General features: G+C 45.6%; 2 protein-coding genes across 2 annotated transcripts; one reads left to right on the top strand and one right to left on the bottom strand.

The window, feature by feature from the left end:
* The first annotated feature begins 35,743 nt into the window (after positions 1-35,743).
* Positions 35,744-59,487, top strand: Fam98b (family with sequence similarity 98 member B). Its single transcript, XM_057780178.1, has 8 exons — positions 35,744-35,836; positions 42,906-43,051; positions 44,088-44,222; positions 45,326-45,504; positions 48,221-48,301; positions 49,267-49,383; positions 55,501-55,668; positions 59,128-59,487. The coding sequence occupies exons 1-8, from the start codon at positions 35,766-35,768 to the stop codon at positions 59,485-59,487; spliced, it is 1,257 nt and encodes a 418-aa protein (XP_057636161.1). The 5' UTR covers positions 35,744-35,765.
* Positions 59,488-63,626: 4,139 nt separating this feature from the next.
* Rasgrp1 (RAS guanyl releasing protein 1) lies at positions 63,627-133,199 on the bottom strand. The gene is made up of 17 exons (XM_057780839.1): positions 133,028-133,199; positions 128,433-128,617; positions 97,858-97,963; positions 94,098-94,160; positions 91,443-91,574; positions 84,582-84,735; positions 81,500-81,673; positions 80,316-80,432; positions 78,230-78,505; positions 76,402-76,482; positions 75,158-75,262; positions 74,260-74,369; positions 73,483-73,627; positions 72,257-72,293; positions 71,468-71,620; positions 68,349-68,731; positions 63,627-66,199 (listed from the first exon to the last, which is right to left on the bottom strand). Exons 1-17 carry the CDS (start codon positions 133,060-133,062, stop codon positions 66,065-66,067), a joined length of 2,391 nt encoding a protein of 796 aa, XP_057636822.1. The 5' UTR covers positions 133,063-133,199; the 3' UTR covers positions 63,627-66,064.
* Between the last annotated feature and the right edge of the window lie 10,980 nt (positions 133,200-144,179).

The raw sequence follows: 144,179 nt of genomic DNA, 5'->3' as shown, positions 1-144,179 counted from the left end.
ACCTTGCATACTCCCTTCCTCTTCAACAGATTCCTTCACACAGTCACGACTTTTTTCCTCCGTCTTTTTTGTTGCCATTTGTGAATTTGACTCCCCTCCCCCCCCACACACCTCAGCCGCTTTGATTGGTGGCTTTTCTTTTGCTATGCTCTGTTCTGGAATGACTGGATGCTCTGCCAGCTACACGCATGTCTTTCCATTTTGACAAGAGCTGTCCACACCTTTGCCTCATTCAAAAAGTCCTGGGTGAAGGTTAAAATCCAAGTTCAGGGGTCGGGGGGTGTCAAGGGTCAGTTGCCATATGTTGTCATAATACACATGAAATAAAAATGCACCCTCAATTCTTTGATTTAAGGGTGTTGTTTTTTCCTTTTTTTTTTTAACCTGCTGTTGGAGGCTCTTGGTGGAAAAGGTAGGAAAGGACCCCTTCCTCAGGCTTTCCTCCTTCACGCTTTGGGGCCATAGGTGGACAAGGTTTTTCAAGAAGACCTTCCCACGTCTGCAGTAACACAGTTGCTAGGGAGTAATGACAATGAAGACACAGTAAAGTCCATGGACAACCTAGAGTTCTTATCCACGCAAAGCTTTTCCAGAGTCTAGACAAAGCAAGATTAAAATTTCAAAGTATGATATGCATTTTCTCTTTTTAAAGTTATTTTTTCCATTTTATTTTATATGTGTGTGTGTGTTTAGTTGCATATGTGTGTGTGTCTGTGTGTGTGTGTGTGCACCATGCACACAAAATACCTGCAGAGACCAGAAGAGGACATCCAATCTCCTGAAACTAGAGTTAGAATAGCTGTGAGCCATCGTGTAGGTGTTAGGGACCAAACCTAGGTCCTCCAGGAGAACAACCAGTGCTATTAATTGCTGAGCCATCTCTCCAGCCTGGAGACTAATTTTCAAAGTAACAAAATTCTACCTGATTTTCACCCACTTGAGCCTGACCCAGTCCTGTAATTTCTTCTCTAAAATTGTAAAATACAGGAACATGCAATTAATCATCTTTCTCATTTTTTGAGTCTTGATTATTTTTAATTTTAAAATATATATTAACCACATTCACACTGCTGGACAAGTCACAGTTCACCGTCTCTAGAGCGCTTTTTATTACGCACACCAAAATCATAACCATCATATAGTCACCCCCAACCACCGTGCCCCACACCTTGGCAACCATCAACCTACTTTCTGTCTTTATGAAGCTGATGTCTCTAGGTATACCATAAAAGGAGCCATATAGCGTTCATCCTTCTGTGACTGGCTTTTCTCACTCACTCAGCCTTACTCTTTCAAGGCCCATTCATAGCACAAGTCGGAATTCTCTGCTTTTAAACTGTGAGCAGGATTCTGTTGTGTGCATAAGTCACAATTGTTTATAAACAAGTGTGTGGGTTGCTCCCAGCTTCTGGGTATTGCGAGTAAAGATGCTTTGGATATTGATGCATGAATGTCTTGCTGGGGCTTGGCTTTCTGTTCTTTAGGGTGTATACTCAGTAGACCAGCTAGAACATATGGTAATTCTAATTCATTGAAAGAGTCTCCCATCGCTTGTATTTAACTGCATTTATTTGTTGTGTATGTGGGTGGGTACAGTGCTCTGGTGAACCGATGGACGTCAGAGGACAACACGGAGTCAGTTCTCTCCTTCTCCCACGTGGGTTCCAGGAATTGAACTTAGGCTGTCAACTTGGGAAGCAAGTGCCTTTGCCTACTGAGGCTTCACCGGCTTTTCTACTTTTTTTTTTTTTTAATCAACTTAAAATGTTATTCTGTGCTAAGAAACAATTTACCCAGATTGAGATTGATTTTGAAAGCCTTAAAAACACAGTACTTTAATAGTAGTTCCAAGTTGGAAAACAAAAACAAAACTATGACAATTATAAGCAGCCAGATACATCAGAGGGGACTGGAACACACAAATAAATAGTGCACGGGAAAGCGGGACTGAGTTCCCTTTCCCTTCTTGGACAGATGCTATGTGCACACCTCCAAATCTCTGGTATCCCAGAGGCTCTGGGGGACGGACACTCCACAGAACCCAGGTGCCCCCTCCAGAGATCTTTCCCCGGGAGGGAGGCAGACACGGTTGGGAGCCTGCTCATCGTGGTCGAGTGCTCTGTGGGCTTCTCTGGGGTGAGTCACCAGATCGGGCTTCTAGAGTGCTACCCTGAGAAACATGGGCAAAGCTCTCTCTGAATTGAAACGCAAACCAGATAGTTCTGGAATACATCTCCTGTCCCATAGAGAGGCAGAAGACTGTCTGCGGAGGAGGCGGGATCTGCGGTGTGGTGGGCTCATTTCCCACAGCTGCAAGCTGATTTTTCTGGGAAATGAGAGAACTTATTTGTTCAGACTTCAAACCCATCACTCTGCACAAGCTTCTAGGTTAGGCCCCACATGGCCTGTTTTCAGGTTCTAGGTTTGAGTCTGATGGACAAATACAACCTCCGGCCCCAGAAGTTGGAGGGGGTAGCAAAGGACATGCGGGGGCCTGTGTTTTGTGCTTCATTTTTAAAAATCACATCAGACTTACACATTAAACTGCGCTTCCAAAACCGAGCTTGATGGGTTAAGTGTAAATGATCTTGAAACATGTGGATTAAATTTTCCAAGAAACACATACATGGATTTAAGCATCAGAAGGAAGATGGCAGTAATGTTAGTTTTGGGCTTTCCCAGACTCCGCACACTCTTCTGTTCCTAGCACACGGTGGCTTTCCAGAATCAGACTCAGTTTTGTTTTTTATTCTTTTTTTTTTTTCTGCAAAGGTGACTCGGGATGACTGACTTCCCAAGGAGCTGAGTTAAGCACCTCATACATAAAAACTCCATTATAGCTTTAATTATTCCAGCTGTGTCTCCAAAACACCAGTTTACCAGGGGCTCAAGTACTCCGCCTGGCATCGTCACTGTGACAAGCAGCAACAGTTCTTCGCACCCATCCCTCCACACCCAAAGGGCAGCACAGGTAGACAAAGCAGCCACCCCCCTCCTGCTTTGCTTAGATGGAAAACTGAAGGAAGTGCCCTACAAGAAAGAGTAGCCATACTACAGCCAGATGTGGGTTCGAATCTCACTGCTCTCTTGCTGATTTTTCTCCTACGGATTTTATTGTTCCCCCCCCCCCCCGCCCCTTCTTTTTGGTGTGAGTGTGCTGTGTGGGTGAATAGGTATCTGTGTTTAAATGCATGTGGGTACACACATGTGCTCCCGTGTGGGGAGGCTTAACGTTGCAACCTGGAGTCTTCCTCCATAACTCTTTAACCTTATTCTTTGAAGATGTCTCTCAACAGAACTCAGAGTTCACCAATAGCTGCTCTCCCTAGCCATCTTGCTCTAAGGATTCTCTTGTCTCCACCTTCCGAGGATGGAGTTACAGGCAGTTCCCACCCCCAGCATTTGCAGACCTAGAGATCCAAACTCCCTGCCTCTGGCTTGGCTTATGTATCAGCTGCTGTAGCTGCTGAGTCATCCCCACTGTGCTCACTAAAGACAAACAAAAACAAACAAAAACCCTCATTATACCACGAGAATAATGGGAGTGAAATATGTTAAGTACCCGAAAGAGAACTGGGTTCCCAGGAGTTGCTTATGAACTGGAGCTGATCATGGTAAACAGACCCTCATTTCAACTTTCCTTCCTTCCTTCCTTCCTTCCTTCCTTCCTTCCTTCCTTCCTTCCTTCCTTCCTTCCTTCCTTCCTTATTTCCTTCCTTCCTTCCTTTCTTCCTTCCTTCCTTCCTTCCTTCCTTCCTTCCTTCCTTCCTTCCTTCCTTCCTTCCTTATTTCCTTTCTTCCTTTCTTCCTTTCTTCCTTTCTTCCTTTCTTCCTTTCTTCCTTCCTTCCTTCCTTCCTTCCTTCCTTCCTTCCTTATTTCTGTCTGTCTGTCTTCCTTCCTTTTTTGTGGCCTATTCCCTGCTTCTAGAAGTTTTTGGAACAATAGCAATCTACTCACTCTGTTTTCATTACCCAGAGTGGCAAAATGCAAGGGTACATAGAGTTTATCCTGGATAATTTTTAAAAAGCAAGTCCCCAGGCCCATGACCCACACTTTCAATTTTCTGAGTCTTAGGGTGATGGCATGGGAATCTACAGGTCAGGTAAAGGTTCCCGAGGATGCCGATGGGATCTACAGGTCAGATATGTGTTCCTGGTGATGTTGATGCAGGCTGAAGCTGCACTTTGTTCCAGTTGTTTCTTTTTGTTCTCCTCGTGGAGAGCAAACCTGGAGCCTGTTCTTTCTGTATCACTGAGTAACATCCCTACCCAAAGGCCCAAATGTCACAAAGAAAGGTCCTCTAGACCGGCCCCTCTGCAAACACAGGAAAGTGTTACTCCTGTGAAGCATGGCCGCATGGCTACAGGTGATAATGCCTTAACTAGTGGTGTCCCACTAACATTAGCGGGGTTGTATTATCAGGAAATATAGAGGAACACTCTGCTATGATGCTGACTTTGAGTGTGGTGTCTGTTGGGAGGGAGCTGACTACAGTCAGAGTGGGGAATTCCCACTTCACGCTCCATCAGCAAATGACCTCGGTTCAACTTCTTGTTAAATGCACTAGAGTGGGGTCATTACTTTAGTACTTGAAAGTGATCATTCAGGACATTGGTTCTCAAAACATGATCAGGACCAGCAATAAGCAAAGGACTTGTCACCAGGGCAGATTATCAGCCCTCCCACTCCTCTGACCCTCTGAGGACGAAGGAAGGGCAAGAGCATTCTGTGAGTTCATGAATGTCACGGGAGACTCCGAGGCATGTTCTAGTCTGATAAGATCTTACTTAGAAGAATAAAATCATGCTCGTAATTGACTGTCTAATGACTGACATATGAACACGTGTGGAAGCTCTAGAATCATGTGTCCCAAGAGATGTTAAAATATACTTTATATAGTGGAAGCACAGAGATGTGCTGGCCCATGCTAAAAGACATTTTGGAAGTTCAGCAGAGGATCTGGCTATAGGACTTCTGAGGAGAAAAGGGGAAATCGGGGGATGACAGAGTTTTACCGTTCACATTAACACTTCTGAATTAGCTGGTGTATTCATGAATGCCATCTTTTACTTGGAAATTTTAATTTATTAACTAACAAATGAGAGGCAACTAAAAGAAAACAGAGCTGACGGCTGGAGAAATGACTCAGTGGTTAAAAAGCACTAACTGCTCTTCCATAGGACATGGGTTCAATTCCCAGCACCCACATGACAGCTCACAACCATCTGTAACTCTAGTTCCAGTGAACCTGACACCCTCAAATAGACATATATGCAGGCAGAACATCAATGCACATAAAAATAAAAAATAAGAAAACATATAAATATTTTTTTTCTGATTTGGGGGGAACATTCAAAGAAAAGAATTCCAAAGAAGTAAGGAATAGATTTATATAAAAATGTCATTCTTTGGGAAAAGATCTTCACCAACCCCACATCAGACAGAGGGCTGATCTCCAAAATATGCAAAGAACTCAAGAAATTGGTCATCAAAAAAATTTAATAAACCTATAAAAAAGGGGTACAGACCTAAACAGAGAACACTCAACAGAGGAATCTAAAATGGCTGAAAGATACTTAAGGAAATGCTCAACATCCTTAGCCATCAGAGAAATGCAAATCAAAACCACTCTGAGATTCCATCTTACACCTGTAAGAATGGCCAAAATCAAAAGCACTGATGACAATTTATGCTGGAGAGGTTGTGGGGTAAAGGTAACACTCCTGCATTGCTGGTGGGAATGCAAGCTAGTACAACCAGTTTGGACGTCGGTGTGGCGATTTCTCAAAAAATTAGGAAACAACCTACCTCAAGACCTAGAAATACTACTTTTGGGTATATACCCAAAGAATTCTCAATCATACCACAATGACATATGCTCAAATATGTTCATAGCAGCATTGTTTGTCATAGCCAGAACCTAGAAACAACCTAAATGCCCCTTGACCAAAGAATGACTAAGGAAATGTGGTACATTTACACAATGGAGTACTACACAGCAGAAAAAAATAATGACATCTTGAAATTGGCAGACAAATGGATGAATCTAGGAAACACAATGAGTGAGGTAACCCAGACCCAGAAAGACAAATATCATTGGACTCACTCATAAGTGGTTTTTAGACATAAAACAAAGAAAACCAGCCTACAATTCACAATCCCAGAGAACCCCAATGAGGATTCTAAGAGAGACATACATGGATCTAATTATACATGGGAAGTAGAAAAAGACAAGATCTTCTGAGTAAATTGGGAGCATGGGGATCATGGGAGAGTGTAGAAGGGGAGGAGAGGAGAAAGGAGAGGAGTGGAGAAAAATATATAGCTCAATAAAAACAATAAAAAAGTAAAAAAGAACGTCATTCTTTTGCAAATGAAAACACACCAATATAAACAAATTCATGCAAAAAAAATGAGCATAATTGCTTGAAAACTCAGACGGTTCCTTGGCAAGATGAGCAAAGGGAAAAAGAGAGATTCCACTGGCAATAAGTAGGAAAATGAGGACAGCACTATAGGTAAATTTAAAGACAAGGGGAAATGGGGCTGGAGTGATGGCTCAGTGGTTAAGAGCGCTGCTTGCTCTTCCAAAGGTCCTGAGTTCAATTCCCAGCAACCACATGGTGGCTCACAACCATCTGTAATGAGATCTGGTGCCCTCTTCTGGCCTGCAGGCATACATGCAGAATACTAAGAATACCATATACATAATAAATAAATAAATAAACAAGGGGAAATGTAAATCAAAGAGACTCAGACCCTGTCAGGATGGCTACGATCCAGAACACAAGTGACAGCTCATGCTGGTGAGGATGTGGAGCTACATAGCCGGTGGGAGCACAAACTTGTATAGCCATTGTGGAAATCAAGATGGCAGTTCCTTAGAAAACCGAGAATCAATCTACTTCAAGACCTAGCTATACTACTCCTGGGCGTATACCCAAAGGATACTCCATCCTACCAAAAGGGCATTTGCTCAACTATGTTTATAGTGACTTTATTCATAATAGCCAGAAGCCTGACGAGTATATCACAGCAAAGGCGATTACAGACCAAGCCCTCTCAGAAAAAGGCAGAAATAAAATAAAAATAAACATGAATAAGCTATTATTAACCGGAAGGGTTACTGTAACGCTGATCTGGGTTTCGATAAGTCTTCTAGAATGTAAAATTTGCAAATGTTAAGAACAAACAGAAAAACCTCCAGCAAATGGAGGGAAAAAAAGGAAAGGTTTTTCACTGGGGCGTCAGAAACAGTAGTAAACCTGGCCGAAGGGGGCTTTCTTCGGGCTGATAAACGGAGCCCGTGTTTTGGAAAGTATCATTAAAAGCACATCGGTTGACCATCCGGTGCACCCAGACGCACCAGCATCTGGAAGAACTTTGCAGTCTCAAAGCCTAAGAAACTGGCTGATTTGGAAAACAAAATTGGTCCTCTCTTCTGTGCAGGGACAACGAGGGCAAAGACGGGTCTTAGCCTGTGGTTCAGAAATGGAAGGCCTGTGCCGGGAAAGACCCACGGGCCGTCTTTCTGAAAGTTTCGTGTCCAGCAACCAGCGTTGCCCCCATTTCTCATCGGTATCTTTTTCCTGTGCTCAGCAGAATAGAACACTTTCGAGAAACAACTGGGCAGGAAGTGAGGGAGGGCTGAATTTCATCCTGGGAGCTCTGATTCCCACCAGCAAAGAGATGTGGTGGAAGCCATCGGGAAGCTTTGGCAGCGCTTCGGGGTTGTCGCGCTGCGTTATGAACTCCATCTGTTTGCGCATCCAAAACCTGCGGGGTAGGGTAGGAAAAGATTCCATTTCATTTCAGCCGACCCCGGCTAGATGAGATCGTGCTGTAAATTGGGAGCCAGCTACGGTTATCATGTGTGGATCAATGCGCTGCACTTGGAGAGCGGCTAAGGGCAAAGCATGGGACCAAGAGCAATGCATGGGGGCCAAAGGCAAAACACAAAATCTGCATGAAGTTCATGCAGATAAAGCAGGTGAAAGGTGAAGCTAAGCTAATGCCAGGGAAAAAAGAAAAAACAACAACAAAAAACCCCCACATTGTTCTCAAGACCAGGGGCTAAGAACACACCTTTAAAACTGGCTTTAAAATCAGAATAAACTTGTGCCAGGTGGTCCAATACTTACTGGGGAGGCAGAGGCAGGTGGATCTTTGTGAGTTTGAGCCGAACATGATCTACATAAAAGTTCCAGGCCAGTCAGGGCTACCTAGTAAGACCCTGTTTACCAAAAACAAAGAAGCAACACATACCAACAAATGAGCAAAAGCAGGCTAGAGACAAAGAAACTGTAAGAGACTAGAATGCTTAGCCCTCATGAGACATCACAGCACTGCTCCCAAGATTCAGGGGTCAGAGGCAGCTGATGGACCGGAAACAAGGCTTTTAGGACACATTGTATGAACCCACAGCAGCTGCGACAGCACACTCAAGAACTGCGTGGTTCCTGCAAGATGGAATCCCAGCCTGGACCAGGGAGGTGGTTATGATGTCCAAACTGACTAGCTGAGGAGCTACTGGTAATCAGTAGGGTCCGGCAAAGGGAGACTTGGTTGTCTTTAAGGGCGTGGCCTTGGTAGGTCTAACAGGCTCCTGGAGATGGCCACTTGGTCAGGAGTCTATAGGCAACACTAGTTGGATTTGATGAATGGAAAACCAGCAAAATCAAACAAACAAGCAAAAGGGACAGCAAGTCTTGTGGGTAGTGAATGGGGTGGATCTTGGAGAAGATTGGGAATGGGGGGGGGTGGTGAATATGTTCAAAATACAATGTGTGCAATTCTCAATAAATTAACAAACAAGAAGGAACTAGAGTAAGATTGGTGTGGCTCTGAGATGTAGCAAAGAACCAACACTGAAAACTGAGGACAAACAAGCAAAGAACAAAATTCAGTTGCCTCTGAGATGAAGAAACAAGAGCATTAATTGGAAAAAGCATAGGAGGTTGGGCCTGGTGAGACCGGCCTGTCCTTCCAGACACTCATGGGTAGAAGTGGGAAGATGACAAGTTCAAAGCCAGTTTGGACCACTTAGTGAATCTCTACCTAGACATAAACATTTTAAAGTGAAAAGAATGAGCTGGGAAATAGTTCAATGATAGAACACGTGACTATGAAGAGAGAGACCCTCAGCTCAATCACTAATGGTGAAAAGCCAAACTAAACCAACCAAAACAAATCATAGAGAAAAGACGCCAGAAGACTGAAATCTAAAAATCCTAAAGTAATCACTGACTTGTTATTTACTTACAAAACATTCTAAAGTGCCTATTTATGTCAGGCACAGAGTCGAGATACAAACCACACACTCAGGATCTTCAAAAACACTGGGAGCAGGCAGCAAGATGGCTCAGAAGGGAAATGGGCTCACCACCCAGCCTGAGAACCCAAGCTCCATCCCCTCCTCAACAAATCCACATAGGGGGAAGGAAAGAAGGGACTCTGGCAATTAAACCAATGAAAGAAATAGAGACCATTTATTTGTTTGTTTTTAAAAGAGCAATAGTGGTCAAAAATATCCTCAAAAATCAGTGTTGTTTTCTTTCTTTCTCTCTCTCTCTCTCTCTCTCTCTCTCTCTCTCTCTCTCTCTCTCTCTCTCTCTCTTTCTTTCTTCCGACAGAGTTTCTCTGTGTAACAGCCCTGGAACTTGCTCTACAGACCAGGTAGACCTTGCACTCACAGATCTTCCTGTTCTTCTTGTCTCCGCCTCCCAAGTGCTGGAATTAAAAGATTAAAAGGCTTGTGCCGCCACTGCCCAGCCTGAGTGTTTTTATTTATAAATGTACTCACAGACAAAACATATAACTCATCCTCTCTTTAAAACAAAACAAAAAACACAACTTATTTCAGGGCTGGAGAGATGGCCCAGTGGTTAAGAGCACTGGCTGCTCTTCCAGAGGACCTGGATTCAATTCCCAGCACCCACTGTGCCGTTCACAATTGTCTGTAACCTCAATTTCAGGGCATGTGACACCCTCACAAAAACATGCATACATGCAAAACACCAATGCTCGTAATAGAAAGCTGCAAAGCAAAGTAAAATATTTTTTAAAAGCGCTTCTTTCATTTTTTGGAGATTATAGTTACCTCATTTCTCCCCGCTCTTTCCCACATACCCATCCTTGCTGTCTTCCACGTTCATGGCTTCTCTTTTCATTGATTGTTACATACAACCTGCTCAGTCCAAATAAAGTTCCTTGTATGTACACGATTTCAGGGCTGGCTATGTTGTGTTGGATAGCCAGTTTGCAGGCTCTTCCCTGAGGAAGATTTCTCCTGCTCTCGGTGTTCCTTGGTTGCTTTCAGTTCTTGGTCTAGGGTTGAGGCACTGTGAGATTCCCCCCCACCCCTTCCATGCGAGAATGTCTATATTGTTGTTGTCTTTGCAAGGTCTTATTTGGTAGCTACAATGATGAGACTTCACGGGTGTGGCTTCTCCGGCATTTCTGGAAGCTCCACGTCCACAGCACACTTCCTGTTGCTCTGGATCTTAGTCTTCCCATACTTGTACAGGAATGGGGGTGTGCCTGTCTGAGTTGGGGCTCGGCGCCACCCGGTTTTGATCAGCTGTGGTTTTCTGTAATGGTCTCTGTTTCAGGAGACATTTCTTTGATGTGGAGTGAGACCTATACTTATCTGTGTGTATAAAGATAAATATTTAGAATGCACTTAGGAATGATACTGGTTTAGAGAAGTGACAGTTATAGGTTCTCTTCCAAGATGTATGTGGGACTCAGAAGCCACGGGTGGTTGCTGTGTTGCCAGTACAAGGCATGGCTCCCCTCTTGTGAGTGAGCCTCAAGTCCAGTAAAACGGCTAGTTAGGGCCAAGGGATGTGTGCTCTGTTGTACCCTTAGGGTTATCGCGCCATGCTGGCATGTAGTACTCTAGGAAATATAGAAGGAGATTTTCAGGTCAGATTCAATTCATGATCCCCCAGATCCTGTGTCCAAAATACATGACGTATTCAGCCATAGGGACTTACCTTCAGCCTCTGGGAACCAGCCAAGAGCAACAGCAATAGCCTGGAATGTGCTGGCAGTCTCTTAGACAGCCCTGACCAACGCAATCTAAAGGGGTCTTCTCATGCCTGGTGTTAGGGCACTGTTAGCTAGTCTATGACTATTTCAGGGAACATTGTCCACCCAGGTGGGAAATTTTCATTTAAACCATATATTGCGTATACACAGACTTATAGGCATTTTATGTAATTTTAGGTAGATAGATAATAATATGGTTCCTTGTGATGATTTTAGATATCCTTACTGTTATTTTGCCCTCCTCCCTATCTCTATATTTATCTCCCTCCTCCTCCCCAGTTAAAGCCCCTCATACATCTCCCGCCTTCAGATCGCTTGTACCTGGCTATTCCCCTATTTTCTCTATTGCTCAGCCCTGCCTGCCATGGCCCCTCTCACTTTCCCGGTTTCTGTAGCCACTCCAGGTTATGGACTCACATCTGAAGATCTGGAGCTAAGAACCACTGGTGAGGAGAACATGTGGCATTTGTCTTTCTGGGTCTGGTTTACCTTGTTCAGTATGATCTTTTCTACTTCCATCCATTTGCCCAGTAAGACCCTGGCAAAAGGTGTGCAGGAACCGGGTAGGCAGAGAGGTTTGCTAGGGGACACTTCTTACTAATCTATGCAGGAAAGTGAATGACCAGTTTCTTCATTTGGTGCAGCTATTCTTATTAGTTTTTTTCTCTGTGTGTGTGTGTGCGTGCGCATGCCAGCTTGAGAGCATCTTATTTAGAAATATCCCTAAACTCTCACTATCAGTTAGCTATTCTGTACTATAAAGAAACAGTTGAGGAAGGTACACTTTATAAAGAAAAGAGGTTCATTTAGTTCACAGTTGTGGAGGATGGAAGTCCAAACAGTATGGTTCAGGCGCCCCTGAAGGTCTTGTTGATTGTACCGTGCCATTGTAAAAAGGTGTGGAAATCTCTGTCTTTGCCTTGTCTTTGTCATTCTGCCTTAGATAGGGTTTTTTTTTTTGTTTGTTTGTTTTTATCACTCTGATAAACAACCGTGAGCAGAAGCCACACGGAGTGCCAAGAGTTCATTTTGCTGGCGCTTGCATATCCCAGTCCATCATCAAAGGAAGTCAGGGCAGGGACTTAGGGTAGGAACCTAGAGGCTGGAACTGAGGTACAGGGCGTGGCAGAGTGATGTTCACTGCCTTGTTCTCCATGGTTTGCTCAGCCTGCTTTCTTGTACCACTCAGAAACAGCAGGCCACCCACAATGGACTGGGCCCTCCCACATTGATCACTAGGTAAGAAAATGTGCCACGGACTAGCACACAGGCAAATCCTATGGAGGCATTTTCTCTAGCTGTGTCAAGTTGATAATAAAGTAGCCAGGACACCTTCCTCCTATAAAACCACTAAAATTCCATCTTGAAACTCCACCATTGTGATCCTGTATAAGCACAATCATTCTTCAAAGGTCCCATCTCTAAACAACATAGTCAGAGCGAGTTTCTACTCTCGTGACCTTATTAATATATTGCTTTAAGGTTGAATTTAGATTCTGGTACCCATGTCTACTAGCTTTGTGATTTTCTTTGTGAAATTAACAATTGCTGTTAATTTCACCTGTCTTGGTAGCTGGGCTTTGGAGTCGTGCTTGCTTCCTCAATTCCAGTCCAGTCCCTAGATCTCCAGCCTCCTCAGATTACAGGAGCCTCCTCCTTGCTCTTTGTCTACGCTCAGAGACCTGCCGGTCCTCTCTTCCTGCCGGTCTCTGTGGACCGCTTTGTGATGCTGGCCACGAGGCAGCCTTATCTGCAGCAGACCATCTGTCTGTGGTTCTCTGACTACCTCTACTCTTCTGCTTGTCTCCGAGCTCCCCTGCTCTCGGCTCCTCCCGAGGTTCCTCCACTCATCTATCCCATTAAGTCCTGGGAGGAAGGCATCGCTTCTGAGAACAGCGTTGCCAGGGAGACTGCAGCCTCGAAATAGCAGCTACTTTTCTTAGTCTCTTTTCCAGTTCCCACTTTCAAAATCTTTCCCCTTCTTTTCACGGCTTCAGGCTAAGACCCCAACAGCTGTGCAAAACTGTTTGGAAACTGTGGCTCGCACGCACGGAGAACGCCCGGATCCCGGCAGAGCACCTTCTCAGTGCTTTGTGTTTCTAGAGAAGGAAGCACAGTGTGGCTTTTCATTCTGATGCAACTCTGTATGTTTTAATGACACAGGTGATACTTTCTCATGTGTTGAAATAAGAAGCTGGCGACTCCTGACTCGGCTTCTTTCTCCCAACACTCATGGTTAGAAACTGGAAAACAAGGACAAAAATAGGAAAATAACTGCTGATAACCCCCCAAATGAGCATTGCCAAGAGATAATATTTCCGTCACCGCTGAATCCTCTAGGTCACATATTTTGGCAGCAAAGTTTTGCCTTCGAGTAAATTCGTGCTCAGAAATCTAATGTGCCTGAGTGGGGTTAGAGGTTGGGGGTGGGGCCCCTGTTCACCTTGACTATCATCTTCCCACAGCAGACTCTCAGGCCCCTCTGTGGACATCTTAGTGTCCTCCGTGATTGACCTGCAAGGCACTGGCTTGCGGACACACTGCCAAAGGCATACCAGCTTTAAAACGTTGCTTGCTGGAGTGTAGATCATATGGTATTTTGGGATTGAAGAGTCTTTTATTTCTCCATATTCTACATTTTTTTTTAATTTTTAAAAGCCTTGTCGTATATTTGTGTGTATGTGGTGTGCTGCACACACATGTCAGGACATGAACGTGGAGGTCAGATGACAATTGACTCTCTCCTTCCACCGTGTGGGGCCCGGGGATCAAACCCAGGTCCTTGGGTTTGGTGGGGAGTTCCTTCACCCACTGAGCCATTGCCATCCCTCTGCTTTTATTAATTTAATTATTTATTGTCAAAGAGCACCACTGGCGCTAGTCTAATACAAGTTGATTAATTTAGGACTCAAAAATTCCTGAAAAATATATGTCGACAAACTTTAGTGTTAAGACTCATACAAATTATTTTTTTCTTGGTAGGTTTTATTTTTGACGATCTCGGCAGTTTTCTGTTCAGCACTGTAGTTGAAAGCTAAAATTTAGTGACAAAATGGATTAAGTGTTAAATATTTAAGAACAAAAATAGAGGAAACCACTTTTGGAATGGATTTTTCTCCCATTTGAAGTCTGATATTTGACCTTGGTGTGACAGAATGTTGACTGACTTCACACATGCAACTTGAAACTGAAATGTTGTTTTACATTTGAGATCTCAACATCACCATGATGAGGGCATCAGATAACACAGGACACTAAACTTAGAATCAGCATGGATGGAGACGGAGCTAAGTTCTTAAAGGACCACCCTTTGCTTCTTCTAGTGGGCCATAAACATTGCTGAAGGGTTCAGTTTCTAAAGTTTTCATAGTTTTTGCATAATTTAAGAACACTAGCAGGATTTTCCCCTCAAATTATCCTCACTAAGTACATCCTTTAAAAATGAGCGCACTGCTCGCAGTGGTGGCTCAGGGGCTAGAGTGCTCGCTCCACAAGCTTGAGGACCCGAGTTTGAATCCCTAGCACCCCTCTTGCCCCCAAAAGCCAGACACAGTGGCACATGCCTGTACTTTCAAGACTGTGAGGCAGAGACAGGCAGATTTCTGGGGCTCCCTGGCCAGTCAGTCTAACCTAGTGAAGTCCCACGTCAGTCAGTGGAAGACAGAGTCTCGCAAAATAAAGTTGAAAAAGATAGAGGAAGACACTTAACATTGACCTATAGCCAACCCCACCTGCACATTCACACACATGCGTGCATGCACCACACACAGACTCACCATCGCTAATAGTAGTAGTAGTAGTAGTAATAATAATAATAATAATGTGATCACCCTTTGGTAATGCGTGTACTTTTTAAAATGTGAACAGAGCTGGATAATTTATTATTTACAAGTTCCGATCTTGCATTGAGTTCTGTGTGTGGGACCCATTCTGTGTGGGAAATTCTAAGCTAAGTGCCTGCTCTATACAGAGAAAGTCCAGTCTTGCGTTTTTAGACTGATAGACAGGCAGCTGATCCTTCTTCCTCTCATCTCAGTGCTTGACTGCCGTGAGGCTCGGTGGGGCTGTGACTTCCTTCACCCTTCCTGGGCATTTTGTTTTTCCCCAGTGAATACAGTGAATACTTCATTTATCTCTTTTGTGACAGAATTTATGAGAGAGCTTGCATGGTTAAGGTAGGAGCCTTGTCCTGCCCCGTCATGGAGTTCCTCATTAATGTGGTTTCCTTAGTGTATGATTGCGGCAGTGTGTGCTGCAGAGAGGGAGAATCCCACAGCTGAGATTTTGAAATCAGCTTCACAGTGAGTGACGGGCTAGCCAAGGCTGCATAGCAAGGCCCTGTCTCAGACAGACAGACCGACGGACGGACAGACAAACGAGTTGTGAGGGACAAAAATTAAAGTATAACAGGGAGCCTTTGCTGGGTTTCTTTGAGGGCTCCAAGGAAGATGTCTCTGCGTCTTAGAGCTGTGGCGCCCTCTAGTGGCTCCACGGAACTTCTTCCTCTGGGTTTCTGGCACGCAGATTATTCGATGGGTGGGCTTCCCCTCCTGCCAGCTGGTTACTTCTGAGTTTGTCACAGCAAGCTCTGCATGACTTTGAAATCAGTGGGATTCCGGGATTTTCATTCCCTCTTACATGACTTTAAATGGAAACAGATCGCGGGGCGTGAAACCATCACTACCATCCTTCATTTCCCGTGCTGAATGCCTACTGCCGAAGAAAGATGGCCTTCTCATGCTTGCGGGGAGAACCCACAGTGGGGTGAGGTGCACCGAACTGCGGAAGGGGGCGTGTCCAGGGCACAGGTCTCCACAGGGCACAGGTCTCGGAAGATGCACCCCGCTGAACTACACGCAAGCCCGTGGAGGGCTATGCTCTCTTTTTGACTTTGCAACTTAGGTCTCAGCATAAAGTCTTACATAGAGTATGTGTTTAACAAACACTAATTGACAAATTAATGAATAGGTCCTTATGAATAGATGATACCCGTCTCAGCTCTAGTTTCATATGGGGTTTTTGGTATTTCCCTTGGCTTAACCTTCTTCTGTAGTGTAGTGTCAACGTATACTCAAGAAGAGTCCTTAGATTGATTAAAAAAAAAAACACGCTGAATAACAAAATATTACTGTCTTTCACCCTTTCTTGAGGAACAAACTGAATTCTTCAGATAGATCATGCCTGCTTAGAGGGCAACATTGTTTTAATTTCTTTAAAAATATTTATGCATTTTTATGTGTATGGGACTTTTGCCTGCATGTATGTATGTATGTGCACCATTTGTTTGCCTGGCACCTGGGGAAGCCAGAAGAGGAAAGTTAGATCCCTTAGGATCTGGAGCTACAAACAGTTTTGAGCTACCGTCCGGATGCTGGGAATTGAACCCAGGTCCTTTGCAAGAATAGCAAGTGCTCTTAACCACTGAGCCACCTCTCCAGCCCCCTCTACTCTAATGTCTGATGGGCTCCTAGGAGTAGCAATGCTGTGGAATCTTGCAGAGATCCTAGCAGGTCCTGGGGTGGGGGTGCTGTCTAAAGACCTTGGGTGCATCTGGCAGGAGTACAACGGTTTCGCGGCGACCTTACTGAACTTGAACTTCTCTGCCTACTCCGTGGCATAGAATTCTAAAGTATCTGATGCAAAACCTCGAGTCTCAGGATAGTCAGGTCTTTTGGTCCATTTGCAGCAACGTTGCTTTGGACAAAGCTATAAAAGTTTAAGTGAAGGGGTTTGAATCAGTGCAACTAAGCTGTAGCCCGAGGCTCACTCACCCCTGAGAAAAATAGCCCCTACACTATGGCGCCCTCTTCTTTCTTCCCACCATCCCTTCCCTCCTCTGTCCTGTCAGTTACATCTCAAGTCAGTAGCAGGCTTCGCTGGACAAAGTGCTCCCTCTAATGTCCCCAGGACCCCCTATGTCTTGTTCTGATGTTGACTTGGTCTTCTGCCCCTCTCTAACTTCCACCCTGATTATGGGAGAAAAGAAAGAATGTCATTCTCCGGCCATGTACGACGGTACATCCTGATAATCCTAGCAGCTTGGGAGGCTGAGGTAAGATGGCAGCTCTGAGTTTGAGGCTGGCCTAATAGAATTCATGCTAACCTGTGTGTTGTGATCCTGTGTGATTGTGGTCCTGCCTTTTAGAAATGAATGAATGAATGAATGAATGAATGAGGCCATTCTTTCTCATAAACCCTGGCACTGGGCCCCAAGAGCTTCCTGTACCTTCTGATGTGGTTCTTTTTCTGCTTCTGGACATCTTGATTTGCTGCTGTCTTGGAATTCTGGGAAGCAGTCTAAACTAGCCGAGAAATGAAAAGGAGCGCATGTGCTCTGAGTTCCTCGGAGGCCATGGGAGATTCCGGGTATCCTTGTGTTTTTCCTCCGCAGGGTGAGTTTCTTTATCATCTTCCCAGAAAGATGCTTGATTGATGGCCATTGTTCCTTGGTTTCCTGGGAGCTAAGAAACAGGGGTGGTGGTAAAGGTCAGAGGTCAGCCCCGTGAAGGCTGATTTCTACCTTCCCTTCTTCTGCAGTGTTCATTGGGCACTCCACGTAAGCACAACCCTAGCGGACAGACTCAAAAGCCATTATGAATACGTGTGCAGTTTAGGGCCTGCACCGATAGGCATGTTTGTAAATATATATAGGCATATATGTGATGTATTTAGCTGATATAGATAAAGTGTGTTGCAATATATGCATAAAAAAAGCTGTAGAAGGCTGGGTGGTGGTGGCGCACGCCTTTAATCCCAGCACTCAGGAGGTAGAGGCAGGTGAATCTCTGTGAGTTCGAGGTCAGCCTGATCTACAAGAGCTAGTTCTAGGACAGGCTCCAAAGCTACAGAGAAACCCTGTCTCGAAAAAAACCAAAAAAAAAAAAAAAAAAAAAGCTGTAGAAATTACCTTCTGTGTTTGCAGATGCATGTGTGTGTATGTGTATATGTGGATGTGCCTATATGTTTATGCATGTTTGTCTATGTCTCTATGTGTAGTCATACATGTGGACAGTAGAGTTGAGGTAGGAACTACAGGAGTGTTGCTCCAGTGTGAAGCACCAGGATTGCCCTGTTCTATCCGAGTGACAGGACAGTGGCTGGGCCCTGGTGCGCAGGAAACTGCTTCCCCACCACCAAGGAGAGTGTGACTCCATTCCACTACTTACTCGATCCTCGCAGGGCCATTAAGAGAATTAAATGTATAATAGGTTTTCTATTGCTGTGAATACACACCTTGACCACGGCAACTGGTACAAAGGAAAACATTTAACTGGGAGATGGCTTACAGTTTCAGAGGTTTAGTCCATTTTTATGGCAAGACATGGTGGCACACAGGCAGACATGGTGCTGTAGAAGGAGCTGAGAATTCGACATCTTTTAAATTTTTTTTTAAAGATTTATTTATTTTATGTATATGGTGCTCTATCTACATATATACCTGTATGCCAGAAGAGGGCATCATATCCCATTATAAATGGCTATGAGCCATCATGTGGTTGCTGGGTATCGAACCTGGGAACTCTGGAGGAGCTGCCAATGCTCTTAACTGCTGAGCCATCTCTCCAGCCCCTAAGATCTACATCTTGATCTGCAGGCAGCAGGAGGAGACTGTGTGCCACATGGGGTGTAGGTTGAGCATATATGACTTCAAAGCCTGCCTCCACAATGACACACTTCCTCCAACAAGGCCACACCTCCTTAGTGCTACTCCCTATGGGGCAAGAATTCACACACATGAACTTATGGGGGCCATTCCTATTCAAACCACCAAATTCTTCTCCCAGGTCCCTTAAAGGCTTATAGCCATCCCATAATACAGAAATGCATTCAATCCAACTTCAAAAGTCCCCGTAGTCTATAATAGTCTTGGCCCTGTTTAAAACCCAAAGTTCAAAGTCTTTTCTGAGATTCATGCAACCTCTGAACTGTAATCCCCTGTAAAATCAAAGTAAAAAAGTAGATCACATACTTCAAACATATAATGGCACCGGATATAAATTACCAGTCCAAGATGAAGGAAAGGGAGCATATAAAAGAAATACTAGACCAAAGCAAGACTCAAAACCAGCTGGGCAAACTCCAAACTTTGCAACTCCATTCTGATGTCAAAGTGCTCTTCAGATCTCCAACTCCGTTCATCTTTGTTGACAGCAACACATTTCTCTCTCTTGGGATGGTCTCACTTTCTGTTAGCAGATTTTCTTAGCAGATATCTTATGGTTCTGGCGTTGCTAACATTTTTCAAGTCTCCAAGGCAACCCAAGATTTCCCTCACAGGCTCACACACCAGCCTCTCCGGATTGCCATTCTGTGACGTCCCTGACAAGCACCTGGCCTCAGTGGCTCTCCTTAGTTGTGGAGGAAGATCCCACAAACCCTTTCTCTAGCCTTGACTCTCAAGCCAGAACCACCTCATGGCCAAAGCTGCCAAATTCTGCTGCTTGTTGGGCTGGAACATGGCCTCCTCCTTCAATTACATCTTCACCAGCTTTCCGGTTTTGATGGTTTCCTCCACTGCCTAAGCTTGGCTGTCCTGGAACTCTATCTGTAAACCAGGCTGGCCTTGAACTCAGAGATCCACTTGCTCTGTCTCCTCAGTGCTGGGATTAAATGCATGCACCACTACACCTGGATTTAAGATGTTCTTTAATTCTTTTTCACAAGTTGGAAGCTTAGCTAAGTAGTGTCTTGCCTGGAGTTTACCACTTGATTCCATTTCTTAATCTGTTTATCTCCTTGAACACAGGACTGAGTTCCATCCCCCTTCCTGGTGCCCCTTTCTCCTCACATTGTACATCTGGCTCTTTTTCATTATTGATCTTCATCAGCATACCCACTAATAACCACACAACAGAGTCAATGCTGGGCTGCTTTGAAATTTCCTCTGCCAATGGAATTAATCCAAATTACTTTACTTTAACCTCAGGCAGACTCTTCAGACAAGGACAAAATGAAGCCACATCCTTCACCAAAATATCACAAGAATGATCTCTGGGTAATACACTATCATTTTTCCCCCCTCTGAAACCTTTTGGGCCGGGCCCCCACAGTTCAAATCACCTTCCACACCACTGTCTTCCATGTTCTTACTAGCATGGCCCATTAGGTAGCACTTAAAGTATTCCAGTGCTTTGCTGGCACAAAGTCCCAACCTCTTACTTCCTCCAAACAAAAGCATGGTCAGGTCAATCACAATACCGTCTCCTGGCACACACTGTCCTCTTCCAAGCAGCTGGCACACAATGATGAGCCACTGAGGTCTGGATCTCTCATCACCATGCCAACTTCCTAGACCATCATGGATTTCAGAACTGGGTAGTGTCCGTATTTTACTGACTGAGCCACTGTCAACCCAAATGCCATACATGGTATTTGGTGGGAGAAACCAGAAAGTGGATAAAAAGGCTGGAGTAATGGGGTTGGCCTGCGCAGACAGACAATAGGAACAGTTTTTACCTTTGCAAAATTGAAGCCAGGGGTCTTGGGAGAGGGGAAGGTGCAAGCTCTCAGCAGGAGGAGCTGAATTTGAGCTCAAGCATCCACAAACAAAAGACGGGTATAGTGCCACACACTATCCATGCCAGCGCTGGGGAGGCAGCAACAGGAGGATCCCGATGTTCTTTGGCAAGCAGCCTCGCCAAATTGACAAGTTTCAGGACAGTTAGAGACCCTGCCTGAGAAAATAAAGACAGGCGGCACCTGAAGAGGGACACTTGAGGTTGACCTCTGACCTCTTTCTTACAGGCTTAGCACGCAGGTGTCGTGATATTATCACTTGGAAGACTGAGGCCGAGAGATCACTGCAAGTTCATGGCCAGCCTGGACTACAAAGTGAGACCTTGTCTCACAAACCCAAAACAACACCAATTAAAAACAAAACAAAACAAAAAAACAGAAAAAAACCTGAACTTGACCAAGCATACGTAAGACTGAGAGACTCTACTGCTATCCACAGTGTCCTTTTGGTACCTCTCTGGGCTATTTTCAACTTCAGGTTTCCTGCGGATAACACCATATGACCTAACACCCCTAAATAACCTCCGCCTCAGCACCTCAGGAAGACAGAGTCACCACAAACTGTAGAGCAAGATTTCCGTAGCAACATCACGATTAGCCAGGCATGGTGGTGCATGCCTGTAATGTCATCCCTCAGGAGGCAGAGGCAGGGCCATGGCTGTGAACTTCGAGGCTAGTCTGATCTGCAGAGTGAGTGCCCGGACAGCCAACGGACAGCCAGGGCTATGCATCAAGACTCTGTCTCAACAAACAAAGACAGTGCAAAGAGCTGCAGGGAATGCATGCTGCATGTGACTGGCTTCAGTTGTAAACACACCCACCCTCTTTGGAAAGAGTGCTCTCTTTCTGACAATATAAATTCTATTCACAGTGCAAAGAGCTGCAGGGAATGCATGCTGCATGTGGCTGGCTTCAGTTGTAAACACACCCACCATCTTTGGAAAGAGTGCTCTCTTTCTGACAATATAAATTCTATTCCAAGTCCATACATTTTCTTAACTGTTACTTTAGAATGGCCAAAATTACATGATTCTGACAAAAAAAATTGCTTTAAGTGATGATTTTTTTTAAAAAAAACAAGGAATACTTTTCTACTATTTTCTTTAAGGAAGGGCCTGTGTTAAAGATACCAGACCCTGGGTACAATCAGCTTACTTTTAGAACCTTACTTATGGCCCCTTCTGAATTGGTAACCACTAGCTTCATCTTGAAACAGATTTTAAAATGAATTATAGAACAAAAGTGAACAGCAGCGGGCCTCCTCGGCATGCTCAGAGTCTGTGAGAGGGCTGGAAAGGGATTCTCACGGTCTTGGGACTCATAGGACTCGGACTCAGAGTGTGACGCAGTCACAGGCTGTAGCCTAGCAATTGCACACGCTCTTACCTTTTAAAACATCGAAGCGCTTCTCTGTTGCTCATGCTCCAAAAACTGAACGCGGTGTAAACTTGGTTTCTTTCCAAATTTATTGATCCCTGTCTTTGTTTGGGTGGTTATAAGCAACAGAACTAACTTGACTTAAAAAACAAATTACTGAGAAACTAAGATGCTCATGACCCCGAGGGAAAATGTGGAAATCCTCGTGGGAGGCTGAGGCATGCAGATCTCTGAGTTCGAGACCAGCATAGTCTACAGGGAAAGTTCCAGAAAAGCCAGGGATACATAGAGAAATCCTGTCTCTAAAAACCAGAAGAAAAAATGAGGAGGAGCATATAAACAACTTAGAAACAAATGGAAGTTCTCCAGGGGCCGGGGACTCTCAACACGGCCTGCCGTGCAACGTGGTACGGTTCGCGCAGTGTACGGTCTAGGCAGCTCTAAGACAGGGTTTCACAGACCGGAGGAAGAGCCTCTATTAACCTCCACCTTCTCAAAGGATGCCGGCTTTGAGCGCCCGCTTCCCTCCCAGCCCGTGGCTTTAGCAAATGTTCTTGTCTCCTGAGATGGAATCTTACTTATTTGGTTTTAAAGCATCAGTTCTTGCTGGCATTCAGGCTTTATGCTGGCCTGTCCCCTGACAGGATACCCTCAGGCAGTACCTGGGTCAGCCCAGGGTCCTATGGCTACGTAGGAACCAAAAAGCTACGGAGAAACCCTGTCTCGAAAGATCGAGAGAGAGAGAGAGAGAGAGAGAGAGAGAGAGAGAGAGAGAGAGAGAGAGATCCTGAATATCAGATATTTTACATTACAATTCAGAACAGTCGCAGAATTGCAGTTATGAAGTAGCAGCAAGCAAAATTTTGCGGTTTGGGGGTCACCACAACAGGAGGAACTGTCTTAAAGGGTTGCAGCATTAGGAGGGTTGAGAACCACTATTTTAAAGGGATGGTTTATATTTGGAGGTACTGTGTCCTATAGTGATGCACAGATGCCTTGTGGGAAGGTTAAGTAGAGCCAATGGTCATATCTTCCTCCCGTGTTTTTAAAGTGCAGACTCAGGAGTAGGGAGGGAACACAGTGACACAAAGCCGAGAGCATGAAGAGATGGCTTTGTAGAAGTGTGGGGAAAGTGGATGCTGGAGAAACGGACAGGCATGGACGGAACAGAAGAGGGAAGGAAGATTCTAGAATGTTTCTGACAGCTATACATCCCACCACACGTTTCTGAATATTCAGAAAAGAATTTCTGTGTTGTTTGTTTTTTCTTTTACTCTTTACTCTTTTGGCTTTTTCGGGGGCCTGCTACCCAGTTCCCAAAAGTCACACAGAGCCTTATTCTTTTTTATGATACCTGACCTTAGCTTGGCTTGTTTCTAGCTAGCTTCTCTTAAATTATTTCAACTACTTTTGCCTCTGGGCTGTCATCTTTCTCTATGTCTATATACCTTTCTTTACTACTTACTCCCTGACTGCTGTGTAGCTGGGTGGGTGGCTCCTGGAGGCCTCCTCCGCTCATCTTTTTCTTGCTCCTCCATCTCTTCCCAGATTTTTCCTTTTATTTATTCTCTCTACCTGCCAGCCCCGCCTACCCTTTCTCCTACCTCGCTATTGGTCGTTCAGCTCTTTATTAGATCCAATCAGGTGTTTTAGGCAGGCAAAGTAACACAGCTTCACAGAGTTAAACAAATGCAACATGAAAGAATGCAACACATCTTTGCATTATTAAATAAATGTTCCACAATATAAACAAATGTAGCACATTTTACATTAATATTTCACAGTATTTCTGTTACTTTTAAATTGTGTTCTGGACCCTGGGATGTCTTTGTTTGGCCGTGAGACACCAGAAATTGTGTTGCACTGGAATGGGGGTGAGGAGTAAGCTCAGGGGACAGGGCAGGATTTTCAGCAGTGGGCACTGGATGAATTGTAAACACTTTCATGTAAAATCAAAAGGAACACTTATGACATAGAAGACATGGTTATCACCTCTCATTGTCTTTGCATGACTCAGACTCAACACACTTCATTATTTCTGGGGAGGGGCAGCTAATAGCTGTCGGTCCCACGCCTTCCACACAGCTTACCTGTCTAAGTTGTACATTTCAATGTTACCAAGTCCTGCAAACATCACTGTGATCAACTGTAGAATGTCTTCTGCTTCTCATTAAAGAAACCCTGCATGCTTCTGTTACCACTTCCCAGCATGGCACAGCCTCAGTTCCCAGCAATCTCTAATCTATTTTCTGTCTTTACTGATTGCAACGGTTTGAGTGAGAAATGTCCCCCATAGTCCTGGATATATGAACAATTGGTCCCCAGTTGGTAGCACTGTTTGGAGAGGATTAGGGTGTGCAGCTTTGCTGCAGGAATTATGTCACACTGTAGAGTGGACTTTGAGAGTTTGGTGGAGGGAAAAAAGGAACAACAGGTTTTTGTTTTCACAAAGATAACCAAATCACTTCCTTCTGGGAAAATAGAACTGGTCATATCTACAGAGTCTGATTTTGTTGTCTTTTTTGATTGCTTGTTAGTGTCCCTCACAGGTTGGATATCATAATCACCAAGTCTGTCTGGAGCACAAAGATCCTAATGTGTGCTACAAGCTTAAGGAATCAGCTTAAGACAAATAGAGAGGTCCAGCCTAAGCTTCGCAAAGGCAGAGGAATGCATGACTTCCTGAGGCTGGAAAGATGGCTCAGCAGTTAAGAGCACACACTGCTCTTTCATCGAGAGTTTGGTTCTACTATCAACTCAAGACTGCTCAGCACTGCCTGTAACTCCAGTTCCAGGGGATCCACTGTCGTTGGCCTCTATGGCACTGTATGTACACATGCCTACCTCTTCCCACCATGTAATTTAAAATAATAATAATAATAAATCTTAGAAGACATAGCTTCTTGGCCTTTTTGTGCCGATCAAGTGCAAAGGGCATTCAGCTGTTACTACAAAGGCCTATTGGTACCCAAGTTGGTTACTGATGGCTGCCAGGCTATACCTGTGTCTTCCTTTATTAACTTTTAAGGTTATTATGTAAAGGAATGGGTTTATTAGTGCACTTTCATGTCTGTATGCCATTATACTTTGTTCTCATCTGTGTCCTCACCTCTTCTCCATGCTACCCCAGCCCTTTGGCTGGTTCCGTTCCTTTTTTCCAAATATTCCCCCTTCTGATCTCATGTCACACGTATCCCACTACCCTCTCTCCCCATCACCTTAATATATCTTCCTTTCCTCTTATGATCATGTGGCTGAACAGGTGTGGGTTCACACGAGGTGTTGAAAGAAGACACAGGGCACCTTAAGGATGATTCTAGTCTTTTTAGCTGGAGAAGCGGGGGGGGGGGGGGCAGGCTCAGCCTCTGTGAACTGTCCCATAGCCAAGGGCCCTTTTTTATTGTTCTTCAATTTACACCTTTAGCAAGTTGATTTCCAGATCCCCAAAGCATCCTAACTGAGCCTTCAAAGGAACAATGTCAAATACAAACTCTCAATCAAGGAGTATCACCGTGTGGGATTTTTCCCAACCAAGTTATGCACAGGCTTTTTACCCTTGAGTAAATCTCAGACACGATTTTCATATTTTAAACAGGAGGTGCTGAGGACAAAGATTAAGGTTCCATGGGCATTTCATGATTCAGGAATCAAGTCAGCTGCAGCTGCGTAGGAGTTGTCCCTACCTGATCACCTTTCTCGTTTTATTTTCTTGCTCCGTCTCCCGCATATAACTTTAAATTTTGGATCTGCACATGAGAAAACTGAAAAGTTTCTGCAACCCAATAAACCTCTCTGCTGATGCAATAATCCAAATCAGACCAAATCAAACCAAATTAAAAAAAGCCCAGGTTTAATGGATAACAATGCTCCCAGGTGGCCTTCCAGACCCCCCTCCCAGAGAGAGGAGATGGGGAAGGAAGACCAGAAAACCACATGTTTCTTCTCTGGGGTGCAGTTTAAATACCCTGTGGGGGTGGTCTGGAGTATCTCTGGGGAGGGGTCATCGGTTGGCAGACTTTCTCAGAGATGGAGTCTGGACTGAGGCAACTCTCAGGGTAGGGGGCTTGGGATGGAACTTCCACCCAAATAATCTAGATTCTTTGGGTATATGGATGCCAAGGGTTGGGGTGAAACTTTAACCCAAACATTCCAAACTCTTTGGGTATATGAATGCCAGGGGGTGGGGTGACGCTTTCACCCAAACATAAACTATTTGCATTTCTGAATCTGGCTTATTTCATTTAGCATAATGATTTCCAGTTCCATCCATTTCCTGCAGTCCAACCATTAGAGAGCCCCAAAGCCTTAGCTGAGAGCCCAGTGACTGGCCGTGGAGGTTCCTTTTAGGAGGCTCCCACGCCGCCTCTTCCTGTGGTCTTGTCCACGTCAGCCTAGCTAGCTGCTACCGTGTGTTGCCGGTGTGTATTCCTCCACCATATGTGAAACTTGACAAAGCAGCCAGAGATATTTGGAGCAAAGCATTTGGCTTTGGGCTGGGGAAGCTGAATGTGCAAAATCATGGAGTGGTGTGGAATTCTCCACATCTGGTTCATTTTTTAAAATGCTGCTATGGTTACTGGGACACTGGAGACTAAATATAAATAGAGGGACTAGAATTGCAGCTGACGGCCAAGTTTGCTAAGGTTTGAACATGGCAGCTGATAACTACATTTGCACAGAGCAGGGGTGAATAGTGCTGAACTGGACAGGAAGATGTATAGACACCGGTTGTGCTGGCAAACCACGGCTCAACTGTCTGGTTTTGAAGGCTGGCTTGCTGGATACCACAGGACCTGGGACAGTGACACATCAAAGCTGGCAAGGAATACCCTTGCAGTGGACTACAGGACTGAGGACTTCCAGCTATACACCAAGATCACAATGAAACATTATTTAGAAGATCAGCTGACAAGAAATCATGTGAAGGTCTTGACACTTCACTAAGCCTTTTGTGGACATCCATCAGGTGACACCGCACATTTTTACAGCTAAGGGCCACTTGGATCCCAGTGCTCCCACTTCTGCAAAATCCAATAACGCCACCTTCACATGTCACTTAAACTCCAAGGCCTCCTGGGAGGCTCACAGTACTCTGCCACACTAGAGAAGATCAATGCTGGAGGTCACGAACTGGGGCTTGTTTGGGACTGGAGATTTAATGCAGCTGAAAGAAACCTCTGGGAATAAATAGCAGAAGTCTTAGCCTTGATGTATTTGCATGTGACCAGTGCTCACACCTCCGCCAAGGCAACCAAATATAGAGGAAGAACTGCTTAAGAGCTGAGCTGTGTTACGTTCATTTACACAGTCATTGGATAGCTTCGTTTGCACAGTCACTGGATAGGTTTACTTGCAATCATGTTGCTAATGTTGCAGTCACCTATGAATTGTTTAAATGATTAACTGTCAAATATGCTGCCCAATAATGAAACAGACCTTTGCAAAAGTTGCATTTGTGTACAGCTTTGGTGCTGTGGAATAATTCTTTTGTACTCCGTGAAAATGTGTTGCTCTCATTGTTAATAAAAAGCTGGTTGGTCAGTCGCTAGGCAGGATTTGGGAGGCAGAGAGAATGCTGGGAAGAAGGGTGCAGTCTTGGGAGTCAGGAGAGATGAAGAGAGAAGCAAGATGAACTTGCCATGTTGAAAGAAGGTACCGCCACTTGGAAGAGGGTAGATAAGAAATATGGGTGAGTTCGAGGCCAGCCTGGTCTACAGAGCGAGTTTCAGGACAGACTCCAAGGCTATAGAGAAACCCTGTCTTGGGCTGGAGAGATGGCTCAGTGGTTAAGAGCACTGTCTGCTCTTCCAGAGGTCCTGAGTTCAATTCCCAGCAACCACATGGTGGCTCACAACCATCTGTAATGAGATCTGGTGTCCTCCTCTGGCGTGTTGGCATACATGGAGGCAGAATGTTGTATACATAATAAATAAATAAATAAATCTTAAAAAAAAAAGAAACCCTGTCTTGAAAAACCACAAAAAAATAAATAAAAATAAAAAAGAAATATGGGTTAATTTACAATATAGGTGTTAGTTATTAACCAGCTATTGACTGAGCATTTATGATTAATAAGTCTCTGAATGATTATTTGGGAGCAGCTGCCAAGACACAGAGAAAGTCTGCCTATGGTTTGGGTTTTTTTTTTCTTTAACATTGATAACTGCTGTTGAATGAGATGAATCAGTGGCTGTTATAGGATGAGTTTAAAAATTTTTGTGATATGAAACCACCAGTAGTAGAGTCCCTTTCACAATTCCCAAACACTACAAATTATGAATTAAAAGTATATATTAAGAAACTGTTGTTCCCAGTCTGCGGGGACCACAAAAGATCACCAGGGAGACCCACTCACCAAAATGCAAAAGCAAGGTTTGTTATGTGCACAATACAAGCCAACAGGAACCTTGTCAAAGCAACTGGTACAGCAGCAGCAAGAAGAGGTACCTGCCCTTCTAGAGGGCATTATTTAAAGAGAAAAACCAGAAAAGTTACATGAGCAGGGTGTGGGGTGATGAATTTTTAAGGTTTAGGACCCCTGATTGGCTGACATTTGTCTAGGGGTGTCCTAGTGAAAAGCAACGAGTGTGTGCTCGCAGGTGATCCTATCTACAACAGTTGGAAAGTTAGGAATTTCTTTTGGATGGTCTGTTCCTGGGTGGTGCCTGGGTAATCTCAGTTTATGGTCTTTATCAGAACCAGGTATTGCTTCAAGGTAAACTACTGAGACTCAGGCCTCTGTTGATCTTGTCATGGCTGGGTCCTACAAAACAAAATTGTGACATCTTGAAATTTGCAGGCAAATGGATAGAACTAGAAAAAATCATCCTGAGTGAGGTAACCCAGATCCGGAAAGACAAATACAGTATGTACAGACTCATAAATGAATATTGCAATGGTAAAAATATAACGCTGCTGTTTCCCAAGGGGTGCAATGGCAGAAATGCTGCAGGTCCCCGAGTGGCAGCAGTGCGGAGTGGGTCCTGAGACCATGCCTCAGGTCCCCAAGCAGTGGCAGGCAGCAGGTCCTAAGACAAAGGCAGCCAGGTCCCAGGCAGGGAGCTGCATGGTGGGTGAGAGACCAAGACAGATAGGTACATCATACAGAGAAAGTGGGTATTTATTTAGTGGGTTATGGAAGGGAAGGGAAAAAGGGAGCTAAGGGGAGAAGGGAGAAGAACAGAGAGAGGCGGGGGAGGGGAGACATGGAGAGAAGGGAGTGAGACAGAAGTTGCCTCTTTATGAGAGAGACAGAAAGGGAAAGACTTGGGCTGCAGGCAGGCAGGAAGATCTGACTGCCTCAGTGGTGAATGAGGGAGGAAGTGGGAGGGGCATGTCTCTTTAAGGGACAGGACAGACTAGTACATTCCCATCTCATTTTTATAATAAAAAGGCGGGAGGTTAGGTACAACAGGTTAAAGGAATTGGGGCAGCAGATTGGCAAGACTGCTTCCTGCTTATTTGTAGGCATCGTCTTGGTGGGGGGGGAGAAACCTGAGAAAGCTGGGTGCTGGTCACATCCTGGGATAGCTGGTTTTTTTGTTCCTATCCAGTGTTTGTGGTATGGAAATGTCTGGTGTCTCTTACACTTGTTTAAGGTATTGGCAGAACAGAGGACAATGTTAAGTTTAGGGGAAAAAAATTAGGACCAGGGAACTGAGAGGAGTATATCTGACCTGTTTAAGGTGAATCCTTTAATTCGGCTCCCTGGAACTCACAGAATTTTTGGGTTTGTGAAAACATAATTTTTAAACAGCAGCATATTTATATCAGAATGACTGTGACAGATATTTTTTGCATAATGAGAAGTATTTTTAAGACTATGGAAGGCAGCGTGAGAGAGAAATTTTATAACTTGTATTTGTCCTCACACCTTTATAACTTGCAGGTCTACATTTTAATAACTTGCATGTGTATTTTACTGAAATTTGTTTGGTGAGGCTGCCCTTTTAAATGACAATACCTCTCAGCTGTCAAACTGCATCAGGAATCTTTGAGAAGGATAAAATTTTACTTGAGTTATTGATTAAAAAACGATAGAGAACTTACTGGTTGGCACCTAGAGCCCCTCCTCAGGGTCCTCCATGGTCACTGAGGGTCGTATTTGCCTTTTGCTGTTTAGCACAGGGCCTGCCAGGCTCCAGAAGATCCTGTGGGCTAAGAAATCTGTAGGAAGACAGGCCTACCTTGACCTGAGCAGCTAGGCTGTCAGTTCCAGTGATTCTTTCCACTGTCTGGTGATCTTCAGTTAGGATGGAAGGCAGTTTCATCCAGAGGTCAGTGCTTGGCAGTTGAAGCAAACTGCAGATGGACGTTGTTTTGTGCCCATTTGTCTTCTGTCTTCTTTGAAGGAAATAGAGTGCTGCTGCTAGGAGCCAACCTGTCTCTTTTTGTAATGAAAAGTTTTTTAATAATTAAATATTTAAATGCCATATTCCCCAGATTTCAGAGCAGTTGAGGGCTGTTTATCAGGCATAACTACAGAATAGAATCTGCCTGAAGAGCTGGGTATGAGCTTGACTGTACTGGCTCTCAGCTTACCAGGTAAGATTTACACTCAAAAAAAAAAAAAAAAGAAGAAGAAAAAACTACTTGAAATAGAACGTTAATGGCAGAACTGACAATAGTAGAGAACAGCTTAATATATTTTAAATCAGGGTTGGATTACATATATAATTTTTTGTAAGAGACTTAAAAGTACATACCACTTTAAAACACGAGACTTATTGCTTTGTAGTCTAGAATGAGATAACAATGAACAGACAATTATAACATTTAACAGTAAACATAGGTGCATTTAAGTTACATATATGAACACATACACACAGAGTGAATAGGAATTGGGTGAAGTGGATGCTCTTGGTGGGCCCTACCAAAGGCATGCCACTGCGCAAAACACACTTGCAACAGAGTCAACAAGAGGAATCTAAAGACAAAACATAGGTAAACCAGGGGACCAGGCAGGGTATACTTCAGTAAAGATGGCAAGACATGGTCATCTGACCTGGCTTTCAGTTAAGATGGTGGTGAAAGTCGCCTGACCTCAGTCAAAATGGTGGTAAGGTCACCTGATCTGTCAAAATGGCGGTGGTCACATGTTGTATGGAAAAGCCATGTTTTCTAAGCCACAGGAGTTTTAAACATAACAACAAAGAGAGACCCAGAGGCATGATCTGCCCTGTTGCCGAGCCGCCACACCACAAGCTGTGGCGGAGAGCAAAGGCTGGAATTGAAAACAGCTGCCTCGTGGATCCGACCAATCTTGTTGGCAGCAGTGGCAGGAACAGTTTGAGGAAAAGTGGAGCCGGTGGGACACCAGTGGAGCGTAGTTTGAGGTGTTTATACTGTGGCTGAAAACGTGAAAGTCTGCAATAACATCACAGGGCCTGTAGAAGAGTGTCCTCTCTCTACAGGCGGGGTGTTAAAGCCTGACTGGCTCCAGTATGGGTGACTAGGGAGGGAGAGCAAGGAAACAGATGTCTTGGTTGAAGGAGCCATTAAGGGGCTAGCAAGAAACCTGGCACTAGGGAAACTCCGAGGAATCCACAAGGATGACTCCAGCTAAGACCCTAAGCAATAATGGCAAGAGTGCCCAAACTGGCCTCCCCTGTAATCAGATCGATGACTACCTTAATTGTCACCATAGAAACTTCATCCAGCAGCTAGGTGGTAGTGGTGCATGCTTTTAATCCCAGCACTCAGGAGGCAGAGACAGACAGATCTCCATGAGTTTGAGGCCAGCCTGGTCTACCAAGTGATTTCCAGGACAGGCTCCAAAGCTACAGAGAAACCCTGTCTTGAAAAACCGAAAGAAAGAAAGAAAGAAAGAAAGAAAGAAAGAAAGAAAGAAAGAAAGGAAGGAAGGAAGGAAGGAAGGAAGGAAGGAAGGAAGGAAGGAAGGAAAAGTCATCCAGCAACTGATGCAAACAGATACAGAGATCACAGCTAGCACTGGGCCAAGCTCCCAGAGTCAGTCCAAGAGAAGGAGAAGCCATAATATGAACAAAGGGGTCAAGACCATGATGGGGATATCCATGGAAAAAGCTGACCTGAACTAATGGGAGCTTACTGACTCTGGACTGAGGGGGAACCTGCATAGGGCCAAACTAGGCCCTCTGAATGTGGGTGACAGTTGTGTGGCTGGGGCAGACTGTGGGGTCACTGGCAGGCAGGGGACCAGGATTTATTCCTAGTGCTTGAACTGGCTTTTTGGAGCGCATTCCCTTTGGAAGGATACCTTGGTCTTGCCTCAAAGTGATGCGTCAGACTTTGCTGACTCCACGTGAGAAGCCTCACCCTCTCCAAGGAGTGAATGGGGGGTGGGGTGGGGAAAGATGGTGGGAGTGGGAGGAGGGGAGGGAGAGGGAACTGGGATTAGTATGTAAAATGAGAAAAGATTGTTTTAAAAAATAAAATAATTGGCCGGGTGGCGGTGGCACACACCTTTAATCCCAGCACTCAGGAGGCAGAGGCAGGCAGATCTTTGTGAGTTCAAGGCCAGCCTGGTTTACAAGAGCAAGTTTCAGAACAGATCCCCAAACTGCAGAGAAACCCTGTCTCAAAAATAAATAAATAAAATAAAATTATTAAACCAAATTGCTCTTAAAACCTTTATTGAACTACACTGATATGAAACACATATCAAACACGCAACTTCCAAAATTTTGATGTAGTTACACGTATCTTCAAATACCAGTCATTTTCAGATGTGTCCTCCACAGCCCTCCTGTCCTCATTTCACCAGACAGCCCTGCCTCTCACAGTCTCCAGGCTGTTGGAAGGAGGCCACTTGTTTGTTTCCCGGCTGCTCAGCCCCTAAATAATCACACAGAAACTGTATTAATTAAATCACTGCTTGACGAACGCATTAGCTCTAGTTTCTTTTTTTTATATTTATTTATTTATTATGTATACAATATTCTGTCTGTGTGTATGCCTGAAGGCCAGAAGAGGGCGCCGGACCTCTTTACAGATGGTTGTGAGCCACCATGTGGTTGCTGGGAATTGAACTCAGGACCTTTGGAAGAGCAGGCAATGCTCTTAACCACTGAGCCATCTCTCCAGCCCCTAGCTCTAGTTTCTTATTTGCTAACTCTTACATATTAATTTAACCTATCTCCATTAATCTGTGCATCACCACGAAGTCGTGGTTTACCAGCAAATTTTCAGCATGTCTGTCTCTGGCAGCTCCATGGCTTCTACCTGACACTGCCTTTTCCCCCCCTACATTCAGTTTAGTCTCCCCTGCCTACCTAAGTTCTGCCCTATCAATATGCCAAGGCAGTTTATTCACCAGTGGTATTCACAGCATACGGAGGGGAATCCCACATCACTAGGCAACTGTTGACCCTTCTCTGTCACTGTGAGTTGCTGTGTATTTCTTCAAATTTTATATGAATGAATTTTTACGGTGCACTGTTTTTAAAACCTGCTTCTTTCACTTTTTTTATTAGTTTGAAATTCACCCATATTAATTTAGGTATCAGATGATTTCTTTAATTGGTGTGCTGTGGTTTTCTGTGTCAACGTGACACAAGCTGTAGTCATCAGAGAAGAAGCCTCAGTTGAGGCAATGCCTCCATGAGATCCCTCTCTGGGAGACTGAAAGGCCACATGGGACATTGGTATCCATTAAACCTGGGCTTTTTCTAATTTGGTTTGATTTGGATTACTGCGTCATCAGAGAGGCTTATTGGAGCACAAAAACTTTTCAGTCAGGACCAGCTCTCTTGTTGCAGTGTCTAACAAGAGGCAAGGCCAGCTTTCCCTGGGCCAGTGAAGGGCAGGACTGTCTCAGAATGGCCCTCTGGTTTCATCTCTCATCTAAGGTCCCCAAGGTGACGCAGGTCACAGACATCAACACAGATCCCACCTACAAATCCAGACATGGCCGGCCCTTGGCAGCTACTTGGGCCTGGACCACATCCTGTCTCTGGGTGGAAGCACTGGCCACTTAGGTGGGGATGGTTCTGGTGACAGCATGGCCCCGGACACCACCAGTGCCTCAAGTTGAGACCCTAACCCTGGACTTTGTGATCTTTGGTGGCAATAGGGGACTCAGACTTGAGTACAGACCCCAACTGCCACAGGACCACGGATCCAGACATGGTTCTTGGCAGCAGCCAGGTCTGGTTGTCACCATTGCCCAAGTGGCAGTACAGGTCACTCAAATCACCGGCATTGCAGCCCTCAGACATCAACATGGCATCAGACCTCGGGCATCTGCACAGCCTTTGATGTTAACAGGAGCCTCGGAGGTCAGCACAGACCCTGCCTACAGTAGGGCCGCAGACCCAGACATGACCCTCAGCTGCAGGTCTGGCCTGGAAGTCACCATGACTTTGGGTAGCAGTGCATGTTGCTGTACACAGATCATGGGTAGCCCCAAAAGACCACCATGGAGACTGAATCTCGTATGTAAAAGCAAAGAGCCTTTATTCAAGTTCAAACTTGGACTCTCAGTGTGTCCAATGCATTGGCATGATCAGAGATCTTCAAACTCAGGTGGGGTAGGGTTTTTGTCAGAGGTTTTAGCAGAGGATTGTGGTGAGGGGTTTCTAAGGTTCAGGACCTTTGATTGGCTGATATTTGTCTAGGGGTGTCTTGGTGAAAGGAGATGGGTGTGTGCTGTGCTAAGGGATGTCAGATGATCCTATCTGTAATGGTTGGACTATTGGGAATTTCCTTTGGAATGTTAGGTACTTTCCCCTTGGATGGTCCATTCCTGGGCATTTCCTAGGTGGTCTCAGTTTGTGGTCTTCCCTGGAACCAGGGAATCTGAAACTCAGGCCTCAGTTGAGCTTGTCATGGTTGGGTCCTACAGTCCCAACTTCACAAGTACTAATGACAGGACTCAATCATGGGTCCTGCTTGCCCAGGGGTTTAAGGGCATGGCATTTGGGACATAAGAACCATTAGCTAATAGATTTTTTTCTAGGGCAGTGACCGGGCCCTGTAGCTCTGATCTTTAAGCACAACCGGATTGGGAAGTTCAACCAATCATATCTGGTTAGGGTGTGCCTGCCTGGAGCCCAGGTAGAAAAATCAGGATATGTAGGTGAGCCCAGGTAGAAAAACCGGGATATGCCTATAGACAGATGAAAACAACAGCTCATCTATTTGGTTCTACATTCATAATGAAATATACTCTTAATTTATTCTTATTAATGCCTGAGCACTGCTGCAAATATTGGATCAATGGGGTTATTTATACACATGCTGTTACTTTCTGTTATGCCCAAATCTGCAGGGTCCTCACAAAAACCAACAAAGGAGACTGGGTCCCATAAAATCCATACACACCATAAAGAAAAATTAAAAATATAAGGCGGGGGAGTGTTTAACCACTAGGTTTGAATCAAGATGCTAAAAAGATTGACATTGGCCAGGCAGTAGTGGCCCATGCCTTTAATCCCAGTACTCGGGAGGCAGAGACAGGCGGATCTCTGAGTTCGAGACCAGCCTGATCTACAAGAGCTAGTTCCAGGACAGGCTCCAAAGCTACAGAGAAACCCTGTCTCAAAAAACAAAAACCAACCAACCAACCAACCAAAAAGATTGACTTTAACACGAGGTTAAGATCTAACACAAAGATGCCTTTTCAATATGAACACATGTTTATTTTCCATTTTTTTTTTTAAATGTCTATTGTTAAAAACACGGTTTTTAGGATGCACCAAGCACGCATGGATTGTTTCCAGGTCTGGGTCCCACGTGCTCCTCCACGGTCGCCATGGCTACCTGCCCCGGAACCTTGGCGTGATGACGCTGGTTTCCGGCGGGATTTTTAGAGTGACGAACAGTTTTGGGCCAAGCGACCATGAGAGGGCCAGAGCTGGGGCCCGAAACTAACATGGAGGGGGACGTACTGGACACCCTGGAGGCCCTGGGGTGAGTGCTCTCGTGGACCCCTTCCCGGGGAGGTACGCGGGCCCCGCGCGCGGCCGCTGCGGCTCGGGCGCGGGCGCCCCCCGGACCCGGCCGGCGGTGTGTGTGGCGGTGCACAGGCCTCTGCGCTCCAGCTCACCGGGACCCGGGGAACGGGGCGGGACCGAGCGGCCGCGGCGGGAGCAGGCCAGGCTGGCGCGGGGCAGGGTCCTGCTGTCCTGTGCATCGCGATCTCCCCGCAGCCGGCTCTCCCCGGGCCTCGGGGGCCTGCCGTGTGGACGGAGAAGTCGCGCGCGCCGCTCCGCACCGCTGTCGCCTCTGGACCGTTGTTGTCGCACGCCACTCAGGGTTTGACTTCCTCCGGGCTCTGGAGGACTCTCTCCAGCTTTTTAGATCAGAGACTCTCTTAGTTGAGTGCAAGCCTCTACGTTTAACCTTCTCCGCTCTTTAATGCACGTTTGAGTGGTAGGCAGGGGAAATGACAGTTTTCAGAGTGATAATTAGCTTTAAAGGATCTACTACTGTCCGTTGCAGTTTATAATTCTGGGCGCTAGGTGCTATGAGGAGGACCCCAGGGGTCGCGGCGATGGGACGATCTGGATACGCAGTTCTTTCTCTCTCCCATCGTGGTTTCCTTCACAGCCCTGCTTCTTTTCCATCTTTGTCTTGTGAACTTCACCCAGCTCCCGGAGAACAGGTGCTGTGCCAGCTTTCTTCACTCGGGGATTTCTGGCAACATACTAGAGAGGGGTCTGTCGCAGGGAACAGTGACTGATGGGGTAAAAGAGTGAAGAAAAAGTTCAAAGGGGGGTGCATACGTGCAAGCGAAGGGCCAAACGACCGAGGGTTGATAACCTCACGTTGGCGCCATCTGCACATTCGTGTCTGCCTCCTTGCCGTGCAGCTTCTTTTTATGGTAACTGTGTTCCTAAAGAAGCTTGGAACCTTCTCACCGCGCCCCCTTGCTTTTGCTCCCTCAAACGTCATTGCTCCTCTAGCGACTGTTACTTTTATTGTCCTCAGGTGATGCATACTTGACTGTTGCCCAGAGTAACAGAACCTTGCATTTATTTGATCTTGAATAAAATGTTTTTTTTTAATGAAATAACAGAGCGAGGGATTATTTCAGGGCCATTTGTACTTCTGTGAAATTCTCTTCTTACCTCACCGGGGATGTAATTATTAGATACTAAGTTAAAGTAGCCAGAAGTGTTTAGGCTCCAGTTTGGCTCCCAAGTCCGACCTTTGAAAGTTTTGGGATCTTGTAAGTCATTTATGAAAAGGGAAGACAATGGTTTTTTATCCTTCTTTGATTCGTTAAAGTTGTTCCTACTATAGCTGTTAAGAGAGATTTGCTGTAATGTTGACATTTACTGAGGAACATTTGTTTACATTCAATATGAGAAGTACAACAGCTTGCACACTTCAGAATTGGCTTTTCCTCGAATGGCCAATGTGGTGACATTTTGTTTGTGATTTAACAAATAAAGCTTGCATGAAAATCAGAGTACGGAGCTAAGCCTGCCACACCTCCCTTCTGGGTGGTGAATGGAGATGAGGGGCAGGATCAGGAGTCAGTGAGGGACAACTTGGGGCCACTGTGAGAAAGGCCACATTCTAGAAGGAACTCACCCAGGAGACCACAGGCCTGAACACAGGAAGGACAAGGACAGGACTATAACCTCTTCTTGCCTCTCCCTATCTCTGCCACCAACCAGAATCCCCATGACTGTCCCCTGCCCCGGGATGTCCCCATTCCCAAACGCCAAACCTGATGGTAGCTCCTTTTCTTGGTAATGAAGAAATTCAGAGGGAGGAGGCTCAGGAAGACGGCAATGGCTGTGAGGGCAGAGGGTCCAAGGAGCTAGGGACAGAGGACACTAGTTAACCATAGAGGCCAGGCAGTGGTAACACACATCTTTAATCTCAGCGCTCAGGAGCCATGGGCAGATGGGTCTCTGTGAGTTCAAGGATACCCTGGGCTACACGAGATTGACCCAGTCTAAAAGAGAAACTGAGCCAAGCAGTGGTGGCTCACATCTTAAATCCCGGTACTTGGGAGTCCCACACCTTTAATCTCAGCACGCGAGACAAGAGGAATGTAAGATGGGAGGAGACAGGAGCTCAGAACATTCACTCTTGAGGATTCGTAGACACAGGATCTTGCCCCTTTTGGCTTGAGGATTTCGTAAAGGTAAGAACTAGTGACTGACCAATCTGCTTCTCTGATCTCTCAGCTTTCACCCCTAATATCTGACTCCGGGTTTTTATTTTTAAGACCAATTAGAGTTTATGCTACAGGCCAAGGACAAGATTTTGAGGTTTGAAGACTTACTTTATGATGACAAAATGTGGAAATGTTACTGATTGTATATGTTGTAACTGAACACTGATCTCCATGAAGATTGTGAAGGATGTATTTTCTATTGTGATGAAACCATTTAGTTTATCAGTGAAAGTGCTTTAGGTCGTCAGGTAAAGTAGACGTTAATGGAATGACTTAAACAGGACAACTCCTAAAAGGCCAGTGTAGAGCTGCAGCGGGTCACTAAGAAAAGCCACTTAGGAATCAGTTTGCTCTTCCGTGAACTGAGTATCCTCAAGCAGATGATTTCATGCGTCTTTAGTTACAGTGGTCTGGGATTTTACGAACAGTGCAGCTCACCTAGTTGGTTTGGTTGTACACTGCAGCCATGCACATAGATGATGGAAAGGTTCTGGTCTGGTGTACAGTACCCGCTGTCCACGTCACCATCTTCAGAGGGGTGTACAGTACCAATTCTCCACCTCATCATCTTCAGAGGGGTGTACAGTACCCGCTGTCCACGTCACCATCTTCAGAGGGGTATGATAATGTTGTAGATGTTACAGAGCTTCAGTCTGGGGTGAAACCACTTTTTATTTCAAACATTTATGGAGCATGGCTGTGTCTTGGAATACTGTTCCGAGGAGCCAGTGGTGAGCAAAAGACACTGGTGCTTGTCTTTACAGAGCTCACAGTTAAGTGCAGAAACATGTGGTTGTCTGTTGATGCACTGTAATAAGTGCTTCAGAGGAGAAAGCAGGGGGATATAACAGAGGTTCATTGGTTCGTGCTAGATGCCTGAGGAAAGGACAGTGGAGTTGAAGTAAGAAGGATGAGTAGAAACTGACTCAGTGAGAGTAGCTGGGGAAGGAAGATGCTGTGTTCTGAACGTTAGAGTAGAAGAAGACCTTGAGGAGGCGATGGGGCTGGGAGGCAGAGGGTGAAGAAGACCAGGGCACGCAATACATACCTTTACAGCTATGTGGTTCATTTTCTCCCTTACCTACCAGTAGGACCTGCCAGGTAATTAGCTGTCTAACTCCAAAGTTCTTTTGATGGTTTGGGAAAGACATGCTGCTTAGTGGTAGGGGTGTGTCGTAGTCTAGAGGTAAGGGCGTTACTGATGATCCTTAGTACCAAGGGTTCATTTCTTCAGTCAGGTAGATGCACCACGGAGTCACAGTCGAATAGGGGAGGCAGTGTAGATAGGAGGGAGGAGGAAGTACAGAGGGTGAGAGGAACCAGTGGCGTGGAGGTGGCAGGAGGTCAAAGGATGGTTGTTGGTGAAAGATGACAAAAGGAGCTGGGGAAGTAGGAGGTGTGGCTGGGGAGGGACATGCCTGAATTCAGGATTTGGGAAGTATAATAGTCTCGTGGCGAAGTCCAGGGAGAGAGTGACAGATGCAGAGTGGAGAACGAGTGTAGTGTGAGCTGTGGGCTGCATTCCTGCCTCCTGCTCCCAGCCGCCTGGCTAGCTTATGCCCCGAAATAACAACACACAAACTGTATTCTTTTAAACACTGCTTGGCCCATTAGTTCTAGCCTCTTAATGGCTAATTCTCACATCTTGCCTAACCCATATTTAGTAATCTGTGTAGCACCAGTCTTACCGGGAAAGATTCAACATGTCTCACCTGGCGGCTTGCTTCATCGCGTCTGGCCTGGAGAGGAGTGACATGGCGCCTGAGCTCACTTCCTCTTCCTCCCAGCATTCTGTTCTGTTTACTCCACCCACCTATGTTCTAACCTATCAGGCCAAGCAGTTTCTTTATTAATTAACCAATGACCTTCCTCCATCAAACGAGGTTAGGGAGCTGAAGGCTCGAGGTGTTAGGTAGTCTTACTTAGGGGCTTTGGAGAGACACAAGATAATAGTAAGAGCAGGGGTGGAGAAGAAAATTGACCACAGTGGTGTTAGATGCACAAGAGGCTTACAGCTGGGAGCCATAGGAGAAACTGTCCGGAGCTTTAGACAGCAGGGGGCAGTTGTGAGAGCAAGGAGGACAACCCCAAGGAGCTGGGTGGTAGAGTAGGGGTAGCCTGAGAGGAGGTGGGATCGTAGGGCAGCTCTTTACGGGTTAGAAGGCATGGGAAGCAGAGGGGTGGAGAGCTAAACCGGCAGAAGGACCAGTAGGGTGGGTTAATGGCAGGAAAAAGGGCTTGTATCGCTTAGGCTGATTGGTATTAATAAATTAGGGGGCTGGAAAGATGGCTCAGTTTTTAAGAGCGCTGAGTGTTCTTTCAGAAGACCCAAGTTGATTCCCAGCACCCAAATGGGGGCTCACAGCTATTTGTAACTACAGTTCCAGGAGATCTGTGTCCTCTTCTGGCCTGAGGGCACCAGACATTTTTCTACTGCACAGTCATGCAGGCAAAACACCCACACACATGAAATAATAAAATTTAAAAAAGAAAAAGAAATAGGCCCTGGGTGATGTCTATTTGAGGAAGGCCCACAGCACTCTAAATGATTGCAGCCCAGCCCCAAATTAATAAACTTGGTTATCTATGGGGTGGGAGTCGAGTAGGGATTAGATTCAGATGGCAAACTAGGAACGTGGTGGCTCACACCTGCAGGTCCAGCACTCAGGAGGAGGGGTGGTAGGAGGAGTAAGACATTCTGAAGTCCTGTTTAAAGATAGATTTGTGCTGATGTACCTCATTTTGTAAGTTAGACTTCAAAACTATATATTCTGTATAATTATACAGCAAGATCATAAATGTGAAATGAAAACAAAAAGTCGTAAAAATTAAAAAGCAAAAAAAGCTGTATTTATCAAATGGTTGATTAGATGAATTGTCTGGGAATGAACTCATTGTATTTTGAATTAAAGATGCCTCCCTGGTAGAGAAGTGTCTGACTGGATTGTCAGGAAAGTAGGGAACTATTTACAAATCCTGGGGACGAGTCAAAAGACGCACTGGCCCTGTGACTGCACATGTGCTACCCAGAGAGAACAATTTAAATCTCAGAGTGAAAGCTGGAGTCTCTGCTACGTGGCCGAGTGCTAAAATCTGAGAGTGTGCGCTGCCTGAGAAAACCTTAGTTGTAGAAAGAGTAAGTATGGAAAATTGGTATCTAATACAGTTGAAGTGGTATATGAAGTATTTTGAAAAATTAGTGTCTTGACTAATACAACTTGTAGAAATACTTTCAATGATAAAAGTATGAAATAAATAATATAGGTTAAGATCTCATAGGTCGTTTTTAACTTTACTTCATAAACTAGATATTTGCATTTATGCTATTTTTCACTATAGTTTTTACAATTGGGACGATACAAGGCTATTAAGATTGTTTGGTATTGTGTTATTTGTAATATTTAAATTTTCTAGAAAAATGTGAAAAGGCCAAATACTAATTACATAGAGTAAGAATAATCAGTAAATTGTACAGCTGTTCCACTCTTCACTCCTCCCTGAAAGCAGCTACGATCACACATCAACATAGGTAATGTCTATATTCTGATAAATTAATGTATAAAGACGAGCAGCAGGGCTTGGCAGAGAGCACTAGAGGCTTCCTCCCAGAGCAAGTTAGAGAGTTAAAAAAAAAAAGAGTTGAAAAGTAAACAAGATAAATTAAGAGTTCCTTTTGTCCTTCTCTCTCCTCCCTCCAGCTCCTGCCATAGCCCACAACCCTCAAATTGATAGCCTCTTTTTCTTCATTATTGTTATACACATGTCTCTCAATTTACACACTGATATATGAATACATCCTGCTGAGTCAATTTTTGTTTGTATATAGTTTCAGGGCTGACCACTTTGTATTACATAGCGAATCAGGGTATTGATCCCTGGGAGAGGTCAAGTCTCTCAATAGTCATTAGTAGACTGTAGTCCTTTGTCTAGGGTGGGGCCCCATGAGATTTTTCTCTCCCGTCCATGAGCATGCCTGCTGGTACTGTCTTTTATGTCTAATTTACGCAGCCATTTCTAAGAGAAGCAGTCTGACACAGGGTTCCTTGTGTTCTGACTCTTGTGTTTTGTCTGGCCCTCCTGGCTGATGTTCCTAAGCCAGAGATGCTGGAGCTCTCTGCAGATGTGTCCATCAGGGCTGGGCGCTCCACAGTCCATTGCTCTCTTTCTCTCTCTCTGTGTTGTGTCCAGGTGTGGTTTTCTGTAACCATCTGCATTTGCTGTAGAGGGAAGCTCCATTATCTGGGAATAAGGTTAGGACTTAGAATGTAGTTATGGAGTTGTGCTGGACTAGCAGAGTGATGGAGACTCTCTCTAAGACTGTCCCCGACAGACCCCAGCTGGCTAGGTGTTGAACAGGCCGTAAGTTCACTTAGACAGCTGTTGGTTTGTACCTTACGGATATCTTGTCATGCTGTCACTATTAGGTTCACAGGTGTCGCCACAGGGTAGGACTATTGGTGGCTTCTGTCCCTTGGCAGCTTGTACAGTACTGTGTGGTGCATGGGTTCTTGTGCAGGAAGGAGGCTTTGGGTTAGATTCAGCTCAAACAGTCCAAGTCCTATGTCCTCAGTGTGTCTTCAGCAGTAGGGGCTTACTTTGAACCTCTGAGAGGTATCCAAAGGCAATAGCCACAGCCTATATTGTTTGGGGAGTCATCTGGCCTCCTCTGGAGCTACAGATTGTAACAGAGTGTTCTCAATAGAAGAAATAAAAATGTTCATCATCCTTAGCAGTTAGGGAAATGAAAATTAAAACAATTTGAAACTTCCTCTCACCCTCGTTGGAATGGCTAACATCAAAACAACTTTTCTGTATTTTTATAAGTTGTTGTTTCTTCCTTTCCAGGTATAAGGGTCCATTGTTAGAGGAACAGGCGCTCTCCAAGGCAGCAGAGGGTGGACTGTCTTCACCTGAATTTTCGGAGCTCTGCGTTTGGTTAGGCTCTCAAATAAAGTCCTTATGCAACCTGGAAGAAAGCATCACTTCCGCCGGTATTGCTGCCCTGCTCTGCCCACCCTTCCACTCACTAGGGAAGCAAATGGACTGTGCTCAGACTGTAGTCTATCAGTAGTGCGACCACTGTATAAGGAGCAACCACTAATATGATGAGCCTCAGTACTGGTTATTAAAAGTCTAAATTAAATTTTATAGTAAACTGTAAGCCTTCACTACCTATCTGGAAAAGGCAGTGTGAACTGGCTGTTATAAAAACTGAAGCTCTTGGCTATGACTCAGTTTGAATTAAGTTTTAAAAATATGTATACTCCTCAATTTAAATATTATTCTCAAGTCTTTATCTTAGGACATGGATTCACATGGAAATGTTGTGATTATAAACCTCTTATTACCTTAGGCTGCTCTTTTAACTCTTCGGCATCTGGTACTGGGGTCTTCCTGCCAGGCCCAGTAAAATTTCAGATAGTCTGATAAAGTGAAAAATGAGGAATTATTGGGTATTTGCTAAAGAGAAAAAGTAGCATTCTTTTCCAAAGCTGTTTTTCCCCAATTAATTACTTTCTTTGTCATACATGACAGAGTTCATTTGAGACAAAATAAAATTTCTACATTTAAAGCATGATGCAGATTCCTCATGATTATAGTAAAGATAGCAGTGAAGCTAAATTCCACAATTACATTCATTACTGAATGTGGAAAAGCAGCGGAGTTGGACAGCTGCCCTGATGCCAGTTCATGACTATTGCACTCATAGTGCTTTTGAATATTCTGGTTTCTGATACTCAAAATGTCTAGCTTATCTGATTTTATGGAGACTCCATTGGAGAGACTTACGTGAGATTTAAATGTAGAAATATTTCTAATCCTGTGATCATCTCCTTCATGTTCTTAAGCTTAGATGTCGCTTTCTGTGCGTAGACATTGTGTGCTTGCTTTTAGTGGTTGCCTATCTAAAGATGAAAGTGAAAATCTGGAACTGAATGTAAAGTGGAAGTCAACTGTGATGCATTCATTTTACAGTGGTGGATTATGTGGTAGGTGCTCAGTGAATACCTATGACTTCTTTTAAAGGGAGAGACGACCTAGAGAGCTTCCAGCTTGAGATAAGTGGGTTTTTAAAAGAGATGGCCTGTCCATACTCGGTACTCATATCAGGAGATATTAAAGACCGCCTCATGAAGAAGGATGACTGCTTGAAACTTCTGTGTAAGTTGTCTTTCCTTGGACGTTTGAATGCGTGTTTTTAGTGTACTCTTGTTGCTTTCAGATCAGAATTTATACTCTTCAATTATTGAGACATTAGACACCTTACATACTGAAGAGGCCTTTGTGTTTGAAAGTATTGCACCATCTTAAACAGTCTTACACAGACAGCTTAAACTCTGCTAGCATATATTAATACTCACAGTATAGTCAGTAAATCCCCTTGTTTGTGCTTTCTGCTGTATTTTAGCAAGTGTTCCTTTGCCTGACTCATCTCTGATAGCTTATGGTGAAATGGCTAACTTCGTCATCGCTGACGTCTGACTTAATTTTTTAAATTCTGCAGATCACTATATCTTCTTTGTAGTGATGCACAGTGATTGACTGTTTAGGAATATTTATTGATCACCGACTCTTAAGCCAGGAACAGCACTAGGAATACATCACAGAAAATCAGATAAAATGTAGTTTGTGCCTTCAGGGTTCTTGAGTGAGGTTTGGGAGGTTTGGTAAAAACTCAGACAGATATTGGGGTTCAGCCTGAAGACCAGAAAAGCAAAGCAGCCAGCTACTAGCTCTTTCCCTTGACCTCAGTCTGAAAATGGTGATCCTGCCTCCAGGAAACCTCAGAAAGAGACTGACAGAGAGCTGTCTCATCTGGTTTTATAATCCTCTCTAGGGCTGGGATTAAAGGCATACACCACCCGTTTTCTATGGCAACTAAAGTGGCTACTGGGATTAAAGGTGTGTGTTACCACTGCTGGTCTGTAAGGCTGACCAGTGAGGCTGTTTTACTCCCTGATCTTCAGGCAAGCTTTATTAAAATACAAATGAAATATCACTGTGTATATTAATCTGTATTCCTACAGCTGCTCTAAAGGCCCTCGTAGAGCCATATTTTATTGAACTATTTTTGGAATTCAGTGAAAAATGGCTATTTGTCATTGAGGTTTGAGGTGTTCTATAGCTACTGTTCTCATTGGTTCTTTGTAAGTTAGTTTTGATTTTGATATTGTTATTACTTGTTTATGTAAATTAGTTCAACAGTTTTTTTCAAGAAATTCTCAGGCATGTATTAATGTTATTTTTCTGATTTTTTGTTACAGTGTTTTTAAGTACAGAACTTCAAGCTTTACAGATATTACAAAAGAAGAAACATAAAAATTCTCAGTTAGATAAAAATAGTGAAATTTGCCAGGAAGTTCAAGCTGTGTGTGATGCCCTCGGGGTTCCTAAGTCAGACACTTCTGACATTCCACTCCTACTGAGCCAAGTGGAATCGAAGGTATTTTATATGTATAAAATACACAAATATTCTATTCAAGATTCGACTAATTGCTAACATGTCAGTGCTGTATTCTAATTGTGATATAGATTATCAATTTTTAGAGAAACTTATATTTGTTGTAGAGCCCTGGCCTACCATATGGAAAGTCCTGGATGCCTTCCCCAGCACCAAAACAAGAAATACTTCCCCAAAGTTTTATGTGTAAACTTAAGTTTTTGACTTATGTTTAATATACATATAATTTAATTTGTAATTAATATTCAAGAATCATATTTTGATGAGTGAGTCTAAGACTATGCCAGAGTTTTCTATAACAAAAATTGCTTTTCAAATTCAAGGATTGCTGTCCTAGCTAGGTCTGTAATACAGTGTAATAGAAGAAGTGGTTATTTTGTAAGGTGAAGGACACTCACCTCCCCACACCCCATGGGATACTGCATTCTGTTTTCTTTGCCAGGGAGCAAACGTACTCTCTTGATTGTTTAGTAAGTATGTATGGTGTAGCAAATGAATAAATAAGCACAGATAGGGTAGTTATAAGGAACTATAATCTTGTACCTCCTGTATTTTCCCTTATCATGCTCTCTGGGCTGTTTACCTAAAGCAGCTTCCTGTGCCATTCAGTTCCTATCAGAAGAAAAATTTCTGTAGTTTATTTTTTCTACACATGATCGTACAAGATACTCTGTTATGATTGAGAAAGACACTTTTTACTTTCTAACTTAAGCTGTTCAGTAATGTGACAGTGAATCCCTGTCATTTACTGTTTTGAATATTTACATGTTGTGATAATAATTCACAGTGTGGTCGACCTGATGTCTTTCCTGCCAGCCATCTCCCAAATAATGACCTGGAGACTTATTGTTAGTTATGAAAGCTTGGCTTTAGCTTAGGCTTGTTTCTAACTAGCTCTTATAACTTAACCCATTTCTATTCATCTATGTTCTATTGCATACCGCCCATCCTGCTTCTGTGTCTCCTGGCATCTCTAGTGCATCATAGATTCATCTCCTACTTCCTCTCTCTACCTGGAAGTCCCGCCTATACCTTCTGCCTAGCTATTGGCTGTTTAGCTCTCCATTAAACCAATCACAGCAGTATATCTTCACACAGTGTACTAATATCCCACAACATTTGAGAGTAGGCAGTTAGCTCCCAGAGCTGCTGCTCTTGGCTCAGTCTATAACAAGTTTTTTAAGTCTCGTTGCATTTTAGAAATTTAGAAATTACAAATGTATGTCCATTTAGTGTCCTCTTGAGTGAGAGGTGACAGCGACCCTCATTGTTAAGGTACTGAAGTAACCCTACAGATAGTTATGGTGTTTGGGAAAATTAAGGTACGTGAAGTAACCCTACAGATAGTTATGGTGTTTGGGAAAATTACAGAAACAGCGTGTTTTAAGAAAATAAATGAATTTAGAAATGCTGCTGCATCCTGTACTGTGACTGTGGTCAGTGGAGGGGTAGATTGCTCTGAAGATGAGAAGGTTTACAATTTGGGGCAGCCGCACAGCCTCGCTCTAAGCTGATGTTTAAGTGTAACCCTCAAGATCCAATCTGCATGTCAAAATCTACCCATATTAAATGTACAGAGTAATGAATTTTAGTCAATTTTCATGTTGTATAGCCATTATTACAATTATTGACTAACTTTAGAACATTCTTAACACCAAAACCCATGTGCCTGGTACAGTCATTTCTTATCATCCCAGCTTTCAAGATGATTTTGAATTTTTTCTTTGAATTTGTTCTGTATTCATTTACGTTGTCTTCCCTGCATGCATGTGTATGTATCACGTGCTTGCCTGTTGGAGCCCGTGGACTTGGGGTTACAGATGGCTGTGAGCCACAATATGGTTGTTGGAAACAGCCCAGGTCCTCTGAAAGAATGTTGAGTGCTCTTAATCATTGAGCCACCTCTCCAGGTTGGTTTCGAATTCTTAAAGAAACATTACTGCTTCTGATAATTTGCTATGGTTGTTATATTAATAAGACACTAAACCACTCTCTAGTTTGGAGGGTGAACCCAACTTAGAATGTTACTCTGCAGTCAGTTTCTTCAGGCAAAATTCCTATTATTGCAATGATCTGTGATGATACTAAAGAAAAAGCAGTTGTCTAATATCCTGTTTTCAGAATAAAAATGATACCCTAAGTCAATAGCTTTGTAAAAGTAATTAAAATGTTTGTGTCAGGCTTGTAATAGGGAAGCTTATTCCATGTTGTCTTGTAGAGCAGTGAAGTGTCAGCTAAGTAAAAAATTCCAGTGTTTATTTGAGAGAAATTGAGGAACTTGTTAAATGTCCTAGTTCTCTCTTGAGAGTGGACCAGGAAGTAAAGAGTGCCATCTTGGGAGGACACTGCACAGAGATTGCCCACACACCATTTTAACACTGAACCTCTGTACACTTCCTTACTCTGACAAGATTGCTCTGTGGTTTGAATGAATGTAGCCGGCTCTTTTTGTGCACCAGGGTCTTGGCACTGCCATGACCCACTTTCCTGCTAGGTGAAGGTGTGTTTTAGTGGTATTACTTTAGCATGGTTATTATTTGCTGTTCAAAACAGCACATCAAATAAGAATAAGATGGCTTTAAATTATTCTGTATGCATATTTTAAATGGTTCTGTATGCATATTTTAAATGATTCTGTATGCATATTTTAAATGATTCTGTATGCATATTTTCTGTAATCTTTTATATTTGCTTCCAGGTGAAGGATATTCTCTCGAAAGTCCAGAAAAACCACGTGGGAAAACCACTGCTAAAGGTTGATTTAAGTTCAGAACAGGCAGTAAGTGTTCCTTTTACTAATTATATAACTAAATTAAAGCATAACTGTACCAGCTCTGTAGACCAGGCTGGCCTTGAACTCACAGAGATCCACCTGCCTCCTAAGTGCTGAGATTAAAGGCGTGTGCCACCCTGCCGGGTTCGTTTTTAAACATTTTTGTTACTTTAAGGAAATACTCAAGGCAGGCTACCCCGAGACTTATCCCACAGCTTAAAAGACTCAAAGTCTAAACTGCAAGGTGCCAATTCAGGCAAGGACCACCTTTGGCTCTGTCACTTCCTGACGGATGGCAAGGCTGGTGTGTGCATGAGGGAGACATCAGATGAAAAGTCACAAGGTTCGCATCCCAAAGTCCTTTTCAGGGTCATGTCTTCCGTGGACCTAGAACTTGTCCCTGAGCCCCATTTCACACAGGCTCTCTGTATCCTTCCTCTTCCTTCTCAACCCCTGCCCCCTCGCAGACCAGACCTCCAACACAGGAACCTTTGAGGGGACGAGCAGCATCCAGTCCATTCTGCACTGGTGTCCTTTTGTAAATGGACATTTAGTGTTTTGGAGAATTAGATCACAGATAATCATAACACTTTAGTTGAGTTATTAATTTCAAATATCTACTAGGAGGAATGTTTTTAGTGGCAATATATTAGCAGAGCTGTGATTTGAAAAGGGTAGTTTGTGAGGCCAGCAAGACAGTTTTTGGCCTATTATTTCCTTAATATGCGCTGCTTAGCAAGCTGATGTTTTGCTTAAATACATATATCTAATGAAAGATAAGCTTCTTTACTAGCTTCTGAACACCATAAATGTTTTATCATTAAATGTTATTTAAATATTTTCCCGTAGTCTCACAGGATTATAAAATGATCATTAAGTATAGTATTATTTAAAGTACAGTAATTTTCAAATTTCTTCTCTGAGCAGAATCAAAGAGTCTAATCTTGTGGTTTCATCCCCAAATCCTCTAGGAAAAATTGGAAAGGATTAATGATGCTCTTTGCTGTGAATATGAATGCCGCCGGCGGATGTTAATGAAACGGTTGGATGTGACCGTGCAGTCTTTTGGGTGGTCAGATAGAGCAAAGGTGAGGCTGCTTTCCCCCCTGGTTTCCTGTAGGTGGCAGTATGGGGCAGCTCCTGCTGTTCTCTCTCTGCTTTAATTCTGTTCTGGGCCACATGTCAGCTAACCACTGCTCTTACATACAATGATTATAGGCTCTTCCAGGTTCATGTTTGCTGATGACAGTGTACCCTGACCTTCAGCTTTGTTTTTAACTTGCACGGATTGATTTATGTTAGTGTAAAATGAGTATTTCTTTGAGCTGACTGAGGTAGAGACAGTGCGTAACTAATGAGAAGCAGAGTAGGAGCAGGTTCAGGTGGCATATGCTGGAATAGGGTTCCTGAGTCTCTTAGGCTGGGTGACTGTGGCATGTCTTCTCACTGAAGAGAACTGCAGGATGGAGCTATTCCAAAGAAGCTTTCCAGATCCTTGAATCTTTACCTGGTGTCAGTCTGGGGTCTCTCTGTTCCTCCCCCAATCATTAGAACTTTCCAGACAGTAAAAAAGGACCACCATGGGACCTTCCCTCTTTGAAGGACTGCTGTCCTGAGCTCTGTGATGGTCACTATATGGCAGCCATTGGTTGTCTAACAGTTGTTAGCCGACACCTTCAGAGGGTGAATCTGGCATCAGTTACTCACTTTGACCACAAGTGGAGTTCCGACATTACATCGTTACTGTTATTTGGAGCAGCTGAGCAGTTCTTCCTGCGTTGTATCACTTGGCATCATACACTACTATGTTTGATGTTCCTCAAGGTTCATATTCTAGAAGCTTGGTTCCCACCATGGTGGTGGCCGTGGAGTCTCGTGGAAGATAGGCGTCTGCCCTCCTGAGTGGTCTAATCCTGGGCTTGAGCTCTGGTCTCACAGGAATGAGTTAGTGGACTGTTTAAAGTGCGGCTGTCATGAACTTGACCCCTCAACACAGTCTTTTCTCTTTCCATATCTTCTCACTAGTTCTCCTCTGACCTTTAGTATTCCTTGCCTTCTGCAGGACTTGGGATTGGCCTTCAGGAGCCTTGTACCATTAGGTTACTCTTTTACTGCTCTTCAGGTGTTTTACTGTGAGAGGACTGCCTTTTCAGCACCCCAAAGGTGCCGAGTTGTGTTCTCATTGTCAGTTATCACTAGGAATTTAAATTTCTCCTGTATTTCTTATATGATCCACTGCTAATTTAAAAATGTATTGCTTAGTCTCCAGATATTTTTGTAGTTTTTCTTGATGATTTCTAATTTTATTACACCATCTTCTAATCGGACATAAGGGATTATCTCTCTCTCGCTTGATTCTGTTTTCTTTTGTATTTGCAGAGATTTGGATTTGTGTCCTATGAGAGGATTGATTTTAGAAAAAGTTCTATCTGATGCTGAAGAAAAATATTTCTTCTCTGTTAGGTGGAATATTCTGTATACATCTGTTATTCCTAGTTGATCCATACTGAATTTTAGATCTGAATTTCTTTACTTGCTTCCAGTTTAGAAGATCCATTTAAATACAAGAGTATAGCATTGAAACCACCCTCCTCCAGTATTGTGTCAGGACTTAGATGGTCTTTTATGCCCTTCAGTGTTTGTTTGTATCAAATTAGGGGCTCTAATAGATCCAGTGTATAAATGTTTACAATTACTGTATCTTTGTGATAAATTGTCATCTTTATTAATATGTAATGCCCCTTTTTATGTCTTCTAATTAGTCTTGGTTTGTATTGTGGAATATTGTTTACACTGTAAAGCTGTGTCTCTGTCCAAGACACCTTCTGATTGGTTTAATAAAGAACTAAATGGCCAATAACTAGGCAGGAGAGAATAGGTGGGACTTCCAGAAGAGAGAGGACTCTGGGAAAAAGAGAGGTAGGGATACCGCGTGGCAGAATGTAAATTATTAGAGGCAGGTTAATAAGTTATAAGAGCTGGTTGGAAAAAAGCCTAAGCTCAGGCCGAGCTTTCAGAAGTCTGTGTCATTATTTGCTGACCAGCGGTCCTGGTGAGAAAGCACGGCTACAAGTTTGGAGTTTACTTTCTCTGCTATAGGGATAACAATACCTGCTTGTTTACAGTTTCCATTTGCTTGGTGATTTGTTTTCCACTTTTTCATCTCTGCTACCTAAGTGTTAGTTGCAGATAACAGATAGCTAGTTCCTTTAATCTAGTCTGTTAGTCTATTTCTATTTAGTGAACGATGAATTGAGGCCATTTCCATTTTAGGTTATTATAGACAGGGCTTACTATTTCCTGTGCATTTTCTTGGTGATATTCTGTTTTGCTGAATTATTGGTATTTCTTTTCCTTCTTCTGTGTTAGTTTCAAGGGTTTGCTGAGTTGCTGTGTTGGATATGATTGTTTCTTTCCCAGCTCGGGTTTGCTTATCTGAACTTCCCATGGAGTATCCACTTTCATGTATTCATGTTAAGAACACAGGCGGATGGCCTGCCCCCTCCCCTCCCCTCCCCTCCCCTCCCTCCCCTCCCTCCCTCCCTCCCTCCCTCCCTCCCTCCCTCCCTCCCTCCCTCCCTCCCTTCTTTTCAGTACTCTATTAAGAATTTTCTACAATGCTGGATTGTTGTGAATTGCCTTGGAATATCCTTATTGTCCCACTGGTTTTGGAAGATGGCTTTGCTGTGTATAGCATTCTTGGTTCACAGTTGTTTACTTTCTGAGCTTGAAATAGTTAATTCCAAGCTCTTCTGACTTCTATGGTTGCTGATGCAAAGTCTGAAGTAATTCTGATATTTCTGCCTTTATGTGTGAGTTGATGTTTTTCTGTGCTCTTGGGGTTATTTCTCTACACTGTATTTGACATTCTGACTGTGACATGTTGGAGTTTCATCTCTGGTCATGTCTGGAGTTTTGTGTATATCTTGTGTTTGTATACTGTTTCTTTCTCTAAATTTGGGGAGTTTTCTGCTGTAGCTTCAATAAGTAGTCTGTCTGTTCCATTTCATTTTAGCTCTGAACTTCTCTCCAGACTTTTGGAAATTTTATTCATGCTCCTTAATATTTTCCTTCTTATATCTGTTTATGTTTTTATGTCAGCTTTGTCCTCTGTCCCTGAACCATGATCTGCTGTGTGGTCTTGTCTATTGATGCTTTCAGATGTGGCTTTTATTTGATGAACCATCACCAAGTATCCGTCTCTTTCTTTTTCAGCGTTTCAATCTCCTTGATGAACTTTTCCTTCATAATTTGAATGTCTACCTCTAATTTTACTGACTGTCATTCATTTTAGAGACTGTCTTGTTGGTTGAGGTTTTGGTTAAATTTCCTTACTTTGTTCATCTGTTTCTTTGAACCTTTATGACCATTAATTCTTCGAAAAGTCTCAATCATTTCTCAGATACTCAGCTATCTATCTGTAGCTTTGGATTACCTCATAGGTGTGTTGGTCGGATGGAGATGGGCCATGGATGGTGGCTGTGTCATAGTCTTTGTGTTTCTATGCTGTATTGTCCATCTGTTGGAATGGTCTTGTCTTTAAGTTTGAGCTTCCTCTTCCTCCAGTTCATTTGAATGTGTTATATTCTGTGATTCTTCCTAGAGCAGTGGTTTTCAACCTTCCTAATCTTGCGACCCTTTAATACAGCTCCTCATGCTGTGGTGACCCCTAGCCATAAATTTTTTTGTTGCTACTTCATAACTGTAATTTTGCTGCTTTTGTGAATTGTAATGTAGATATCTGACATGCAGAATATCTGTTATGTGACCCTGTGAAAGGCTTGTTCACCCCCAAAGGGGTTGAGATCCACAGGCTGAGAACTGCTGTCCTAGATGGATGTCTCTGAGTTGTGAGTTCAGTTCTGGGGACTGGTGGAGCTTGGTGCTGACTGTCAGATGGAAGCTCTGACATGATTTCCATCTTGGCTGTACAGCACAGGACCAAGGGTGGAGACAACCGCATGGAGTCAAAACTTTGGTCTGCCCTTGGAGTCTATGAGCCCACTAGGGGCAGGATAGCAAATGTCAGACTGCCCAAGTCTGTGTACTATCTATGAGCTGTGGCTAGAATCCAGGGCTGGAGTAAGCTTTGGAACCATGGAAGTATTGGCGTGCAGTCCTGTGGGGAGCATTGCAGAAGTTAAACCTCACAACCGCACTGACCTTAGAGACTGCTGGAGCCAAAGCTCAGACCCTGCATGGGTCTTGAGGCTGCTGCAGCTGGGAACTTAGTCCCATAGTGCTCCAGGGCTCTTCTGGAGTATCCACTGGAGCAGAAGGCCTGCATCTATAGAATTTTCTGGTCCATGGAAGCTAGAGACCTGGATGCACAGTGCTCTCTGATCTTTAGGAAATGGAGGTCTGGGTGCATGGTACTCTCTCTCAGGGTCTTTTTGAAGGCTGTATTAAATTTAGCTTATAATTTTACAACTCACTTAGCTCTAATTTTATACCTTTTCCTATATTTAACATCAGCATTTTTTCTATATAATTTTTATAACTTTCATAATTTACTGTAAATTTTAGTGTATTATGGTAGATTCCTAAAATGGTATTTGCTGTGTGAAAGGTTATTAGTTTTAATAATTAGAGCTTCTGTACACCGATAAATACTGTCGTGTCTCACATTATGTTCACCAACTTTCTTGCTAACTTGATGGATAAAAAGATTAACTTACTAATTTGTTTCTTCTTATCAGGAAAATTGTTTTCCATAGGCCCGTTAGTCATTTGAATTTCCTGTTTTCTATTTGTGTCTTGATGCTGCTTCCTGTGTCTTCTGGTTTCCTTTTGATTGAACTCTTTTGTTAAGAAAGTTCAGATATCACTTACGAATATTTCCTCGATTTTCTGATGATTCTGTTTTAGACCCTTTGACGTATGATATATGGAAACTTTAGTCTGTACAGTGTGATAGGTTTTAAAGTTTAAGATAAAACAGCTCTACTCTCTGGGATGTCTTTTGGTGAACGTGTGCCTCCCCGCTGATGTCATCACCAGTGTTCTGCCGAGTATCCATCAGCGCGTGCCATACCGTGGAAAATGATCTTTCCTTTCTGCTCATTAATCTGCAATGTTTCTCGGGTTGTTCTCACACTCATTCATTTATTTATGAGACTCCAGCCATTTTCTGTCTTGCTTCATCAATCTTTTTTTTCTTCAGAGTTTCAGTTAATCAGGTGAGGCAGTGGATGTCCTGTGTGTTGTGGTCAGGGTGCTTTTCATGTGTTAGCATGTGGTGCAACTGGGATTTCTCACTGTGTTTTAGGGATCCAAGTCCCTCCCCCCCCCCCTTGTGGATCCATCTATTCTTCGTATGCCTGTAACTTAAGAAAGCTGCAGATGGAGTGATAAATGAACATTTCTGGATTAAATAACTCCTAAGTTGAAAGCGGTGTAGCACATTTAATGAGAGTAATTGTTAGCTCTAAAAATGATAAATTCAGCTGGGTGTAGTGGTCATGCCTTTAATCCTGGCAGGATCACCAGGGCTACACAGAGAAACCCTGTCTTGAAAAAGAAAAAACAAAAACAAAGAAAAAGATAAATTCATATTATATATTAGTATACAGTAGGATTCTTTAAAAATACTTTAAGTCATTCTTCCATATTTAGGTTCTGGATTAACCTTAGATTTTTGTTGTTGTTGTTTATTTTCTTGTCATAAAACCATTTCCATTAGGACTACTGTTGATCACAATGTGCAAGTTAAACCGAAGGACACCAACAACAGCTGCGTCCCCTCCAGACATTTAATAGTCCTCGCCCTTTCTTCAAGTTTGGCTGTTGTTTCTATAAGATTTATTATCCAAGCCGGGCGGTGGTGGCGCACGCCTTTAATCCCAGCACTTGGGAGGCAAAGGCAGGCGGATCTCTGAGTTCTAGGCCAGCCTGGTCTACAAGAGCTAGTTCCGGGACAGGCACCAAAGCTACAGAGAAACCCTGCCTCGAAAAACCAAAAAAAAAAAAAAAGATTTATTCTCCATTTTATAATGTGTTAACATGAGTAGTATCATTTTGTTCTGTTTGTTTGTATTATTTTTTCTATTTATTTGACTTTATCCATTGCATTGAGTATTGGGATGCTTTCTCTCTTCTCTATTTTCTTGCTTACATATTATGAATTCTCTTTCTAAAGATTATGATTGCTACTGCTTTTCATTCAGATTCACTTGCACTGATTTCCCTCTCTCACCATCACATAGGCAAAAACAGATAACATAGCAAGAATTTACCAGCCCAAGCGGTATGCTTTGTCGCCCAAGACAACAGTTACGTTGGCACATCTGCTTGCTGCCCGTGAAGATCTGTCCAAGATCATCAGGACAAGCAGTGGCATCAACCGGGAGAAGACGGCATGTGCCATCAATAAGGTCAGTTTTCTTTCAGCTTTTATAGTCGTGAAGTCAACTCAACGCTTTCTGACTCCGAGGAGTTGAGAAGGGCTTTTACAGTAGCTTTATCAAGTGTTTGCCTTATCCATCTGAGTAGTAAGAATCTTCAGGAATTGTTACCACCACTTATTAGATTTACTAATTAAAATCTCTATAGTGTCTGTTTCAACTCTTATGACAGTGGTCTTCATGAAGTTGAAGATGTCTGTGATTTTGACTGTGTAATGGCAGAACACTCTAGACAAATCCAAAATGTCACCGTCAGCTTGAGTAGAAAGGTTTCTGTGTCTGTTAGAGCATCCAGGGGCGATTTGACTAAAGAAGAACAACAACAAAATAATAATCAAAAGCAGTGGGACAGGTAGTTTATTTGAGATAGGATTCTTTGCCAGAGGCATTTGGTTTGCTCTCCCCCTCCCCTCCTGTATGCTAGGCAAGTAACTCGACCAAACCCACGTCGCTGTCCAATGGTTGTTTAAAGTCAGTCTTTTCCGTGTTTTTACTCTATAGTTTATTTGTGAGCTATTTTGGGGCAGCATCTCTATGAATTTGGCAGAAGTTATATGAGAATAATAGCTAAGAAAGATTGGTGAAAATGTGTAGCCCAATAAAAACAAAAGTTTGGTGTTGTGTATGTGCGCATGCACGTGTGTGCGTGTGTGTATAATTTGGTAATTAGGACATTATTGCTGAGAGATAAAGATTCTTACATGTGGGAGTTGTTGCATAGTGAGAATGCATTAGTAGTAGTATAGGAGTAGTGGTAGGTTACTCTGTAATCCTGGCTGACCCTGAACTCACGGAGACTGGCATGCTTCTGACTCCCACGTACTGGGATGAAAAGCCTATGCCACCATATCTGTGACATACCTTCTATGCATTTTTGGTGGTGGCGCACGCCTTTAATCCCAGCACTCGGGAGGCAGAGGCAGGTGGATCTCTGGGAGTTCGAGGCCAGCCTGGGCTACAAAGGGAGTTCCAGGACAGGCTCCAAAGCCACAGAAAAACCCTGTCTCGAAAAACCAAAAAAAATAATAATAATAATAATAATTTTAAAAATTTATAATATAATTAGATCAGCCCCTTACCTTTCTTCTTCTCTCCAATCCCCCCATGCAGCACCTCCCTTCCACACTCCTCCTCTAGTGCTTAAACCCTTGTGCTCGCGCTCTCTCTCTCTCTCTTTCTCAAATTCATGACCTTTTTCTGTGGGTTTGATTAGAGATAACGTTGCAATCTAGCTGATTCTTTGGCTGCTTTGATTGTCTTGTCTCCCGGAAACTGTTGGAGTCCCCTTGGCTGTGCCCCCCCGGCAAAGTTGGCGCTTGCCATAGTTACCTATAATCTTTCACTCTGCCACGAGCATGCAGCATAGCTTATGTCTGCCGATGGGTGGAAGCTTCAGCTCTCCCTAGTTTATTCTTCCAGGTGTTGCTAAAAGCTTGGCTAGGGGAATTGGTGTCTGTATGCATGCTCTCTCTCAGAAAGGTTTAATAGTCCTCATTCAAAGTACTTAGAGAGAAATGCTTGTATTTTAAATGATGTTTAATAAAAATTTAACTTAAAATTTTAATTAATTAATTAATTAATTTTTGTTTTTTCGAGACAGGGTTTCTCTGTAGCGTTGGAGCCTGTCCTGGAACTAGCTCCACCTGCCTCTGCCTCCCAAGTGCTGGGATTAAAGGCACCGCCACTGCTCAACTTTAAATTAAATTTTTTAAAAAAATAGATTGAAATTATATATATATATATGTGTGTGTGTGTGTGTGTGTGTACACTTCTACCCGTCGGCAGACATAAGCTATGCTGCATGCTCATGGCAGAGTGAAAGATTATAGGTACTCACACACACACACACACACAATATTTGTTTGTTTAAATGATCTTAGGATGAGACCAGTCTTAAAACACAGAATTTGTTTTGTGTATACCTTATACACATAGTTTGAGGGTAATTTTGTGCCATATTTTTTGTGTGCCTGTGCTTCTGTGTAAACCATGATGTCATTTGTAGAATTTTGCCATCAAGTTGGTGCTGAAAATTTTTAAATTATGAAGCATTTCATGTCTTGGATTAGAGTTAGGTTATCTATGCTATAGTATTATAGTAGGTATATTACTGATACTGTTTCCTCAAAGAAAGGAATAGTTCAGGAGAACCCTTCTCTCTGTGTCACTTGTTATGTGACAGACTTTTGTCTGGGGAGACTGTCCCCAGGTTTGGAGCCCCGACAGATCAAAGTGCAGATACCACCATGTCCACCCAGTGAGTTTCACTGGGGTCACTTACAGGAATATGGATGAGGAGTAGAAATGCCTCAGACAGTGCCATCACCACAGCCCACCCCAGCATGGGTGACAGACAGCTCACAAAAGCTGGGAACCTGGAGCTCACTGCACAGCTTACAGGCAGCTCAGCAGATGGCATAGTTTGAGCCTCCCCTTCCAACACTTCCCCTGGGCTTCATTTCTTTTTAAAAATATTTATTTATTTATTATGTATATAATATTCTATCTGTGTGTATGACTACAGGCCAGAAGAGGGCACCAGGCCTCATTACAGATGGTTGTGAGCCACCATGTAGTTGCTGGGAATTGAACTCAGGACCTTTGGAAGAGCAGGCAATGCTCTTAACCTCTGAGCCATCTCTCCACCCCAGTGCTTCATTTCTTCATGCAGTGCTGCTGGCCTCTGCTTCTTCTGGACAGTGGACAGCGGGTCTTGTCTCAGAATGGGCTTTGCAGCTCTGCTCCTCTGAGAGAGATGCTCAGCATTCTGTTCTGTTCACATATTCCTGGGGAAGGAGAGACCTAGTGAATATGGTCAGTTTTAGGGACTTCTTGAAGTTACTTTGAGTTGTTGACTTCCTGTGTTAATGAGCTTCCTGCAGGATGGAATGTTTCCCTTGGAGGAAACTGCTACAGAACATAGCTGGGACTGTTGTTCCATTCAAAGGGGGCTGCATGTTATGTAGTCTTTATACACTGACGAACTGAAATGTATCAGAGGAGTGCAGACTTATTGGATAACCCATTGCCAAACAGACCCTTGTGGAAAGTCAGAGTTGTATAAATAAATGGATATGAAGTTGACTAACGTAGGTTTTATGATTTGTGTCTTAAAAACATTTTGCTAAAATAGTTCTTAATGTGACACCATGTTTGTCATAAATTTTGTTTAACAAATTTAAATGAGAAAAAAATTAACAAGACTTTAACTGTAGGGAATACTGCTTTAATTTGTTTAAAAATACTACTGTACTCTGAGGAATATGTCAAACATCACACTTATATTTTCAGTATTAATTCATACATCCCTTATATGTTCAAAGATTTGGCTTCTTTATTTAGAAATAATAACCGTAATATCCTCTGAAATCTTTATATAAATTTAACGTTGAAAAACAGAAACCTAATGAGAATTCTTTTTCCACACAGGTGCTTATGGGGAGGGTGCCTGACAGGGGAGGACGGCCGAATGAAATTGAACCACCACCCCCTGAAATGCCCCCTTGGCAGAAGAGACAAGATGGCGGAGGGAGGGGTGGCTGGGGTGGTGGAGGTGGAGGTGGTGGCAGAGGAGGTGGTGGGGGTGGAAGAGGTGGATGGGGTGGGGGTGGGGGAGGAGGGTGGGGAGGAGGTGGGGGAGGGGGAGGAGGGTGGGGGGGAGGGGGTAGAGGAGGAGGCGGCAGAGGAGGTTTCCAAGGCAGGGGAGATTATGGTGGAAGAGGGGGCTATGGCGGGGGAGGGGGCTATGGCGGGGGAGGCGGAGGAGGTGGTGGGTACAGAAGATACTAAGACTGCAGCTGTTAGAGCCCTGCTTCCTACTAGATACCATGTAGAGATAGTGTTCTGAGGAGCGTACTTGAATGTCCCCTGAGGTAGAGCATGGTGGTGTCTCTGAGGATGGCGTTAGAAGGCCATTTTACACTACCAGGTGAGCCTGCAGCACCATGATTTCCGTGTTCTCTGTACTCAGCATGCTGTGTCTTTTTAAAGAGAAAAAACCCAAAAACTATTTTTAAAAATTAAATATTTATTACCAGCAACTTGGAAAATGGAATGTATTTTATTGTCGTGATTGATTTTAGACTGTAAACTGGTATTTTGTTCAGGATTGAAACACACAAATGGCCCCACCTGTAAGAGAAAGGAACCCAGACTCTTGTCTTGTTTGTATTCCTGTGGATCTGTCCTATATTGTTAATTCTATTTTACAAAACAGAGAAAGTGTCTAATGTTTGTGCTCAGTAGGCAGTTGTCATTTTTTTTTAATAGAATGAAATTCCTCTGGTTAGGTTTTTATTAAATTTCTGTTAACTGAAGCCAGAGTCTTCTTTATTTCACTATGTATATGCGACTTATTTTCCAGCTGGATATGAAACCTGTGTGGTTGGCAGAATAGCTAAGTTAAAGAGCGTGAGAACAAAAGAAGGCGGGTGACTACAATGAAACAGTGTTTTCTGGACATGGGCCAGTTACACATCTGAATCCGTAGAGTTCTATGCAAGATGAAGCCAGATAAATCCCAGCGTGGAGAGGGAGGTGGTCATGAAGTCGCACCCCCAGCTGAGGAGCTGTTGGCAATTGATTGCTGCTGGAGGAGGGCGAGCCAGTTTCCTCCAGGGATGTGGGCAGGAGAGCTGTCTGTGCTCTGGTAGATGTACTAAACCTGCCCATGGGGACAGTACTAAGTGGACTCAGTTAAAGAACAACGACACAAATAGAAGCACATGGAGTTGAGGAGAAAAAGCATGTGGTATGGGGGGTAGGAGAGGTATTGTAGGGAGTGTGGATTTAGTCAAAACACACCAGATGCATGTGTGAAATTCTCAAACAATAAAAGAAAAAATAATATCAAAACTACTTTTAAGGAACAAAGGTACATACTGATTTTACTTGATGCTATGAAAAATAATGTGTTCCTAATAAGTACCCTTGCTTTAGATATCAAGTTCTGAGAGGCAGGCTGTGTCAGAGGGAAACACCAACTTAGGAGTGGCTGCATGTGATTTGGTAGCTGGAGCAGTCAAAGGCTTGGCTCCCGGAGCTGTGAATCCACGTTCTCTGAGTCAGCTCACCCTCTCCGCTGTCAGCGGGGTCAGCTCTATTGTGCTGCCAGGAGAGGAGCAGGGCCTGCTGTCCTAAGTGCTGCAGGGGTGAGGGACTGGGACAGGTCCCCTGTTTGCCACAGGTATCACAGAGCGGGGGGGGGGGGGGGGGGCGGCGCCTTTCTCTCGCCCTCACCACCACATGGCCAGTTCTTCTACACATACCCTTGGGGTTGGCTCACACATGCCCCCATCAGCAGGGCCAGCTCTGCTGTGCTGCCCTGGGGTGCAGGTCCTGTTCTCCCGAGTGCTGCAACCATTGACAGTTGATGGGCAGGGACAGCTTTTCTACTTTAATGACCTCAGGGCCAGCTCCCCACCTGACGCAGGTGGCAAAGGGGAGGGGAGGGCATCTGTGTGGCAGATGAGGGGGCAGACCAGATCTCTCACCTGCACCCCTGTTGTGCTGCCCAGGTGAGGTGCAGGGCCTGCTCTCCCATTCGCTGCTGCTGGTAAGGGGCTGGGTCAGGTCCCCTGCTTGTCACAGGTTTCAAGGCATCTTTCCTTCACCTATGCCACCATAGGGCAGACAAGGAGGGTAGGGCCAGCTCTCCTACTCTCACATCCTCAGGGTAGTCTTGTCCCTGCCCCCTCATCAGAGTCAGCTCTATTGTGCTGCCCAGGCGAGGTGCAGGACCCTCTTTCCACAGTGCTTCACCTGGTGATGGGCAGGGCCAATTCTCCCTAGTGTTACAGCCTGTGGGGCTGGGCCAACTCTGTAGCCCTGTACTCTCGGCCTGCAGTGGTCGCAGGAGCCATGGACGTCAACACAGACTGTGACTGCAGCAGGGCCACGGACCCAGGCAAGGGCCTTAGTAGCAGCCCAGGCCTGGGCATCACCATGAGCCCTGAATGGCAAGCAAACCATCCGTCCACGTTAGCCCGCTCCTCATCGCTTTCACCTCTTCAGATCTGCCTCTGTCCGCAGGATGTGAACCACTCTGTCTCTTTCTCTCTCCTCTACCCCACCAAATATTTGCTGACCATAATTGTGCCTGCCCTGGACAGGCATGTAGGTCTCCTGCTCAGTTGTCATGGCTAGTAGGGTTTTATCTCCAGTTAAACTTGACTTTGTGCTGTGCAGGTCCACCTAGAGCTGTGTCTCCTAGGGCTTCTAATCCAGTGTGGTGGACAGTGGAAGTGTCCAGCATGGCTGCTCATGCTTGTAAACTCTCAGTGCAGGCCCAGGCCACAGCTGTCGATAGCAGCCAACTTGTTATCTGGGGACAACACACAACTGGCTTTTGATTGGCAAGGGTGTACTATTTTATCACATAGTAAGCTCCATGATAAAATTTAAAATAATCTTCAACGTGCAAAAGTTAATACTGTGTGTGCCGCAGTCACGGACATGTGCTTTTGAGGCAACTTTTTGAAGAATGGGGACAGAAAAACTGTGTTGTCACTTGGAAACTTAGGAGTTTTTGTGTCTCTGGTTAATGTTTTTTTTTTTTTCCCCATTTGTGGCAATTGAAGCAAAAGTCTTTCCATAACTAAGAAAATACATATGTCAATATCTGAATTCTGAAAAGCAAAACATTATAAAATATATGTGAGTAAGATAGTGTGGAATAGACAAAGTTGAACGTTTTCACATTTCTTTTATCATGAGCATGAGTTGCTGATAGTAAGGGGCGATTCACAACTAATATTTATTTATTTGGGAAAGGCTCTTGCTATGCAGCCTAGGCTGTTCTTAAATTTAACTCTCAAACTTGGCATCCTCCTGCCTCAGCTTCCTGAGTGCTGGGATTACAGGCCTGTATCACCACATCTGTTCTTTACTTTTAACCCTAAAAATTTATGTAAATATGACAGACACTAGTTTATTTCTATTATGCCTTTTCATTCCTTCTGTGAGTGCTGTTGGGGTTGTTCTGGCAACCATCGGCAGTCTTTCTTCAATTGGGTACTTCTGAAATCACAGGGGAGTGGAGCCGGCTCTGTATACCCAGTCTGTGAGCTTTGCACAAAGAGAAGCTCTGTCTGCAGCCTAATGGCTTAGGTGGAATTATTATGATGGCCTTTGTAGACTGTTTGCTATTTGACCCCTGTGCTGGCAGTAGGGTGACTTGGGGTGTGTACAGCGGAAGGTCATCACATGAGATAGTCATAAATGAATTGACTTCGTGGAGACTGATGACGAATGGCATTTCGCTGCTCCCTAAAACCTGACGCCTTTCTGGATACTTGCTCGTTGTTTCTTGTTTTTTTTTTTTTTTTTAATTTCATGCTTTTTCAACTTTTACACTTTTTTGCCTCTTTTTTTTCCCCCATGTCTTTGCCCAGCTGTGGCACTTATGAGCACCCATGGACATGATCTTAATAGAAACTTCTGAATTAAATTTGTAACTGGGCTTTCCTCTGGGCTGAGAACATCAGTGCTGTCCTACCCCATGAACTGTTGTCAAAGGGAAGCAGCTGTTTCACTGTTTCCTTGTACTCTGTAGATTTAGAAAAACTTGTCTCATTAAAAAGAAAATCCATAACATCTAATTCAGAAACATTAACCAGTACTTGTGGCAAACAGCGTACATAATGTCAAAGGGCTTTATAGCCAGAAAATGTCCTGAGTGATGTTTGGTCCATTTACTACATGAGGAAGACAGAGCTTGCAGTGAGATCTGCAGATTGAGAATGAGGGTGGATAAGAAGAATTTTCACCTTTCCTTCAGGGTCAGCTTTTCAAAGTGATTTCATTATTTCATATGAAATATTAAGTCCCCCTCCCCCCGAAAACGTTTTAATAGAATGGAGTGGTTTTGCTCTGAATTACAGTAAAACTTCAAATGAAATGCACGATGTTAAGAAACCAAGAGCTTTGAGTTACAGGGATCCAAATGTCTTTTATAAATATTAGACACAGAAAACGTACAATAGGTATCAAAAATTTTACAGTCTGTACATTGTTTTCTTGCGGCTTTTACATTATACATCTTTAGACAGAATTGTGATCAGTAAGGAGGTGAGTCAGTCACCAGAGATGAGAAGTAGTCGTCACTATTACTGACAGGATTGGTCCTTGTTTTCCCAGACACGTGTCTGCCTGAACATTTCAAGCAGTATGGTAAACAAAACTTTGTGTGATAAGCTGAACTTTGTTCCCAGTTTGTATCAGGAGATCCCACCTGCTCCTACATCTCTGTGGGAGCAGTACCAATGCAGAATCCAGTTCTACAGCTCTGCAGGAACAGTACCAATGCAGACTCTAGTTCTACAGCTCTGCATGAACAGTACCAATGCAGACTCCAAGCATCTTTTATCTGTGCTGGACTGTAAGAATCTGTGATGGAAGTACTGCCTCCTCCTGTCTTTTCTGTCAGTTCATGCTAGGACCACCTAACCATGATTGAGGCCCTCTGAATTCCTATGTTACAGGTTATTTACATTAAAAACTCCCTGGGAGATCTTTTGGGGGATGAAGAATAAGAAAAATACAGTGTCTAAAAAAATTGGGCTATGCACTTGTGCATAGCAGAGGAAAGTTTTCATAGTGAACAATATAAATGTTGAGGTCTGTCATTACTCATAATTGTTCCAAATAATTGTTCCATATTACACCTGCTAGCGGTGTATGTATGAGGTGGTAGCTAGGCTTTGTGAATTTCCAAGTTTCTATATAGAATAAGGATGAAATTGTGCGTAAAGCGGTTCTAGTGAAACTTTAACCACAAGCCAGGACTTTGTCACTAAACTCCACAAAGAGGTACACAAATGGGCATTGGTCTTTCACCAAACAAACTTAAGTGAGCCGAGTACTTTAGGGAGCAGCACCACATACGGTTTGCATTCCTCTGGAGACATGGTGCTGTTGGCTGTAGGTTTGGAACTTATTTTGGTAGATGGTACTCTTGGAAGTTATTCGTCCTGTGTATGGATTACAAGTTAGCATGGTGCCAGACCTTCTAAGCATGGAAGCAAAGTCTCCCCCAGAGGACACAATCAGATGAAATGCTTTTGAAAGATGAAAAGAAGTTGACAAGAGAGTCTGTGAATAGCTTCCCAGGCAACAAGTCAAAACTGCTGACTTTTACCCTTTCATGATAGAATACACAGAGACTGTTACTTGTGGTTTTGCAAAAGAATACAGTTCACATTGTTAGCAGTTTGTGTTATAACGAAGAGAACGATCCGTGTGAATTTGTGTCAATTCCTAAAAGGTGTTTGATTCACATCTGCATTCTCTAAAGGAAAGTCCAAGCTACATGCATGCCTGATAGTGTATCTACATATTCTATACATATGTACATGCCGTCAGCTGTTAGAGCGTCATGTCCATTAGCTTATTTCTAGGTAGTAGAAGTGAAGACAGGTTAAGCACAAATTCAGTTAAAAAGAAAACCTTAAGATAGTTTACTTAGAGAGAGAGAGAGCGAGAGAGAAACTCGAACATGAAGAATTAAACACTGTCCACATACCATCCCTTTTAAAAAGTCACAGATTCTTAATTGTACCCACTAGAGAATATCTGAACAAACATTTTTAAGTCATTTGTCTTAGCTAATTAGCTGTGTATGAAATGGTGATTGCTGTTTATGGATAGTGAGCTTTAGTTTGTATTTCATGATGCCTAAGACCTAGAGCTATGAGTTGGCCTGTAATTGGGTAATGTCAAGTTCAATTAAAAAGTCCTGGATTTAAAACCGGGCTCCATCTCTAGCAGTTCCCTTCTAGGTAGGTAGACTGATGTGCCTACAAACAAGGGAGGGAGTGGTGAGGAAGGACAGGGAAGGGAGGAGGCGCTCGGTCAGATCTGAGGTAGTGAATTAGGGAATCAGTCTCACAAACCATGCAAGCATGTCGAAGTCACCACTTTTAGGGTATTTCCATGAAGTGCAGGCTTTTGGGTTAAAGTAAAATTTTCAGTTTGCAGAAACCTTGGGGAAGGCAACAAGTTGATCCTCCAGGGACTTTTTATCTACGGATCAGTAAAGCAGGCTGCCCGAGACACTGTCAGGAAACTATGGTCTTTTTTTAGCACGCGTTTGGTGTTGGTTCCAGTAAAGAAAGAACGAGATTTGAATATGAATGCTCAAAGCTTAACAACATTCTTGAGCTTTTCTTCCCATTGAGTCAGCTGACTGAAAACCAATGACTCACATTAAGAGTATGTTAGGTAGAAAAACAACGACACCAGCAACAGTGGCTGGCTTGCCCCTTTTCAAGACTGTTAATCTGAAGTTGCCCGAACCTCTGCCTCTGCGATCAGTTTTTGAAGTGAGATCCCAGGATACTCGTCCAGATTCTGTTCCTTGATTTCTGGATTAGGAGCCATTACCCCGGTCCAACTGTGCTAAGACATGATTGCTTTTCGCAAGTTGAAGGGACTCTATCTTCTTCTGTGCGTACTTGAGTTGGATCTTCAGGGCATCATTATCGGCTTTCAGGGTATTTATCTCCTGAAGGGAAATGAGAATAAGGCATGTCACTAGAGAGGCGGCGAGTGGGAAATCACTTACAGTAGCACGAGTATTATATTTGATTGGCATTTCCTATTCATCGTGGTTAAGAATTAGAAACTATTTTCAAAGTAGTTATTTAGCTGTGAGTATAAAATAACACACTAACTATCATGGACATGTGCAAATAGCAATTACTCTTTGTTATCACATCACAGATGTGAGTGGCTAGCAGACAGAATAATCCATTCTTGGGAAGTGGGTGGAGGAAGACACAACCCTTGGATAGTGTGTAGCAGGCATCGTCACTTGGCAGACAGTAGTCTGTGGTCTGGTCTGCTCTCAGCTATGCAAGCAGTGCTTCAAAACTCCACGAAATGAGAAGTTGTTGTTAATTTAACCTAAGTTCGCAACTCCCATTGCTGATAACTAATTCACCTTTTTGATGGAAGACTTTTGTCTCAGCCCCACACTGGGATTTAGTGTTTTGTTGGTATTAATTTAACTGTACAGCCATGGGTTCATCACCAGGCTTCTGGTTTTGAGGCAAGTGTTCTTATGTCAGACTGACTTGCATGGGCATCAGAAGATACAAGTGCACTGTCTGGTTAACTGGGCCCCTCTGGGTTCTCAGACGGAATCACCCAGAGTGCTGTCTACCAGCCTCTGTGAGATTGAGCACTTGCTGTGAGCCCGACACTGCTGTGTGATAATAGGGTAGCTTAATCCTCATGCACACCCTGGAAATAGGTGCTAGCTGTAAACTTTATAGGGGCAGAAAGTGCTCACACATACTCCTAGAGCCTAGGCATATCTGACCCAAATGTCTTCAATTCCTTTTTTTATTTGGTCCCATGCTGATTCAGTTATGGCATGAACCAAAATAACATACATTACTTTAATGTGTATTGAAATATACAGCTGTAATCAGCTGTCCTTATTGCATGCTATTTTAAGTCCTAGTTTAGCTGGATGCCTTCCTTGTGTTGAGGACTATTGGCCTAAAGACCAGTCATGGCAGGTCTCTAACGGGACAGCAGAGCACATGATTGTGCCTCTGAAATGCTTATGGGGAACTCTGGTCCTCAGGTCCCTGTGATGCAGGTAAAAGAAAAGAGAAGCAGCTAATACAACATCAGGGTTCATGACCCTGGTGACTGTCACCTGTGCCTCATGGCATTTCCACAGCTGTAGTTCTGCCTTTCATAAGCATGTAAGATTTGAAACCTCGGCATGGACTCCTAGCCCTGCATTTTACAGAAGATCAATGAGGTTGCAGTGTTTAATAACTGGCATAAGGAATGTCTGGGATTAGATCCCCATACTTAGGAGGCAGAAGCAGGCAGATCTCTGAGTTTGAGGCCAAACTGGTCTACACAGTGAGTTCCAGGTCAGCCAGGGCTACAGGGAAACTCTGTCTTGAAAAACCAAAACCAAACAGCAACAAACAAAAGCAATACAAAAAAAGAAATGTCTTGGTGTCTCAGACCAAATCTCTACTTATACCACATTCCCCTTCCAAGATTTCTTTTATTGTTCTAAGAGGCGACATTTGGTAGTTTCTCTTCCTACGGTAACTCAAGTTGACTTGTTCACTAACGCGCATTTTAAAGGTATTTTGAGTAAAAGACATGCTTTCTTCCAGAAAATCTGTTGCTCTTTTGTCCTGTGCTCCTCCTGCTACCATGTTCTTCATTCCAGTTACCAAATTAAGTCACAGACATTGCCTAGCACATAGCTCTCGGACTCTCCTGCCGGCGTGGCAGGGAAGGAACCTTGCTGGGAACAATGATGAGTGTCCCAGCACCTTGCGGGTGGCTTCACCGGACATGCTGTTCAGTGAAGCCTGTTAAGCTAGGTGGATGGTGGTTTATGTACTGACAGGTCTCCAAACATGATGCAAATCATGATGTCTGAGGGACAAAGAAAACATTCCTTAGTAAAATTAAACACCGTTAATGTCTCCTTTCTTCCTTGACAATAAAATGACTTAGATTGCCTACATTTGACAACTTTCTTCCTTTTTCTTGTCTGCTTACTTAACCTGCTAGTAACCAAAGTTTGAATTGTCACTCCTCTGCTTTCCCTACTGGACTTTATTTCAGCAGGAGAACTAATTCAGGGAGGAGGGTGGCAAGAAGGGAGGCACCTGTTCCAGTTCTTGGTAGGTCCGGAGTCTGAGGTGAAGTTCCTGTTTGGGTTTTATAAGCGATTCTTTGTTCTCCCACTTGACAAATGCCCGCTTCCGGAACAGCACTGGGCTGGGGCATGGGGATGTAGGGCTGGGAAGCACATACAGACCATCCTGGGCCGGCTTCCGCGGGGAGGACAGCACCAAGTGGCCAGCCGGCATCTCGCCGCCGACCCAAGCCGATGGGTCTGTCTGGGTGGTCTTGTGGGCAACAGTCCTCTTCAGCCGCACTGAGATCTTCTGGGAGGACACCCCTAGGAGCATGATGGTCCGGTCCTTGCTGTCTTCGCTGTGGTCCACAACCTCCCCATTCTGGAATATAAATGCGCCTTCCTCGGGTGCTGTGGGGAGATATGTTTGTTAGTGCTCTCAGATACAGTTCAGTTCTCAACATCTGTCTCAAACAGACCTTTCTTATTTCAGGAGTCCCGCTTCCAAGCACCCTCTGTTTTCAGACATGCAATGTCAGGCACAGTAGGAGCTGAAAACCAGGGATTTTTGTATCAGGATTCATCTACACTAAGGAAAGAACATCTTTCCTTTTTTACCTTTTTAAAAGTTTTTTTTTTTGTATGTGTGTGTGTATGATGTTCTGCCTGTATCATGTATGTGTGTATGTATATATGTACACCACATGCATGCAGTGTCCATGGAGGTCAGAAGAGGGTTTTGGATCCCCTAAAACTGGAGTTAGAGGTGATTGTGAGATACTATGTAGATGCTGGGAGCTGAATTCAGGTCTCTGCAAGAGCAACAAGTGCTCTTAACCTCTGAGCCATCCCTCTAGCTCCTCAAACATCTTTTCTGTTTGCACAAAAGTTACCCAGACAGCCACTGTTTCTGTGAGTTAGAATCCCTGCCTCGACGTAGCAAGGTTTCCTAGCGCTTCTAAAGATAGTGGTATAAACATATGGACAGAATGTTCCATTGTGTGGGAGGCCCTTCTGTCTATGTGTTGCTTTTATTGGTTAATGAATAAAGAAACTGCCTTGGCCTGTTGATAGGGCAGAACTTAGGTAGGCGGGGAAAACTGGACCGAATGCTGGGAGAAGAAAGGCGGAGAGAGAGATGCCATGGAGCTGCAACCAGAGTCAGACATGCTGAAACTTTGCTGGTAAGCCACTGCCACGTGATGATACATACACAGATTAATGGAGATGGGTTAAATTAAGATGTAAGAGTTAGCCAATAAGAAGTTAGAGCTAATGGGCCAAACAGTGACTTAATTAATACAGTTTTTGTGTGGTTATTTTGGGGCTGAGCAGCCGGGAATGACCAAGCGGCCCTCCTCCAACATTCCATAAATGCTTTCTGTGGACTCAGGGTGAGAGCTATTGCTCAGAGTTTGATCCAGGTACGGGGCTGCTGCTCAAGATGGTAGGAACTCCCTGTGGAACTCACTTGTGCATTGGTACAGATTAATGGTGAGGTGGCAGGATTAGTTTTGTGGAGTGTATTCTAAAATTTATTACCCTTATTTGATTCTGCAGGGGTAAGGACAAACCAGCCATCTGGTTTTCTTTTAGCCAATATCCCTGCCTGAGACACAGCCTGGAAATATTAACTAAAAGGAGGAATTTCCCAAAGAAGTAGAGAATTAGTGGATCTATTTGAGACACGTGGGAAGATAAGCTGGAGGTCATCCAAGTTTACCTTTTGTAAAGACTCAGCGCAAATTTTGAACTCTTTGCAAAGTAACTAGGGTCTATATCTCACTTATTAATAAACGCATTTTGGATTCTGTTTATTTCATTAAATGGAGTTGGAAAATATCCTATTTTCCAGAGCGTAGGGAATAAAGTGATTTTATGTATGAGAAAGGTTTTTTGTTGTTTTATTGGTGATACATGTGTATTAAAATGATACATTTTTCTTATTGCTAAATTTAAAAAGGGTTCTTTTGTGCCTGTCTTATGCCTGGAGGCCAGAAGAAGGCATAGATGTCATCTGTCACTCCCCATCCAGTCCCCATATTCTTTACCCTCTCTCTTTCACACAACAACATCCATCCTGTACAATGCAGGACCTTCAGCAAATTTGACTCAAATATACCGAGTTACTCCACAGGACCTAGGCTGGCTCACAGGGCTGCTTCCTGCTGACCAGTTCAGTGGATATCTTTCAAATCCCTACTAGATGCGTCCTCTCTCCTCCTGTGCCCTCCAGACCTAGGGAGTCTCTGATGTACTTGCTTCAGGTTGTTTCCTAACCACTCTTGACTTGCATTTTACCATATGAAGAGTTAGTGGTGACAATTCTGGCTTAGTCCTGGATTCTTCTTGGATGATTTGGTTCCTCTCCAAGCATATCTCCAGAGTTCCCCCCCCCCTTTTTGTATTTACTTTTCTGATTTTAGAATTTTAATCATCTTCCTTCACCTGATCTCTCAAAGTTCTCAGTCTTGAACAGGGTGTTAATTTAATGGGCGAGGTTCCTCTTAGGGATGATGCGTATTGTCATTGAACCCGTGCATAAGCCTACTTCCTGCCACCGGCCCTAAGGGCCAGTCACATGGTTTTCTGAGGCTCCTTTCTGGGTTATTAGCAATGAGTCTGGTTTTGGTCACTTTTCGTGCATAGTGGTCTCTGTTAAACTGCAGAAACCAAATTCTCAGCTGCGTCTGCCTCCTGGAAACAGGGTCAAGAAAACCGTGTTTCCAGCTTCTACTAGTGTTGTTTCAGCTTCTGCTGATAGTATGTTCTCAGGACGTTTCTGAGCTATGGAGATAGTAGTCTTTGTTTCTGAACACAGCTGTCCCTTTTACATAGTATGTTACTTTCACACTGCATGCTATGCATGCTATACGTTCATTCTCTCCCTCTGGTTGGGGTTTAAGGATAGGGGAAGAGAATTAACATGGGATGCTATCATGGCAGGAAGCCCATACCTGCCCTTGGTATAGGTGCCCAGTAGCACCTGATGACTTCTTTGTCTAACTTCCGCTCTGTTACAGCATCCAGGGAGTTAAAATCCATGACGAATCAGCCATGGCATAGCAATTGAGGTGATCTTTCTTACCCGCCAAACTTGACCCTTTCTGTGCATACCCACGGCAAACGTCGCCGGTTCCTGCTTACCATGGAGCAGATCTTTGGTTCCCAGTGGGCAAAGGTTGGATATCGGCACCACAGAGCTGATGTTCTCCGTGGATACTGCTGGGCTCTTGATTCTCTTCTTGCACTCGAACACTACCAGGTCTTTGCACTGTTTGTGGCAGTTCATCCCACAGTCTGTGGACAAGACACTCACACTCAGCTCACAAGTCCTCCGCTCACTTTTCCTAGCATCTCTCTCACAACCAAATTCACGCACTGCTTTCTTGCCAAACTCAGCTGGTCTAGCCTCTGGAGCTAGGACACCTGGCGTTCCTAAGGGATCTAGGAAAGATCACACCCTGATTCTTAACCTCCTTGGCAAACCCCAGGGCTTGTCACCACTGCACCAATGAGTCTCAGAACTAAGCAGCATCTCATCAAGAAAAGAGATGCTGACCTGGAAAATTAGGTTCTGAGGTGTTTGCTGAAAAAAGAAATGCTGACTGGTCCTGTAGTAACCTTACCGAGGGTGATTCCCTTTCCTTGAGCATCTATCTTTCCAGGCTTCTACAAGGAGCATGGCCATCTGTATTTCCAGAGCAACTGAGGCAGAAAGAGGGTCTTGTAGAGCAAACCTACCCGACTGGTCTCGTGGGCATCCCTCTTTTGGCTGGCAACAATTCCTCTTAGGATTCTCTTGTTTGGACACGAGGCTCTGAATGTAGCCAAGAATGTTTGGACTAAATGGATAACTACTATGCACTAGAAATGTTACCAAGGGGAATTTGTTGGACAAGGGAAGTGATTCCATTTCCCCAAACTGGGACTTACCTTTACAGCGATATCCTTGCTTGATCACTCCCCAGAGCTACAAGGTAAAGAAGACAATATGGCTCAAGTCATTCATCTGTCTGGTGTGAGGCTGTGCCTTGGCATTCATTCTCTGTCTTTGTTCTACTGCCTACCAATGACTAGACCCTGGTAGCATTGCTTCTCTATCTATCTTCCTTCTACGGCCTATCAATGGGTAGACCCTGCTAGCATTCATTTTCTGTCTATCAATGGGTAGACCCTGCTAGCATTCATTTTCTGTCTATCAATGGGTAGACCCTGCTAGCATTCATTTTCTGTCTATCAATGGGTAGACCCTGCTAGCATTCATTTTCTGCCTATCAATGGGTAGACCCTGCTAGCATTCATTTTCTGCCTATCAATGGGTAGACCCTGCTAGCTGTCTCATGTCCTGGTTCTTGGACAAGAAGCCACTGGTCAGTGATGACTGCTACCTATACTAGAGCTCGGTACACCCCAGTGCTCTGCAGGCCAGATGTGGATGAATCCAGGCCAACAGGCTCCTGAGGACTGAGTATGACATCCTATGTCAGAAACTTGGGTTTGCCGGAAACTATTAGTTGGGTCGGGACAGAGGGCAGAGAGCACTCAGGTAACCTCTGAGAGAAGATCACTTTGGGATAATTTCCCCCATGTATGTGATACATTGTGGTCACACTTATCGCTCTGTCCCATTCTCCTTTATCCTTCTCCCTGTCCTGCCAACCTTCACTCTTCTCAATAAGTCTCTCTTCCACTGCCATATCTTTCTAGTGTTCGTTCTGTGACACCCTGAATTGAACCAGGGTCACCCTGTGGGGTGTGGAGTGGCCCACTGGAACGCAGGAAAGTTGTTTCTTTTGAAAGGGTAAGGAAGTGCTTATTTTCTAACATTTGAAACAGCATGTAACACTTTTAAGAGGCGTATCCAAACTCCACATTTCTGTACCATTTATTTCAGAACTTTAATGCACCAGGGAAGAAAAAAAAAAAAGCAGGAAGAAATTAGATGCAGGCTAAGTCCATAGAGGATTGTGTTTTCTGGGTGTTCTTTTGGGTTCTGAGCCGGAGTGATTACAGAAGGATTTTGAGACCGTGCACGTCTTACTTGTTTAAACTATCCTGCATATACCGCCCAACACACACAGACACAGACACAGACAGACAGACAGACAGACACACACACACACACCACGTTTAGCTCTGACACTCTAAGAGTGACTTACAAAGCCAGCACAATTGTCACAGAAAGTAGGCTTCAGGTAGGTGGTCTCTTGAAAGTTGTGAGGAAAGCCCAGGCCCAGCTTGGAATAGATGGAGCTGGCCCTCATGAAGTAGGCTGTGATCTCATCCCTGCTGATGAGGCCTTCCCTGCAGCGAATGACAGGCAAGGCGGTGAGTATGGGAAGGGAGGTTTCCAGCCTTTGGACCTAACCTTCCCTACTGTCCTTCCCGTGGCTGCTTCCTTGAGTTCTCATCGTTAGGGTACAGGATAGCATGGGCTGGGAGTGAGGCAGTCTGACTGCTTATCACTCGTGGTAAATGGCCACACGGATCCGTGTGCTCAGGACTGAAGGGGAAGTGCTGTGTAATGTGTGTATAGGAAAGCAAAGGCCTCCTGCTCAGGTGTCTGACTTGAGACAGGAAGCCATGTGTAGAACCCACGGCCAAGCGTTTGTTTTTCTGTGGAGAACTGGGATAAAGCTTTTAGAGCCATGATAAAAACACAGGAAATATTGATAGAACTATGAGCTCTTCCATGGTTTGTAACGCCAAAGCAGGAGGGAAGGCCCGGTGTTTCTCCTACGCTGGTGGCACTGGGGGTCTTTGGGAGCTATTCAGAAAGCTTATGGATATCATGGGCTGCAGCAGCCCGGGGTACAGGCGTGAGGCCTTCACTTGATGGCGGCGCTTGCTTCCAGGATATACCTTCTAAGCCTGGCAGCACACGCATTTGCAAGTTGCTCAGTCACTGCTTCCACAGTCCCACGCACCACCCTTACCTGTCTTTATCCATCACGCAGAAGGAAAATGGAAAGCTTGCGGCAATCTTTTCAAACTCCTCCTGAGAGATGTATCCATCCTGATCGAGATCGTAGTTCTTGAAGACAGACTGAAAAAAAAAAGATTTCTTCCCTTTACTGAAGGAAACCAATCACCTCTCCCTGTAGATAAATGACAAGGGGGCAGATATATATATAAAAGCTCAGCAGCAGCCTAAGTAAGAGCAGCGCTGAGCCATGCCCCCTAAACTGTGGCACTGGCACAGCAGGGCACATCCCGGGCCTCTGCTCTCCCAGCTGCTACAGGGTGCCTAGGTGCTCTCAACCTGTAAATATCAACTGTGTCACGCCCTGGCTGCTGCACACAGCTACTCCACAGGGTAGAAGATGTGTGTTCTCCCTCCACTCTGCCCTCCCTGCAGTATCTCTTCCCTTCCCTGGGAAGCTCACAGCCAAACACAATTGGAAGTGTTCTCCTCCTTGAGTCCCGTGCTCCTCGCTGTTCTGCACGTGTGACTGGAACATGAAGACAGCATGCAGTCCATCCCCTTCCTCAGCAGTTAGCCAGACCAAGCAGTGCCAAGTTTCCCATCCTCCGTCTTAGCATTATTATATGCTCATATTGGCCACATATTAACCAGCAACTTTAAACATATGTTCCCCTGCAAGGGCCTTTAAGCAAGGCAAATCTGCCCCACTGGAGACCAGTGTGTTGACAGTATTTCCTCTGAAGCGTTCTACAGCCACCGTGTGTGGAGTGAGCAGCTTTGTGTTCCCAAGGGAACGGGTTTGAGCATCCTCACCTCCATGTGTCTATCTCCCTGGACCCCTCTTCTCTCCACATCCTGAAATTAAAGCAGGCTATACCATGATTTTGTCTGCTGAAATGGGTACTTACATCCACCATCCTCTGGACATGTTTGCTGATGGTCTTTGGGTCTGGCTTGGGAGATACTCCAGAGGCCCAGTCCACTACAACTGGTGGCTTCGAAGGAGTCAGTGGCTAAAATGGAATAGGGAAACCCTTGTGACTGACACAGGTTAACAGGGCTCCTTCCTTTCGTGATATCTGACTGTGCGCCGTGGCAGAAGAAGAAAGCGCACACAGTCGGAATCTGTCTGAATTAGCTCGGCTAACAGGTTTCTAAAGAGTGCCTACAGGACCCCCAGCTGCAGACAATCTCGCTCCTCAGTGGGCCTGACTTCCAGGCCCCTCTCCATTAGCTCTCTTGTCAGACCTGTCAACAAAGGTTACCATGAATCGTACCCTTTGCCTCTGTGCTCCTGTCCCATTTTAGTAGAGATGGATGAGGAAAAGCTAATCAAGACAGCAAGGAAAAAAATGCACTCTGCATATGCTGAGAGAGAAGCTATTGTTGATAATTTGAACCTTGGCCCCAATTAAAATTCCCCTGAAAATAAAAGTTGCTGATCCTTCTTCTGAAACACCTCTAGTGCCCCGGGTGTGGATCCTCCTGACCATTCTATAGAGGCAATGGGATTTAGCAACCCAAAACAAACAACAACAACAACAAAAATGGATTTCTTGTGGGTAGGCAACTTTCTTCCCTCAAGTCCTTCTTGCTTGGGGAGTTAGGAAGTCTTCTAGGCTATGGAAAGAATTCTGCTGCTTACTTGTCAGTAAGAGAGGCAGGCTCAGGTAACCTGTAATGGTCCTACTGTGTGCAAAACCAGGACTTGGTGCTGTTTTGAGTCCTACTGGGCACAAGAGTTCAAAAGATCCAGTAACTTCCAAACCCAGAACACCACTGACATTTTTCTTTCTACCATGGCAGGAAGTTTCACGAATATTGCTTTTTAGTGTGAGTGTTGCTGTCATCACCCCGTTTTAGAAACGAGACGTGGGGACCCTTTGACAGGAGGGAGATAGCACCATGCTTCGTAACACTGCCTCTGACAGATTTGACCCCACCCCCATTGGGCACATAGTCATTTCCGGTCCACACAAGGGTCCCTTGGTCTACACAACAAGCTGCTTATGGATAAGAACTATGTGTTACACGTATGTTGAGAAGCCTTGCACAAAGATGTGCACACAGCACAAACCGTACACTTAGTAAGCAACTGAAGCCCAGCTTCTTGAGAAGGAATTTACACTCAGCGTCAGGATGAGAAACCTACCGGGGCTCTGTGGTTCCTTGGTTCGCGGGCATAGGAGAGCTCATAGATTTCATCCTCTGTGTAGTACAGATCCAGGGATAACTGCAGTTGAAGCAGAACACGGTTCATTTCCAGGACACTACCTTTCCTAGAGCCGAGGTCTTATTCTTGGCTAAATCTTCCCAGTGGTTCGTTTTCTTTTCCATTTTTTTAGGTTTATTTATTATATATACAGTGTTCTGTCTGCAGGCATATGGAACATGCAGAAGAGGGTGCCATATCTTACTACAAGTAGTTGTGAGCCACCATGTGATTGCTGGGAATTGAACTCAGGACCTCTGGAAGAGCAGGCAGTGCTCTTAACCGCTGAGCCATCTCTCCAGTCCATTTTCTTAGTGCTTAGCAGGGACTTTGTTTGCTTTTAGATGTATTCATTTTCTTTTATGTTTGAGCACTATGTCTGCATGTAAGTATGTGTGCATGGTATTCTTTATGCCTACAGAGGTCAGAAGAAGGCATTGGATTCCCTAGAGCTGGAGTTACTGATGGTTGTGAATCACCATGTGGATGCTGGGAACTGAACCTTGGTCATCTGTAAGCGCAGCAAGTATTCTTAACCATGAGCCATCTCTCCAGACTCAGCAGTTTGGAAAACACTGAGTTGGAGCCAGTAAAATGCCTTCGCAGGTAAAATCCCTTGCTGTGGAAGCCTGGAGACCTGAGCTTAGTTTCTGGAACCAAGATAAAGCTGGAAGAAGAGAAACGACTCCACAAAGTTGTCTTCTAACATCCATGCCCACACCATGGCATGTGAGCACGTGTGTGTGTGTGTGTATGTGTGCACATGCATGTGTGCATGTGTGTGAGTGCATGTGCGAGCCATCGCTCCATCTTGTGCACAGACAAACACGCATACATACACACAAATATAAAAGAAAAATCCTGCTACTTTGATAGGGAAAACTTTAATTTGTTCCTGTTAGAATGTTCTTAGATGACCAAGTTCTAAGATGTTCTCTTTATTTGTGATTTATTATCTATGCATCTCTAAAGACTTGATGTTGGTGTGCGAGACTTGCCAAAGTCACTTGTTTAAAGAAAGAGGGTTTGAACCCCCAAACTGCACCCAAGCTGGGGGTGAAGCCTTGGCTCCATCAACATGCTCTGTGAGGCAGAAAGAGACCCTGGCCACCATTCCTCCCACTGGGGATGGAGAAGCCAAGTTTCAACTTGTGTAATTTTGGAACAGGAGGTTTGGATCACCTCAAGACTGGCCCCTTAGAGTTTACAAGGAGGAGCAGATTGGAGAGCATAGGCCCACATTTGTCCAGCTAGCACTCTGAAGCATCTCAAGTTTGGAAGGAAGTGCAGCAGATGTCATCTGCACCCACTGCAAGCCCGATCTCCAGTCCCCACACCCACCCTTGGCTGGGAGGTGTCCGGGCACAGAGATCTAGGCTGAAACTAGCTGGTTTTGTTTGTGTGTTTTTTACCCCTGCCTTATTGAATTTAGTGAGAACACGCTGTCTCCACTAGTGGCCAAGGTTTGCGTCTGATTTGCTATCAGCTCCACCTTGAAAGCTTAGGGACAGCTTTTTGCAAGAGTAGGAGCACACCCCTAGAAGTTTACAAGGCACACTGCTTTAAAGAAAGCCTCCTGGGTCCCGCTCCCCAGCTCGATTCTAAGTTGAGGTCTCTATTGCTTAACAATGTCAGCTCCTCTGCGAAGCTGAACTTTGTGTCTCCGTATCCCATTCCTAAAGAGGAGCTGGCAGTATATGGGAAGGGAAGTCGAATGGACCCGGCACATAGCTAGTACTTAGTAATTATTCTCCCATGGGGATCTCACCGTTAGCAGGTGCACCAAGTCTTTGTTAGCATCCAGTGGTGGGGCCACCTCCTGCAGCTGGACCAGTTCATTGATATGATTGTAAAGGGCCAGGAGCTTTTGGACGTTCACCTTCCCGTCCTCCAGATAGTCGGGCATGGCTTCATACAGGGAAATGAGGTCCTTGAGGTGCACCCCAAGGATGGGGATTTTGAAGTGGGTGCACTCCCCATAGGCTCGCCTGTAGTTGTCATAGTTTCTGCAGGAGGACAGCAGTTCAGTCATCTCACCCAGAACCTACAAAGCAGAGCAGACTGGTCACAGATGCCTGTGAGGCCGAGTATGCCACCTTGCTTACGTGCATGTCTGCCGTGATTTTACCCTATCCCGGATTCGCCGAACCGCGCATGACGCATCTCATTTGTAGCTATTACAACTCTCAAACTAAAACTCCAGCCATGTCAAATGTCACAGTATAGTCATAACCGAAGTATGTGTTCCTCGATTTTATCATTTTATATTAAAACAATTTATTTTTAGAACTAATAAAAGCTCTTGACACAACAATTAGAGGTGCAGGAGGATACACCGTAAATAAGTGTCTTCGGAACCCCAAACTGTAAGTTGCCTTCCCTGGTGCCCTGGTGTCCTTGGAAACCTCCAGAAGCATTGTGTTGAATTGTGTCCAGCTTGTGAGGTCAGCAGGCACAGCCTTAGCTGCTGGCCTGGGAAGCTGTGTTTTATTTGGGGAGCTACAGTCGTGGAGGGCAGGTTACTATTCTTTGGCTCAAGATTCTCAAAATGGGCCCATGCCTAAAGGGAGCAGCCAGAGACAGTCTTCTCAAACACGCCGGGTTGGCGTCAGAACCCTGCTCCCCAAGTATGATGATGTCAGCTCTTCAGAAGTGAAGATGCGGGGTGGCTTTGCCATCGTGTCTTCACATGTAATAACCATATTAGTTAGACACTATGCCAAATTCTCTTTAACAAGAGCCATGTCTATACAGTGAGGAAGTAGAGGCTTGGACTGTGCCCTCTCAGTCATTCCGAGACAGCAAGAGATCCCCCCCCCACCCCTTTGTCAAATACTGCGGGCAAGTGTGAGCTATGTGAACTCATGAGATGAGATAAATGGCGGGATGTAAGATATATTAATGTTTGTTAGTGTTTCCATGGTTTCTGATACCTAAGCGATCTTTTCAGTATGGTCTCAGTAGAACTGTTGGGAATGAAAAGGTGACTAAAGACATTTCTGGGTACCCAGCCATAGGGAAGGGGCTTCTCACGGGTCCAGCATGGTGATGGGAGGGGCTAATTAAATGGGACTCCTTGTAAGGAGGATGGATACACGGGATAAATGGACAGGGATATCGAGACTCAGGAATCTTTCCCTGCAAAGAGCCCCCCCTTCCAGGTTAGGATGTTTATGATTCGTGGATAGCAAAGTCCCGTGACACAAGATGACAGCGCTCAAACAGCCATCATTACCTAGCCCATGCCATGCACGGCTCACCACATCATGGTGGGCGGTATGTACACTAACAACCCTCTGCCACGGAGATTAAGGATATCCTGTGACATCTAACTAAGAATGTGGGACCGTCCATGAGACACTTCGGGAAAACCATTGTGAGTAAACTGTGTCATAAAATCGTAGTAAGTGACCAGAGGATGCAGCTCGGTGACCAGGCCCTTCTCAACAATACCGTATCTAAAGAGTGCATTTCCAGCTCTGGAAATTCAAGGGTCCAGAAAGTCTGCAAGTGTGCTGGTGAGCTAGGGCCCAGGCTGCCACTGCATAAATACATTTGACACACGCTATGAGCAACTGAGCTTCTATTTGTTCTGGTGAAACATTCCGAAGTGAGGAGAGACTAGGAGAGTGTTGAACACTTGATGCCTTGTAGACACAAGGAAAAGGCACACGTTATTTCTTCTAAGTGGTCTGGCAGAGAGAGGCACAGTGACACTGGGGCCGGGCAGAATCTCACACACTCTCAGATCTGTGACTTACGCATCCTGATTTCCTTAGGGTTTGCCTGCCTTAACCCCTGGGTTGAGCAGGGGTATGTAGTCTTCGGGGCCCCGGAACACACAGGTCACTAACCTTATTGATCTCATGCGGGACATGTGAACTTGTCTCCTTGAGCCTGGAGATGGAGCTGTGACACAGCCCCCCGATCACAGCCATCAGCGTGTTGAAGTTCTGCAGCTGGTGGAGCTTCTGTGACACAGGACACATGACAACAGAATCACTGTACATGTCATCACACGGCGGTGCCTAGAGGCGACATCTCTGTGCCGCACATTTTCCATATAATGTTAGACTAACAGCCAGGGGCTTCAGTTTTCTCCCTTTTTATTGACCTCTAGAGCAGATCCGAGGTCAGCAGGGAGGCCGTATGCCTCTCTTTCATGGTATCTATCTGTGAACTATCATCTAAACTGTTGGTGTCTAAGGATCATTGAGTACATTCTTTTTTTTTTTTTTTTTTTTTTTTTTGATTTTTCGAGACAGGGTTTCTCTGTAGCTTTTGGTTCCTGTCCTGGAACTAGCTCTTGTAGACCAGGCTGGCCTCGAACTCACAGAGATCCGCCTGCCTCTGCCTCCCGAGTGCTGGGATTAAAGGCGTGCGCCACCACCGCCCGGCTCATTGAGTACATTCTTAATGAAGACTTCTGGAGCCAACCCCATAAGTTCTGGCTCCCTAGACTGGGGATAGGCTTAGAAAGTATGTCACATCTGCCTTTAATAAGTATCAGAGCAGGTGGGCCACTTCCAAACTTGGGGAAATACTGGTGCAGGCCATTCTGGGTTGGAAAATGTAACAGGCACAACCGTATTGCCTTTATCCTATTGCCAGGCTTATTGTTGAGGATCTTATGTGTGATCTTATGCCAGTAAAGGATAATAGCTGGGGAAGAGAAGTTAGGATCTCTGCTCCTCAAAAATCGACTATACTATTCACAGAGCCTCAACTCAAGAACCTAAGATAACTCAGGCTGGGCCGGCTCTGCCCATCTCCTGGCCATATGTCTAGTTATGAGAAGATCATGTGTCTCCTAAAAAAGCATTACAGAGCTGAGTCTTGATCTTGAGATGGTCCACATGGCCTTCCACTTTGCTCTCAGATGAGAACGAAGAAGAGCTGCATGTCCATACCAGCAGACAACAGAAGGCGCACATGCCTCATTGTGTGTCGGAGGGGACACAACTCTGACACGCTGGGCTTCAGGTGAAAGGAAGAAGTCATTTACCCCATGGCCTAGGATCTCAGTCCAGCCACTTACCTGAGCCACATGGATGAACTTGATGAAGACCTCTGCGCGCAGCTGCGGGGTGGGACGGCTGAGAACCATCAGCTGTACCCACTGGGAGATGCCATTGCACAGGGCGATGGACCGCTCCATGGTGGGGTTCTCCTTCACGCAGCTATTTACCAGGTAATTTTGATAATCAGAGAACTGGAGGGGAAAAAAAAGACAATCATCAGGTATTCTTGGCGTTCTGAGGGGCACATCAGCTCTGCTTGGTTGTGGCTCGGAACCAGTATGGGCGAACAAGCCTGTGGCTACCGTCCTGGCATCTTTGCTACCAGGTCACAAAGAGTGATGAATGGGAAATCACATTGGGATCTCTCTGTATGAAGTCCATTAGGTACACAAGGATGGATACAAGTAATTAACCCAAATGACATACTTGAGAAGATGGTTTTCTCCCTCCTGAACAGAGCATAGCACAGTAGCAAATGTTTATTAGTTCTAGCTGTTAATCTTCAGTTGGAGAACACAATTCTCCTTCTAGAACCCTCTCTTTCCATCTGCTGTCTACAAAAGCTGTGATCATAAAACCTCCCTGCTTAGGACATGAGCCTACTATAAACATCAAGAAAACACATGGTATGGAAGCACAGCTCCACACAAGCGTGCAGCAGTGCTAACAGGAAGATCATGCCAACACTAGCCTGTCTGAACTACCCTGAGCAGGGGCCAAGGTACCCAAAACACAGCTAAGTAGACACACAGTGACCTTGTTTTTCCAACCTGTCAGTAGCATTAGCTATGGACAACAATGGGACCGTATGGTCTACGTGATGATTGTAGCTGACATGTCTCTGTCACAAGGATCTCTCAGCTTCAGCAGTTAAGAAGAACCTAGTCTCCCGGGATACTGCTATGGGAGGCTGTGGTGATGTGCTGATCTCTGCACTTTGAAAGCTGGGTTGGGCAGGTCAGATAGCCAGTAGGATGTGAGCAAAGCATCAGGACCAATCTAAGCGCCAGCGCATGCCTGGTTGTGCTACTTTTCTAGTGCTCCAGAGAGGATGGGAATTCCAACCGGAGGAAGACTGGCCACTCCCACTGTTCACACCTGTTAGACTTGTAGTGTGGTGGAAAACCAACTTTCAAGACCACACACACACACACAGAGAGAGAGAGAGAGAGAGAGAGAGAGAGAGAGAGAGAGAACATGAATGTCTGCTTTGCCTAAATAAAACAGATGCCCAGATGCGCATTAACCGATCTCCATCCATGGTGCTGCCATTGCTGGCGGGTGGACATATCCCAGTGGGACAAAAGCACTCTTTAGAAGAGCGGTAAGGGCTGCCACAGCAAGCAAAGGTCTTCCTGGCTTTAAGAGGAAGTGGTCACCCTCATTACGACGGATGCACTATGTCCCTTCCCACTCGAAAAAAGTTCAATCCATTTGTCTCTTTAAAGAGAGAATTATCCAGATATAAAATTTTCCCATAAAGGGCTAAACAAATCACAGCGGAGCTACATTTCCCTAATGTTGGAGGGAAAGTTACTATTTGTGAAACTGCATAGGAAAAATAAAAGCAAACAAGAACCCACTGAAAAAGCCTTCTATGAAGGGGCCACGGCACTCAAAAGAGAGAAGGCTTTTATCTGTAAACAGAACACTGTTCTACCCAGAGGGGCTGGCTCTGATTCCTTCTCCTCCCTGCCACTTCTGCCTCCCCACAGCTGAGCACCGGCATCAAGCAGACATCACGCAGGCCCAGGACAGCTCTGCCAGTTTCTCCGGCACAGCTCTGATTTCCAATGTGATAACGTTCCCTTTTCAGAGGCTTTCAGCTCTGTCTAGCCTTGGGACCCGGGAGGTGGGTTAAATGGAAAATCCCTAGCCTCACAATGGGGGTCCAGCTCTCTATCTGAGGGGTGCCCAGGAGGAAGCTAGGTAGTTGGCACCGGGGAGCCTTTGGATCCAGCTCTAAGGGGAAGCTCCTGGGTCTCTGGTTGGGTGATGGCAGTCAGGGTGTTATGGGAGAAGCTATGACATAATCTCTGCGATCTGGTTTGCTAGGCTCCCTCCACACGCAGCTGGGCTCAGGAAGTTGGGGCTGAGTGACTGGGAGACCTGAGCCTCAACTAGAATAAGCTGTGTAGCCCTTGCTCATCAATCCCGTGACCCTTCACCCTCCACCTGGGGAACACAGGTCATTCTAAGGCAGCAGCAAAGTACTGACTGGCGTCAGAGCGAAAACTGAAGACGGTCCCTAGGGGTGGGAGGGGCACCTGAGTGGAATAAGTGTGTCATGTTTCAGAAAAGCACATTGGCCAGGAACAGCAGGTTGCAGCTAACACGGTGACAAGCTCTCTTGTGTGGAACAGTGTCTCGGGTGTCCTGTGGAGTTAGTTGTGAGGACCGTAGTAAGAACAGGATGTGCCGGGATCTCTCCCGGTTGCTAATGGTTAAGTAAAGCCCCCTCTCTCCCTTCAGCTCTCTCTACTTTTGCTCTGCTTGGCTATACCAGCAGCATGAGTTAGGTAAGCAGTTTGCTTCCAGAAATATGGTAATGCCGGCCATGTCGGCACCGTTTCAGGAATTTAAGTATGTTTTAGAAAGACTGGCCATATTTGGTTTATTTTTAGGACTTCCCAGAGCTATTCAAAGCCTACCCTGGAATTCCAACTCTTAGGGAACCTACTCCCACTTTTTCTTTTCTTTTTCTTGTTTTTTTTTTTTTTTTTTTTGAAAATTATAAAACAGTTTTCTGAAAGTCTAATAATTTTCAGGGGTGGAGGGCGTGTGCCTCCTCACAGGCAAGTCTGCATGCAGGATATCATGCGTACCCCGCCCCTAGCACATACCTTGATAGACTGAGTGAAATGCTAGAATGGACGGCCTGTGGGCACAGAGGGTGTGGCAAGGGGAAGCAGAGCCCAGGCAGCCAAAGGAGATCTGATGGCATTGGGTTTCCAGATCCCATGATGCCTGCTAGGGAAATCTGGCACCCTGGCAGGGAGGGGGTCATGCTGGGTCAGGAGGGCAACTGGCTGCTGATATCCTCTGCTCATGTCCCTAAGCTCCCCAGAATACGTTTCCTCTCGCCCCTTGGCTACGTACAGAGATCCTTCGGAAGGACTTGAACTCAAGGTAGGTGAGGTGTTCAGACAGTTCCTCGGGTTCCAGATGGTCAAACAGCAGGGAGACTTTCCGCTTCTTGCTGGTGTTCGATTTTATCCTCTGGGTCAGTTTCCTGGACCAGTCTCGAGAATTACTGTTGTGGGGAGATGAGAAAGGGAGAAGACAGGAAGAATAAACCACAGCTGTTCTTCAGGAGTGAGCACGCTAGCGTCATCCACAAGAATGCCCAACACACAGTTAAAGCACAGTTAGCGAGCTTCGGTGGGCGCAAATAGCGCACCAGCTGAGTATTCCCCAGTTGTTCCCCTGGGATAGCAATTCAAAGATGTGAGCCTCCTGGATTCAGCAAGAGGGACAGCAGGGCAGTGGGAAGGGACATTTTTAGGCTTTGGTCCTGGCTCTTCCTCTGGTCTTAATATAGCTACTCTTCTGATGCGTTCCTTCATTGCTGTGAGGGTTGCAGGACTGTTGGCGGCATTCATAAGAGGGGGTAGTATTCATACCAGCAGAACTCAGGGAAAAACAGAGAGAAGACACTATGCTGCAAGGATCATTGGTAGTAAACTGTGGTCACAATGGGCAGAAACAAGTTATTTTCCTCCAATGTCCCCAGTTACAAAAGTGGCCATACAAACCAGCTGGCCCTAGAGCGACCCAGTGATTCTTTGATGTCCTCACAGCTCTCCCCAGAGTCTCTCTTAGTCTCTGTTTCGTGCTAAGCAGAGGAAAGAAGTGTTGGAAGGCAGCAGGCATAAATTTGTGTTTCTAGAGGGCATTTCTGAGAGTGTTGTTGGCTCTGGACATACGTGTTGCCTGATTTTAAGTTTGGGCAAGGCTGCAATTCTGTAGATCTCTCCCACATTGTATTCAAGACTCTCAAATGTATGGCAAAGGAAAACGTAACCTAAATACATCAAGTCAGGCCGTATCCTCAACTAACGTTTTCTAAAGAATGCACGGTGAAAACTCTGGGAAAGAAAATCCAGCTAGAAAACAAGTAGCCTGGATTCTAGGTTTTTTTTATTTCATCTTTAAAATGGAAAGGTTGAAAAAAAAAAAAAAGCAACTCTTTTATCTATCAAGTTGTGTAATTCCAAGCAGAGAAGTAGAGAGGACCCAAGTGGATGGGCAGATTGATCTGGGATTGCAGGATACGGCTTTGAAATCATTTCTTTGTGCACGGGTGTTACAAGCGTGACTCGGAGAACAGTTACAGCTCCGCCGCTAGTGCATAGCCCAACTGCGTCAAACAGAAGGCAGCGACAACAAGATGAGGAGTAGAGACCAGTCACAGCCCCCAGACCCGTCAGTCACAGCCCCCAGACCCGTCAGTCACAGCCCCCAGACCCGTCAGTCACAGCCCCCAGACCAGTCAGTCACAGCCCCCAGACCCGTCAGTCACAGCCCCCAGACCCGTCAGTCACAGCCCCCAGCCCCGTCAGTCACAGCCCCCAGCCCCGTCAGTCACAGCCCCCAGACCCGTCAGTCACAGCCCCCAGACCAGTCAGTCACAGCCCCCAGACCAGTCAGTCACAGCCCCCAGACCAGTCAGTCACAGCCCCCAGACCAGTCAGTCAAAGCCCCCAGACCAGTCAGTCACAGCCCCCAGACCCGTCAGTCACAGCCCCCAGACCCGTCAGTCACAGCCCCCAGACCCGTCAGTCACAGCCCCCAGCCCCGTCAGTCACAGCCCCCAGACCCGTCAGTCACAGGCTCCAGACCCGTCAGTCACAGCCCCCAGCCCCGTCAGTCACAGCCCCCAGACCCGTCAGTCACAGCCCCCAGACCCGTCAGTCACAGCCCCCAGCCCCGTCAGTCACAGCCCCCAGACCCGTCAGTCACAGCCCCCAGACCCGTCAGTCACAGCCCCCAGACCAGTCAGTCACAGCCCCCAGACCCGTCAGTCACAGACCCCAGACCAGTCAGTCACAGCCCCCAGACCCGTCAGTCACAGACCCCAGACCAGTCAGTCACAGCCCCCAGACCAGTCAGTCACAGACCCCAGACCAGTCAGTCACAGCCCCCAGACCAGTCAGTCACAGCCCCCAGACCAGTCAGTCACAGCCCCCAGACCAGTCAGTCACAGCCCCCAGACCCGTCAGTCACAGCCCCCAGACCCGTCAGTCACAGCCCCCAGCCCCGTCAGTCACAGCCCCCAGACCAGTCAGTCACAGCCCCCAGACCAGTCAGTCACAGCCCCCAGACCAGTCAGTCACAGCCCCCAGACCAGTCAGTCACAGCCCCCAGACCAGTCAGTCACAGCCCCCAGACCAGTCAGTCACAGCCCCCAGACCCGTCAGTCACAGCCCCCAGACCAGTCAGTCACAGCCCCCAGACCCGTCAGTCACAGCCCCCAGACCAGTCAGTCACAGCCCCCAGACCAGTCAGTCACAGCCCCCAGACCAGTCAGTCACAGCCCCCAGACCAGTCAGTCAAAGCCCCCAGACCAGTCAGTCACAGCCCCCAGACCCGTCAGTCACAGCCCCCAGACCCGTCAGTCACAGCCCCCAGACCCGTCAGTCACAGCCCCCAGACCCGTCAGTCACAGCCCCCAGACCAGTCAGTCACAGCCCCCAGACCCGTCAGTCACAGCCCCCAGACCCGTCAGTCACAGCCCCCAGCCCCGTCAGTCACAGCCCCCAGCCCCGTCAGTCACAGCCCCCAGACCCGTCAGTCACAGCCCCCAGACCAGTCAGTCACAGCCCCCAGACCAGTCAGTCACAGCCCCCAGACCAGTCAGTCACAGCCCCCAGACCAGTCAGTCAAAGCCCCCAGACCAGTCAGTCACAGCCCCCAGACCCGTCAGTCACAGCCCCCAGACCCGTCAGTCACAGCCCCCAGACCCGTCAGTCACAGCCCCCAGCTCCGTCAGTCACAGCCCCCAGACCCGTCAGTCACAGGCCCCAGACCCGTCAGTCACAGCCCCCAGCCCCGTCAGTCACAGCCCCCAGACCCGTCAGTCACAGCCCCCAGACCCGTCAGTCACAGCCCCCAGCCCCGTCAGTCACAGCCCCCAGACCCGTCAGTCACAGCCCCCAGACCCGTCAGTCACAGCCCCCAGACCAGTCAGTCACAGCCCCCAGACCCGTCAGTCACAGACCCCAGACCAGTCAGTCACAGCCCCCAGACCCGTCAGTCACAGACCCCAGACCAGTCAGTCACAGCCCCCAGACCAGTCAGTCACAGACCCCAGACCAGTCAGTCACAGCCCCCAGACCAGTCAGTCACAGCCCCCAGACCAGTCAGTCACAGCCCCCAGACCAGTCAGTCACAGCCCCCAGACCCGTCAGTCACAGCCCCCAGACCCGTCAGTCACAGCCCCCAGCCCCGTCAGTCACAGCCCCCAGACCAGTCAGTCACAGCCCCCAGACCAGTCAGTCACAGCCCCCAGACCAGTCAGTCACAGCCCCCAGACCAGTCAGTCACAGCCCCCAGACCAGTCAGTCACAGCCCCCAGACCAGTCAGTCACAGCCCCCAGACCCGTCAGTCACAGCCCCCAGACCAGTCAGTCACAGCCCCCAGACCCGTCAGTCACAGCCCCCAGACCAGTCAGTCACAGCCCCCAGACCAGTCAGTCACAGCCCCCAGACCAGTCAGTCACAGCCCCCAGACCAGTCAGTCAAAGCCCCCAGACCAGTCAGTCACAGCCCCCAGACCCGTCAGTCACAGCCCCCAGACCCGTCAGTCACAGCCCCCAGACCCGTCAGTCACAGCCCCAGCCCCGTCAGTCACAGCCCCCAGACCCGTCAGTCACAGGCTCCAGACCCGTCAGTCACAGCCCCCAGCCCCGTCAGTCACAGCCCCCAGCCCCGTCAGTCACAGCCCCCAGCCCCGTCAGTCACAGCCCCCAGACCCGTCAGTCACAGCCCCCAGACCAGTCAGTCACAGCCCCCAGACCAGTCAGTCACAGCCCCCAGACCAGTCAGTCACAGCCCCCAGACCAGTCAGTCAAAGCCCCCAGACCAGTCAGTCACAGCCCCCAGACCCGTCAGTCACAGCCCCCAGACCCGTCAGTCACAGCCCCCAGACCCGTCAGTCACAGCCCCCAGCTCCGTCAGTCACAGCCCCCAGACCCGTCAGTCACAGGCCCCAGACCCGTCAGTCACAGCCCCCAGCCCCGTCAGTCACAGCCCCCAGACCCGTCAGTCACAGCCCCCAGACCCGTCAGTCACAGCCCCCAGCCCCGTCAGTCACAGCCCCCAGACCCGTCAGTCACAGCCCCCAGACCCGTCAGTCACAGCCCCCAGACCAGTCAGTCACAGCCCCCAGACCCGTCAGTCACAGACCCCAGACCAGTCAGTCACAGCCCCCAGACCCGTCAGTCACAGACCCCAGACCAGTCAGTCACAGCCCCCAGACCAGTCAGTCACAGACCCCAGACCAGTCAGTCACAGCCCCCAGACCAGTCAGTCACAGCCCCCAGACCAGTCAGTCACAGCCCCCAGACCAGTCAGTCACAGCCCCCAGACCCGTCAGTCACAGCCCCCAGACCCGTCAGTCACAGCCCCCAGCCCCGTCAGTCACAGCCCCCAGACCAGTCAGTCACAGCCCCCAGACCAGTCAGTCACAGCCCCCAGACCAGTCAGTCACAGCCCCCAGACCAGTCAGTCACAGCCCCCAGACCAGTCAGTCACAGCCCCCAGACCAGTCAGTCACAGCCCCCAGACCCGTCAGTCACAGCCCCCAGACCAGTCAGTCACAGCCCCCAGACCCGTCAGTCACAGCCCCCAGACCAGTCAGTCACAGCCCCCAGACCAGTCAGTCACAGCCCCCAGACCAGTCAGTCACAGCCCCCAGACCAGTCAGTCAAAGCCCCCAGACCAGTCAGTCACAGCCCCCAGACCCGTCAGTCACAGCCCCCAGACCCGTCAGTCACAGCCCCCAGACCCGTCAGTCACAGCCCCAGCCCCGTCAGTCACAGCCCCCAGACCCGTCAGTCACAGGCTCCAGACCCGTCAGTCACAGCCCCCAGCCCCGTCAGTCACAGCCCCCAGACCAGTCAGTCACAGCCCCCAGACCAGTCAGTCACAGCCCCCAGACCAGTCAGTCACAGCCCCCAGACCAGTCAGTCACAGCCCCCAGACCAGTCAGTCACAGCCCCCAGACCCGTCAGTCACAGCCCCCAGACCCGTCAGTCACAGCCCCCAGCCCCGTCAGTCACAGCCCCCAGACCAGTCAGTCACAGCCCCCAGACCAGTCAGTCACAGCCCCCAGACCAGTCAGTCACAGCCCCCAGACCAGTCAGTCACAGCCCCCAGACCAGTCAGTCACAGCCCCCAGACCAGTCAGTCACAGCCCCCAGACCCGTCAGTCACAGCCCCCAGACCAGTCAGTCACAGCCCCCAGACCAGTCAGTCACAGCCCCCAGACCAGTCAGTCACAGCCCCCAGACCAGTCAGTCACAGCCCCCAGACCAGTCAGTCACAGCCCCCAGACCCGTCAGTCACAGACCCCAGACCCGTCAGTCACAGCCCCCAGACCCGTCAGTCACAGCCCCCAGACCCGTCAGTCACAGCCCCCAGACCAGTCAGTCACAGCCCCCAGACCAGTCAGTCACAGCCCCCAGACCAGTCAGTCACAGCCCCCAGACCCGTCAGTCACAGCCCCCAGCCCCGTCAGTCACAGCCCCCAGACCAGTCAGTCACAGCCCCCAGACCAGTCAGTCACAGCCCCCAGACCAGTCAGTCACAGCCCCCAGACCAGTCAGTCACAGCCCCCAGACCAGTCAGTCACAGCCCCGAGACCAGTCAGTCACAGCCCCCAGACCAGTCAGTCACAGCCCCCAGACCAGTCAGTCACAGCCCCCAGACCAGTCAGTCACAGCCCCTAGACCAGTCAGTCACAGCCCCCAGACCAGTCAGTCACAGCCCCCAGCCCCGTCAGTCACAGACCCCAGACCAGTCAGTCACAGACTCCAGACCCGTCAGTCACAGACCCCAGACCAGTCAGTCACAGCCCCCAGCCCCGTCAGTCACAGACCCCAGACCAGTCAGTCACAGACCCCAGACCCGTCAGTTACAGACCCCAGACCAGTCAGTCACCGACCCCAGGCAAAAACAGGATTTTGTGTGAATTAATCTCTCTAATATGCTGCCATTCTACAACTCTGTATTTTGGGAATTGGTATTATTGCAAAACAATTAATCACACATAAAAACCCCAGCATGTAATACGTGTGACCTTCTTCCCCAAATTAAGAAGGCCTCGTTTTCCAGAGTGAGCCAACTGTGTGAATAAGGAACTCGAAGAACAATGTAAACATCCCCGAGTTCCTTGTCGGCTCTGAAAACCTGATGGTCTTACACAGACATCTACTACATGTTCTCCCTCTCTGCTTGGGACGTTTGGCACTAGTGCCTGGGCCATGTTAGTGCAGGGGTGTCTGTTGCACCAACTACAAATGAGGTCTTGGTCCAGACACTGGACTTTTGGTTTCTCACGGACTGACTACCTTCTGCTCTTAGCTCCCGCCCCCTGCAGCTTCCTCACTGGGGACCTCTCTGCTTTCCTAGTGAATGTCAAATTATCTGGCGGTGGTGCACATCTTTAATCCCAGCACTCAGGAGGCAGAGGCAGACAGATCTCTGTGAGTTCAAGGCTAGCCTGGTCTATAGAGTGAGTTCCAAGGACAGCCAGGGCTATAACAGAGAAACTCTATCTTGTTGGGGGGGGGAACAAAACAACAACCAAAAACAAAACAAAATGTCAAATTGTCATGTTATCTTTAGTGGGGCTCTCTGAACCTTCTCAGAGGTGGAGAGAATTAAAGGCCCAGCGACACAGCTAGGGTTACTGGAGGGAAGTGGTTTCAAGGGACCCACTAGGACCTTAACACTCACATTTGCGTCGTGTCGATGAGGCGGCAGTGTGACTCCTCACCGTTGGCTTTCACCAGGTCCTGAAACTCTTCCATGGTGCTGGTCAAGTTGGCGTCCATTTTGAACATGATCCAGAATTCTGTTATCCAATACCTAAAAGAGGGAGGCAGGAAAAACACTGAGCCTAGGGCTTTGCAGTTAGGCAGATTCCCAAAGGAATTTGAGGCTACAAAAAGTTCCCAGAAGAAGACAGAGGGTCATTTGTCTGTGGTAAAAAATCTGGGGGCAGAGGGTATTTGGGAGGGAAGAAAACCGTCCAGCAGGCTTTGGTGTCTCCACACACAAATGCTTTGAAGGGACAAGGCCTGTCATATCAGAGAAGCCAGACAGGATCTAGACATGGCCTGTAAACAAGCAAATATTCAAAACTGGGGTGTGCAAAGTTTGTTTTATTACATGTTGCTCTAACTATAAAAAATGCTTACCAAAAACTTGTAAAAATTAGAATTTTTTACAACAGAAAGCTAAGCAAAAGATACACATTATAAAAACATTCTACACATACACACACATACTGATTTTATGGGTATTTTTTGGTTGTTGTTGTTGTTTTGTTTTTTGAGACAGGGTTTCTCTATATAGGTCTGGCTGTCCTGAAGCTCAGTCTGTAGACCAGGCTGGCATCGAACTAAGAGATCTGTCTGCCTCTGCTTCTCCAGTCCTGGGATTAAAGGCATGCAAAAGCAAGGACATCGTGACACAGGGGAAAGGAATGAAAAGGAACGAAGTATAATGACAGTTATGTTTGAAAACGCCATAATGCAACCCATGAATTGCATGTTAACTTACAAATTAGTAAAAACTACAGAAAACACTTAATTTTTGGTTGTGAGCCTAGTCTTTAATGGTCGACAGACACTGAGAAAAACAATTAATAAATGGGACCTCCTGAAACTGAAAAGCTTCCATAAGGCAAAGGACACGGTCAACCAGACAAAACGACAGCCTACAGAATAGGAAACCAACCCCACATCAGACAGAGGCCTGATCTCCAAAATATACAAATAACTCAAGACATGGGTAATAAAAGAACAATAACCCAATATAAAAAAAATAGAATACAGACCTAAACAGAGAACTCTCAACAGAGGAATCTAAAATGGCTGAAAGACACTTAAGGAAATGCTCAACATCCTTAGTCATCAGAGAAATGCAAATCAAAACAACTCTGAGAGTCTGTCTTACACCTGTAAGAATGGCCAAGATCAAAAACACTGATGACAACTTATGCTGGAGAAGATGTGGGGTAAAGGGAACACTTCTGCATTGCAAGTGGGAATGCAAGCTGGTACAACCCCTTTGGATGTCAGTGTGCCGATTTCTCAGAAAATTAGGAAACAACCTTCCTCAAGACCTAATAATACCACTTTTGGGTATATATCCAAAGGATGCTCAATCGTGCCACAAGGACATGTGCTCAACTGTGTTCATAGCACCATTGTTTGTCATAGCCAGAACCCGGAAACAACCTAAATGCCCCTTGACCGAAGAATAAATAAAGAAAATGTGGTACATTTACACAATGGAGTACTACACAGCAGAAAAAAATAACATTTTGAAATTTGCAAGCAAATGGATGGAGCTAGAAAACATCATTTTGAGTGAGGTAACTCAGACCCAGAAAGACAATTATCATATGTACTCACTCATAAGTGGTTTTTAAACATAAAGCAAAGAAAACCAGCCTACAAACCACAATCCCAGAGAACCTAGACAACTATGAGGTCTCTAAGAGAGACATACATGGATCTAATCTACATGGAAAGTAGAAAAAGGCAAGATCTCCTGAGTAAACTGGGAACATGGGGAACTGGGGAGAGGGCTGAAGGGGAGGGGAGAGGAAGAAAGGAGAGAAGAGAAAAACGTAGAGCTCAATAAAAATCATTTTTAAAAAACCTACTAAACAAAAAACAAAACAAAACAAAAACTTCATGAAGGATATATACAAAATAGGCAGTTAGGATCAGAGGAAGCCTAGAGGGTCAGAGGCCGCCTACGGGGTCAGAGGCCGCCTACAGGGTCAGAGGCCGTCTACAGGGTCAGAGGCAGCCTACAGGGTCAGAGGCCGCCTACAGGGTCAGAGGCAGCCCACAGGGTCAGAGACAGCCCACAGGGTCAGAGGCCGCCTACGGGGTCAGAGGCTGCCTACGGGGTCAGAGGCCACCTACGGGGTCAGAGGCAGCCTATAGGGTCAGAGGCAGCCTACGGGGTCAGAGGCCGCCTACGGTGTCAGAGGCCACCTATGGGGTCAGAGGCACCCTATAGGGTCAGAGGCAGCCTACGGGGTCAGAGGCCACCTACGGGGTCAGAGGCCACCTACGGGGTCAGAGGCAGCCCACAGGGTCAGAGGCCACCTATGGGGTCAGAGGCAGCCCACAGGGTCAGAGGCCACCTACGGGGTCAGAGGCAGCCTATAGGGTCAGAGGCAGCCTACAGGGTCAGAGGCAGCCTACGGTGTCAGAGGCCACCTATGGGGTCAGAGGCAGCCCACAGGGTCAGAGGCCGCCTACAGAAGGCTGGGAGATGCAGACCAGGAGGACCAGAAAGAGCAGAAGTCCAGCGAGCATCTTTTCATCTCACTGCCTCCACATGGTCTTCAAATCATGCAGACATTACCTGACAAAATAACAGATCTTCAGACAGATTCCTGGAGAGTTCTTCTCCAAGGCATCCTTATATGTAGGGCCGTGGTTAAGAGAAATGAAGACGTATTACAGAAACCATAAAACTTCAATTTTTGGAAGTATTTACCAAATCAACCTCGGAAATATGGGCAAATTTCTTCTTGCCTGTGCTCAAGAGACTAGGAACTAGGAGTCCAGTTGAATGAATAAATTAGAAAGAGATCCCTTGCATCTTTCAAAAATTTTCCAGTAATTGATTTATGCAGTAACTACGTGGGCAGTGATTTAAGAAAATGTATATCCATATATATTCAAATGTGTTGATAATTAAGAACAATAACATGAACATTTTCTCCTACATACATACACATATACATATATATGTATACATACATACATATACACACATGCACACACACATATATCAGGCATTATTTGACCAACCCTGTGCATTGCCATGACAAGGCAGGCAGAGTCATGGAATAATCCAAAAATACAACCAAAGAGTGCTTTAAACTCTGAATATTTTGAAAGAACAACAACAACAAAATCCTTGCGTTCACCTGTCTTTTGAGATATAAGGAAATGTTATTTGCATATTTAAGAATCTGATGAGAACCCTAGTCCAGTGTTAAATATGGGTGGGTCCTACCATCTTTCTTCTGTTGACAGATTGAAGAGCTGGCTGGCTGTCCCTCAAGGTCACGGCCTCTTTCTCTTTTAACAATTGAGACATGGTAATTGCAATCTAGGGGTCGGTGATTTCCAGCTGGGCCAGGGAGACGGGTCTAGTGACTACCAGCCCAATTCCCATAACTGGGGTGGAAATGGTCTTCCCTCAGCAGGTGTGAATGTATTCCCCTTGGAAAAGTCAGTTAAATACAGAGAAGGCAGGGCTCATCAGGACCCCGTGCTCTGTTTCCTAGGAAAGCCTGTGACATTTTGAATGATCTTGAGCATCTTGGACCCATAGACTTGAAACTTGGGTGTGGAACATTTGGTTAAGTGCAGTAGACATGTTTTAAGATGAACACTCACCGATTTTATGCTCAGCTTTAGAACATTTATGATAATGTTAGTCCATTAGAGTGATAAATCACAACTCAAGAAAAAATACGACACCGTGCTTCTTAAAGATGAGCAAAGTAAACTTGAAACTACAAAGAATTATGCTAAAATTTGTAATTTTAATAAATATAAGATTAATTTGAAAAATTAAATATGAATATATTTATTCATATTTCTTATTAAATCTGTTCTTGAAACTAAAGCACGCATGCACACACACATCCACACACACACACATCATAACCCTCTTCCACACAAAACCTCACACATCAACAACACAATCAGAATCAAAGTATGTCCGGGCTTCCAGTGGCAAATGGATGAAGGGAAAGGCTCAGAAGCCAAGAACATAGAATGGGCACACGTTTCTTTGTTGCGATAAGAAAATGTGTAGCATCAGCATAAACAGCACAGGGCACATTCTTGATAAATGCTTTCGGGGGTCTAAATTTTTATCAGCTTTTTTCAACTTGTTGAAATTTTTATTCTTCCTTAGTAAAATGGAAGGGGACACAGATAGTAAGACAAATAGACAGACAGACAAACACCCTCTCTTTTGAAAGAGCTAAGGGAAAATATCAAGTCAAGGGATCTGGATTGTTTTCCAGTGTAGCCTGCTCCCTAGCTCTTGACCATCGGTGCGCAGGAGCTGCACTTTGTGCAGACCTCAGCAGCACTGGACTGCGAGGCTCCCAGCATCCTTCAGAAGGAGGACGTTCCCCCAGCTCTCGGCTGTGTGCCGTGGCAAAGGCAGCCTGCTCCAGGCTGCTGCTCCTGTTTTAGGCAATGGTACTGTTGCCTGCGACTGAAAATACAGGAGCCAGTGCAGGGTTGAGGAGAAACTGGAATGCTACGTGGGGTTAAGGAAATAGACACACAAACACTGGGGGCAAGCTAACAAATAATTTGAATGCCTTAAAATGTTAGCAGGACATGCTGGCCCAGACCTTCAGCAAAACAGTTTATGATAGAGAAATGTAAACTTAAAAGCCATTCTGGGCCTATAGAGTGGTGGGGGGGATCATCGTGTGAAACCTCCCACAAAAGGTTGCTGAGTGAGAAGACAGCAGATGGACCGTGTGCGCAAGTGTGCTTCTGGGAGAGGTCCCACGAGGACCTGAGAAGGTCATGGAAAGGTACAGTTCAGGAGTCCTGGGGGAAAGGTCACAGAGGCCTGGACTGTCCAGTGCTTCTGGGAGGTATGAGCAAGGACGGAGTGAATGAAGCCCCTGGGTTTGGCAGCTGAGAGGCCCCGGCGACAGCAGAGGAGAGTCTGCGTGCTTCCGTGGGCGCTGCAGTTGTGCCGCGGAGTGAGTAGGAGGAGAGGTTGGAGGCTAGGAAGGCAGAGCGTTTCAGAAGGTTTCACATCCAATTTCTAATCCTAACAGCCGAATAAAGGGGAAACAGGGTTGAGTTTATTTTTAGATGCGGGGCATTTGAATGCGCCGCGGCTGGGGGGCAGGTGCCACTGAAGGGCTGGGTGCAGGCACAGCGGAGAGAGGGTGGTGCGTGGGGGATGTTGCAGGGCAGGCAGTGTAGGGGTTGCTGCAGGAACAGCACCCAGTGCTGCCCCAAAGGAGGCCACTCAAGTACTTTTGGTTCTGAGACCAGCGCAGCTTTAAGGAGAAGTGTTTAATTACTGGCCTTGTTCACAATTACTGGTGCACGGAGTCAGGTAGAGCAGAGTGAATTGCTTTGAAAGTCTCTGTAGAGGAAGCACCTACTTACTACAGGTATTGTCTGTTAGGTGGCCTTCTCCCTAGCTCTACACTTGTCATTGCCCCCGAAACTTGGTCTCTGAGACAGAAGATAGAGCTTCATGAAGGAGGTATAGAGAAGCGAGTCTATCCTGGCTGCTTCGTCTTCCCCTTTCTTTCCTAGGTTGTAGTAATCTTTTGTTTGTTTTGTTTTGTTTTCTGGAAAAGGATTGGCACAGTCCCATGTCCTGACTCATCCGCAGAGACCTAGGCCTCAGGTGCTGGTGGTCCCCTATGGCACTTTTTCTCTTGGGGAGGACAACTCAACAGTATCGCGGGTGCTCTGAAGGAAAAAGTGGGCACTTTCCACATCCTGCCACAGGGGGCGCATGTCTAGCAAGGTCTAACCGGCTCATAGTGAGTGCCACAGCCTAGAGTAGAAGGCAGTGCAGATCATATAGCTGAGCCTTTCTTCAGAGCCTAGGAGGGATGAAGGACTCATACGAAGTCCATCAAGCTCACAACTGTGCCGATCAGTCTGTGTAGCATGAATAGGATTTGTGACTAATGTTTAAGGAAAGATTTTTTTTAATAGCAAGAAATATTAATGTTGTCTGCATTTGTAGGATGATTTCTTTGACCATCTACCACTCAGAGAAATTAGCATAAATAATACTGTCCTACCTAAAAGAAGCTACACACAGGTGCACATATACAAGTTCACATACACACAGTTATACATGCACATACAGGTACACACACACAAGTTCACATACACACAGGTATACATGCACACACAGGTGCACACATACAAGTTCACATACACACAGATATACATACGCACACAAGTGCACATACACCAGTGTGCACACACACAACTATATCCTTAAAGGGACAGATGAAGCCATTTACTGCTCAGGTTTATCCCAAACCAATCAAAGTAAAAGCACCCTTGAAGCTGCATCCTAAGCTGATGCCCAAGGATATAGGCTCATGAGTTTCTGCAGCAGCTCAGCCGAGGAGATGATGATGCGGTGCATGGTCAGCACGACTTGTAACAGCTGGTTACTTCGACACAGGTTTCCATCTGCATCTGAAAATACAAAGAGCAGCATGTGAGGCCCTCAGCGAGAAATGGGGGGGTCCCCCAGCATTTTTCAAGACTCCAGGGCACAGCCTTGGGCTGCCTGGTACTTCGTGTCCTCCCTCCTGGCTTTGCCATCCTCTGTTACCCTCCCCATCACCAAGTGCTCATCAATCAAGTTGCCCCAAAGGCGGCCGAATCTACATCTACACTGGAAACAGGGGCAGCTGTATGTTTTATGGAACTCAAAGTTTATAGAATGTGGGGTTGAGAGGGGCTTCTCTAGGGTCAGAGTGGGAAGTCACAGGCTTAATAATAAACAGTTAAAACAAATATCTTTCAAAATTTTTGCAAAGGCACATGGCTAGTTGGATATGTTTCTATGGCTCTCTCCTGGCCTTGGAAGGAGCTCAGACCAGCCAGGAGCCTGAAGTACAAGCTGCCCCAATTCTAAGGCTTGTGGTAAAATCAAAGAGGGATGGTTGGCGTAAACATTGCACGTGAAGTGGATTTTGAGGGTGGATTTTGCAATGGTTTGCAAAAGGCACCATTTGCATTTTTTAAATCCCAAAGAGTAGGAGTTCCAATCTGTGTTCTGCATAGTAGCATCAGGAGTAAGGATGCCCAGGAATGGTTTCTAGCACTGCTTTGGTTTCTATGGTATCAAATGTCAAGGGCTGTGCTGTATCTACTTTCTGATCTTCACCATGAATCCATTTGTTGGGAAACTCTTTTTACATACTGTGTGAAGATATGTCTCTGTCTTGACTCACCTGACTAAGGCACCTTTTGATTGGTTCAAGAAGGAGCTGAATGGCCAATAGTTAGGTAGGAGAGGATAGGCGGGAGTGAGATGGGAACTCTGGGAAAGAATTGGTGGCATGAGAGAGTTACCAGGCAGATACAGAGGAAGTTGAACATATTGTAATGAGGAGAGGTAACAAGCCACGTGGCAGATGTAGATGAATATAAATGGGTTAATTTAAGTTTTAAGAGCTAGTTGGGAACAAACCAAGCTTTCACAATGAATAAAAGTCTCCACGCCATTATCAGAGAGCTGGTGGTTCAAAGAAGGACCTGCTTCTCACATTAGTCAGGACCACTTGCCAGCTGGATGCTAGTTGGATTTAGTTTTTTGAAGCAATCAGTAAGAGATGAGAGGAGAAAGAAGTCATGTTTCCTTTTCATCCCTCTCTGCTTTGACCCATTTCCTACCTCCTGGATGAACCGTCACAGTGGTTGGTCCTTCCTCATGGTTACAGCACTCACTAGGGTCTCAGACTTGTTATCTCCTGACTCATTGGACCTAAGGATGGGAATGGTTGCTGGGGGTTGGGCAGTTCTGGTGTAACATCTCTCAATTCCATTCTCATCTCCGTAAGTAGTCTTACCTATCTGTCTGTCTATCATCTATCTATCTATCTATCTATCTATCTATCTATCTATCTATCTATCATCTATGTATGTATTATCATCTATCTATCTATCTGTCTGTCCATCCATCCATCCATCCATCCATCCATCCATCCATCCATCCATCTATCCATCTATCCATCTATCCATCTATCCATCTATCCATCTATCCATCTATCCATCTATCCATCTATCCATCTATCCATCTATCCATCTATCTATCTATCTATCTATCTATCTATCATCTATGTATGTATGTATTATCATCTATCTATCTATCTGTCTGTCTATCCGTCTATCTATCTATCTATCTATCTATCTATCTATCTATCTATCTTTCTAACATCTATTTGTCTGTCTGAACTACCAGCCATCTATAATGACGTCTAAGATACATTGTAGAAGGAGTGATCATTTTCACTCTTTTCCAAGTTTAGTGAGTTGTAAATGAAGGACATAGTCTCAAAAGTCCCCAATCCTCAAATGCTGACCTAAAGTCACATGTCATTGAGAAAACTTAAGTGTTTACTTGCTCTCTCTAGCCCTCTCTGTCTGTCCCCTCTACTGTGGAAGGTCCTGTAGAAGCCCACACCTTCCCTCTGTTCCTGTCTCCTCTTTCCAAGAACTGCTCAGCTTGTCTACCCTGGTGAGACCGCAACGCCAACATTTTCCCTGTTGGTTTATGCCCACTGACATTTAATTAGGCTCCTGCCTCTCCTTCTTAAACCAAAAGTAAACTAACTGATCCTGGACCTCTGCATTTCTGTTTTCCTCTTCCTCCAGCTCTCAGGGTCACCCCCTTCTACCCTCCCAGCCATTTTTCAACCATTCCGTTTCAATTTCTGTCTCCACCATTCTGTTTGTTGGATAGTTGTTTCTACAGGATCTCTTATATAGCCTAGGTTGGTCTTGAACTAGAGATCCTCGTGCCTCAGCCTCCCAACTGCTGGCATCCTAAGCACAAACCACCGTGACTAGCCTAAGTATCTAATTTTCAGCGTCATCGATCAGCTCCACACTTCCGATCACTCCTCTGTCCTCATCTCGCTTCATGATTCAGTCAATCTTCACTGCAACCAGAGCCAAGCTGACGAGTCTCCTGGAAGGCTTTCTTCTCTTGGCTCCATCGCTCCGAACTCTGTCACGTCTCTCTCAGGCTCCTCTTCTGTCTCCTCTCCCTCTGCTAAGCTCTTAAATGTCAGCTTGTGCCACAGTTAATCCTCCCACTTCTTTCTGCTAACGTTTTTTAAAACCTCAAAGTTCTTAAATTTTAAATTAAAAAAGCGAACGCATTCCCTAGATGAATTAATCCAGGTTCTGACTAAAACACCATCTCTCTGCTGATATCTGCCAACTTCTATTTCCAGCATTGACCACAAACTTAGTCCGTCCAGCAGTTTAGCCTCATTAGGTCCAAATGAACTCATGTGGACAGAACTCTTGACTTCTCTGGTTCATTTCTCATCCTCTCATCCTCATCGCCTGAAATGCACCACCGACCACCCCCTGAATTCCCCCAGCCAAAATCCCAGAACTCACATGCAGCCCTTCACTTTCCCTGCACCTGATCCATCAGTGAGTCTTGGTTATATTCCCAAAATACACCGGTGACCTGCCCACCTCTCTCTAGCTTTGATATCTCTCCAGAGTAACCATCATGATGCAACAAGCCAATGGGCCAGCCTCTTTGCACTCTTATCTACCCACAATCTCTTCTCCACACAGCTCCTGAAGCCTGGAAAATCAGGTCACATTCCTTGCACATTGCCTTGATTGTGGCTGGCTGAGCTCCACGTGCCCTGGCTTCTTTGGATATGGCCTTCATTTTGAAATGCTTTTCCCTTCTCTACACCTCTGTTTCGGCTTCACACACTCTGAGGCTGTTGCTAGATCACGGCCTTTGCACTTGCTATGGCCCTCAGTGTTATCTTTCTTCCATCAGATCCTCCATCACATTGGCCTCATCCCGTGAGAGGTCTTCCTCTGACTAGCCAATGTAGCCAGTACTCTGCTTGAATATCTTGGTTGCACAAATGACCTGGTTGTCCCATTGGTCTTTAAAAATGTTTAACTTCCTAAAGAGTCAATAGAATACAAGCTTTCTGGGACCTGAGCCTTGTGCGTTTCCCTCCATAGTCTCTTTTTCCGAGTGCAGACTAGTGCTGACATGAGGTGGATGAACATGGGCTGAATAAAGTTATGAATTGTGTCGGGTAGAAATCCTGACTCTCTGTGTGTCTTTTTGGCCACAGCCACCTCACTCACTTGCTGTAATATGCACACTTATTCTCTTCTTAGCCAGTCTCTTTCTAACTTTAAAGTTAGAATTTTTTATGAAACATTCATTTATTTTTATGAAACATTTATTTGATTATGGTTTTGTAATCTTACACATACATTCTTTTAACCTTCTGATAGATAGAATTCCTTTCTGTTTGTAGGTTTTATGGCCCACATAAGTTCTGTATAATTGCCCCTTGGCAGAAAAATGCTAGATAACAAATTATCTTAAAAACATTTGCTTTTATTCAAGTGTTTGTGCTTTGGCTGTGTGCTGGCTGATACAGATACGTTTGCTGGGGGCCCAACTCAACAAGTCTCCCAGCTTCCTTGGACCAGTAAGCCAGTGTGAGTCTGTTTTTCTCATGATGCCAGGATATTGAGAGCTACATAGAAATATCCAATAGCCTCTTAAACCCATGCTTGGATGTGACCTGCTGTCACTGGTGTCTCATTCTGTCGGTTAAAGCAGGTCACACTTTTGTGTCTAAAGTTGAAGGGCAGGAACTTCAAGTCACATGGGAGGCATTAGACATACAGAGAAAAAAAATGAGGGCAACAATGCAATAGAACCCATGAGGAGCTACAGGGAGTAACTTTTCAATACAACATTTGACAACATCGTTTTATATTATGCTTTTCTTTGTAGAAGTAGTGGCGTTCCTGTCCTTCAACCCAGTGGTGAAAGAAAAGGATGCTATGAACTGTACTTGTGAGATGCACACACTCCCATGTTCACACAAATTTATTCAGGATGTACTGCCCCAAGATGCTATCCCTGCATCTCCTCACGGCTGGCAAACGCCTTCCCATGGATGCTCACATGGAAAGGAAAGGGTTCCAGAAGTATCCTCAGTGAGATCAAACAAGGTCTTTGAAAGAATTTACAGATCTAAAAGGGCTCACCATGGAGAAGACCAGGGAGGCACTGAAACTGTTCAAATATTTTATAATTACTTGTTGCAACAAGTTTAGATTTGCTCTGTGGGATCACAAAAGGCAGTACCTGAGCTGATGGACAGACATCGCAGGAAACAGAATCTGGTTTAATGTGTGGCAGGAAAGCATAGCTGATTTGCTCGCCCAGTGCTGAAAGCATGCCCATCGCAAAGGACTTAGCGTCTGGTCTGGTGGCCATACTGAATGAGGACGCTGCACAGTGATCCACATTTACTGAAGCCCCTGTAGACTGAGGTGACGTGATTTCTAATTCTCAGAACAGCCCAGCAAAGTTCGCATAGTTCACAGCTTATAGAAGAATTCAAGGGTAGAAAGGTTGGGTAATATGCTGTAGGTCAAAAGAAAATGGGGCACAGAGGGAGAGATCTGGCCCAGTCTGCTTGATTCCAGCACCTGCCTGCTTCCCTCCACACCTGGCTGTGTGCTGGGTGGCCATCTGTCAGGCCAAGGGACTCATGTATTAAATGAGAAGCTGACTCAAGTGAGCCTTGCGAACTATGTGTCCGGCCCCTCTGGCTCTAGATTCCAGAAATGCTGCTGGAAAAGCCTAGTTGGAGCCAATCTCTATATGGAAGATTTTTTTTTTTTTTTTTTTTTTTTTTTGTAACCTGGTGATTTCTAGAAGTCGCATATGTCATGTTTGCTCCGTCTGAACTTGAGAGTTGTCTTTAAGATGCCAGGGAGTCCTGCCTAAGATTCGCGAGCATCTTCACACTCCACTCCCCGCCCCCCCAATCTCTTCTTCTACAGTCTCAGTGACACACCCACACGGTGGCTTGTGAATCCCACATGTGTTCTGTGGAGGTGAGTGCTGGCAAATGGTGAGTGCAGTGGGGGATGACTCACTTGTGCTCCTCCCCTGGCAGAGATGGAGCCAGGGGGAGGAGCAGAGAGGAGCACTTTTCTCTACACCTAGCCAGAGCTTCTCACGGTCTGCCTTCCTGGGTTTTCTTTTCCAATGGGCTTGGTTTAGCGCCATCTCTCACCCTCACCCTACTGCCATCTCTTCCCTGCATGACCTCTGATGACTAGATGACCTCACCGAGGGAACATTTCCCCATCCCATAGAACAAACACACTTCTTCAAGATGCTGGCCAAGGAGGATCTAGCTACCTTCCAGGGTGCTAGATTTTATTGTGATATAATTGCTGTAAGCTGATTTAAATATTTCAATGAATAATTCTATTTTGTTTTCATCTTTAGGCTTTTAAAAATGCAGGGTGCCATATGAAAAATTCTAATAAGCAAAATGTGCAATGCATAATAAAATGTGCATAATTTTTTACTACCATCTGCTGCTGCTTATTCTTAAAAGGGCTGGAACCTCAGTAGAGTGCAGGATGTCCCTCTTATATTCTCTGCAACTTTGGACTCATAGAGTGATGGAGGTATACGTCCAGAGAAATACACTGATGAAACACATTTAACCTGTGGACCATTTGATTGACAGAGCGAACAAAAAGCCATATGGGTTCTGGACTCCTCTGTCCATGAACTGACAATCACTTCCCATCACTAGTCCCAAAGTATAGCAAAAGCTATACTTTCCAGAATCACAGATTCTTTTTTTTTTTTTTTTGGATTTTCAAGACCGGGTTTCTCCATAGCTTTTTGGTTCCTGTCCTGGAACTAGCTCTTGTAGTCCAGGCTGGCCTCGAACTCACATAGATCCACCTGTCTCTGCCTCCCGAGTGCTGGGATTAAAGGCATGCGCCACCACCGCCCGGCTTAGAATCACAGGTTCTTGATTGTCTTCTGTCTCCATTTTCTGTCAAATGCACCCTTTCCTTCTTAAAGCTCTGCAGGTCAGTGGGTGAGCACTAGCATCTACTTGTACCAATAAAGACACATAGCTCTCCAATTGTTCTATGTATCAACATTTTACTCTGCTTCAGTTTTAAAGAGTTGACAGGGTGCCTAAAGGTCCCTATCCGTGGTAGGGTGCTTGTTTAACATGAACAAGGCCCCAAGTTCAGTACGCTGCAAAAACCATGTTTTTACATCATTAACCAATATTGATTATGAAACTGTCCTGAGAGAAGCAATGTCCTAGGTATCAGCAGATGTCTGAAGAACAGAGGCAAGGCTGCCACTCAAGAGTTCCAAATTTAGCTGAGGAATGAGCCACAATTGGTTGACCTAATAGTTTTAGGCACCAAATCTTAGGAAGAGAAACCACAGAGACCACATCCAATAGTGGAAGGGCTAGGAGAAGGGAGAGATGATCCCACATATATGTGTTGGTTCAGAGAGGACCTCATGAGGTCTCTGACAGGTGTCCTAGAATGTCAAGGTCCAACTGTGTCTGTCATCTCACAGACTCTTCTTCCTTTTTATTTTTGGCTTAGATTTAAATAAGCTTCTGGCTTCAGACAGCCAACTACTTCCTTGTGGTCCGAATCCCATGAGAAAAGCCAGCAAAGGCTGCGTTCCGCGTTTCCCACCTCCTGGCAAGGGGAAGGGGTGGCTTTCCAGTGAGACTTGTCTGAGGGACGAGATGAAAATGCCACACTGCAAAGATGACATGAAGCATGAAGGCACATGACCCACACCAGCGAGAAACTAACACGCAGCCTTTTTGTCCCCTTTGCTTTGGTTTCCATGGCAATATCTTGATGTGTGAAAGATTTTGGAGGGTACCAAAGGCAGAATGTCAGAAATTGGTATACTGAACATGAATAAGCATGGGGGTGGAGGTGGCTTGCATAACAGGAAGTAGCGTGTGTGTTCCATCCAGGAATTGGGGGAGCCAGGATCAGAAATCCATGGGCAAGGCTGAACCTGTCAAAGGAAATCAGCATCCCAGAAATGAAGGCAGACTGGATATAGGCGGAACCCAACAGGCACACTCAGAACTCTGAACATATAACAACGGGGCGAGTGCTTCAGAGAAGTAAAACCCACTTGACAGCGAGACAATGACATTCTCAAAACTCTGGAAAGGACACCCAAAACTCACTGGGTTTTGTGTGTTGGGTTCAGGGATTTCTCAGGCCAACAGTGGCAACGGAGACAGCAAGCATATGTGACGAAGGAATTTAGTTACACAGGCCTTCAACTTCACAGTCTTGGCAGCGTAAAATATGTAATTCATCTCACCTTATTTTTTTTTTTTAATTCTCAACCCTTTGGGACTTGAGAGGAAGAGAATAGTGTAGAGAAACCAAATGTTGGTGACTGGGAACAGGATCAGAGAAGACATGTTCCTGGTCTGTGGTGTTTCTGTATTTCTGGGATGTACCTATTCTCAGTATGGTCTGTCTCAAGGAAAGCCACAGCTGGGAAGTGGAGCTTGGAGAGGCGCTGACAGTCAGCTCCAAGGATGGGCAATCCATGTAGCCTCAGCAGACCGGTGAGGTTCGAGATCTGATGCTCACTAGGGTCCTCTTCTAGACTCCCTATCTTGATTGACTCCTCTTCTCTGGGCTGATCATGGACTCGATATTAATGCTAAGAAATGGCAGCAGCATACTGTAGTCATGGCCATGGGGCTGGTGAATCGATTACCTGGCAGGAAGGGCCTTTCGTCCCAAGCACTGGTCTCTTTCCTTGGCACTTGCTTTTTCTTGGGGTAGTAAAGTCTTAGAAAAAGCCACCTATGCTACAAGGATATTTCCACTGGTGCCTCTTTCCTGTCCCGTGAAGAACTGCTACACACACACACCCGCCGTTCTTTGTAGAACCACAGAACATGCTCTAAAGTCCTCCCCAGCAATCCTAAAATCCTAACCCTTAGACCTACCCACCATTGCTTATGAGCACATGAGACAGTTACTACGACTACCTTCGCCTGGGTCTAGAACACACACACAGCCTATGAGCCCATTGCCACTGACTAAAAATGGTGACTGTCCTAAGCTGTCAGTACCCTGCTTGGCCAGGAGAAGTGTCCTCTATTTCTATAGCAAACCAACAGATCTCTCTCTCTCTCTCTCTCTCTCTCTCTCTCTCTCTCTCTCTCTCTCTCTCTCTCTCTCTCTCTCTTTCTCTCTCCCTAGATTTTTTTTTTAGAAGAGTGGCCACAGTCTATAAATGTCTACCCAACTGCACGGATTGCCTAAAGTGATGGATCGCCTAAAGTGAGAAAGGACGTTTTAGCTATGTTGTCTCTGCTGCACAAAACGCTGGCTTTCCTGGGGGCTGCTTGCCTGAATCTAGACCTGCCACATCTGTGGAACCAGGGACCTGAGAACTCATGAAGGAAGTTGTCCTTAGCCATTCTGCAAACCGGTAATAGTTCTGAGAGTAAGTAGGCAAAGTGCAAGGGACTAAAGACTGGGCCAGGGTAGACATGGGACAGAAGGGAAGACCCAGTGAGCTGACTCAGGTGCAATGCAATGGCTTCAGACTCTAAAAACCACTGTTAGAAGACTGTGCCAGCTTCTACTCCCAGCACCCTTCGAGCAGTAGAATTACCTGGCCCATTAGCATAGTGCAGTTTGATTTGATCTGAAGGAAGCTACTTTGGACAGAGCCTCATTGGCACACACAGGCCATGATCTACCCCACGATAGTCCCGTAGGAATGCACCTAGGCAGGGGAAATGGAGCATTAGGCCAGGTCCCAGCTTCTCAGAGGGACACAGAGAACTGCTAGAAAGTGGTTGGTGGGAGGCTGGGCACAAGCCAAAGACTTGAAGAAGACAGAAGCACAAACAAGCTGGGCAGGAAATGTGGGGCAGTACTCTTACCTTGCTCATTGTAACTTACTCCTCTCACCTCTTTCTTGTCTATTTAATTCTAAGAATTTCTAACACAAAACAGATCCCATATTTTTGTGTGTGTATGTTTTGTTTTGATATTCCTTATCTTATTAGGTTTTTAGGTTTTTTTTTTTTTTTGCTTGCTTTGCTTTTTCTTTTGATAGAGAATATAAAGTCTGGGAGTGGGTAGGGAGGTGGGGAAGATCTACAAGGAGTTGGGGAAGGGAAATATGGTCAAAATACATTGTATGAAAGGAAAATATTTAAATTGTAAGAAATCACGTACTTGTTGCTTTTCCTAAATGAAATAAAACTCTGGGCTTGGGGAGGCGGGCAGCAGGTCAAGCAGGTGTTAAAAATGGGGACTTTGTACATACCCCAAAACGGGGACTTTGTACATACCCACATGGTGAAATAATGCAAAGCCCATCTATAAATTACTGGCTCCCCACGACCTCAACCTTCTTCAGAAATGTTTTCTGTGTGCAACTTAACTTTATCAGATTGACAAGCCAAGATAATAGATAAACTCAGTCTAGTGCAGGACAACCTTACAGCAATCAGGTAGGCGATTTTAACCAGCGAGGTACAAATACCATCTTACCACCCCGAATAGTTCTAGAGAAAAGACCATCACAATACCATGTAAGGCAAAACTCACTGAGCATAGTCTTCCATCGTCAGAAACTCTTCTGAAGGTCCCTCTCCCTCAGTAAACCATCAGTGATAGATTACATTTCATTGAGACTCACAGAGGCTTTGTAAACTGCGAAGCAACATGGCGACGGTGAGTGGTCCCTAGTCTCTGGCCAGATTTAGGACATTGTTTATTTGCTCCCTCCACATGCTTCTACTGCTCCTGGACTATTCTGCATCAGGGCTGTGATCTTCAGAGAACACTGAACAGAAGCTGCAGTGCCAAGAGTGGCTGTCTGCTGTGTGCTGTCACACAATCTGGGCCACTGAGATCATACTTAGCATGCCCTCAAGCATGAACACCATAGCAGTTAGTTCCTTGTCTCCCAAGAGCCTTCCTAGAGTTAGGTTTTACCTGCCCCTCCCCCTCAGCCCCTTAGAACTTTAGAGGTGCTAGGAAGAAGGCTTCTTGAGGATGTGGGCAGCAGCTCTGAATGAGAGAACTGCATGGGTGGGTAGGAAAATCTCTTCCATAGGAAGGAAAACATTGGCCACTATTCAGTTAACCAAGAAACCAGAGAGAACGTGGTTCACACATTCCGAGTAATGCACCAGTGTCATGTGACTGCATTATGGAAACTGCATAAATACAAAACTGAACATTACAAAGTTTTCCCCACCCATGCAGGTATGGACTAAGAGAAACACTGGGCATTGTTGGAAGAAATTCAGCTCTAGCCTTCTTTCTTTCTTTCTTTCTTTCTTTCTTTCTTTCTTTCTTTCTTTCTTTCTCTTTCTTTTTAGCTTTATGGTTGTTGTAAATGTTGTCCTCATACCTGAACTCCTTCTTGTGTTCCCAGGGTCATGCCAGCACAGCCTTTCCATATTAGCCCTCTGAAGTCTCAATAAATGGTGTTGATGCCCACTGGCAAAGGGACTGAAATTAGGGGACCATGTCACTTGCTCAAGTTTATACAGTTTGTAAATAGTAGACACAGGATTCTGTCCCAGACTCCCACCCAGCAGTCTCACAGGCAGTGAATGGACCTCCATCATGTTGGACTGGGTGGAGCCAAAAGGCAAATCAGCCTTAGTCCTAGCCATGCTGCTTAGCATTTTAAGAAGTGGTCCTGGTCAGAATAGGATTACAGATATGCAATAAAGACATATTTAAATAGAAAGACCTCTAAATAGGTCACAGTGTTAGATAAATGTGCATAGGCTTGGGAGAAAGAAGAAATAGTTATAAAAAGAAGTAAATGGTTTTTTAAAAAAGTAAAACAATGTCTTTAAAGATACAGATTACAGACAGTCATAGATTAAAGGAGAAAAGAAAAATAAGTCATATAAAGATGGAATATACATAGAGAGTTTGTAGTATGTATATTAAGGTGTTTTCTTTAAATTTTTTGACTGTAAATGAGTTAAGTACAGAGAGACATTTCACTGTATAGGCTGCTAAGCTAAACCAGCATATATACATTAAAGATATCTTGACTTCAAAATTTGGGTCTAAGGATATGTTGCTTTGGAAAAGAGGTTCTGCTTTTGTTTCCACAGAAGATGGGAACCTGTGGATTCCTTCCAGACTAATGTGGTTTGATGGACCAATGCCCCCTTAAAGGTCTCCACAAACCCCAAAATTACTTCACCCAACAAAAAGCAGGATGCATCTTGGAGAGAACTATGCCCAAATTTTCAAATATTGTTTATAAATGTTTGTTTACATTTAAAGGGGGATATGCTATAGAGATGAATACTTTGTATTGGTATGGATCTTGGTTTATTGGTATAAATTTAAGGTCAGTTTTGTTATATGTATATTTTTGCTCTTGATTAAGGTATTGTGTTTGTGCCTTTGGATTTCAACCATATATATATATATGAAGAGAGGGAGAATAGGTGGAGTCAGAGAGATGCCATGTAGCTGCTGCAGGAGATAGACAACGGACACCTTACCGATAGGCCACAACCATGCAGAGATACACAGATTAATGGAAATAGGTTAATTTAAAATATAAGAGCTAGCCAATAAGAAGTGTGAGCTAATAGGCCAAGCAGTGTTGTAATTTCTGTGTGATTATTTTGGGTCTGGATGGCCAGGAACAAATAAGCAGTCTCCGTCAACAACATAAACACATGAAACCCTCACTGAACTGTGAAGCATGAGCAGCCTGCCCTGACTATGGCCGGTAGCCACCTTCTCCTTTGGTGCTGTCTCCTCCGCTTTCACAAAGCCTCTGGGTGGCTGGTATTACTTTCACTATGTATAGGTGAAGAATGGCAGTGAAAAGATGTGACCTGCCTGAAAGGAGGCGACTAGTGAGTGACAGCATGGGGATTTGAATTCATGGTCCATTGTGAGACAGAAGAACATCCTTTGACCCAACATTTGAGGGTTTCTAAAGCTGGCCCATAAAGGAGCACATCAACATGATGGCCAGATGTGGCCTGTGCACATCCCAGAGGTTCTCAACTCCTGCACACATAGAGCATGTTTCCATGAAGGAGCACACTCAAGAGTGCCACCAGTAACTTGCCGATGGCCCCACTTCTACAAAGCGGCTGCACAAGTTGTTCATATTTATTATAATTCTGTGTTGCCTTTCAGATGGGACTTCCTCAAGTCTTGTCTACTGTCCTGTCAGATGGGACTTCCTCAAGGATCTCCAGCACCCTGCTGTATACACAACACCGAGACCACTTCTTTCACTGAAATCCAAAGGCACAAGAACAGACATTGACTGCAAATGGCCAATAAACACAAAAACGCAACCAGCGCTTAATGGAAAGAATTAATGCCTTTAGGAGAAGGAAGTAGCTAATGATTTGTATTCGCACAGTTTAGAGATGGGAGGGACATGAGGGGAAATAAAATGGTAAGGCTCAAAAACAATTCTTTTTCCTTTTTTTTTTTTTGTTATTTTGATTTTTCAAGACAGGGTTTCTCTGTAGCTTGAGAGCCAGTCCTGGAACTTGCTCTGTAGAATAGGCTGGCCTAGAACTCACAGAGATCTACCTGCCTCTGCCTCCTGAAGACTGGAACTAAAGGTGTGCACAACCACCGCCTGGCTTCAAACACAATTCTTCAGGAAGAACACATTGGAAAAGGAGACAGAAAACTGTAGAGACAAAGGAGCTATGATGAAACCTTTGTTTCTTTGAACGGGGGTCAATCCACTCGCAGGTGTAGGCAGAACAGCCCAATGTCACATGGAGAGTCATCCACAAATCATTAAAGATATATCCACAAATCATTAAAGATATATATCCACAAATCATTAAAAGATTCTGGGTTTTAAGGTCAAAATGTAACAGCAAATGGCATCCTTAAATGAATTAATTTACAGTAATGTTCAAAAAGTCTTCCTAGGCTTAAATTTTTTGATGAGATTTCTCAAAACTCATCTACTGAAAATATTTAGCCTTTAGCCTAAAAGGGTAAGAGGCGCGGTTTGAAGAAGGTAACATTAAGAGATGAGAGAGATCTGGGGGTTGATTCCAAGCTCTCCCAAGCTTGTGCTGTCCTGATGAGTTGCTCAACAGCTCCTTCGTTTGCTCTCGGGAGGTGGTTTGGTGTGAAGTGGAGCAGGAGGCGGGATGACACTGATGGTCAAGGAGCCAACCCCACGCTGGGTACCGGAGGACTGCCTGCAGCCCCTGATCTGCAAGCCACTTTCTTGTGAAAGGGGGTAAGGACTGTATTCATCTAGGAAAAGCACAGCAGCAGGGCTGAAATTCAGGCTGTCCCAAAAGCATTTGGTCAGGCTGATAGGAACCTGGGCTGTCCCAGTTACTACAAGATTTGAATATCACCTCTGGTTAAATAACCACCTAAACCACCTACAAATAGAAATAGCCCAGCACCAAGTAACAGAGATGGAGTTCCGTGCTTGAACTCATCAAAAGCTCTTTGTTCAAAAAGGCTGTGATAGGTGCTGCGGGCTACGGGTATAATGAAGATCCTGCTGTCCCAGAAAGCTGAGTACCAGGAGCTACCAGCAGTATGACAGTGCAGGAGACACTGAGGGCCTTCAGGGAACTACAAACAAAACACTAAGGCGGTTCAGAGGAAGGGAAAGCCAGACAGACAGGAAAAAATGGCTAGACCTTTAGAAGGGTGACATTGGAGACTGACCTTGAAGGAGGAGGGTCACATTGTGACAGAGTAACGTGGAGGTAAGTGTGTTGGGGAATAAATGATCTCTGTATTTGGAGACAATGGGGATGAAATTATGCTTGGGGAAGGATACCCAAGCTGGTTGGATTATGATATAGATGGAGTGATGGATGGGTAGAGAGGAAGATCAGGGTTGTAGTGTTGGGGACCTTACATACTAGTCTGAGAAGAAGTTTTTGCTTTGATCTCTGCCTTGAAGGTCAAAAGATCAGATGGTCCTCCAAGCGAAGCAAGCAGCAACCCAACCTCTGACCTAGTATTCTGTTAACATTGATGGTTTGAGGCTGTGGCTTAATGGGAAAATATTTGTCTAGCATGTGCCAGGCCTTGGGTTGGTTCCTCAGTACTGTAAAACAAAGCAAAACAAACGAAAAAGCCGCAAAAGGTTGTGTACTTTACAATCTGAGTCCTAAGGTTCTTAGCAAGATTTTATTTATTTATTTATTTATTTATTTATTTATTTATTTATTCATCCATCCATCCATTCACTCACTGGTTTGTTTATTGTCATGTGTGTGTCGTATGCATGTGCTGATATGGGTGCATGAGCATGTGCATCCAGAGGCCAGAGACTAATGACATCAGGGGTCTTTAGTCATTCACTTTGTTTTGCTCAGACAAGGTCTCTCACAGAACCTGGAGCTCAGTGATTCCACTAGGTCTGCTGGCCCATGAGCCCAGGGATCCTCCTATTCCCACCTCCCAACTGTTGAGATTACAGGCTTCCACAGCCATATTGGGCTTCTTAAACTTGGGTCCTTGAGCTTGCGTTGCTAGCACTTCACCAGTGGAAACATCCCTCATGCCTAACATGACTTTGTTGGTTAGAAGGCTCAGTCACTTGAAATGGTGACTTTTGGTCCCTTGGTGCTCATACCTTTCCCTGCCTGAAGCTTGGCCTTTATAAGATGAACAAGTATAATATGGAAGGCTACAGAAAAGTAAAAGATCCAGACCTTCCCATCCATTAGCAGGAGCTGGGTCATTTCTTTGCTAGTGGAAGAAATTCATATCCCCAAAAATGTACGAAGGCAATAAGGGTGGAGCTTAAAGTTGGCAAGGCTTTGGCTTCACCTGCCTGGCAAAGTGGAGTAAATGTGGTTATTACATTTTCAGTGGCTCTGTAAGCACCCTCAGCACCTCTACGCCCAAGACCATGACCAAGTCCTAATAGATGGCACTACAATGGTATCCTTGCTTGGTACATTTTTCCCTTCTTCTTCCACCTTTCAGCACTAAAACATCTGCTCATCACGCAAAGGGAAGGAAAGGCGTGTCTATGACTAAGGTATTGGAGACTCAATGCTCCAGAAAAAACACATAGTATCCACAATGAAACTGGCATAAAACAATAAGGAAAACATTTATAATCGGTATCAATTGGGACTTTAGTGAGTAAAACTTACCCTCTAAGTGATAAAGTAAGTGGCCTCCACTCAGTTACCATGCCAAGAGTGCTGGCTGATTTTTGTCAACTTGACACAAGCCTAGAGTCACCAGAGAGGTAGGAGCCTCAGTTGAGAAGATACCTCCATAAGACCAGGCTGTAAGCAAGCCTGTAGGGCATTTTATTAATTGATGGGGTAGGTACGGCCCGTTGTGGGTGGGGCTATCCCTGGACTGGAGTCTTGGATTCTATAAGAAAGCAGGCTGAGCTATTCATGAATAGCAAGACAGTAACTAGCACTCCTCCATGGCCTCCATATCAGCTCCTGCCTCCAAGTTCCTGCCCTTGTTGGTCCTGATGATAAAACTATTATATAGAACTATGAGTGAGATGAGTCCTTTCCTCCCCAAGTTACATTTGGTCATGGTGTTTCATCACAGCAAGAGTGACCCTCACAAAGACACCCAGGGACAAAGCAGAGATTTTGCAATTTTGAAAGTCCTGCAGTGGGAATGTGAAGATCAGTCAAGTTTGGTTGGGCCTATCTGAACCATTTAGTTCATGCCTTAACCCTTGGGTGGGTGGGCTTACATACTACATTGTGTCAAGTTGACATAAAGCCAGCCGGCACACTTGCCACACTTGGGTATCTTGGCATGACCCCACAAAGATTTCACAGCTTCAGAAATCAGTGGAATAAATTTGAGGGTAAGTGCTTAAGTGGGTGATAATTTTTTTCCTACAGACATTGTGGTGGGACCTGGCCAATTCTAATTGGAAATACACAATAGGAAACAGATCAGAAATCAACTTGGTGTGAGTCAGAGAGCTGTGGTAGGAAGCTGTGCCTAGGTCAGGGGCGGGGTGAGTGAAGTGTATCTCTGTGGTAGAGAAACATTTGTATGTACAAGGTCCTGGGTTCGATCCCCCAAACCAACCAACCAAAACCCCCAAAGTAATTAATCTGGGCTGCAGGGAGAGTTCTATTGTGTGCTAACACGATCCAGTGTTCCTGTCAGAGGTATATATGGCTAAGAACGTTTACCCACCGTGTAGCTTGTATATCCATTTTTCAACAATACCTACTGAGTAGAACTTTTTGATTTCTATGAAGTCCAATTTGTCAAATAGATTATTTATGGTTACTTCATATCATGTTTAGAAATACCTCCTCAAATCTTGCATGAATACTCACCTCTATTTCCTCCTAGGTGTCTTACTGTAATCAAATATGTTGGATCATCTCAAGTTATTTTTCATGTGTGGCATAATTTATGTACATATGTCTATATGTGCATGTGTGTATGTGTGGACATGCGTGCATGTGTGTGATTGTGTGAGCATGCACATGTGTGTGTTTGTGCAGGTGTGTGTGTGGTTTGTTCATCAGTATTTGTGGAAAGGACACCCATTCTTATAGACTTGCTTTGGTGGTTTTGTGGAAGAGCAGTTGACCGTGTGTGAATTTGTCCCTGAAGATGCTGTTCTGTCTCTTGGGTCTATTGTGTGTGTTTGTGTTTTTTTCTTGTGCCTCTTCATCTTAATTAATCTGTAGTTTTATAGTAAGCCATGAGAACAGGTAGTATAATGTTTCTCAACTTTATCCCCTGCTCTCTTACGTCCTTTCATGTCCCTGGGAGGCCTGGTTACCTGAAATCCGAGTTGATTTCGTCCAGCCTTTTTCCCCTTTTGAAATCAAGTCCTGCCTCTGTCTTACCTGATCTCTCCTTTCTCAGCATTCAGTGTGCAGTTCAACCCATCTGGTGAATTTTGCCTTTTGATACTTTTTATCTTTTGGTTCTAGAATTTTCATCTGGCTCCTTTGTTTCTCTCTGTTGAAGTTTTCCCAACTGTTCCTTTTACTTTGAATTCTCCAACATAGTTTTCAGACGTCCAGATGTCTGGATGCTATAACATGCCCTTGGGAAACAAAATGCTGCCTCCCCAAGTGACTCCACCCTGGTGACCACAGGTGACCACAAGCAACAGCCGCCAGATCCAATCTGAACCAGTCAAAATTCTCTGACATTTGTTAAATTGAACATAGGGGGGAAAAATCCATGAAATCTCTGAGGGTATGAGACACACGACAGTACCGTGTTCCCCATCTATGGGAAGAACGACTTTCAGTGAGAAGGGAGGGCTGACAGGCAGAGTGTGTGTGGGAGGGAGATGCTAACCTCCTAGGACACCCCAGGCCCTGGAGGCTCCCATGGCCTGCAGATATCCTGTCCCTTCCTGAGCTTCAGGGGTGTGGAATGTCCAAAAGCTTCCATAAAAAAGTCATAATATTTTCATAGTGTTTTAAAAATTGATAAACGTTTGTGGTACAATAATATAGCCCAACTGCATGTCAAATTTAAATGACAAAATGACCCGTTGGGTTTATACATACACTAGGGTTTACTGTGACAATATCCAGTGCCCCCCCCCCCCGACTTTTAAACCCAATACCCCCCCCCCGACTTTTAAACCCAATATCGGTTTTTAAAACACAAAATCACCAACATTAGGACAGGGCCTTAGGAGACATCTCGGATAAAAACTCCTTTAACATGGGGAGTCTTCTACTGATGAATCTTTTAACTTTCTGAGAAGCTTAATGACCCGCTATGCAACTCACATGTCTGACGGGCGCATCCAGAGCTACGGCTGTCCACAGGCACGGCTATCTTATCTGTGGTCAGCACAACTATTCGCCAGCTCTGAGCCATCTGGGTTTGTATACAGCCTGGACCTGCCCGCTAATGTGTACTGGGCATCGACGCTTTGACTCTGTAACAGAGTCCACAGCTGTGTACCCACCAACCCTCAGGCCGTGCCACTGCGCGCACTTACTAAAGTTGGCTTCCACCTGACAGTTTTCTCTGGCTCCCCCTGAGCCCCGCCCCTCACCTGTGCACAAGACTGGGCGGACGCGCTGGAAACTTTACAAGCCCTGGAGGCAGCCCATAAAGCACTGACTGGAGGGACGTGGCGCCTAATGCCGTTTCTCTTGGATGTGGGATGGGTCTGCATCTGCTATCTTGGCTTCCGGAGCTGGCGCTCACGTGATGATGCCGGGTGCTGAGCAGCCCTCTCTGCCTGCACCAGCTCTTCCCAAGCCCCCCCTTCCCAAGCACACTGCCTGAGCTCAGTTCCTCCTCTCAGGATCTGCTTTTGGGACAGTTCACACCAAGGCACGCTGGTTCTCATCTAACCTAAAACAGCCTTTCAAACTTTTCAGCGCTCTTAGCCATCTTGCTGATGAGAACAAGCACAGTGAGGCAGTTGGTCGAGGGCAATGCCTGGTAAATAGCAGAGGCAGGATTAGCGTCCCAAACCCACAGAACCATGTGGCCTCCTGCTACGATCTGTTCTCTGCCTTGCTGGGAGCATGCTGTGCCAAGGCCAGGGCATTTCCATCACCCAGACTGTGTAGGGAGGGAGGTAGGGAAGTTCTGCATTTTCTCACTCACTTAAGAAAAACAACAACAACATAAAATCAATCCGCTAATGAGAAAACTAAATATTAAAGTTTCTGGTTTCTTTTCTTTTTGAATACTCAAGTATTCATCATCTGTGCATGGGCAGGAAAACGTGCTGATTGGACACGACATAGGATGCCTAGTACAGGACTTAAATAAATGATTTTCATGGTATGCGACCAAAGCCAGTCTTTCCTCTCCTTTCTTTGTGCTAAAAGTATTGATATTCACTAATTGTACAATATAGTAGGTTTCCTTTTGAAATTTCCATGCCATAATGTATACAACACGTATAGAACACACTATGGTCATGCTCATCCTTACATGTCACAATGCATACAACACGTATAGAACACACTATGGTCATGCTCATCCTTCATGTCATAATGTATACAACATGTATAGAACACACTATGGTCATGTTCATCCTTACATGTCACAATGTATACAACATGCATAGAACACACTATGGTCATGCTCATCCTTCATGTCATAATGTATACAACATGTATAGAACACACTATGGTCATGTTCATCCTTACATGTCGCAATGTATACAACACGTATAGAACACACTATGGTCATGTTCATCCTTACATGTCACAATGTATACAACACGTATAGAACACACTATGGTCATGTTTATCCTTACATGTCACAATGTATACAACATGTATAGAACACACTATGGTCATGCTCATTCTTCATGTCATAATGTATACAACATGTATAGAACACACTATAGTCATGGTCATCCTTATAGAACCTTTACTAGTCACCATCCTTCCTCCCATCTTTCCTCTTTCCAAATAGTGCCCTTTTCCTTCCTTCCTTCCTTCCTTCCTTCCTTCCTTCCTTCCTTCCTTCCTTCCTTCCTTCCTTCCTTCCTTCTTTGAGACAGGGCCTCACTCTGGAGCCCTGCCTGGACTCATTGTGTAGATCAGGCTGGCCTACACTCAGAGACATCTCCCTGTCTCTGCTTCCCAGGTGAGCACCACTCCTCCCTTCTTTCTTTCCATGCTGAATGCAGACGAATGATAAATAGAGGTTGTAAGGGTGCGTGTGGAGGTGAATAAAGGGAGGATGGGTTTGATCAGTGTATAGTGTAAGTATGTATGTATGAAAATATGCGAACCTCATTAATATATAACAACTGTTAGTAAAAGTTAAAAATAAAAGATTACACAAACAAATCAATAGTGATACTTTAATATCAAACTAAGTATCCAAATTTCAAAATATATATAATTATACAAATATATCTAATTATATGATGTGAGCCTATCTGCATACACACACAGGCATACATCAGAGTGGTCTCTTTTAATCTGGAGTCTCTTCCTCCACGTTTTCCCTGTGACATTATGAAGGCACACTTCCTCAGGTAGCTGAGTCTATGTCCATCTCAGGTCGACACCAGTGCTTTGATGACAAGGTGATGGGCACAGAGACAGCGGGGAGCCTACAGGAAGAATAAGCGAGGGGGATATGTTTGTAGAGCAAAGCCAAGTTACCACAGAGGCAGAGCCCTCATCCTTAGCAGGAACTGAAAACAGCTGAGGAGCCAGCAGTGTGGTTCCTGTGGCTGACCTCTGCAAGCCGTTGTATTAGAGGCTGAATGCTTTATTGTGTAGCCTGGGTTACCCAGGGCTGGAGATGAGTGGTGAATGGCGAGGCAGGTTTGGATAAAGTACGGTTGGAATCCAAGGTGACAAAGAAGGGAGGGATGTATGGAGAAATCCCTAAGCTCACGCATGAAGTGGGTAAATGCAGAATTAGCCCACTGCTCAGTGAATTCGAGGGTGCTCTGTAGGGCGTGACTTCATGCTTACAAGTCACACTCACACACAATAACCAGAGGGACATCACTTCCTGGGTGCTTCAGTTCCTCTTTAAAATGGGACTGTTCAGCATTTTATACAAACAGTCATATTGTGGCTGGACAGATCGCTGAGAGGATATGAAATAAGTCACTGCTCTTCCATTTGGGAATTCTCACTCGCTGCCCTTAAGGCTATCCCGTGTCCAGATCTTCACATGACTCCATTCTCAGCAGCCCCACTACACCCATGATTCCCTGATTTCCTTCAGTATAAAACTAGCAGTCTCTGCTGCCCCTTCCTTCTCTACTCCCTGTGTTCTTTTGTCCGTTTCAATCCATCAGTGGTGTGCCCCCAGTTCAGGCTCCATCCTGACAGCCATTTCTACCCAAACAGTAAAGCTCTCTAGCAAGATCCTTGGTGATCTTCCCAGGGACCTTGATCTGTTCTGGAATAAAACCAAAGTAAACGGCACAGCCTTTGCTCTGCTGCCCACCGCCTGGTCCTCACGGCAGAAGATGGACCGAGCCGACTGTGGCCTCTTCTAGGTGCTGCCATAAGTCCCACCAATGACTCCTTAAGGCTCCTTAAGAAGTGATAAGGATGGCAAGAGATTTTATTCTTCGTTTCTGACAGCAAACCTTTACCTCACTTTCACCACACATGACAGAAGACAGCTCACATCTCCCATGTTCAGTTAGTAGAAGTAATTTCCCCCTTTATTTTTTCTATCTGTAGCCAGTCGTGGGTTATTATAATTAGCATTGGAAAACTAAGTACTCTTCTCTTCTGGAAATGTCTTCAGCTCTTCATCAGCATCATTTTGGTTGCCAGGCAACCCTCAACTTTATTTCCCATATTTGATGGAATTATGCCAGATTTTTTTTTTGTATCAATTTTAGGAAAGAATAGCAACCTTGTATGCTAGTATGCCTCTTAGTAAATACTAATGTCGATCATAGGATCATAATTGGTTAAGATGTGAATTTGGAACACACAGAGGCATGGACAGTCTATCATTAAATATGTAATAGGTTCACAGTATCTGCGAATGTCCACAAGAGTCAATTCAGAAGGCAAAGACACACCTGAGCATGCTCATAGGTGGGGGTGGGCTACGTGGCTGTAATTTTCTCCTTTCGTTATTCTATATTTCTGAAGTTTTCCAGAGTGAAGCAAAAGGTTTTTTTAAAGTTATTTAAGGAAATTTAAAAATACAAGTTCTGAGTTTTAATTAAACCTTTGTAGTTACAAGAACATAGGAATGTGAATTAAATAAATATATGAGATATTAACATCAACATTGTACTGTCCATAATAATTCCTCAAAAGCCAGTTACTAGTGAAATAATACTTTAGATATTTAAAAAAGACTAGGTAAGTGTGTATTAATGTTTTATATATCTCATCACAAAAAAGCCTATTTAAGAACAACATAGTCTCAGTCTGTATTAATAATTTAGAAAAATGGAATTTAAATGTGGTTGAGTCTTTGAGTCTTCTAAGGTCATTGGTTCTGTAAACAGTTAAAAGAAATTTATATATAAAAGTACTTCATGCTTCAATTCTGAACGGCCTCCTTCAAGTTCACATTCAATATCACATTTGGGATCGCATTTTTCTTCCTCCGGGCATTCTTTGGTTCCAGGGCTGATCTTAATGTTCTTTGACAGTATCAGGGAAACCAGGGCGCTGAGCGACAACATGACCTGTATGCAGTGGTTTGGTTTGCAGGCCGAACCAGACCGGCTTTAAGTCAGAAAAGGAGTCAAAGGCTTTCCCTCCTCCATCAGTAACCTGTAAACTTTACTGATCATTCTTAAGATTATTTGATACATATTATCTGCAGAATGGATTAACATGATTCTGATTTTGATTAAAATGACAAGAAGATATTCCCTAAGTGTTTGGGATATAGATTTTAAGTTTAGAATTAGTAAAGGAATCTCAGGGAAAAAAAGGCATAAAAACACACAATTTCTGCGTAATGGAGGGACAGGAAGGAGGGAAAGGCCATCAGCAAATGTATCTGAGGAGTCAACAGGTTCAAGCCTCTAGCAACAGAAAGCATTCAACAGGCAAAGGACGGGATGGTACCCTTCATGATCAGACACACTACATAAAACTCATGAAAAACAAACCAACAAACTGCTCAGCTGAAGCTTGTGCGTACACAGCGGTGTCATCGTCAGCATCCATTGGGAACAAAGGCAAAGGAGCACCTGGGGTAGCACCCGGAACCAACAGAGACCTCACATAACATGTGAAGGCCAGGAGCACAGGAAATTGAGAAAGTAAGAAACAAGGAAAGGCTTGATCCTGGAGAGTGTTTAGACGTGAGTTAAGAATTAAAAAAAAAAAAAAAAAGTAAAACCAAAAGCAAAACCACCACCATCAACAACAACAACAAAACACTACATAGTCTGTTCAGTTCCAAATGAAAACCTCTTGGATTTAGTCTTTGTTCCATAATTATTCCTTTAAGCAAACCCCAGCTTTGATATTTCTTCATCTTTTTAGTATATCTTGTGTTAGCTAAATGGAGAGTTAAGGTATGAATGAGTCAAAAAAAGAAAAGCCCTCAAAAACCAACACAAACAAACAAAAACCATGGTAGCCTTTTTCTGTGTGATAAAGAACAAGATTGTTAGGTTTAGGGTCCCTTCCCCCTAAACAGCCCTAGACAGTGGCATGCTGTAGGAGTTTAACCAGGGGCTCCTCAGGGCTGGGCTTGAGCAGGAGGTGTTGCTCTTCCAGCAAGGCCAAGCGAGGCTCTTCATCCCACCCTGCTGCAGACGGAGCCGTGGCGGCTCTGCACTGCAACAAAACCTCTATAGCATTTTTCACAATGCAGACATTGTGGATACACCCTCGAAAGCACACGGAATAGTAGACATGACCACGTGTTAGAAAGTGATCGTTTTGGAATGCTTATCGTTTATAAACTTATTCATCACCCAGGCACAGAACTCAATCTTTAATGCTGGCTGTGTGGCCAATTAGAGAGGATAGAGCAATTTTGACCTTGTTAACTGGATCATCATGTAGTGTACTGCCGTCAGCAAATGAGGCTACTATCTGCCCCTCTACACGCACTTTCAGAGCCATAGAAAAGAGAGTAAGCTTTGGCCTGTCTCACCCTCTGCATCTTCAGCTAGTTATCCTTATCCCCACCCACTCCTGTGATTTTGAGGCCCATGACTTGCTATGTGGTTTTTAAGATCCAATAGGCATGAAAAAGGTGTCCCCTTTGAAACAATTTCAAGACTGTGGTGGCACTGGAGTTGCATCCTCAAAGTTGGTCCTGCCCACACAGTCTTACTATTTCTCTGCCTTTTCCTTTGGTGTTCCCCAGGGCAGGAAGCCTGCCTTGGTTGTATCCTAACTCTAGTGCCAGGCCTCTGCAGGTGCTACAGGCATGGAGCAGCAACTGCAAGGTCAGAGAATGAGTCTGCCCATGAGGAGCCCCTCTCTAGGGCTCTCAGAGGTCCAGTCAGTGTTGACAGAGCAGGCCGCTTTGGGATTCATATTATTTCCCAATGAAAGCTTTTAAAAATTAATCTATTGGCAAACTGTTTTGTTTGGATGGCTGTTCAGGGAGAGCAATTTCTCCAGTTGCACCCAGCTCAGCTACTTCTTGAAGACCTCCGAATCCTGGAGACTGCATGGAGAAGGTGATGATGGAGCCCTCACTGCAGCACAGGAAATGGGCGTGAACATCACAAAAGCTGCCAAGGTAATCCTGACAAAACCATCTCTGAGAGCAAGGAATAAAGGTGGAGGTATCACAGACATCTGCTTCTGTTTATTTCCCCGAGTGTAAGGTGGACCGGCTGTAGATTTCGTAGATCGCTTGCAGCACGGAGAAGAGAAAGAAGTGCTGGGAACTCATACAACAGTGGTATTGGGATTGCCAAACTGCTCCCAGATGGCGCATATATCTATCTAATTAAACCTGGCCGGATTGCTTTCACGCTCCCGTGAGGCTGGCTTCCCTGAGAGCTTTACCGGTTTGTAAATTGAAAAACCTATTTGTTCCATTGCTTCTCAGAGATGTTTGTTTTTCACGTTTTCTTAGAAAGCCTGAGAACATGTCCTGGGATGTCCAAGAAGTATGCGGGCTGCAAGGCAGTGGTGTTCACTATCAGCTCATGAGGGGCGTTCCTCAAACACCAAAGTGAATCCCGCACAGACAAAACCCCTGAGCTTGCAGGTATCTGATATCGTTCCTGTTCATGTTGAGACTCTAATATAGCAGAGAGAACACAGACCTCAGAGAGCAGATCAGAGCTTTGCTCTCAACAACTGGCCCGGTACTGAGCTGGGCCATATCCCATGTGCCTTTCCCTCTCCTGAATTCCAGTTCCCTCTCAGTTAAGAGAGCAAACCAATAATCCACAGTGCTGTGGGGAAGCCCAGTGGGGTCAATTCAGGGAGAGGCTCACTCCCCACTCAGCCCACGATCCATCAGCGCTCAGCCACTGTGTACTGTCTGCCTTCCAGTCAGCAGGAGGATTCATTTATCTGGGCCCCTTTCCTGAAGACAAGTACTCAGAATTCCTGAGAGACTGTGGCTCTCATGCATCACCATTTTGAAGACTGATTTTTGTCCCAGCACCCAGGGAGGGCCTGGAGATGGTGCTACATGGGAAAATTCAGGGTGGCGGAGAATTTAACCCTTTCCTTCCCCAGGCCCCAGAGTTACCAGAACTCATACTCAAGAAAGGGCAGACATCCTAGGGACACTGGGTGACACAAGCCCAGCAGAGACACGGTAAAGGGCTTTTTACCATAAGTGGCATGCTGACCAAAGAATGCCAGTTCTCTCCAGAGGGCTAGGAACAGCCATGCTGGGCACTTCTGTGGCCCCAGCTGTTAAGGACAAGGTGCCCGAGTGATTTTACTTTCCCCTATGAGAAACCTTGCAGATCTAGGGCGTTCTCCTGGGAAGGTGTCAAGGGCAGCTGTAGCCATCACACAGGGCCTGTCAAGTAGCAAAGGCTTCATATATGTGACTTTATATACACGGCTCGGTGCTTGCAGTTGCAAGTTCTAAGTACCCATCCGCATGGTGGTGCAGTGCACGGTGTGGTGCCTGGCTGTCTCCTCTACACCTTGCTTTGGTAGACAGAGTCGAAGTTACAGAGAGCTGAGAAACATCCAACCTTCCCTCTGCAGGAGAGGGGACTGTGGTTCTAACAAGCCCCCAGTGGCCTTCGCTCAGCTCCAATTTTAAAGTCAGGTATAGTGTTTTACCCATAATGCAGTAAGGTCCATAAGGTGCTTAATACCCACCTAGCCCCTAGGACAGAAACTATACTTACCAGTCATAGGGTCATTCTAGACTGGGAACCATTAGTACAATCCATGCACATGGTAATTTAAAAAAATATCAATTTCACAGGAGATTTAATTTCTCTCAGACATCTGATGGTATAGAGTGGAGTTGGACTCTTTCTTGTCCTGAATGGAATTTGGTTTCTAGCTGGGGAGACCAGTCCTGCAGGCTGACAAGCCCAGGGTGCAGGCCTAGTCTGGGCAGCACAAAGTCTCTTCTGAGAATATGAGCCATATCTTGAGGAGAGAGCCGCACCTGCCCCAGCTCAGGGTACACATGGCTGCTGGAGGCAGAGGCAGAAGAAAAAGGGCGGCATGTTTTCTATTTAAATTGTGGGTACAAGGCGTGTTGTTTCAGGCGCCCCACTTTTCTTCTTATTCATCCAATGGAGATAATAATACCTGACCTATTTCAGGTTTGTTTTGACTATAAAAGAAAAAAATCAATACATATGGAACACTACGAAAAAATAACACCCCACAAATATAAGCTACGTGGATGCACTATCCTTGGCCATGACAGCCCACCCTGGACACAGGGGAGCAGCTTGCCAGGGTGCTTGCGAGGACCTGTGTGCAACTCTTTTTTATGTTACCAGAAGTTGTCTTGCACAGAAAGGAGGCATGAAAGAGCTTCATGAATTGGGTTGTTTGATTTTTTTTTCCACCTGGCCCCAACGCTGGTAGCCCTCTTGCAAAGAGAGAAAGAAATGAAACGCTTAAGTGATCTCATCGGCTTTGAAGCTCAGTAGCTACTGCTGTGATCTGTACCCATCAGACACAAGTGTTGCTGGCTGTGATGATCCATCTCATTATGCTCTGTGCTGGCACGGGTTAAGTCGCAGGCACACGTGGGGTCTGTAGCCTGCCTTCTGATGGAAACAGAAGGCGGGAGTGGGCTGCACAGGGTTAAGGCAAAGGGATCGCTGGTGTTTTTAGTCTTGAATCTGTAACCCTCTGATGCTGGGAGGGTGGCTGGGGGCCTTCTTCGGTGCCTTCATTTGCATGTCTACCCTTCAAAGCCTCCCAATCCAGCCTTCCTCTGAGAACAGTTGCAGGAGGGGTGAGATGTTCTGATGCTTAGTAATGTTCAAGAGACAGCTTTTAGTACACACTTCTCAATACCCAGGGGCTTTTAGTATACACTTCTCAATACCCAGGGCCTTTTAAACAACATTTAGATTATCCCTTAGGTGCACTGTTGAAGTGAATGCAACCCCAGTTTCCAGAACAATCTACCCACTGCGTCTCCCTTCAGGTCAGTCACCTTCCCTCTCCAGCACTGTCAGTCAGACTTTTTGTGACCATGGACACGGTCTGTTTACTTTGTCCAGTAGTAGGTAGTGGTCGCCACCTGAGGCCACCAGGCACTTGCAGACTGGCTATTGAGGCATCAGAACTAAATTCTACACTTGATTTCATTTTAACTAATTAAAATATACATGACAATAGCCCTGTGTGTTTAGGGGCTGCTGCCCTGGACAGCAGCACACAGTCTGAGTGAAACTCATCCTCGGTGTCTGCGTGAAGACGAGGCGAGAAGGCGGGGAAAGGAAAGAAAGGAATGAGCTGTCTTCATCTTCGAAGCAGCTTCTCATTGGGCAGTGTGAAGCTCCTCCTCACAAGAGATAGGTCAACTGATAACAAGAGAAGGCAGACTCACAAAGGCTTCCTCTCTAATGGTCTCTGACATACACTGGCTTTTGCTGGTTTGTCTTTTATGTAAACTCTGTGATGGGAAATTCAGCAACATATAATACAGAAACCCTGGATTTTGTCCACTGCATTGCCATGTTCTAGGGGCTGTGAGGTGGTGGCTGGCCCTTCCCAGTAAGTGCCCATGTTCAAGCTCTGCATAGTAAAAATAACTTGTTTCTGAACACCTTCACTTATTACCATGTGTGTGTGCATCTGTGTGCACCCACTTGCATGTGCATACATGTGTGTGCTATATGTACATGCGTGCATATGTATATGCATATGTTATGCATGTGTGTACACGTGTGTGCACCCACTCACATGTGCATGCATGTGTGTATGTACATGTGTGCATAGGTATATGTGTATGTATGTGTGTGCATAGGTATATGTGTATGCATGTGTGTGCATGTGCACTCCTGAATAGGATATTTCACAGGTGCTATAAGTGCTCCTGAAACAAGCACTTGATCACTGTCATTTTTTTTCTTGGGTGCCACACAGTGCAGTGTCAGGTATAATTAAGGATTTAAGAAATGCTTCTTGGTAATGGCCCAAGGTCTTTAGCCCCCGTGGGTCTTACACAGTTGTTACATTTTAAGGCTCTAATTTTCACCTTAACATATTCCAGGAAACAATGTAGCACTGCCTTTGTAGGACTCATGGGGGAAGGGGGTGAGTTGTTATTGGTTATTTTCCGAAAGGACTCTGGAGTTGGCCATGCATTTCTGAGGTGGAAACCACAATTATTTGAAAGTTGAGGAAATACTCTTGAACTCATCAGGTAGTTGGATGATTGGCAGAAAAAGAATAAAGAGCACATGATAAATACATCTTCAGTCCCAGTGTTCCCAAGTAGTAAAACAGAGGACAAAGGTCCTTGTTCATGCAATCCTAACACTATGCTCTACGACGGTCTAGGAACTACAGCTGGTAGGAGGAGGATGTTTGTAGCCTAGCTAACAGCACTAGTGACCACTCTGTTCTAAACTGTCTCTCCACCAGCTTAGCTGTCTCCTTTAATGTGTACATTTTCTAAGATGATCGTGAAACACAGAGTTATTCAATCAGTGGCTGATGGTAGAATACCCTTCTCAGACCAATCTTTCAGGTAAGGATAAACCAAGGAACAGAACGAACGGCTTTTTCTGTTTCAGGGACAGATAGGTTGCACTCCTGCCCCTGTGTGTTAAGCAAGCACTCTACCACTGAGTCACACACACCCAATCCCCTCCCTCTTTCCAGAGGCAAGCTGGCCAGAGCACACAGTGCTTGAAAGTAGTGATTCTCAAAGTGGGGTTCTGGGAGCAGCTGCCCCAATCTCACCTGGGACCTTGTTAGAAATGCAAATTATTGGACCCCACCCTAGCCAGACCTACTCAAGCAGAAACTCTGGGGGTGGGACCCAGCCATCTGCATTACTTAAAAAAAAGAAAGAAAGAAAGAAAGAAAGAAAGGAAGGAAGGAAGAAGGAAGGAAAGAAAGAAAGAAAGAAAGAAAGAAAGAAAGAAAGAAAGAAAGAAAGAAAGAAAGACTCTCCACATGACCCTGTTTCCAAGAATGTTGAGGAAGGAGCGTTTTAAACCCAAATTAAGAGAGTTGTATGCAATGATTCTTGCCAAAGTTCCACATCTTTCCCAAGTCTGTAAGTGAGGTTCGAACAAGCCCTAAACACTACAGTCCCCACCTCTGCGAGCTGAGTACACCTCCCTCTACTCTCCAGGAGGCTCCCATTGGGGTGGGCTGATGCTTCAGAGCTGAGCCCCACAAACTCATCTGCTTCCCAGCAGGAGATGCAGAAACACAGAAACGGGGACACAGGGGGGAAAGGATATGGACAATCTTTGAATTAATAGATTTTACTGAAATCCATCAATTTTAATTTTGCGCTTTTGCAAACCCAATATTTAGTACTTTCAAATCATCATGTTACAAGCAATCATCAAAAGAAAACGCTTAATTAAGAATAAATCTTTTCAGGACATTGCTTGCTGTCAGCACAGCTCTGAATGTACTGACAGAGGGCAGCACCTGGAACCCGCACCGCTGGCCCATGTGCCCACATGCTGGCCCATGTGCCCCCAAGCTCATTCCTATTCCCTGACCCCCGGGCCCCTACCCGACCTGCCTTGCAACACACGCACTCCTATCTTTTAGTCACCAACACAAGCATAATTCCACACTGTACGTGGCATTATTGAGACCTTATTTATCCAACTGACCTGAATGTTTTCAAATTCTATTTGCCTGTGCATGGGACAGACTTATTTTTTTCTCAAGAAGGACAGAAAAATATCACAGCACTAGAGGCCCAATATCATTGTACGGTATCTCCCACCATGAGCCAAACCTCCATGCAAAGAAAATGCCAAGTCCCCTCGGAAACTTTTCTCACTTCAGATTTCTGCACTCATCACGACCTATGCCACCCACGTAGTCATGTGCCGTAGCGGTGCAGACTGTCTCCAACATCTCAAAGGCTCGAAAGCTATTTTTAAAGCCCAAATACAATCTAGGCTGCTCTTGTATAAGACACTTTTTAAGGAAAAAGAAATAACACGGCGATTTCTATGTATGTGGGCAGTTAGCCAACTCACCAAAAGATTGAATGCAGCTGTCAATAAGATCATCCAGGCTGGCTCCTTTGGCCAAATGTCCCAGGGACACCATCATTCGGAACTGGGTGATCTGGGCCAAGCTGGGCTGGGCAGGGAGAGGGCTGGTGACTGATTTGGCCTCTAGTCTTGCTTTAGGGCCAGCTCTGGAGCCATGGGAAGGTTTCCTGGGGTGGGGTGGGGGGGAAGAGAGATTCAAGTTAGGAGAGACAGAGCAGCTGGGGGTCTCCCTGGCAGCTCCAGGCTCTGGAGACAGAGGGAAGAGGAGACAGGGCAATGAGTCCCTGAAGCCTGGCTGGTAGAAGGCATACCCCTCCCACTTGGCAGAAGCACTGAACGGACTGGTTGGCTGTTAAAGAGACATCTCCCCAGCAAATGACAAGGTGAGATTCCCTGGCAGCAACAGCTTTCTCCCCACTGGTGGAGGGCCTACTTACTCTATGCTGCCGTCTCTCTTCCAGCAGGGGAGAGGCAGAGGGAGACTGGACATTGGCAGCCCTTAGCTTCTAGCTGCTAGGCTACGGACTTAGGGTCTGAAGGACTGGTACAGTTGGCCTCATTGTCAGCTGGTTTTATTCACTTGAGCATTGCCTAAGATACCGAAGGGCAGGGGCCCTCTGAAACACCCGTAAGGGCCTTGCAGGAGAATTCGAAGACTCAAGGGTGGTGGTTACGGTGGTGACATTTAGATTTCTCAGCCAGCTCTGCTTTTCTTACAAATCTGGATTGGCTTAAATAAATAGTTTCATTTTTGATAACACAAGACATCATTTAGACCAGTAAACATTCTCTGAAGTCCTTTCTTGGGTCCTTAATGAAAAGAGGGGAGGGGTTGGCTCTGAACTCAACTGCCTGCTCTAGAGCTGAGTGTAAAAAATAGCTATTTGCACTTGGAATCTGGTGGATCTTCATCCGCTCACGCTTAGCTTCACTGGGTATGACCTGTTTGATACAAGTCACTCTGTAAAGTGTCTTACACAGTGTGTTTTAGTTCCCCCTATTAAAAAACACACAGAGACCCACATCTATAACCTTTGAAGGTTCAATAATAAAAGGTGGTGTTGCCGATCACTTCTTCGGCACGTACCTAGCCATCCTCTTTCTGTTGCGCCTTTGGCTAATTTATAGTTTACTGTCAAAGACAACAAGTGAAAACCACTCTAGAACTGGAGCACGTATTATACATAAACCAGCATCGATAAACCAAGTACTTAGTCCCTGAGTAGGACATGGCAGTAGGCTGGGGGAGACCACGGGGAAGGAGCCTTTGTAACTACCCTGTAAATTATACCACGTGTCTATTGTGCATTAGTTATTCTTGTATAAAAGCATCGGGAGTTCCTTCATACAAACAGCTCTAGTAGGAGAACCTAAATAAGACAATGAGTGCAACCATGTAACTTCTAGGTCAATGTCTAAAGAGTGCTGAGGGCAAGAAATGTGATGTTCTCTGAGGAATGAAAAGCATTTTCCAGGGACTCTGTGGAAAAGCTTCTCTAACAAGGTGAAAACCTCACTCAGAAGGGGCCAACCATACGCTCAACAAACAAACAAACAAACAAATAAAAAACAGAAGCAACAAACAAACCAACACAACACAAACAAACCTGGACACCTGGGTGTGGAGAAATCAGTTTACACAGAGACAGCACTCTGACCACAGGCCACACCACACAGCCAGACTCCAGGGGACAGTTCTGTTTGCACTTTAGAACATCATCCATCTGTGGTGTGCATGGGGCTCTGTTCCAAACTGAGGTGGGAACGATGAAGCCTAGTTATCTGGTTGCTGGGAACCTGCTAGTCTAAGCCACCGACTCCCAAAGGAGACTCAGGTTGGGGCTGGAGAACTCCATCAAATTCTTGGCCGTCACTGATTTTTTATTCAGGCCCTGAGAGAGTAAGATCAGTGTCTGAGAACAAAATGGTACTCTGAAAACACTAACGGCCCTCACAAAGCGAGTCTCCATGCTCCAGCGACACGGGCATCTGCATTGTGTCTGAAGCTACAGCCCAGAAAGATGCTACCATTTGATGTGGAAACTGAGTCCTAACCATTCTGAGGCTGTATATGGGCTATCTCGGGAGACTGGGCTCTCTCTGGCACTATTCATCTAATAGGTATTTTTTTTTTGGGGGGGGGAGCCTGTGTGCTTACCACCACCCTGGTATTGGTGAGTAGATTGTCAAGGGACTGAAAGGGTTTGTTCAATGTACAATAAAAGTCAGCTCCTTCAGAAAGATGGCTGATCATGGCGAGGCGACATTTTGTTCAGCAGGCCCTTGGAATGGTCCTCAGGACCTGAGAACTGGCCAGTCTCTACACAGTCCTCTTCCAAACACCCACAGATATGTAACAGGGGCATGTCTGGCCACGGGTACAGCAGCTGGCTTCCTTAGCACCATGCCACACTTCTAGCTTGGCTCTCTTCCCTCCCTAGGAACAATCGCAGCTATCCAAACCCGGTCCAGGGCTAAGAGATTCAGAGGACATGAAAACCCACAGAGGGCATGAAAACCCAGGGAAGGGAACGTGTCAAAAGCCAACGGTGCCCTATGGGTTGCAGATACTTCCTCTGTCCAGGCTCTTGACTGCTCGCCATGGAAAACTTTCAGGTCATGTTTTCCGTTTGTCTTTCTTTCTTTTTTAAAACATATTTTTTAAAAAAGAACTTTTTTTTTTTTTTTTTTTTTTTTTTTTGAGACAGGCTTACTATGCAGCCTAGTGGCCCAGAACTCTCTACCTTACATCAGCCTTCTGGGTGCTAGGATTTGCAAGTATGCCTCATCACACCAGGTTAAAAAATATTCCTGCCATCCCACCAGGACGCACCAAAGAAAATAAAAGAAATATCTTAAATAGTTTTCTTTTATGATGCTAGGGACCAAATCCAGGGCTGTCATATGTCAGGCAAGCTTTTTTACTGAAATACTCCCCCCAGCACCTCCCCGCTTCTACCCTCCTCCTTCTCCCCCACCTCCTGTAGAATGGTTATAGATAAGGATTTATACTGGTGGTTCTCAACCTTCCAAATGCTGTGACCCTTTAATACAGTTTCTCCTGTTGTGGTGACGTCCACCCATAAAATTATTTTGTTGATATTTCATAACTGTAATTTTGCTACTGTTGATCGTAATGTAAACATCTGACATACAGGATTTCCTGATGTACCACTCCAGGGGGTTTAAGACCCACAGGTTGAGAACCACTGATTTTAATACAGTACTTTATCATAGGAAGCTTTGAGAGCTTTTTTAGCCATCCCCAGAATGAACAGCTGCTAATTCTACAAAGGCGTGTTTTAAAAGGCAGTAGCCACAATGTTTCTAGTTGAAATTGTGAATTAAATAAAACAAGACAACAACAACAACATCTTGAAAGAAACACATTAATTTGAAGATCTTTTTTTCAGTCCTGTAGCAGCTAGCTCGCACTACCTCCCACCCCCACAGCATGCCGAAGGAAGTTTGAACTGGTTTGGGAGACTTGGTCTCCAAGCACAGCTATCCCCAGGACAAAGGAGAAACATGGGAGACAACCATGGTCTGCTTAGAAGGAAAGGGGTCTTTCACTGGCCACTTCTGCTGAGTTCACCTTCCAGTCCTGCCCCACGCTGTCCACAATACAGAGTTAATTTAATGGACAGATCCACCTCAGTGCAGTGCAAAGCGAGGCTGAGGACCCTCAAGATGACACACTCAGCATGGCATAACCCGGCAGGGAATTAGAATGGGCATGGCTGTATACATAGGTCGGGCATGATGGTGTGCTCATATGTAAGACCACGTGAATGGCGCTGTGAAGGACACAACCTTCTCGGCTCCAAATAAGGAGAGCGGTATCCAGGCAGTTGTGGGATTCTTGTGCTTTGAGGGCAAAAGCTAAATTCCTTGACCCCTTAAAGCCCCTTATTGCTTCCAAGAGCCGGACTCTTCCTTCACTTTCTGTCATTTCAAGATTCTCCCAAACATCTTTCTAGAGAATGGGTGGAGGACTGCAGCTCGCAGACCACTGATTTGGAAACTTTTTTTTTTTTCTTAACGGGCAGCCGAGCCAGCACTGCCACCTTCGCTTGCAGCCATTGCTGTGGGTCGCTCCAGAAAGGCCTGGAGAGTCCACCAGATGGCGCTTCCCGCGCCCCGCGCCAGCAGCAGGTGCCAGGGGGCTCAGAAAGTATGCGAGTGGGAGTTCCCGGGGGGTGACCTGCCGAAGAGCATCCACGGGGGTCGACTGTTGTGGGCGCTGGGTACGTGAAGGCTTGGGCCCAGACCACTCCGGATCTAACCAGGATATATGGCCTTGCCACCTCAACAGCCCCAACGCTCTCTTTCCTCCTGGTCCAAAGTGCTGGGCTCCGGGGGTGTCTGCCTCACACCTATTCTCCCCCAAACTCAGTCCTGACCCGGCTCCCTGATCTTCGGCCATCATCCACCCCGGGAAGCAACTGTTCTCGGACGGAGTCGCCTAGTCCTCGGAACCTGCGCCTTACTCACTGGGAGAGGACCGCAAGGGACACCGCTCGGCTATCCCTCCCCACTAAAGATGCCGAGCTCCCCGAGGAGCCACAGCTACTCACCGCGGAGCCTCTCTCGCCTTGCCCAGGGTGCCCATGGCCGCGGTGCGCTGCTTGCCTGGAGTCGTCTCACCTGGAGCGGCGGGACCGGCTCGGCGGGGAGTGGCGCATCCTTCGGCCGCAGCCGGCCCTCGCAGCCTGGCGCCGGCCACTCTCGGAGCCAGGCGAGCCGACCCAGGCGCACCCGCAGGCACAAAGTTTGTGCGAGCGCGCCCCCTGCGCTCGCTCCCGCGCGACCGCGCGCGCGCGCTCTCTCTCTCTCTCTCTCTCTCTCTCTCTCTCTCTCTCTCTCTCTCTCTCTCTCTCTCTCTCTCTCCAACCACCTGACAGGCGCTGATGTTATCATCAGGGTGGAGGAAACGTGGGGCGCCCTCAGCTCTTCTTTGAATCCTGCCCCCAGTACTTGGTAGCGCCGGGTTTAGGGCCTGAGCCGCCCTCGTTTCTCCCTTCGCCCCGACCGTTCATCTTCCCCAGCTCAAGGCTTAGTTAGGTCCAAGGGCTGCAGAGTGAGCTGCCCTGAAAATGACCCAGCTAGAGTCTTGCAGAAGAGTTGCTTCCACCCATGGTCACGGGTTCCCTGGGGGCTCTGCTGAGACCCCTTCCTGGTTAGCAGTACTGTCTTGTAGGTATCAGTGGGGGCACACAATCGGGTCCGGACAGGGAACAAACCCCCTAAACCTGTGCACTTCATTCTCTTTGGCACATTTTACAAGAGGGGACATAGATGCGTGCACTGCTTCCTAGAAGAGGTGGTGAGCTCCGGAGGAGTGATCCGTGTGGGACAAGAGACAGCTGCTTGGAGTCTGTGGGTGTGGGATGGAGGGGGGGGGCAGCGGGGGATGGAAGTCTGGGGGAGGGGGCTTTCTGACAGTGCCAGTGTGCCAGCAGACGAGGCCAAGAGGGTAGACCTACCAACTACCATGGCGATGTTAGTAATAACAGCAGCTAATGCTGACACAGTGCTTTCCTACGCGTTTCCACACACTACCTCGTTTAAGCCACCCCCCAAATGCAAAGAGGTGACTATCTAAGAGCTAAAGAACAGCAGGTCTCACAGCCAGTAAACAGAAAAAAGAGGTGGCCCAGACAGAGACTGCCTGGCACCTCTGGGTCCCTGTTGGACTGGCCTAATAACACACTCCTTATCGTCACATCCCATAATCTTCCTAGTCACAACGTTCCGGACTTTAAGAACTTCTGCTATATCTCATGTATTTCTTTGTGTTTATGTGCCGTGCGGTCCCAGAAAAGAATTGAGGATCATTTACAGGAATACATAACCTACAAAAAAAAAAAGTAAAAATAAGTATGTGTATATGGGGGGGATAAGGATGATAAGATGGGGTCAGAATTAACATTATTCTAAAAATCACGTACCAATATATACTTCCACATTTGGGAAACAGAATTCAATATACGCTTGCTTCAAGTGTGCCACGCCCAAGAGGAAGGCCTGCTCTAAAAATCACATCCTTACATAAGAAAGAACAACAACCACAGAAAAGTTTCAAAAATCTTCAATTCTTGCCAGAGAGACTGGGATGGATGAAGTCTCTCCTGAGGATGCTCCTGACGATGGCTACCTCGGGGTCACACGGGATGAGGGCAGCAGTGTGCAGGCTGGTTCCCATGAGTGTAGTCTTGGACAAAGGGAGGGCCTCGCCTTACTTTTCTCATAAGGATGGATACCTGTGGCCGGTCAAGAAAACACTCGCTTGAGACCTCCCATGACTTTCTTCTGTCTGCTATGACCTGAGCAACCTGTATTCCCCCAAACTCCTAGAAATCATGGCGACTCCATCCCCCTCTTCATCTCCTGTCATGAGTTAGTGCACTGGAGAGCAAAGGTCTGCTTTTTTTGTACCCCCATCTTGCCCATTTTGCTACTGCTTTTACTGTTCCGATCTGGTACAGACACTGCCTCTGGGGACAGTCACATCCATGAGGGTCTTTCTTCCCACCCTCTCTGAGGTCATTGTTCCTCTTCTTACTTAGGGGTTCTTAATGAAGATCCTTTGCTCAGGTGAGGGACATAGTGTGTGACTCCTTTGCCATCGTACCCACATTTTTGTATATGCTTTTCCTGGGGAGATGGTTTTACTTTCCTTGGCTTTTCTGTATGACCTGCACTTCAATGAGGTGTTTTCATTTTCTTCTTCGGCTTCAACAGGACCCACAGGCCTTCTTTGAGTATCTACACTTAGCATCTAATAGAGTCACCTTCCCCTCCACTGCTTCCCCAAACTACAAACTGGTGTGTTTTCCCATGGTCCCTCACCAGGACAAAAGTCATAGACTTGTAACTGACCTTCCTAATTTTGAGATCTCCTTTCTCTGATTTTTTTTTTTTTTAATTTTTCGAGACAGGGTTTCTCCATAGCTTTTGGTTCCTATTCTGGAACTAGCTCTTGTAGATCAGGCTGGCCTCGAACTCACAGAGATCCGCCTGCCTCTGCCTCCCAAGTGCTGGGATTAAAGGCGTGCGCCACCACCGCCCGGCTCTGATTTTTTTTTCAGGTCCTTCCCATGGTTATATCACCGTGTTATCCCTTTGCTTCCAGACTTTAGGAATTCCCCAATCACCTAGAAAATAAGGTTTGGACATCATAAGCTTTGCAGCTTCCTGGCTGGAGCCATCCGGTAAGCAATCTCGTAGACTGAACTCTGATCACTCCTGAGAGCTGCTCCTTGCTGCACCCTAGGAAGCAGTGTGTTTGCCTGGGTGCTTACTGCTGCCCCCCTCTCTCTTTGCCTGGTTAGCACACAACGTAGATTTATACCTAGGTTATCTAGGACACCGGGTCACCCTAGAGGGCAGATAAGAAGACAGGGCACACAGGCCTCTCTTCAGACCTGGCCGTGTTTGGGGAATCTACATGGCATTGCCTAAGACTTAATCACCCTCCTAAGATGTAATTGCTAGATGCCTCCCTGGTGTCATATGTTGAGAGTCTGGGAGAGAACAAGATGGGCAAGGTCCTTGTGTTCATGAGCTCACGTGTCTAGCACATGGACAGTAACCAAGTCAGCAAATAAACAAATATGTGAGTGTGCTTTAACCCTTTCCTGTCCAGGGACTGCCAACAGCGCCAGGACACCTCTACCCTCATAAAGATACATCCAAGTGTCCCAGTGGGGGTCTTTGAATGATCCTACGTCCCAGTGAAGAAGTCATGGACCTGTAAGACAAGGCCAGCGTGCACGGGCACTCAACCCCAGAGGAGAGGAAAGAGAGGGAGAATGGCATGGAATCAGGTTATGTCATCCTCCGCTAGCCCTGGTTCTGTCCCGGAGGCAGGGATGCTTAGTCTCATTATTTGTGTGATTGTGATGGCTGTTCTACAGTTTATTTATTTATTTGCTTGTGTGTATGTTTGCGCATCACACGCATGCCTGGTGTCCTCGGAGGTCAGAGGGTGTTGGAGTCCACGGAACTGGAGTTATGAGTACTTGTGAGCCCCTATGTGGGTGCTGGGCACCAAACTCAGGTCCTCTGCAAGAGTAGTAAGTGCTCTTAACCACTGAATCATTGCTCCAGCCTCTGACCCATGAGTTTTTATTTTATGTATCGGCTTCTTAAATTTTTTTTTACACAATGTATTTTGATCATATTCTTTCCCCTACCCCAACTAATTTTAAATCCTACCACGCCCTCTCCACCTAAATTCGTGTTCTTTTATTTCTATTTAGGAAAAAAAAGAAAAAGGAAAACAAACCAAAAAGACCAAAAATAACAAAACAAAGACGCACACAAAAATCACGGAGTCTATTTTTGTTTTGGCCTCTACTCCTGAGCATGGGGCCTGCTCAGTGTGGTTATTAGACTCAGTGCACTCTACTGGTGAAAACTGGTTTTCTTTCTCCCCGAAGGCACCAATGGCAAACAGCTTCTTGGTTAGCAGTAGGTCTTCGAACTCACTTCCCCGTCTCTGTCCTGAGATTTTTCTGCGACTTGGGCTTGCGCACATCTCCCGCATGCTGTCACGGTCTCCAGGGACTCACCTAGGAGTCAGCTTTGCTGTACCTGGAAGACGCTCTTCCCTCGGAGTCACCAAGGTCCCTGGTTCTTGCAAAGTTTTCCCTTCTTTCACATAGCTCCCCGAGTCTTGAGAGGACTTTGATATAAAGTTTGGGTTTAGAGCGGAGCGAGCGCTCCAAAGGATCTCACTCTCTGCACATTGTCAGTTGCGGATTCGTAGGTTTGTAAGCACGGTACCATCTCTCTGTGGCTCACCTCAGACCGGGGCCAGGAGGCGGGGCTCCGTGAGAGGTGCTCCTTTGCTTCTGTCTTTCAGACTTCGTCTTTGCACACTTCAGAAGACCCCAGGGAGTCTCTGTCCAGAGAGGGGCTTGGGATGCTCCACTGCTCCGGGGTATCTTCTCCAAAGGAGGGGTTTTGTTTGTATGTATGTTTGCGTTTAAATAGATCATTTGGAGGCCAAACTGGTCTTAAATTTGCTACACAGCTGACCTTGAGCTTTGGATTTCTGATCCTCCTGACTCTGTCTCCAGAGTGCTGACTTTACAGGCACCTACAGATATGTCTGGTCTATTCAGAGCTCAAACAATCTAGACAGTCATTTTACCAACCCATCTATTCCCAAGTCTTGTGGGGGGAGGGGGAGTGGGGGAGCGGTAATGAAGGCCATTGCATGTATTACGTTAGACCACCCCAGGTACAGATCCTAAATGTGGAAACCCATTCTTGTTTTTAGGTGCTTTGAAGATTGCTGTCTGATTCTGTGAACTTCTCTACTAGAGTCTGGTAAATTGCCCTGCAAAAGGCATAGGCAGAAACAGTGTTTCTAAATAGTCTCATGTTTGGTTTCAGTATCTTTGAGCATGCTAACACAAAAAAACACATGATATTTCAATAAACTCTATTATAAAATGAAGAATAGAATAAATGCTATATATGATACCATACCATACCATACCATACCATACCATACCATACCATACCATACCATAGGTTTCAGGATGTCTATTCCTGGGGAGACATCCTGGAGGGAGAGAACAGAGGAGGGCCGGGACCTGACTTCTGCTTTAGCAGACACACCCCCCTCTGTACAGGCACAGGTGGGAGGCACTAGGAGAGGTGCCCCTCATGGTACTAACCCGGTGTATCCACTTTGTTCAAGCAGCAAACAACATCACCTTTTCTTACCAAGGAATGAACTCAGTGGTTAAAAGTATGAGTTTAGACCGAATGTGACTCTCGTCTGTAAGATGTCTTAGTTAAGTGACTCCAAGTAAGCCTGTTCCTCAAAATGGGCTCTATGCCCACTTGAAGAGTCTTCAAACAATCAGAGCATACAGCACGAACTTCGCCCCGGATGCAGTACTGTTAGTGCTGTGACTGCCTCCTCTATGGCAAGGGTGGGTGTTGCCAGAGTGGATGTTTCGTACCCTGGCAAGCGCCGTGTTCACACCCATGGGACACCCCCTCCACTTGTTGGCTGAGGAAGGGCCCCTTTCTCGGAGGAACTTAGATCCGGGCTAAGTGATACATACGGTCAGGAACAGTGTGCTGAGCCGGAAGGGAGAGGACATCAAAGTGGTGGGTGGGGGGTGTTAAAGAAAAGGAATATGCAGAGGTTAGGGAGAGCCAGTGAGTGCTGAATCACAATATTGGGGGACCCCCCTACACACACACACACACACTGTGTATGTATCAGTCTGCTTCTTCCGGCCTTGGCAGAGGTTGGGAGGTTCCACATCTTCAAGAGACTCCTCCAGCTCCTTTCATGCTGCCTCCCCTTTGGGTGTGATTCAATTAACACACACCCTCGGGTTTGCTACTGGGTGCCTGGGACGAGAGGGACCGAGAAAGGGTTGAAGTGATTAAAATTCAACACCGGGCCCCTTTCCAGAGTACAGTCTAAGAGCAATGATTCCAAAGCTGAAACCAGTTTGGTCACACAAACACTATTTTTAAAGCCATGTCGCATACCTCGCTGAACTAATTCTGCTTAACCACTTAGCACCTGTAAAGGTACATTGGCAAAAGCTGGCAAAAAACCAGTTTATAGAAAGATTCAAGTGGCCAGGATCAGCCAAAGGATGTGGTTTTCTGGGTAAAAACAAAGCCAAACAAAACAAAACAAAAAACCCCCAAGCTGCTCAAGTCAATATACATTCAAAAAAAGCATGCGATCAACACAGCATTGAAAGGAAAACACCCGGCAATTTGCAGACCAACTTGCCTGTGAGCAGCAGGGACAGGCGCTGCAGGTTAACGTGGGCAGAAATTGCTCAGACCGGGCTCATCAGCTGGTGTGCCCTTAAGCTATGTAAGGGAACAGTTCCTTTGAGGGGAAGTTACCGTGTGTATGTGTGTGTGTGTGTGTGTGTGTGTACACGCATGTGTGCGTGCTCACATGTGATGTCTAGAAGAAGATGTCCGGTGTCCTGTAGCTTTGCCCTCCACCTTATTCCCTCAAACCAGAGTCTCTCACTGTCGCCGGGGCTTTCCTTTCTGGCCAGAGAGTTCCTAAATCCTCTCATGTGCACCCTAAATCACTCGGGACACAGGCACATGTGTGCCCGTGCAGAGCTTTTAACTGGATGGTGAAGGCCAAAATTCAGGTTGTAACGCTTGGACAGGTACCCCAGCTCAGGGCCGTGTCCCCACACACCACTCATTCTCTTAGCCAATGAAGCCTGAAGGAGTCAATTTCACACCCAAAGACAATGACAAAGGCGTGATTTTACTACTTGATTTTGACATTGGCATTCTAATAGCCAATTCCACTGTGCCAAAGTGGACCCATCCTGTGTAGACTTGAGGTTCTCTTTTTCCTCCCAGTCTGATTCACTGTCATGAGAACAGAGGATGACAATCTTAAGATCAGACAATATTCCCATGAAAATAAAACTTGGGTCACTTTTCTACGTCGGCTTCTTCTGTGCCCTCTGGCATTTGAAGTAGAAAGCAAACGCTGAGTGAGGGCAGTGATCATGAGGTACCTGCGTTCTTCATGCATGATGGATGTTCTACAAGTAGCAGAGTCAGTGCAAGGCTGGATCGTGCAAATCGGGACTTCACTGTTCAGGGGGGAACTGCTGAATGGTCGCTGCAGTTTGTTGCAAGAGTAAGTCGAGAATGGTCTGCATGACTGCCTCGCATGCAGCTGGCTCAAGTATTTTGGTAGGAAAAACTTCTCACTATCACCCCCCAACACACGTACAAAATTCAACGTACAAGGAAACACTACCATTTTGTTTGCTTTGTTTCTTTAATTTTTTTTCTACCCCGTATTATTTTAAACAGAAAATGCCAGAAAGCCTTCATGACAGCTTCCCAGAGTGGATGGAGACCCGCACTTGACCAGGCACCAACTAAGTGTTCGTTCATTCATTGATCACACTTGTTAGTCGGTACAAAAAAAGTGAAACACGGCCATTGGCTGTGAGGGGTGTGATCGCTGCTGCTGTGTGTGATTCTCAAGAGCCTCTGAAGTGAGAATTACTCCCAGGGGACAGCTACCCATGCCAGATCCTAATTTGGCCCATGCAGGTGTGATCCCACTGTGCTGTTAGTTGCTGCAACATTGTTAGTTTGTATCTGGGATGGGGGTGTGAAAAATTCCGGAGAGGCTTATGATGGACACATGAGCTAACCAAGTCCTGGATAGCCAATGCTGGTAGTTGCTTAAAAAGAGAAAGAGATCCTTGTAGAACTCAATGCGGCTGTGGCTTTTGCCTGGTCATGTGGCAAGAGTAAGAAGATGGAGTAGTGGACATAAAGTGAAAGATGGCATCACCTTGTGTATCTTAAGACCCCTTCCCAAAGCTCCTCCAAACTCAGCATTGGGTTTTTTTTTCCATAAAAATTCAAAAACACCTTTTGTAAGTACATTGACATAAAGGTGAATATAATCCAGATTGTGCTCGTTGTTAAATATTCGTGTGTGTGTGTGTGTGGTGTGTATGACACGTGTGGATACATGTGTCATGTGTGTGTGTTTGTATGTGAGTACAGGAGCGCTGTATGTGTGTGGAGGTCAGAGAAAAACCTTGGCTGTCAGTCCTTCCTTTCTGCCTTATTTGGGACAAGGTCTCTTTGTTGTTCAGGACTGTGTAAACTGAGTGCTGTTTCCTGATCTCCGGGGGATTCACCCGTCGCTATTGCTCATCGTGTCAAAGAGGGGCTGGAACTAAAGACAAACGCTCACACTCTTCCCAAGGGCTCTAGGATTTGAACTCAGGTCCTCACACTTAGGTAGCTGATGCGTTGCTCAGCGTGTCCTCTATGGAGGCTGAAGTACACATTTTGTCTGTTTATGAAAGTAGTGAAGTAGAAACGCTTTTCTGTGGGTGCTGTGATTGCTGAGGGTCCTGGCCACTGAACCTGCCTGGCAAGTGTGCCTGACAGTTCGACTTGCTCCTTCGTGGAGGCTAGGTGCCCTCCCTTGGCCTCAGAAGGGTTGTCACTAGTGAGTTTAGAGGGGAGCCACTCTCTGGTTCCCTTGGACTCACAGGAAGGAGAAATAGAGAGCCGTAAGTGGGATATGTCCAGGGAGAGCTTAAGCACACACTCTTTTATTTTTATATTTTTATTGTCTTGAGACAAGGTCTCATGGGCCCAGGCTGGCCTTGAATTCAATATAGACCTTGAATTTGTATTCCTGATATCATCTCCCAAATGCTAGGATGACAGGCCAGCGCCCCCAAACCTATCTTGTATCTTGTTTAAGTTGGGGGCTTTAGCAGGGACGTTTTAGAACAATGACTCTATTTTGTAAGACAGTGTGAGTGTGTGGGGACGCTAGAGAGTGGGTAGTCATTCAGCCTTACAGAACTCCGGGTGATAATGACCTGGGTTCCTCAGTTGTCACACACACACCATCCCGGAGGGGACACTGTACACACATGAAGAAGAAGAGACCTTGTTCTACACAGTTTTTCCTTGAACCTAAAAACTGCTCATTAAAAATAAAAAAATATATATATTTTTTAAAAAGTCCCAACACTCCAAAGATTGAGGCAGGAAGAAAATGAGTTTGAGGCCAACTTGGGGTACATAGTGAGACCCTGACAACATGTAAACAAAGAACCCCCATCACAGTCCAAGCAAATTAGAGGCTCAAAATGCAGTTAAATACTAGAGACTCGCATTTAAAGGGGCCCAAAGAGTCGTACCTGCCCCACAGCTACCTGCTGGCATATCAACTCGTAAGTGCTTGTCCTGGATCATCCATATGTCTCTCCTAGTGTGACGACTTGTTCCATGTCCCACTCGGAGCTGTTATACCAGAGGGCCAAACAGAAAGGACATCAGCAATCCTGGACAATTGAGGAAGTCAGCCGCACCATCAGGCGAAATGAGTAAGAGGCCAAACCAAACAAACAAACAAACCACAAAGACTGGCTGCATGTCAGTTCGCCCTAACCTGGGTGCTGTGATAGAGCAGAATATTTTAAAATAAGTATTCACTTATTAGTAATTTATTTAGAACATTTGATTGCCTCTCCTTGTTTTCTGTTTCTCTAGCCCTCATGACTCCTGCACAGCAGAAGCTGTTCTGAGGAAGGCCTGTATATGACCTCACTTGTCCGCACAAAACGCTGTGTTGATTTTTTTTTCTTGCTGATTTTTTTTATTAATTAATTAATTTAATTATTAAAGATTTCTGCCTCTTCCCCGCCACCACCTCCCATTCCCTCCCCCTCCCCCAATCAAGTCTTCCTTCCTCCTCAGCCCAAAGAGCCAGCAGGTTTCTCTGCCCTGTGGGAGGTCCAAGGACCACCCACCTCCATCCAGGTCTATTAAGGTGAGCATCCAAACTACCTGGGCTCCCACAAAGCCATTACATGCAATAGGATCAAGAACCCATTGCCATTGTTCTTCAGTTCTCAGTAGTCCTCATTGTCCATTATGTTCAGCGAGACCGGTTTTGTCCCATGCTTTTTCAGTCCCCGGCCAGCTGGCCTTGGTGAGTTCCCGATAGAACATCCCCATTGCCTCAGTGTGTGGGTGCACCCCTCGCCGTCCTGAGTTCCTTGCTCGTGCTCACTCTCCTTCTGCTCCTCCTTTGGATCGTGAGACTTCAGTCCAGTGCTCCAATGTTGGTCTCTGTCTCTGTCTTCTTTCATCGCCTGATGAAGGTTAATATTCAGGGGGATGCTTATATGTTTTTCTTTGGGTTCACCTTCTTATTTAGCTTCTCTAGAGTCACGATTTATAGTCTCAATGTCCTTTATTTATGGCTAGAAACCAAATATGAGTGAGTACATCCGCTGTGTTGATTTTTAGTTGTCATGGTCCTTGCTTTGTAGCTGAGGAACTTAAGACTTAGGAGGGGCCGAATCACTCATATGAACACAGATTATGAGAAGCAAATCGGGAGCACAAGCTGATCACCCCTCTGCTGTGGTAGTCTCTTATGACAGCTTAAATTCTGAATCCAAAACATTTGAACGTGTCAGCCATTAGTCATCAAAAGTACTGTGTAAGAAAAAGGAGTAAGTGACCAGGTGTAAACAGATGGTTGGTGGTCCCTGCAAAGTGCTAACCTCTGAATTGTCTTATCAACTAGAAGTTTCTACCCTGAGCATCACGGAGGCCAGGATCTTGGCTCACTTACAAACTGTTCCTTGCTCTGCCTCGAGCGCCAAGCATCTCTACAGTGGCTAAGAAGAATCACTACTCCAGACTTCTCTTCGCCTTGCCACCAAGTTTTCGCTTTCACATCTGAGAAGCGAAAGCAGAAGTGTTCTCAGTGCGCCCTTGCGTGCTGGTTGGGGTCATGCTATTGTAATGTATCAGCCTTCCTAGGACAGGCCCAGGGCATGCTCTCGGTCTCTCTCTTTCTCTCCGGACCTCTCCCTCTCTCCCCATTTTAAAAACCAGGTTGGGCCAGAAGCACGTTTTTGCTACCATCTCTTCCCCATGATTCTTTTCCTGAAGGCTTTGGTCTATTCCAATAGGAAAATGGAAATCCTTAGATGGAGTGACTTGGGTCTTAATACTTGGGAATTGGGTCTTTCTAATAACAGCCCAAGAAGTTTTACTCTTTCGTTTGTTTTGTTTATTGAGACAGGGTTTCTCTGTGTAGCCCTGGCTAACCTGGAACTCACTCTGTAGACCAGGCTGGCCTCTAACTAGGAGATCCCCTTGCCTCTGCCTCCTAAGTGCTGAGATTAGAGGTGT

Source organism: Chionomys nivalis, chromosome 9 (assembly GCF_950005125.1).
Source record: "Chionomys nivalis chromosome 9, mChiNiv1.1, whole genome shotgun sequence".
Lineage (NCBI taxonomy): Eukaryota > Metazoa > Chordata > Mammalia > Rodentia > Cricetidae > Chionomys > Chionomys nivalis.
Note: the sequence above shows the minus strand (reverse complement) of the source record. Positions and strands in the feature narration are given on the sequence as shown.

Coding starts and splice junctions, on each gene's coding strand:
- Fam98b (XM_057780178.1), top strand. CDS start 35,766: ATGAGAGGGCCAGAGCTGGGGCCCGAAACTAACATGGAGGGGGACGTA. Junction 35,837..42,905: donor GACACCCTGGAGGCCCTGGG/GTGAGTGCTCTC, acceptor CTTCCTTTCCAG/GTATAAGGGTCCATTGTTAG. Junction 48,302..49,266: donor ATTTAAGTTCAGAACAGGCA/GTAAGTGTTCCT, acceptor CAAATCCTCTAG/GAAAAATTGGAAAGGATTAA.
- Rasgrp1 (XM_057780839.1), bottom strand. CDS start 133,062: ATGGGCACCCTGGGCAAGGCGAGAGAGGCTCCGCG. Junction 128,618..133,027: donor AAGGCGAGAGAGGCTCCGCG/GTGAGTAGCTGT, acceptor ACCCCACCCCAG/GAAACCTTCCCATGGCTCCA. Junction 91,575..94,097: donor AAGATCTGTTATTTTGTCAG/GTAATGTCTGCA, acceptor TCCCTCTTTTAG/GTATTGGATAACAGAATTCT.